This window comes from Pleurodeles waltl, chromosome 1_1, assembly GCF_031143425.1.
Source record: "Pleurodeles waltl isolate 20211129_DDA chromosome 1_1, aPleWal1.hap1.20221129, whole genome shotgun sequence".
Taxonomy (NCBI): domain Eukaryota; kingdom Metazoa; phylum Chordata; class Amphibia; order Caudata; family Salamandridae; genus Pleurodeles; species Pleurodeles waltl.
This window is the reverse complement of record NC_090436.1, coordinates 607,945,736-608,089,914: the sequence shown is the minus strand read 5'-3', so window position 1 is coordinate 608,089,914 and position 144,179 is coordinate 607,945,736. Positions and strand designations below refer to the sequence as shown.

Sequence of the window (144,179 nt, the reverse complement as noted above, 5' to 3'; positions counted from 1 at the left end):
GGTTTCCCCGAGGAAGCACCCCCCTTGCCTGCCTGCAGCGCTGAAGAGATCCCTTGATCTCTCATTGACTTCCATTGCGAACCCGACGCTTGTTCTAACACTGCACCCGGCCGCCCCCGCGCCGCTGAGGGTGAAATTTCTGTGTGGGCTTGTGTCCCCCCCGGTGCCCTACAAAACTCCCCTGGTCTGCCCTCCGAAGACGCGGGTACTTACCTGCTGGCAGACTGGAACCGGGGCACCCCCTTCTCTCCATTGAAGCCTATGCGTTCTGGGCACCACTTTGAACTCTGCACCTGACCGGCCCTGAGCTGCTGGTGTGGTAACTTTGGGGTTGCTCTGAACCCCCAACGGTGGGCTACCTTGGACCAAGAACTGAACCCTGTAAGTGTCGTACTTACCTGGTAAAACTAACAAAAACGTACCTCCCCCAGGAACTGTGAAAATTGCACTGTGTCCACTTTTAAAATAGCTATTTGTGAATAACTTGAAAAGTATACATGCAATTGAAATGATTCAAAGTTTCTAATGTACTTACATGCAATACCTTTCAAACAAGATATTACATGTTAAATTTGAACCTGTGGTTCTTAAAATAAACTAAGAAAAGATATTTTTCTATACAAAACCTATTGGCTGGATTTGTCTCTGAGTGTGTGTACCTCATTTATTGTCTATGTGTATGTACAACAAATGCTTAACACTACTCCTTGGATAAGCCTACTGTTCGACCACACTACCACAAAATAGAGCATTAGTATTATCTCTTTTTACCACTATTTTACCTCTAAGGGGAACCCTTGGACTCTGTGCATGCTATTCCTTACTTTGAAATAGTACATACAGAGCCAACTTCCTACAGTGTCTCTCTCTGACCTTCTGTCACAATTGTTTCTCATAGGGGTTTGTGGATGAATGTGGGTGTGTGTTTTATATTGTATTGAGTGTGTGGGAGTGGTGTGTGTATGTGTATCAGGTGTGTGTATTTCGATTTGTCCAATGTGGTAGTGTTTTGTAAGAGTGTGTGTGTATTTTGAGCGCCGTCGGTGTGTGCCGGCAATGGAATACTGCGGTCGTGATAGTGTGGGCATATTCCTGTTGGTATGACTGTAGAGGTTTTGTTATCGCCAGTTTATCACTGACCTTTGGTGTGGCGGACTTGTGTGGGTGTCTAGATTTTGGCAGATTCCAAGCTGTGGGTCATAATAGCTGTGGCGGAATTCCACGGCCTTGGCGGTGTGTTGGCGGTTTTCTGCACAGCGGTAAGCGGCTTTTACCGCCAATGTTGTAATGACCCCCAATGTGTGTATTCATAGCTGAACCAAGATCATACACCAATTGCGATAAAGCTCGACACTATTATACTCTTTTGAGGCTTGGCTAAAAAATTAACTACTGCTATCCCACCCAGGCAGTCCCTAAACCTGTATTCCGTTAACTCCCACCAATGTCTCTGAATGCATGCAGCACCCACACTCCAAAACTCATTCAAGATATTATATATATATTTGGCTTTTAGGACCTACCTCGTTATCGTAAAAAATGATCTCCAATTTTATTCTGAGTTCTGAAGCTGTCTTCTACTAATTCAGTAAACCATGTCTCTTAATGTACAAATGCTCGCCTTGCATCATATAGAAAGCGCTCTAACACCCACTTCGGATAATATCCAAGCTATACGATAAATAAATTATAACATTAGTTTTTACCACTTGTTTGTGCGGAATACAAAGCAGTGAGAGTTTTAGGCAAAGCATAAGTCTGCATTGAAAGAATAATGCATAATTTCACAAATATGTTACCGTTTGCATAGAATGAAATTGTGAACAAAAGTGTACTGCTATGAACATAAACAATTTAAGAAATTAAGAATGTTATTGTGGAAGCAAGGGGTTCTGGAAGGGTTATCATTTATATCTCAAACGCATTGTGTTGCTATTAGTTTTGGAGAATTAAGTACAAGACAAATATTTGTAAATCATTAAAAAAGTGACCTACTTGATGATGTTTTTAATCATTTTTTGTTCTATTGGCGCTCTAAAGAGACCTCTTGACTTGGTGGATGCTATACAGAAAACAATAAATATCGTCATTCACAAACAGATATACAGAAAGACCAATTTAAGTTTTGTTTCACTTTGAAAAATCGCATGCATGTTTTCTACATATAATAGTGTAATTGTAAGTGACAACAAAGGACAAATGTACGAAAATGCAATTTTGCATTTCTTAATTAGTGACTTCATAGAAATCGCTATTTAAGAAATGTAAAATGCTATGTACAAAGATATCTATTTGCTAATAGCGATTCCTACACATTAGGAATCGCTATTAGGAAATCGGTATTAAGAAATCCCACTATATTTGAGTCAAAGGGACGGTTTTGCATTTCCTAAATAGTGATTTCTCATTAAGAAATCACTATTTTGAAAATGTAACACCAGGGCGAGCAATGAGAAAAAGCGCCCCCCCTTTGGTGCACCCCAAATATAGGGATGCACCTGTTGAGCACACATATACCTAAGGGGCACGTGTGTGCTCTATTGCAATTTAAAAAATAGACCTTGGGGTGTTTTTTTTATTGCAGCTGATTACCACTGACTTCAAGTCGGTGGTAATTGCATCTCCAAAATACCCAAATTGCATTTTGGAAATACATGGTACATCAGAATAGGAAATTCAAATAGGAAATCCTAATTTGCATTTCCTATTCTGGGAATCTCAAATTGTAATTTCTACAGAGTAGAAATCGCAATTCCTTGAAGGGCTTTGTACATTAAAAAAGCCCAGTTTGCATTTCTTAATAGCTCGAAATACCAAATGGGACCGCTAAGAAAGGCAGACAGGCTTCGTACATCTGGCCCAACGTATTTTTACCAGAGTTTAGAGCGTAAAAATTCCATCATCAATCCATTCCAGACATTTTTATGTCACTAAGAAATGTACTGTATCTTGTGGTCGATTTCGCACTGCTAGGAGCTAAAACTGGCCCACTCTTAGGCTGGTTCAGATACAAAGAAGAGAACACAGGTAAAAACACCCCTTGAAGCCACAAGGTAAGTGTGTGTGAGTCAAACGGTGACAACATTAATTTTACACTGTAAAATCATTTGTGACTGAAGGCAAATTGACTCCAGAAACAATCCCCCTTCAAGATAGAATGGATAGGTGGTACCTTCTGTCTAAAACAAGCATTGGCACAGCCAATAGTTTTTGTTTTATGTGCAAAACAATGTGAGTACATGGCTGTAAGTGTGCCACGTCCTGCCGTTGTTCAGTACTGTCACTAATTAAAAAGGGACATGGAAAGGGGTCCCTATTGAGCTCTATATTTATGCCCTTATTTTACACAGCTGAAAAGCTCAGATAACAAAAACACTCGGTGAGTAACAGACAAGCAAGGATATTGGCTTATCACTGCACTTCCACAAGTACTGCTCCACCTTCAATGGAAGACTAGCAACAACAGAAAGCGGGAGGCCTCTCTGTTGTCCTTAGTACAGCAGCAGCGATTTCTTGATGGCAGGGGAGCGTCACCCCCTCGCCCGCTGCAAGCAGTGCAGGTAAAAATAAAATAAAATGGCAATGAAAAGATTTCATTGCCATTTTATTTTTACCGGCGCAGCATGCAGCAGCCCAGAGACATGCTGGGCATGTCCTCCGCAGCAGAGAACTGGATCAGTGGCTTGACTGGATGCTCCAAAGTGCGCATGTCACTTTGCTGGATGTTTTACACCAACCAAAGAGACATTTGCACTTTGAAGGTCTCCACTCAGCTGTCTTAAGACAGCTGGGTGGAGCCTAAGCGCAAGCCTCTAGGGCCTAAAGGAGCGCCCAGCCAGGCCACTCCATCCAATCCAGGCACTTCTCTCATGCTGCTTAGCAACATGAGAGCAGCGTCTGGATTGGTTAGGGCAGCTCTTCCGGCATTGGAAGAGGAGAAGAGCACTGAGGAGGATGCACAGTCTGTGGGTAAGTGCTATTTTTTTATTTTAAATGTGTAATTCATGTAAGTGTAGTAGTTGTGTTTATTTTGTACCTAGTGTTTTTGGAGGAAGGGGTGGTATACTTTGAGGTTTTGGAGGGAGGGGGTGTTTTTATTTTGGGGGGGGGGGGAAGTGGCGGGGCAATTTACTTGCCCCACCACTTTCAAAGGGTACAAACCACCCCTATAGTTCTGATCATCTTCTTCAGCCAGCCTAAGCAGTTCATTACATTGTCCATTCACAATGCACACTGGACTGGTGAGCACTGCCGCTTTTGTTGCTGCGCTGCCAATTGAAACTGGAAACTAGACTTCGTTAGGATTGAGGCAAAGTATCAGGAACACAGGAGGACTGGAACGGCTGGAAATAAAGCCAGTGGAAACTTAAAAAGGATGGAACACTAGACTGCTAATCTGAGTTTAGACCTGCACTTACTCATTGGCATCCTGGATCTGGGGTCATTTCTGGGTCAAGAGTGGTAGAACCCTGTTTAAGACTCCTTCTGGGATAGTGGTCCATATGTACAAAATTCAGATTTAGTGATTCCCAAATAGAGAATCCGTAGAAATCGCTATTTGGGAATCGCAAAACACAATGTGTGTAATTTGCAATTTCCTAACATTGATTCCTGAGGAGTTGCAATCGCTATTAAGAAATCGCTAAACTGCAATTTCCTAAAAGGAAGTCAACACAGTTCCTTTTCGTGAGACTTTCTGATAATTTCATGAACAATAGATTTTTGGGGATCCCAAGACTGTGTATATCAACACAGTTGTGCACCCCAGATCAGACTTATACTTGCCCAAGCAGGAGTACAGAAAGGTCCTTTAATTGACTAAATTACTTACTTCCCATTAGTAGTGTGGGGCAGGCTTCTTTGATGAACAAGAGTTTACAAAGTGCTTTTTTATTGATTGTTTATGTGTTTGTGTCGAAGCATGAATGTAAGAATGAGTCAATAGATTGATGAATAAGTGAGTAATCTGGGGACATGATTGACAAATTGTTAAATGTCTAGGTACATCCTTTGCTTAAAGAAAGAAAGAAGTGATCAGCGTCAGTGGGAAGGCGAGTAGCTTCATGCCATCATTAGGTCCCTGGCTCGTTCCAACATCACGCCCTTCGTAATTCATGCACTAACTCATCATTTCACTCTTTCATTTATGCCAGGCACCCATTCACCCATTTATCTAGAATGTCCTCATCTCATCATCCAGATGTCTTTCTATATATCTACATATATATTAACCCATTATTTCTTCCAGTTGCACACCCATTTACTCATTCATCCTTTTATCCACCCTTTGATTTTTTCTCTCATTTCCTCACTCAATAGTCCACACAGACACTCCGCCTCTCTCTGATGATTTGACACACTATTGCAAATTATATAGTGCACATGCATTCTGCCACAGGAATTTGTGTTAATGAACGGTTGCCCTGTACACTCAGAATGAGAGACGAATGTTCTAAATTCCAAAATAAAGTTTTTTCCATACGTTTGCAAACATTTATCCAGGGGAAGGCTCTATTTGACAGCTGCTGGAAGAGTTGCCCAGTTTGCATACATTTTAAGGTCATATTTTTGGAGCACACAAGCTGGTTTTGGGCATATAGTTGGGTCTCCTGTTTTCTTCAGAATACGACATATCATATTTGTGGGTTTGCCTTTTTTAGTTCCTATCCTTTGTAGAAATCTATGTGTGTCATTTCTACCCTCTTGCTCTTGTAAATGTCAGGCTTCAGTGCACACAATTCAGGTATGGGCATACATGGCCATTAATTCCACATCAAGATGCAGATAAATGTCTCTCTTCCAGCCAGTTCAGAAAAAGAGGTTGAAACAAAATGTACCTAATACCATGCAGATTGTGATGCTTATCGCACCAGTATCTGCATGTTCTGCTATTAACTGGGATTTTTCCCACCAAAGAAATCACTGCAGATTGACCTGCCAATATTTATCACAAAAATAATAATTCCGATATGTGCGATAGTAGAAGTTACCACACATATTGTAATTTTTCAGCCCTCTTTCAATGAGAGCTAAAGTGCCTTGGCATATTTATTTATCATTAGTGTTGTAGAGAGCTGCTCCTTGCCTTTCTGTTACTTCACAACACTGAGAATAAAGGAGTTCTTCTAGCACCTTAAATAGCACTTGAGGTGCTGTGCCAAGGTTATCTGCTAGAACCATTCTCCCCACCACTGTTTCCAGATGTATGACTCTAAAATGTGCCATTTTGTCTCATACACATCACTCATTTGGACATGCAAAGTGTTTCTGGGACCTAAGAATATTTGTTAGTGTCTTGTTCTATCCCCTTGCTTCATTCTTCTTCATTTTCATATGCTGCTTCAAGCTCTGGACTGACCATTCCACCTCAATGCCTGATCTCCCTGCAAACACACCAATAAAGTCTGGAACACCATCACCACCCTCACCTCTGAAGCAATTTTCATCACAGAAACCTGGCTCAACCCCTCCTCCGCCCTGATATCACCCCAGCAATTTCTAACAGCTACAAAATGAGACACCAAAACTGCACCAAGAAACACAACGGAGGCATTGCCATCATTGACTTCGTCAGCCCACACGCACTCCAGTCCACAGACTACATCCTCCAAGGGGACCTCAACTTTCACCTGGAGAACCACACCGACAACAACACCACCACCACCCTACTGGACAACCTAGCCAACCTCGGACTCAAACAGCTGGTCAACACACCTAGCCACCTCGCCGGACACACGCTCGACCCCATCTTCTCCTCCAGCAAACACATCTCCTTCAACCACACCACCAAACTCTCCTGGACAGACCACAGCTGTGTCCACTTCAGCTTCAAGAAGACCAACGAACACCACTACGCCCAGCAACCACCAAGAAGACAGTGGAATCGAATCACCACCGAACAACTCACAGCAACCCTCTCTCAGAACCCACCCACCAGCACTGCAGACCCCAACGAAGCCGCCAACAACCTCACAAGCTGGATCTCAGACTGCGCCAACCTCCTGGCCCCCCTGAAGACCCAAACAAACAAACACAGCCACAAGAAAAACTCCTGGTTCACCCCCACCCTCAAGGACTCCAAAAAAGAATGCCGCACCCTCGAGAAGACCTGGCGCCTCAACCAGACCGACGAGAACATGTCTGCTCTCAAGAACGCCACCCGTAAACACCACCAACTCCTCCGTGCCGCACGAAAATCAGCCTTCCAGAACAGACTAGACAACAACGCCCACAACAGCAAGGAACTATTTGGCATCGTCAAAGAGCTCTCCAACCCCGATGCCGAAAACAACTCCATCCCCCCCTCACAGGACCTCTGCGACTCCCTCGCAGCCTTCTTCCACCACAAGATCGCCGACATCTACAACAGCTTCACCACAACCAACACGAACCCACCACCGGAACCCGCCAACGACAACACCACCATCGACACCTGGAACCCAACCACCACCGAGGAAACCACCCGCATCATGAACTCCATCCACTCAGGATCACCATCCGACCCCTGCCCACACCACGTCTTCAACAAAGCCGACAACATCATCGCACCCCACCTCCGAGACGTCATCAACACATCCTTCACCACCGCCACCTTCCCGGAGAACTGGAAACACGCCGAACTCAACGCCCTCCTAAAGAAACCAACAGCAGAACCCACCGAACTCAAAAACTTCCGGCCCATCTCGCTCCTACCGTTCCCCGCCAAAGTGATTGAGAAAATCGTCAACGCTCAACTCACCACCGCCCTGGAAGCCAACGACTCACTCGACCCCTCACAGTTCGGCTTCAGAGCTAACCACAGCACCGAGACCGCCCTCATCGCAGCCACGGACGACATCAGATCTCTGACCGACAAAGGAGAGACCGTGGCCCTCATACTCCTGGACCTCTCCGCAGCCTTCGACACGGTCTGTCACCGTACCCTGATACGTCGCCTCAGCAACACCGGCATCAGAGGCAAGGCCTTGGATTGGATCATCTCGTTCCTCTCCGGAAGAACTCAAAGAGTCCGCCTCCCCCCCTTCAGATCCACAGCTACGGAGATCATCTGCGGCGTCCCCCAAGGATCCTCCCTCAGCCCCACCCTCTTCAACATCTACATGACCCCCCTGGCGAACATCGCACGAAAACACGGACTCAACCTCATATCCTACGCCGACGACACCCAGCTCATCCTATCCCTCACCAACAACCCCACCGCAGCAAGAACCAGACTACACGAAGGCATGAAGGAAGTAGCGAACTGGATGACAGACAGCCGGCTCAAACTAAACACAGAGAAGACGGAGGTCCTCATCCTCGGCCCTACACCCACCGCCTGGGACGACTCCTGGTGGCCCCCCGCCCTAGGCAGCACTCCCCAACCCACCGACCACGCATGCAACCTCGGCTTCATCCTGGACTCATCCCTCTCCATGACCAGACAGGTCAACTCGGTGACCTCTGCATGCTTCAACACCCTCCGCATGCTCCGCAAGATCTTCCGCTGGATCCCCACCGACACCAGGAAGACCGTCACCCACGCCCTCGTCACCAGCCGCTTGGACTACGGAAACACTCTGTACGCCGGCATCACCACCAAGCTGCAGAGGAAACTTCAACGAATCCAGAACGCGGCCGCACGACTCATCCTGAACATACCTCGCCACCACCACATCTCCGGACACCTGAAGAAACTCCACTGGCTTCCAGTCAACAAGAGGATCACCTTCAGACTCCTCACCCACGCACACAAGGCCCTGCACAATCTCGGACCAAAACTCATCAACAACCGCGTCTCCTTCTACACTCCTCCTCGCACCCTACGCTCAACCAGACAAGCCCTGGCAGTCGTACCTCGCATCCACAAAACCACCGCCGGAGGAAAGTCCTTCTCCTACCTAGCAGCGAAGACCTGGAACTCTCTTCCCAGCCACCTTCGCGCCATACAGGACCACCTCTCCTTCAGAAGGCAGCTCAAGACCTGGCTCTTCGAGCACTGACCCCCCCCCCCCAGCGCCTTGAGACCCTCACGGGTGAGTAGCGCGCTTTATAAATGCAAATGATTGATTGATTGATTAACAAAGAAACAAGCTGATGTGCCACCACTGTGGACAATACCACACCGAACACAGAACACCCCAATTGCCAATTCCACAATGACAACAGAACAACCATCAGAGCACCCTCATCTACAGAGCCCCAGGCCCACGTACCAGTTTCTGCTACACCCTCTTTGACTTCATTGCCCCCTAGCCATCAAATCCAATCACTACATCTTCATGGGAGACCTCAACGTCCACCTGGATGACCCCCCAGACATTAACTACAGCAAACTCCTGGAACGCATGATAAACATTTCCCTGACCCAGCTGGTCACCGACCCCACACACAGAGCCAGACGTACACTGGACCAGAATTTCACCACAAGTGACAGAGTCAATTGCAGCCATGCCACAGTACTCTACTGGACTGACCACTCCATTGTTCATTTCACCATTGCAGGATCACCATGCACCACCACCAGCCTCCCCCACACTGTCTTCTGCACCTGGAACAAAGTGACACACCCAATGAATGGACACCCTCAACAAAACCCTGCCCAACCCACCATGCAAGCAACCTGCAACAAGCAGTCCAGAACTTCGCCACCTGGGTCACCCATGCTGCCAACCAAGGCGCCCCCATCAAACAAGCTTGGACCCGCAGAGCCACCATACAAGCCAGCTGGTACATACCAGAATTTAGGACAATGAAACACAGTTGCAAAATACTGGAGAGAAAATGGTGCACCAATGGAGACACCACAGACTAAGGCCCTCATTATGAACACAGCGGTAAACACCACACCGCCGGCAGTTGCAGGAACAACCGCCAACAGACGTGCGGTCCGAACCGCCAAATAATGAACCAACTGAAACACAGACATCCTGAAAACCACTCACTGTCAGCAGAGGAGTGCCGACAACGACGGAAGGGCCCATCCACAGGCCGACGGAAAGGCCCCACCCGCCCGTCAAATAATGAAGCACTAGACCGCCGTCAGTTCCAAGGCGGGAACCACCACCATGCAAAGCCAGGCAGAAACGAACCAAATATAAGGAAACACTCACCGAAGGCTCACACAACACACCGAAGCAGACATGGAGAGAGAGTTGCAGATCATGCCAGCCCTGCTCCTTGCCATATACCTCCACATCCAAGACCGCTGACAAAGACGACGATGGTAAGTACCGAACCTACAAAACAAGGGAAGAAAGGGCACAGTTACATACCCACCTACTCCACCCACCCTGCAACGCTCCTACAACCCTTCACAGCAGCACAAGCCATACACCCCAGAGCAAGAGGTACTTACCCGAAACAAGGCAAATCCAACCTGCCCAAAGTACATACATGTGCCCAACACCCCCAAACAATGAAACGAAAGACCACGGATCCAGAGTGTGCCTCAAACAACACAGGCCACACATTAACCTTTATTCTGCTCACTGAGCAACAGAAGTGCATAGAAGGCCAATGGCCAGTCCATAGTAAAAGAAGTCCGATGGGCCACAATGGCCCCAACTTGACTCCCACAAGTGCAACAGTACTCCACCTCATAGGGGCAACAATGGGGCATCAGGCATCTCAGGGAACAGGGGCAGGGGGTGGTGGGTGTGGGGATTTATGACGGGGGCTTAGATTTCCGTTTGGAAGGTGGAGGTGGATTAGGTATTGTCACAGCAGCTTGTGGAGTGGACTTGGCCTGGGGTGCGGCAGATGTTCTTGGGCCATCACGAGATCTCTTCCTCACAGGGGAGGTAGCGCAGGAATGGGAAGGGCAGACAGGGATGGGCTGTGATGTGGGAGGAATGGACAGGGCAAGGAGGTGAGCACGTTTAGGGATGAGACGGGGTGGCCCAGTGGGCTCAAATAGGTCAACACGGGATAGGAAAAGTTTCTTAGGTGCAATTGGGGTGGACCTGGAGGAAGGCGTGGGAGTGGAGGTAGAGGGAGTGGTCATGACAGGTGTAGGTGTGCGTGACGTGGGTACAGGTGACTGGACATTATGCTGAGGTGTTGTGGATGTGTGATGGGTGGGTGTTTTGGTGAATTTGAGTGTCTTGGGAGGAGGGGGGGTGGACACAGTGGGACAAGACAGGCTGCCAGTGTAAATGGATGTTGTCTGGGTGTCTGTAAGTCTGATGAGTGTGCTGCATGTGTCAACTAAAGTCATTGTGGTGAGTGCAGGTGTGGTGTCTGCGGTGCATGAATGGATGTGTGCTATTGTGGTGACTGCAGGAATAGGGTCATTTACATTGAATGAGGGTGCACTGCCTATAGGTGTGCATGTACAGGGGACAGACAGGGAGGCAGAAGAGGTGGACAGACTGGGGGATGTTGGTGTGTGTACATGTGTATGTTGGCTATGTGAATGCTTGTGGTGGGAGTTGTGGTGCTTGTGTTTTGAAGTGTGCTTCTTGTGTGTTTAGGTGTGTGCCTGCATGTCAGAATGTGTGCTTTGGACGGGTGAAGGGAGTGGGGTGATGGAAGGGGTAGAGGTGGTTGTAGGGGGGAGTGAATGACCAGGGACACTGGCTGCCGTCAAAGAGGAGGCCGGAGCCTAAAAAGATCTCTGTAGGCCAGACACGGCACCGTGAATGCCATCCAGATAGGCATTGGTCTGCTGCACCTCTGATGCTAGCGCCGGATGACATTGACAATGGTTGTCTGCCCTACAGAGATGGTCCTCAGGAGGTCAATAGCCTCCTCCATGAGGGCAGCAGGGCTGACTGGGGCACTGGAGGAGGTGCCTGGGGTGAAGGAGACGCCCACTCTTCAGGGTGAGCGGGCACGTGCAACTCGGTGGGGAGCAACTGGGAGGGCGGTGATGGTATGGGGGCGGCGGAAGAAGACACAGTAGGGGTGGGCCCACTTTGGTTTGCCACCGCTAAGGAGCTCCCATCAGAGGAGGTATCGGAGTCACTACCTCCAGTGGTAGTTGCCTCCCCGTGGTACTCCCCTCACCTTCCAACCCACTGGTCCCTTTGGCGTCGGACGACTCTGCCTCCGAGGATCCGTGGGCCGCTGTCTCCCCACTCGCTGGTGCATCAGCTCCCTCGCCAGATGATGCTGATGTACACAGACAACACAACAGAACAGGGTTGGGGAGACAAAGCAGGAGAGACACTTGTAAATAGCTGAATGGAGGTACATTAGTGGTTCACACATACAGCCACCCAGAAAATATTCCACCAAGCAGCACCTACCGCTATATGCATGGCTATGCCCCTGACTAGTGGCCAGAACCCTGGTCTACAGCCATTCCCCAATGAACTTAAGGACCTGACGTACTGCAGACCTGACCCAAACACCCCTACTCCCCACGGGGGCCATTATGGTGATGGACATCAGTCAGAGTCGCTGCCACTAGACAACATAAATACGAACGCACACACATCCATCAAGGAGCCAAAATATGGTATATGTACTCACCCACTTGTGACTGCTGTGCAGCCTTCAAGCGCCCATTCAGGTACGCCACCGCCAGGCTGCGTTGCATAAGGGGGGTCAGTGCCGGACGGGCACCCCTTCCTCGTTGGGAGGACTTCTCCAGCTGGGCCTCACAGATCTTCCTCTCCCAGCGCCGCAGGTCCTCCCACCTCTTCCTGCAGTGGGTGCTCCGCCGGTTGTAGACCTCCAGGGTCCGCACCTCCTTGGCGATGGCATGCCAAAGTCCCCTCTTCTGGTGGGCGCTTACCTATAAGGGAGACACAGAAAAGTAACACTGAAGTCAGACAATGGGCAATCATATACAGCTGGCTATACGTCCACTATGGGACAGACATTTAAAACAGCCTAACAGCACACACATACGCAGCATGTCAGGAACCCTAGACCACACAGTGTCACAAGACCACACATGAATACAGCCAACAACCACCATTACACACATACAGGCACCCCAATCCTCCTACTCACCTGTACCTCTGGCCAACCGTAGAGCTTGGCGTACAGGGGCAGGACCCCATCCACGAGCTTCTCCAATTCCTCGTTTGCCCTTTCCCATGCAACACGTGCCATTTCCATGACCAGAGGCAGGACACAGTGGAGTACCTGCATGCACAAGATCAGGGAGTCAAGTGAAGTTGGGGTGACAAGTTCGCGTGCGCACCGCAGCGGTATACACCTTCACCGCCGCTGGCGATCATGATACGCTAACAATGCCCATTAACAACCATGTTAACCAGTGAATTTGTGCACAGCGGTAAACACCGCCTTACTGTATTATGTCAACCGCTAGCGGTATAAGGTCACTTCCACCACGACACTTCTGGATTACAGGGGGCAGACCTTTTGGCCTTAACTACGCAGTTGTAAAACCCTCATCTGCACAATGCAGGCCCTATTGCCCCCTAAACACCCATAGGCATGAAACAATACACATTATCTAACCGTACCAGTCCTGATATTACATTGTGGTCATGTTGATGTAATGTCACACACACTAAGCATTTGTGTTGTTGACAAACATGCCAGCAGTGCTGAATGAGAAACAATGTCTGCAGATGTATTTGTGTTCCTCACACGTGTTTTCAACTCCTCCTAGGAACAGACCCTTGTGGCAAGGGATGGCCCCTTCGGTGTACAGACCACTTGATGATTTGCGGACCATGGTGGAGCGTCACATCATTATCAATTACAGACTCACTTGTGCCTCTATTGATGAACTTTATGCATTACTGGATCCAGCACTGAGACCGGCTAATCGTAATCAGCATGCCATCCCTACTGAAGTGCAGGTGTTCTCTGCACACCATTTCCTGGCCACGGGCTCATTTCAAGTGACAGTAGGCATGGGTGCAGGTTTTTCACAGCCAATGTTTAGCATTATACTGTCCAGATTCCTGAATGCATTTGTACGACACCTGCAGTCCTATGTGAGGTTTCCTCAAAGTGCTGACCTCCCTGCCATCAAGTCGGACTTCTATGCCTTTGCCAACATACCCCATGTGATAGGTGCCATTGATGGCACCCACATAGCTATCATCCCCCAAGAGCCTGTGAACAGGTGTACAGAAACAGGAAGAACTTTCATTCCATGAAAATTCAATTGGTATGTACTGCAGATCAGTACATCTCACATGTGAATGCCATGTTCCCTGGATCAGTCCATGATTCCTTTGTGCTTAGGAACAGTAGTGTGCCACACAAGATGGAACAACTACAAGAGGATAGAGGATGGATCATAGGGAGTTGTTTCTGACACTTATTGCCACATAGCAGACAGCCATGCCTCTGAGGGTTGTCAATGACAATCCTGTTTTGCACCATTTTCTAGGTGATTCTGGCTATCCAAACTTGCGTTGGCTCCTGACACCAGTCCTGGAACAGATGCAGAGAGGAATTACAATGAGGCCCATGGACGTACTAGGAGGGTGATAGAGCACACAATAGGTCTTCTGAAGGCTAGATTTAGTTGCCTCCATATATCTGGCGGTTTCCTGGCCTATGGGCCTGAAAAGGTGTGTAAAATAGTGGCGCCCTGCTGCATGCTGTACAATGTGGCTGTGAGAAATTCTATCCCCGTCTTGGAGGAGGAGGGTGCTGTACATCCAGACCAGCTTCCTCAGAGAGGGGATGAGAGTGATGGTGATGATGAGGAGGGGCAAGATGTAAACTCCATGACCCAACTGATACAACTCTACTTCCAGTAACTCTGTGGGACAATTTGATGAGATTGCTGTCTGTGCAGCATACTGTCAGTGTGCCTTGTCATCTAGGGGGTGTTGGGTGAATACTCATTGCCACTGTGACCAGGTCTGCGTAGGACAGGTTACATTATAGTATAATAGTTCAACACATCTGTAGGCACAACAACATGTAATGCGTGTGGTGCATTTCCTGCTACTCAGATAATAATAAATGAGTTATCATACAGTTGCATCCATACTTCACTTTGTTTCTACATAATGACAGGGGACATTGTAACAGGTGAACTGGTGTTTTATTTGGTGCAGGGGTTAAATTGTGCAGATTACTGTGATGGGAGTTGGCTACTGGTGGTTGTACAATATGGCAACATGGTTGCAGCATTTGTTGGCAGTAGTGGTAGGTCCATCTATGTTTACAGGAGTTTGTTGTAGTTTTCACACGGTGTGGTCGTTGATTCAGTGGGACACTTGGAGGACAGTTCTTGCCAGAGTCACTTCTTTGAGGGGGCCTTGGTCTTGGCAGGTGTTCCAGTGCCATATCTGAGCCTGAGGGTCAGTTTAGGTGCCTGGTGTTGGTCTGTACGGGTTGAGATGGATGTCTCTGGTGTGTCCTGAGAGGGTGGAACATGTGCCGTTGCTGCTGATGCAGTTGTTGTCCGGTCTGTAGCTTGGCCTGTAGTAGGGGCTTCCTGGTCTGTGTAGGCCTCCGGCTGTGTTGGGACAAGGCGCAGCAGCACACCTGCTATGCTGGCCATTGTGGCATTGTGCAGTTTCCACTGCTTCATGGCTTCTTGGTGGTGTGCTAGCTGCATCCTTTGAGTCTGCTCCAGGGTGGATACTATCTGGGCCAATCTGTCCTGGGTATGGTGATATGCTCCCAGGACCTCAGAGATCATGTCCTTGGCTGCAGCATCCATCCTGTGGCCTCCCCTCCCCCAGGGCCACTGATGCCCTCCCACTGGGCCTAGCCCCCTGTGCCTGTGTCCCCTGCACAGGTCTGGCGGTACCACTTGTACTGGGGCCATCATCTTCCTGCCTGTTGGTAGGGGGTGACTGTGGCCTCTGTACGTGTGTTGCACCAGTCTGTGGCCTGGATACACATGTGTGGGGACAGTTGCCCTAGGCTGATGTTGTTGGCTGGGTGGTAGGGGTGTCAGTGGTATCCTGGGTGGGGCTGCTGGATGGTGACAGTCCAGGATTGTGTGAGGGGCCAGGGTGATCGTCAATGTCCAGGGTTCCATCCCCAGTGTCCTGGGAGCTGCCTCTGTCTCCCTGTGGGACACTGCCACTCCTTGTCCTGTCTGTCAGGGTGGCATGGGCGGTGGTGCCTGTTGGGGGGAATAGACATGTGTGTTACAATTGCATGATCAGATGGGGTGCACAGGACTGGGCAGTTTTGTGCAGATTTTCAAACTTTGGGGCCATGCAGGATGCTTTCGTGAGGTTAGCATTGCTTTTTGCTTAGGATGTGGAGGTGCATTGTGGGTGCTGTAGGCCATTGTGATTCCTTGCAGGGGTGGGTGGCTGTGCACAGGGGGAGGGATGTGGGCCTGTTATTGGGTTTGTGGACATGCAGGGGGACTGTATGTAGTGATTGTGGCCTGGGTGGGCTTGTGGTCCTGGTGGTAGTTGGAGGGGTGAAGTGGTGCATGCATTCCAGGTGTAATGGATATGGGGTAATTGTAGATGATTTACCTGAGCCCATTCCTCCAGTGAGTCCAGTGAGTCCCTCAGGATGCAGGATGGCCAGTACCTTTTCCTCCCAGTCAGTGTAGTTGGGTGGTGTTGGTGGAGGTCCTCCCCCAGTCTTCTGGACTGCAATGTGGTGCCTGTATGCCATGGACCTGACCTTCCTATGCAGGTCGTTCCATCTCTTGCGGATGTCGTCCCTGGTGCGTGGATGGTGTCCCACTGCATTGACCTTGTTGACTATTGTCTGCCATAGCTCCATCTTCCTGGCGATGGGCGTGTGCTGGACCTGTGCGCCGAATAATTGTGGCTCCACCTTCAGAATCTTGTCCACCATGGTCCTTAGCTCCCTTTCTGTGAAGCGTGTGTGTTTGGGGGGTGCCATGGTGAGTGTTATAATGTTGTCTTGTGTGGATCTAGGTGAGGGTGCTCTTGTGTGGTTGGCTGTATGCATCGTCTATTGTGGTGTTCGGTGTCTGCTTCTGGGGTTCTCTGTATTAGTTGGCCTAATTTCATTGCAAAGGATTGTGGAGTGTGTCTGTGAGTGTTTTATAGTGTTGTGGATGTGTGTCAGGTGTGTGGGTTTCAAACTTGCCAATGTATGCACTTCTTGCTGTTGGGTACACTTGCCGCCCGGGGTGGATTGTAACGGCAATGGTCGTTCGGCTTCCACTGACTGCCGCGGTGATTTGTGCTTCATTATTTGGAGGGCGGGGTGTTTGTGTGCTCGGCGGTGGAGGGGTGGGAGGTCCAGCATTTCCACCGACAAGGTCCTGGCAGTGACTGGTGGCAGGGAGATTTTTGTCGGTTTCTGATTTTTTCATCATTATATGGTGGGTTTCTGTTCACTGCCAATGGCGGTCTTCTGTTCGCCATCGCCATGGCGGTCGACGGTGTTTACCGCCGTGTTCATGAGGGCCTAAGCCACTTTCAAGTCCACCCTAAGCAAATACCACCAGCATCTCAAAGATGCTAACAAAGACGCCCTGACAAAGTGCATTGAAGGAAGTGCCAAACACACCAAAGAACTCTTCAGCAATATTAGATTGGATGCAGGATAATGCTGTATGATGGAACTACACATGCCATTACCACGCAGTCTTCATCAAAACTATCCCGTTTACACACATGCCTGTACAACGAAAATGTGAGTTTTTTACAGCTAAGTATACACCCTTTATATTCTATACCAGTGGTTGCCAACCTTTCGACTTCTATGGACCCCCACTTTATCATAATTGGAACCTGTCGACCCCCAGTAGATAATTATTGGAATCCAGGGACCCCCAACACTGAGTCATTGGTGGAAGTCAGGTACCCTGGCCGAAACATTGTTGATGATTTGAAATGCAAAACAATACACAAAAAATACAGAAACAAGCATTCATCAAACATGTGAACAAATGTTAATACATGTTATTTAATTTGCAAACGAATATAAATAAATAAAATAATAATAGGAAGGTTGAATCTTTTCTAAAAAGCCACAAATCATCCATACTATATTCTGTTTTATGCACCAGCACCACTCCCACAAATCAATCTGATGATACTAATTAAATTTTTAGCCTTCAATTGGAAATTCCTTGACCTTTACAGTGTATTTTAAAAATTTCAGTTGTACATTTAGGTCCACACGTACGAACCTATTTTACATTTCTTAATGGACTGAATCGCTATTTTGGTCCGTTAAAAATGCAAAATCTGCAATCGGTATGTATGAATGCTGAAATAACAGTTGCTAAATGCGATTTCTTTGTTTATGTTGTAGGAATCACATTTGAGAAATCGCTAAAATAGGAAATCAGTATTACCGATTTCCTATTTGCGAATTTTTAAGAAATGTATTTTAAAAATCGCAATTAGTGACTGAGCAAAAAAGCCCATTTAAGAAATGCAGTTACCACCAACCTGAAGCAGGTGGTAACCATGTACAAACTATACAAAGTGCCTCACAATGCATCAGGCTCATCCAGAATGGCAGCATTTTACATCCTAGAAAGGTGGCTGAGGATTCAGGCCCTGAGGGACAGGAGGAGGAGGAGATGAGAGAGAATTTTTAGGGTGAGGGACAATCTATTTAATATGACAGAGGAAGAGGTAATAGACAGATATATATACTGTCTAGTCAAGTCATACTTGACCTGATAGCTGATATACAGTCCTATTTACAGGTCCCCTACAATGCATAGCAACCCCCATTCCACCACACATAAAGGTATTATGTTGTCTACATCTACTTGCGACAGTGAGCAACCAGTCAGTCATAGTAGTGGGTGTCACAAAATGCATTATCTAAGTTCCCTCACAAATGTCTTGATGCAATGGTTGCTAAGCTGTGCCAATACATCTTTTTCCCAAATACCCAACAAATATTGCAGCAGGCAAAATTGAATTTCTATAGGATGACACAGTTCCCCAAGGTACCTGGCTGTGTTGACGGAACACATATAGCCATATGCCCCTTCAGCAACAGAATATATTTATAGAAACAGGGAGAGCACCCAGTACCTGAATGTGCAGGTGGTGTGTGACGCCTCATGTGTCATCACAGACCTTGTGTCCAGGAATTCAGGCAGCACACATGATTAATTAATATTCTGCCACAGTGGAATTTACAGCTGACTGGCACAGGGGGAATTTAGTGATGGATTCCTGCTTGGTAAGTTTACCACCTACTCATTACACACACTAGCCAGGAATGTATGTGTCAACTGGTCTAATTGTTTACCCAACCATGCCCCAAAGGTGACAGTGCATAAGCCTTACGGCCATGGATCCTTACACCTTACCTGACTGCTTGGACACCAAGTGAGTGACGATACAACCAGGCACACAAAGCAACACGATCAGTCATAGAGAGAACATTTAGCATACTAAAATCCCACTTCAGGGTCATCCATAAGACAAGACGTGCACTATTATACAGGCCACAAACATGCTGTAAGATATTGGCGACCTGTGTCATGTTGCACAACACAGCAGTGCTGAGGTGACTACAGGATGTCACCATTGAACCGGAAACAGACGAAGATTCTGATGATGAACAACAGCCACTACACAGACCACAAGATGGCAGCTATGCAGCTGAGGGATGGGCTACATGCACAGATATCACCAACAACTACTTCTGAGGTAAGACATGACATGCCTTGGTATCAATGAGAGAACCTACACTTGGCTTAGTGCTTGGTGCACAAAGTAATCACCGTCTTAATTCAGGGATTGTCATTAAGAAAATAAACTGTACAAAGAAAAAGGGTTGCAGGCATGCAACAAATTAACATGAAATGTGCCATGTTTGCCTATTTTTTATGTCCGCTTTCTGTACTCCGCTGTCCTGCAGAGATATCATTTTTAGAATGTTGTTGGGGATCAATCCTAGTGGCACAGGTGTCCAGGGCAGACATTTCACTTATGTTTGAGCCATCCTCTCTCCCAGGCGTTGGTGGGTTGGCTGGCAGAGTGAAAATGTGGGTCTAGAGACTTTCAAGAACCGTTGTCACATGCACAAGGTCCCTGGAGACATTGTGGCAGTAATGTGACATTTCTGTCTGCATGTTTATTGCACGCCTGGCCAGGTTGGAGGTGGCATTGGCCAGCCGGTTCATTGCACGGGTGTGGGCATCAAATCTGGCCATTACATGTCTATGACACAGGCACTGCTGCCTGTGCTCATCTGGCCAATACATGTCTATGACACAGGCACTGCTGCCTGTGCTCCCTCTCCATAACACTGGTCCAGCTCAGTCTAGCTCAGGTGTAGGAAAATGCCACTGTTGGCATTGTTACCCACTAACGTTTTGCCTTTTGTTGATGCCAGCTTTGATTGAAAGTGTGCTGGAACCTTGCTAACCAGGCCCCAGCACCAGTGTTCTTTCCCTAAAACTGTACCTTTGCCTCCACAATTGGCACAGCCCTGGCACGCAGTTAAGTCCCTTGTAAAAGATACCCCTGGTACCAAGGGCCCTGTGGCCCGGGAAGGTCTCGAAGGGCTGCAGCATGTATTATGCCACCCTGGGGACCCGTCACTCAGCACATGCACATTGCCTCACAGATTGTGTGTGCTGGTGGGGAGAAAAAGGCTAAGGCCCTCATTACAACATTGGCGGTAAAAGCCGCTTACGGCAGAGCAGAAGACCGCCAACACACCTCCGCGGCTGCGGAATTCCGCCACAGCTATTATGACCCACAGCTCGGAATCCGCCAAAATTCATACACCCACACAAGTCCGCCACACCAAAGGTCAGTGATAAACTGGCAAAAACAAAACCTCCACCGTCACGCCAACAGAAATAAACCCACACTATCACGACCCACGAATCCACGCAGCGGTCCTTCAACCGCGGTATTCCATTGGCGGTACACACCGCCGTGCTCAAAATACACACACATCTCCAAAACACAGCCACATTGGACAATTCGAAATACACACACCTGATACACATACACACACCACTCCCACACACTCAATACAATATAAAACACACACCCACATTACCAACAAACCCTTACGACCACAAATCACGAACGAAAGCCAGAGAGAGACACCACCATCAACAACACCAGCATCCACAGACACACAACACCATCACCCACATAACTTCCACGCACCTCACACAACACACCACTACATATCAGCACACTTATCACCCCACACACCACCCCACACATCACCTACACCACCCCATGGCACAGCAAAAACACCCCAGGTTCTCGGAGGAGGAGCTCAGGGTCCTGGTGGAGGAAATCGTCTGGGTAGAGCCACAGCTATTCGGATCACAGGTACAGCACACCTCAATTGCAAGGAAGATGGAGCAATGGCGAAGAATAGTGGACAGGGTAAACGCAGTGGGACAGCACCCAAGAAATCGGGAGGACATCAGGAAGAGGTGGAACGACCTACGGGGGCAGGTGCGTTCCGTGGTCTCCAGACACCACCTGGCGGTTCAGTGGACTGGCGGCGGACCCACCTCCTCCCCCACAACTAACAACATGGGAGGAGCAGGTCTTGGCGATTCTGCATCCTGAGGGCATCTGGTAAGTCAAATCTTAACTATTACATCCTCCACCTTACCTGCATGCCACCACATACCCCCACCCTAACCCTCACCTCCATCACTCTAACTCCTCACAAATGTCCCAACATCGCAAACCACACATCCTAACACCAAGCCCTGCATGCAACAACAAAGCATGGACACCCATCACTAAAGCATGCCCACTGCACATACCCATACACCCCCCTAAACCATTGTCACACAAGGTCCCACACAGGAATGCTAGCACTGGGGTACACGGTCACACCTTGACACACACAGATGCAATAATCATGCTTTTATACCCCTGCAGGACCCCTACCCAACGTCACCGAACAGGAGGGTCCACACATGTCCACACCACCAACAGAAGAGGCCCACAGTGATGACAGCACCTCTGTCCAACTGGATCTAGATGACCAGCCCAGCCCATCGGGGACCTCGGGTCAGTCGGTTCCCCACACACTGGCACAGGCCACTACAGAGCTTCCCCCCTCTGGAAACACCAGCACAGCACCCACCCAGCGGTCCCATACCTCCATCCCCAGGACATGTCAATCAGCAGTGTGTCCACCACTACAGGGAACCCAGGCTAACCCACCACCCCAACAACAACAGGGACATGGGGGCAGTGGTAATGGGCACACGGTCTAGGGGACGGAGGCCCAGGAACTCAGGGGAACTGGGAGGGCTGCTGTGCGACAGGGGGCGGACAGGCCCAGGGAACCCACTCTCCACGAGGCCCTCTCCTCCATCATGGGAGCCTACAACCACTCCCAGGAGACGATGGCAACGGTACTGGCCAAGTTTCAGGAGACCCAGCGCCTGCAGGAGGAACAGTATATGGGCTTCAGGGAGGAACTCAGAACCATCAATTCCACCCTGAGCACCATCATAGGGGTGCTGAAGGAAGTACTCAACATCAGGAGGGACACTGTGGCACTACAAGGGGCCCCTGACACTAGCCTGGACGATGAACTGCCCACCACCTCCGCCAGCGCTAGTGGACTGGAGGCACCGCCACAGGACCACCACACCAGCACCCCACCCCCTGCAGAGGGAGAACCACCTCGCAAACGGTCCCTGAGATCCAGGACAAAGACAGAGAACGATGCCAAGACCTCCGCCAAGAAATGAGACCACCCTGATTGTCATCCTACAGTCCCACTTTGTCACCCTGTCCATCCTTAAACTGCCCCAGCTCCACTTCCTATGCCCATTTGGGCAATGCACCTGTGAGACTAATAGACTGGACTCTGCCATGGGCATTCCTCCGCCATCACCCCTGACCATTTTACAACCCCCCTCCAATATTGAGCACTTAAATAAACACCCTTAAAGCACAAAACAATCTGGAGTCTGTCTGTGATTTCGGAATACTGTATTAGCAATAACTGTGGCAAAAAGCTTTTTCATTGGTAATGGCAACATACCTATGTCACACAGCTCTAGTCCATGAGAAATCAAAGCAGATGTCACACAGTGGGACCCACATCTGTGAAATCGTAAGGGAAAGTGACAACTCAGTGACCATACACTGGGTGAAAACGGCAGACAGTAGAGAGGTAGTAGTGTTTAAGTACATGTAGTAGGCAGGTTTGTATTCTTACCTGTGTCTCACTGGAAATGTTGCTGGATCGCTGAGTTCCTGTTGTCTATGTCTTCTTCCTCTGCTTCCTCGTCTTCACTGTCCACAGGCTCCACAGCTACAACACCACCACCATCTGGACCATCCTCCTGCAGAAAAGGCACCTGTCATCGCAAAGCCAAGTTTTGAAGCATACAGCAGGACACGATGATCTGGCACACCTTCTTTGGTGAGTACAATAGGGAAACGCCTGTGAAATGGAGGCACCTGAACCTGGCCTTCAGGAGGCCGAAGGTCCGCTCGATCACCCTCCTAGTAAGCCCATGGGCCTCATTGCAGCGTTCCTCTGCTCTTGTCCTGGGATTCCTCACTGGGGTCAGTAGCCATGACAGGTTGGGGTAACCAGGGTCACCTGCAAATGGCGAGGGACAACTGTTAGACACACACTGAACTGGAGGGATATCCCCAGACCCAGACAACCATTCCCACTGACTAGCTTCCAGGTGCTCACCTAATAGCCACACATAGTGCCTCTGGAGTTGACCCATCACATAAGGGATGCTGCTATTCCGCAGGATGTAAGCGTCAGGCACTGAACCAGGGAACATGGCATTCACATGGGAGATGTACTGGTCTGCCAAACATACCATCTGTACATTCATCGAATGATAACTCTTCCGGTTTCTGTACACCTGTTCACTCCTGTGGGGGGATACCAAAGCGACATGTGTCCCATCAATGGCACCTATGATGTTGGGGATATGTTCCAGGGCATAGAAATCACCTTTCACCATAGGCAAATCCTCCGCCTGAGGGAAAACGATGTAGCTCCGCATGTGTTTCAGCAGGGCAGACAACACTCTGGACAACACGTTGAAAAACATAGGCTGGGACATCCCTGATGCTATGGCCACTGTTGTTTGAAATGACCCACTTGCAAGGAAATGGAGCACTGACAGCACCTGCACTTGAGGGGGGATTCCTGTGGGATGGCGGATAGCTGACATCAGGTCTGGTTCCAACTGGGTACACAGTTCCTGGATTGTGGCACGGTCAAGCCTGTATGTGATTATCACATGTCTTTCCTCCATTGTCGACAGGTCCACCAATGGTCGGTACACCGGAGGATGCCGCCATCTCCTCACATGTCCCAGCGGACGGTGCCTATGAAGGACAACAGCGAGCACAGAGTCAAACAACTCAGAGGTAGGTACCCACAGCTTACACAGAACACCATTCATAATCAAAAAGTGGCCTGTATGTGTGTTGAGTCTAGGCCTAGGTATGTGTGACGCAGTTGAAAATGAAGCCATGTGGGCCCCTGAAATGGCGGCTGCCTGACCTCTAAAGTGGGACAATGGGATGTGAGGTAACTGTGCTGCCGTTGTACACCGTCGCGGTAGGCGGTCGAAGACCACGGCGCAATGCTGCATTGGTTCACATTGGACCCTATGGGCCTCAGGAGCCAATGACGATGTACGCCGGCGGTGACGGTACGCACCGCCGCGGACGTGACCGCCATTTTCTATCTGTTCAATCACTCGATACCTGATCTTCGACAGGAGAGGGCCTACACTGCAAGTGCTGCTGTGACCTCGGTCTGGAAGAGACAATGGCTCGAGTGTCTGGGGAAAGAGCCCCTGCCTTCACATCGGAGGAGCTGGAGAAACTCGTGGACTGGGTCCTCCCCCAGTACACGCTACTCTACGGTCCTCCAGACCAACAGGTAAGTACACTGGGAGCATGATGTATGGGCTATGCCTGTGTAGAGAGGGGTGGATGTAAGAAGGAAGGTGGGAGAGTGCGGCGTGCATGAAACAACAGTGAGTGAATGTGCCACATGGCAAGGGTAGGGATGGGGGCCAATCACTTTGATGGTGAAGTTGGTAATAAGTGTCTCTTCCCCCTGTACAAATCATGTAGGTCAGCGCCCACCAGAAAAAAGATGTTTGGCGTGCCATCGCCAAGGACCTCCGGACCCTGGGGGTCTACCACAGACGGAGCACCCACTGCCGGAAAAGATGGGAGGACATTCGACGCTGGAGCAAAAAGACGGCGGAGGCTCAGCTGGGATTGGCCTCCCAACGTGGGAGGGGTGCCCGTCGCACCATGACCCCCCTGATGTTCAGGATCCTGGCGGTGGCGTACCCGGAGTTAGATGGGCGCTTGGGGGCATCACAGCAGCCACAAGGGGGTGAGTACACTCGCATTCTGCTGACTTTGCGCGCAGTGGAGGGGTCTGGGTGGGGGAGATGGGCTGTGGGTTTCCCTAGGCCAGGGCAAGTTCCGTAGGCAAGGTCCCTACATAAGGCAAGCCATGTGGCACCCCAGCCCACCTCTGTAGAGTGCCAGGTACACCTAGTCATTCCCCTGTGTCATCTATGTGTGCAGATGTCGTCCATAGCCTTGTAGGCCATTTCCCAGGAATTGAACAGTGGACAACCCACCCACTGTAGAGACTTGAGAGACTGTGTCTTTGCACTCCCCAGGATTGAACAGTGGGCATATGGCCCCCTTGTGGATTTGGTGTTGTGCACTCAACCGGCTGAGGTGCCCCCCGTTTCCCTCCCCCTGAGGTGCCTGTTTTGTTGCTCTCTGATGCCTCTGCAGTGTTCTCTCTGTCATGGTCGGGGATCTTGTGTGGGCCTCGCCCATACCGTGTGGGCCCAGTGTTCCACGGACTTAATTGGAGGACTACCTGGACCACTATGCTTGGTATATATTTTGTAAATGGTGTATATATATATATTTTTGCCTACTTGATTTTAATATATTACAATGGTTACACTAATTTTCTATTGTCTTTGCATTCTTCCGGGGGGTTGGGTTGGGGGTGTGTAGCTGTGATGAATCAATATGCATTAGTGTGTGTGTTGTAGTGGGTGAGGGTGGGGGTGGGGGTGTTGCATGTTGCATGTGTGTGTCCCTGTTTTTTCCCTCCCCCCTGCCCTGTGTCGTAGGTGCAGTATTCACCGTGGTCTTCGCCGCCGGCGTTCGTGCTCCTGGTAGAGGAGCAGGAAGACTATCGCAGGGAGAATTTGGAGTTTTGGGTCCATGGTGTCCTCGTTCCTCGTGGGGTGTGTAGAGGTGAGTGTTTTCCCTTTGGAATTCCTGTTTCCGCTGTGTTTTTATCTGCTGTGAATCCACCCCGGAAAAGGTGGTGGATTAGTGGGTTGTAATAGTGTGGGCGGTACATTGTCTCCCGCCTGTCTGTTGGCGGTGACCGCCGCGCTGTTTGTTTGTACCGCCGTGGCGGTCGGAGTGTTAAAGTGGCTGTCTTTGTTGGTGGTTTCCACCACGGTCGTAATTGCAAATTGTTTACCACCGGCCTGTTGGCGGTCTTACTGCCGCTTTAACACCGTCCGCCAGGGTTGTAATGACCACCTAAGTCGGCATGGCATTCCCCTCAGAGTGCCATGGCCATAACTTACTGCCTGTGGCTGAGAAAAGTCACCCCTCTAGCAGGCCTTAAGGCAGGGTGCACTATGCCACAGGTGAGGGCATAGCTGCATGAGCACTATGTCCCTACAGTGTCCAAGTCAATTCTTAGACATTGTAAGTGCAGGGTAGCCATACTGAGTATATGGTCTGGGAGTTTGTCAAAAACCAACTCCACAGTTTCATAATGTCTACACTGAATACTAAGAAGGTTAGTATCAAACTTCTCAACACAATAAACCCACACTGATGCCAGTGTGTGATTTATTGAGAAAGGCACACAGAGGGCATCTCAGAGATGCCTCCTGTATGCCAGCTCTACTGTTAGTGTGTGACTGACCAGTCTGTGCCCGCTTGCCACTTTCAGACGAGTTTCTGACCACATGGGGTGAGTGCCTTTGTGCACTCTGTGGTCAGAAACAAAGACTGTCCTGGGTGGAGGAGCTTCACACCTCCCCCCGCAGGAACGGTAACACCTGGCGGTGAGCCTCAAGGGCTCAAGCCTGGTGTTACAGTGCCCCAGGGCACTCCAGCTAGTGGAGATGCCCGCCCCCCAGACACAGCCCCCACTTTTGGCAGCAAATCCGGGGAGATAATGAGAAAAATAAGGAGGAGTCATCCCCTCAGCCAGGTCCACCCCTAGGGTGACCAGAGCTGAAGTGACCCCCTTCCTTGGAAAATCCTCCATCTTGTTTTGGAGGATTTAGCCCAATAGGGATAGGGATGTGCTCCCCTCCCCAAAGGGAGGGAGCACAAGAAGGTTGTAGCCACCCTCATCTATGCCACATTGGCTACTGCCCTGTGACCCTAACACACCCCTAAATTCAGTATTTAGGGGTGACTCTGAACCCAGGATTTTAGATTCCTGAAGACCTACAAAGAAGAAGGACTGCCTAGCTAAAAAAAAACACAGAGGAGAAGGAAGACGACAACTGCTTTGGCCCCAGCCCTACCGGCCTGTCTCCAACTTCAGAGAACCTGCACCAGCAATGCATCCTGTGGGCCAAGCGACCTCTGCTGACTCAGAGAACTGCCCTGTAACTAAAAAGGATCAAGAACTCCCATGTACAGTGGATCTGTCCAACCAAGAAAGAAGAAACCATCTTTAAAGGGACTCTCACCTCACTCCAGAAGCATGAGTCCCCACCACTCTGCACCCGACTCCCTTGGCCCGTGTCCAGAGAAACCAACAACCCAGCGAGGATCCCCAGGTGACTCCGACAACGTGTCCACCCTGGGCTGACCTCTCTGCACCCCCAAGACGATGCCTACAGAGGGAATCCAGAGGACCCTCCTGACTGCGACTGCCCGGGATGAAGATATCCAAAGCCTGGAGAAGCACTGCACCCGCAGCCCCCAGGGCTGTGAGAAACCGACAACAGGTGCAGCAGTGACCAGAAGGTGGCCCTCACCCTTGCCCAGTCAGTGGCTGGCCCAAGAAGCCCCTCTGTGCCCTGCCTGCAACGTCTGAGTGACCCCCGGGTCCCTTCATTGAATCCTATTGCAAACCCGATGCTCTGTTTGCCCAATGCACCCGGCCGCCCTTGTGCCGCTGAGGGTGTGTTTTGTGTGCCTACTTGGGGCCCCCCAAGTGCTCTACTAAACACCCCTGGTCTGCCCCCCGAGGACAGGGGTACTTACCTGCCAGCAGACCAGAACCGGAGCACCCCGTCTCCATAGGCGACCATATTATTTTGTCTCCTCTTTGACTTCTGCACCTGACCGGCCCTGTGTTGCTGGTGCTGGATGTTTGGGGTTGACTTGAATCCCCAATGGTGGGCTACCAGTGCCCCGGAGACTGAACTTGTAAGTGCTTTACTTACTGTATTAACCAAACTGTACTTATCTCCCCCAGGAACTGTTGAAATTTGCACTGAGTCCACTTTTAAAATAGCTTAATGCCATTTTATGAAAAGCTGTGTTCATTACTGTTTTGGTTCAAAGTTCTAACTATTCTTATGCAAAGTACCTTACATTTAATGTACTTGCCTGCAATCTGAATCTTGTGGTTCTAAAAATAAATTAAGAAAAGAATATTTTTTGATATAAAAACCTATTGGCCTGGAGTTAAGTCACTGAGGGGCATATTTATACTCCGTTTGAGCCGCATTTGCGTCGTTTTTTTTAACGCAAATTCAACGCAAAACTAACTCCATATTTATACTCTGGCGTTAGACGCGTCTAGCGCCAAAGTCCATGGAGTTTGCGTCACTTTTTAGCGTGGACACCTACTTTGCGTTAATGATATGCAAGGTAGGCGTTCCCGTCTAAAAAACTGACTCCGAGGAATGTGCGCCGTATTTACACTCCCGGGCAAAAATCACGCCCGGGAGTGGGCGGGTCAAAAAAAATGACGTTCAGCCGCTTTTGCGTCGTTTTTTAGCGCCAGGTCAGGGCAGGCGTTAAGGGACCTGTGGGCTCGGAAGGAGCCCAGAGGTGCCCTACCATGCCCCCAGGGACCCCCCCTGTCACCCTTGCCCACCCCAGGAGGACGCCTAAGGATGGAGGGACCCATCCCACTGAACATAAGGTAAGTTCAGGTAAGTAATTATTTTATTTTTTTGTGGCATAGGGGGGCCTGATTTGTGCCCCCCTACATGCCACTATGCCCAATGACCATGCCCAGGGGACAGAAGTCCCCTGGGCATGGTCATTGGGCAAGGGGGCATGACTCCTGTCTTTGCTAAGAAAGGAGTCATTTCAATGGGGGTTGGGAGTTTAAAAAAATGGCGCAAATCGGGTTGAGGCGAAAATTTTGCCTCAGCCTGACTTGCCCCATTTTTTGGCGCCCAAGCTCCATATTCCCCTACGCCGGCGCTGCCTGGTGTACGTCATTTTTTTTCACGCACACCAGGAAGCTCCGCCGGCTAACGCCGGCTAACGTCATTGAATAAATACGGCGCCCGCATGGCGCTTCAGAATGGCGTTAGCCGGCGTTACATTTTTTGACGCACAACTGCGTTGGCGCAGTTGTGCGTCGAAAAGTATAAATATGGCCCTGAGTGTGTGTTCTCATTTAATGCTTAAGTGTGTACAACAAATGCTTAACACTACCCTCTGATAGGCCTAACTACCTGACCACACTACCACAAATAGAGCATTAGTATTATCTATTATTGCCTCTGTCAAACTTCTTGGGGAACCCCTGGACTCTGTGCACCCTATATCTCATTTTGATTTAGTATATACAGAGCCAGCTTCCTACCTACTATAACTGCTGAATTTCTCCTGTTTTGTACGAGTAAATTCAGAACCTAACTTTAGCGTCCATGTAAACTTTGGGTTTTTTAGTGACTTTCTAAGGTTTTTTTTTTCATTCTATTTCTTAACTATAACATCCCTGTAGCCTTTGTTTTTTTCAGTGAATTTTGAAAGTTTTTTAAAACATTTATTTCCTAACTATAGCATCCCTGTAACCTTTGCTTTTTTCAGTGATTTTCTAAGGTTTTTATTCTATTTCCTAACTTTAATGCCTCTTTAACCTTTTCTAATTTTATTGAACTTCTAAGGTTTGTTTAAGTGTATTTCAAAACTATGACTTGTGTATAATGTTTGGGTTTATTAGGTAAGTATAATTTTTTTCTTGGAGCAAACTTAGATATTAACCCCAGATGTCTGGGAAAAAAGTGTTAGGAATCTTTTCATTACACTCTCTGCCACAATGAAATACACCAACCCTGTACTGTATTGCAAATTGAACTGAAGAGCCCAATCCTTCTTATAAAAGTGCTGCTGATATTGTTTTATACTTTATTCGGTATTTACACAGTTCTGAAGAAGTATTGTAATATTATTATTTTTTTTACTTAAGTTTGGAACAGCAGCACCATCCATGGTTCCGAAGAGGCAGAGAGGCGAAGCTCTATGGTTTCTGTTCTGATTATGTGACCGGAATTAATCTGTGATTCGGATCCACGGATTTGCAATAACTTAAAAAAAAAAAAAACAATTACAGTATGCCCCTCATTCTTTCCCATATAAACAGAAGACTGAACATATTTACAACTCATATATAACACAATTCTTACATTACAATTTTCATGGAACCGCAACTCCAGTTTGGAACCGTGGAGCAGCTCAATGTGTGAAGAGCAATCTCACATTACATTTGTAACTTTTGAACCACACCTAGTTTTAGGTAGGGCCACTCCCTAAAACAGTTATTGTCTGCTAACTCTTGAGGGAGATGCATCTCAGCTGTGATGCTCCTGCTACAGAACTTTCCAGAATGGCTGAAGGAAGTGCGTCACCACTACATGCACAGTGTCAAGATATTCCTGAAGAAGATGATTCTCAAAAGTTGCCTTCTTCATGAAGAAAGGAGAGTGATGTATGGAAATGTTTTACCATACCAAAAAACCTCTCTTGTCATACATCAAAGAAATATAACCACTGAACTTCAATTATGTGAAAACATCTGCGCACAATCCATGAACGGGCATACCAATGAAAGACGCGAGAAAAATAACTGACACATTTCGATGTACAACCTGGTACATCATAATCTTGCCAAGCTACTGCTCAGAATATCAGTATGCCAGTCACATGCACCAAATTAGGTCAAATGGTAACATCCTGCAGCATTTGCCATAATCTTGTGGTTACAGAATTTAAAAATGTAAACAACTTCTTTTTGCCGGTCAAAAACCACATTGCTATTTTTTATTACAAGGTTTTCTTCAAACTAGCTGTTATTGCACAAAATTGTGCTTTCATAATGCAAATGCATTGCATTTAAGTTTCTTCCAAGTTCCAAATACATTTTCTGAAAAAAAAAAAAAAAAAAAAGAATTTAAAACTTGATCTATCAACTACAAAAAAAATAGTTCTTGTTAGAACCACCACTGAATCAAACAAAGAGCTGCATTCAAGTCTTTTTTACTCATCAGTATTTCCATGCCTGTGTGAGTCCATATATAACTTTTCATTTCCATGTATAAGTATATTTAGCAGTTCCAGTCTAGGTGTCTTAGTCTGTCCATAATTGTGTCCCTGGGTGTGTTACTGTTTGTGTAAATCTGATCCTGGGTATGCCAATGTATATTATAGTGTCTACCTGTATGTTTGAATGGAAGCATTACTATATAACTGGCTTTGTTAGTTTCTGCATTAGTGTCTGCCTGGGTCTCTCAGTGGATGTATCAGTGTGTACCTTGGTGTGTTAGTGTGTGTATCAATGTGTTGCTGGATGTATTAATCTGTACATCAGTGTGCATTTGAGTGTGCTAGTGTATGCAATCATATTGGTCTGGGTTTGTCAATGCCTGCACCATTTTGCATTTGGGTGTGTCAGTGTATGCATTAGTATCTGTATGGCTGTATCAGTGATTGCATAAGTTAGTACATGACTGTCTTAGTGTATGCATGAGTTTCTGCCTGGCTATGTCAGTGTACGCATCAGTGTGTGCTTGTGTGTGATAGTTTATACATCAGTGTACTCCTAGGTGTGTGACACTCTACCCATCTCTCTCTCCCTGGGTATCTCAGTTTATACATCACTGTACATCTAAATGATTCTCTGAATACATCAGTGTCCACTTCGCTGCATCACGGCATGCACCAATATGTGCCTGGATCTGGCAGTAGATTCAGAATTGCATCCCTGGATGTATCAGTAAATGTAAGAGAGTGTGTCTGACTGTATCACTGTATACCTCAGTGAGTGCCTGTCTCTCTCAGTCTATAGATAAGTGTGTATCTCTGTTGTCCCACTAAATGCATTACTGCATGCTTAAGTGTCTCACCTGGTTGTGTCAGTGCATGCAAGTACGCATGCCAGGGTGTGTCACTGTACTCATTAGTACGCGTCGGGGATGTTAGTCTAGACATCACAGTATGCATAGGCGTGTCAGTGTACAGATCAGTGGGTGCCTAGGTGTGTCAGTGTATGCATTAGTGCGTCCCTGTTTGTGTTATTGAATCTATCAGTGTGAAACCTGGTATATGGCTTTGTTATATTGGTATCTGCATTAGTGAATTCACAAGTGGTTTTATGGCTATTTCACTAGATACGAGACTGACTGTATCTTTTCCTTCTTAGCTATAAAAGTACAATATGTTCTAGTAGAGTGCATATATACCTGGGCATGGGCCTCTACAACCTTTCATCTCTGTCACTAAAACTCAGAACAACATGTTTCATCTTTTAATAAGAATACACTCTCTTCTATAGTCTACATGCATCTCACTTTACGGGTGACTTTTCTCACAACACACAGTATAAACCTACTTAAACACGTTTTCCAATGTCAAGTGTACTTAAAATTAGAACTGTGTACCTATGCTCACAATTAGTACCCTAAACCATATTTAAATCATAATGGCCCATTTTTATACTTTTTTGGAGCCGCATTTGCATAATTTTTTGACGCAAAATCTGCGCAAACTTACAAAATACAATTGTATTTTGTAAGTTTGCACCACTTTTGCGTCAAAAAGCAGTGCAAATGCGGTGCTAAAAAAGTATAAATATGGGCCAATGTATACAAATAAGAATCTATATTATCAGTGTACCAAACTACATATTGAATTCAGTACATTACATCCTAAATACATCTCTTACTGCAGCCTATATACTTAAATTATCTGTCTATATCAATATACAAGTGGTTGTTAATGTCTCTAAATGAGTATAAGTCTCCCTTTATATTTGCATTATTTTCTATCTCCTTAATACTATACATTAGACAGTATACACATACCTTAACACAGAACGTGCACCTTTAACACAATAAAAAATAAAAACACGTTTTTCTCTTCTATAGACACAGCAACCTCCTCTTCAGCCTACATACAGTATATCTAACCCCTTCACGTTCTACACCAAAAAACATTCAACCTGATATACTTCACTCATATTAAAGTCTAACTCATAATGAAATACCTTCTATCATCTCTCAATAGATGTGTGACGCGCTGCATGAATTCTGTATTGCTTTTATACATACTCATTTCTGTATAGACAAACGCGTTACATTTTTAGAACTCAATTTAACATTTTTAACCATTAAACTACTCATTAGTGCATTCTTCATACTAGCTTCAGCATATATGAGGGATCACCTTAATATACTGATAGAAACTGGAAACATCCATGAAACCCCATATCCAAGTTCTGCTGAATACCCTTTTTATATAATGAATTACTTGTATAATGTCTTTACATAAATCGGAAACTTAGTATTTATATCTTTTATAGTATTTTGTGAACACACTGCTCACTTTCTCCAACCTAATATTGATTTATGCATATACTAACACTTTCTAAAATAAAGTACATTTCACTACACATACCTGCAGATTCTCTGTTTCTCTTTCAGTATCAGTTAGAATTTCTTCTCAATTGGCAAAGCTCACTAAACCAACCACAAGAATGGAAGTCCACTCTCTCGCAGGCAACCAGTAATGCAAACCTCTTCAACTCTCCTTCTAAAGTTTACTGAGTCAGTAAATCAATCACAATCTCCCTTTCATATTGATACAATGTTCTACAACTTCTCACTGCTTTGTATAGTTAACCCTTTGCAGTGCCCCTGAAAAGTTAGCCAATGCTGGATGAGTTTTGCCAGATCAGCGGATCTACCGCGGGGCTTAGCGCGGCCCCCTGTGTAAATTTCACAGATCCACTGGGAATTTCGAAAATTATTTTCTGATCTTATAAAAAAAAAACATCCATATAAACATTTTTTTAGAACACAAAACTAAATCATAACATTAAATAACCATTATGAATCATTACTGCCTCTAAATATATATAGTAAATCAAAGTAACACTCTAGTCTTTTTTTCTGTTACCCCTTTTCCTCATGCTCCTCTAGCTCTGTTACCACGGTTACACAGTATGCAACATTCTGCTGCAACGGGTCACAAGTTGATAACAATTTCTGATTAGAGCATGCTTAGTTTCAAGCCACATTTAGCATGTGTGGTTGATTATTTCAGAGTAAACATTTCACAGCTATGTTGACTGTTTTCCAATGTTTCTAAACCCAGTCCAACATATACTTACAATTCACATAACCTCACTACCTACCTTCCCCCAAACAATATCTACAACAGCCAATGGAATCACTTCTTTCAGACTGTACCTACTACCATCCATTTAAACTGAATTTCATTTCCTACCAGCCCCATTCAGCTATCTCCTGTGTGCTTCTCCAGATAACCTCCAAGATGTTCAGAGTGTGGATTGTAGGTCACAGCTTTGTGTTTTGGACAGAGAGAGTGCAAAAAGAAGTGGTATTGACAGGGACCTATGTTTGTCTAATGTGTATATTACTTGGATTGGCCAAAGAGGGTTAAAGTGGAATCTATTACTTCCTTTAGTTAAAACTATTGAGGATTGCCAACATCCAGACCTTATGATTGTACACTGTGGTGGCAATGACCATGTGTAGTCACAGGAGTTGCTTTGGAAATTCTAATGAAAGAAATCTTAGGAAAATTAATGAAACTCTTCCAACACACTGCCTTGGTTTTTTCAAACATTTGCCAAAGGCAGAAGTGGAATTAGTCAGCTCAGTTCTGCCTACAAATAGAGAAATCCATGAAACATGTCAATAAAACTGTTTCTGCATTCCAGAGGGACCATAACATGATTTCTATATACCACAACAACTTACAATTTGATGTATAGGGTATATACATAAATGACAGAGTTCACCTAAAAGAGAAAGACAGCAAAATGTTCATGCATACCTTGAGAGACTGTATCCTCTCTCATGTGTAGTAATTACCTACACATCGTAAACACAAAGGCTCTTTTCAGAGCTCATCTATTACCCAAATACACATATATTTCTATTTATGTACTTCTTTTTTTAACAAGCTTGCTCGGATTAGCGAATGACACAGCAGATCTAGTAAAAGGGAAAAAATCACTTTTTTGGATACAAGGGTGGATGTGACAGTGTCTCTCTGAGTGTGAGAGTGAGTGTGACACTGTCTTTGTAGGTGTGAGAGTGCTTGTAACAGTGTCTGTCTGAATGTCAGACTGAGTGTGAGAGTAGCTGTCTGAGAGTGAGTGTTAGAGTGGATCTTTGGGTTTCACACTGCATGTGAGAGTCTCTATATTAGTGTGAGACTGAACTTGAGAGTCTGTGTCTGGGTGTGAGAGGGAGTGTGACAGTGTCTGCCTCGATGTGAGAGTGTCTCTCTGAAGTGTGAGAATGTCCGTGTACATGTGACAGTGGATGTAACAGCATCTCTGTAGGTGTGAAAGTGGCTGTCACCACAGTGTCTGCCTGGATGTCAGACTGGGTGTGAGAGTACCTGTCTGGGTGTGAGTGTTAGATCTGGCATCCTTGGTGTGGTCTCCCTTGTCTTTTTTGCCTCTGCTTCCTACATTTTGACTGTGAGCTGGACTCTGTTTTTGGTACTCCAGGCACTTAACCACTGCTGACCAGTGCTAAAGTGCAAGTGCTCCCTGTGTAAATTGTATGTATGATTGTCTTTTCCATAATTGGCATATTTAATTTACTAGTAAGCCCCTAGTAAAGTGAACTAGAGGTGCACAGGGCCTGTAAATCAAATGCTACTAGTGAGCCTGCAGCACTGATTGTGCAACCCACATGAGTAGGCCAGTAAACATGGCTCAGACCTGCCACTGCATTGTCTGTATGTGCAGTTTTTAAAATGCCAATTTCACCTGGCAAGTGTGCCCACTTGCCAGGCCCAAGCCTTCCCTTTTTCTGCATGTAGGGCACCCCTAAGGTAATCCCTAGGTAACCCCATGGGCAGGGTGCAGTGTATGTTAAAGGTGGGACATGTACTGATGTGTTTTACATGCCCTAACAGTGAAATACTGCCAATTTTGGTTTTCACTGTTGCAAGGCCTATCTCTCTCATAGATTATCATGGGGCTGCCTTTAAATATTCTTAAAGTGCAGTTTCCTTTTGAGAGCTGATAGAAACCTCTAAACTCACAATGGAACAATTTATATTTTAATGAAGTTGGTTTTTAGATTGTTAGTTTGAAAATGCCAGTTTTAGAAAGTAGGCATTATCTTGCTTAAACCCTTCTGTGACTCTGCCTTTTTGTGGATTCCCTGTCTGGGTCATACTGACAGTTCGGCTGTTTTGAATCTCCTCTAGACTGTGACACAAAGGGAGCTGGGGTGTAGCCTGCATATCCTGATGGGCCAACTGGGCTAGAGTGGAGGGAGGAGTGGTTGCTTACACCTGAAAGGGCTGTGCCTGCCCTCACACAATGCATTCTCCAGCCCCCTGGTGTTTGTCTTCAGCCTGGCATGGGCAAGGCATGATCCTGTAAACAGAGACTTTTCTTTGAAGTTGGGCAACTTCAAAGGCAGAAAGGGGTATAAGTACTGGACACAAAACCCCAGACTTTAGATTGCTTCAAGATTTGCTTCTGGTACCAAGAGGAACCTCTGACAAGGAGAAGAGCTGAGGAGAAGTGCTTCCCCTGCCTGTGACTGTGCTTTGTTGGGCTATCCTGCAGTTGCTGCTTCTGCCTGTAAAAGGGGACAAAGACTGGACCTTGTGGTATATTCCTGTTTGAGAAGAATCTCCAAGGGCTTGGACTGAGCTTGCCCCCTGTTCTGAAGTCTCAGGGTCATCATCTGTCAGCACCGGGTCTCTCTGCTGAGACTCCTGCCATGCCTAGTGGCGCCTAAACCAGTCCCTGGGCCCTCGAAAGGAGAAGCTGGTGGAAAATCAAGAAGATCCAAGGAAACCAACTTTGGACAACTCCGGACTGAAGCTGCTGCCGAATCCCGCTGGCACGATGCTGATGTGGCCTACCTAAACTCTGAGACTACGTGGAAGTCCTGCATCACGTCGTGACCGCCAGACACCGACTCTGCCGGAAGTGCGTGGATCCAAAGCTACGCACCAATGACACCTCACCTCCACCGCTCCACAGCAAGGACCCGATACCTCTTCATGATGCCTCTGCTCCTTCACTCCGCAGCACCAGAAACCAACGTCGCCTTGGATCCAGCGACGCCACAATCCCCGACTCTGTGCACCAGCTTGTTTCCTCATTTTCACAAGGTACTGCACCTGGGGGTTCGTGTGACTCCGTGACCGGCGCCATTGGCGTTGAATTGTATTGTATTTGTATTTTTAGGCCCTATATTGAAGTTTAATCTTTAAAAAATTCATAACTTTGCCCGTCTAAGTTGGATTTTTGTCGTTTTGGTCTTGTTTTCCTCAGATGAATATTGGCTATTTTTCCAACCTGGTCTTGAGTCATTCTGAAATGTTTTCACTGTATTACTGTGTCTGTTAGTCCAAGTACTTTACACATTGTTTCTAGGTTAAGCCTTTCTACTCGTGCCAAGCTACCAAGGGGGTCAGCAGGGGTTAATCCGGCGTGTTTCTCCTTTGCCCTGACTAGACTGAGAGTCCTTGCTTGGACAGGGGGTAACCTGATTGTCAACCAAAGACCCAATTTTTAACACTGGTGATCAGCAGTGAGGATTGAACTTGTATTTGTACTTGACATACATTGATTAAGTGTGCACTACTAATTTCAGTGCAGACCATTACGTAACCACATACCACTTACTTTTGTGATTTTGCTTTTTTCTCTTCTTGGACTTCAACCACTTCCATTTTTTAACTGTATTTCTCATTGAAAACCCTTTGTTCTACTTTGGAAGTTTGCACTTTTGACTTGCCATTATGCCTCAATCTGTAGATGCACCAGCTGCAGCTGTTATTGAGTTGGAGAAGCTGGAAAATTATACAGTTGCCCAACTGAAAGAGTTCAATAAGAATCTTGCTTGTCCCATTAGGGGCTCCACCAGGAAGGAGGAGCTGCAAAAGCACTGAGGGCCTGGGTGACAGCCCAGGAGGTTAGGGGACACACAGAGAAAGAGATTGTCGGTGAGGAGGTGCAAGACAGCCATGAAGGCATAGTTGTGGTGCCTGTACTACCTGGGGTGAGAGTTTCCAGGGTGGGTAGCAGTGTGCCCTCTAAGGGTCTGACTCCTGAAGAGTTGCAGGATAGGAAATAAGAGAGGGTGCACCAATTTGAGTTGGAGAAGCTCAAAATGGAGATGAAGGCGAGGAGGCTGGACATTAAGGAGAAGAAGATACGCCTGGCTCATGAGCTTAGTTTGAGGGAACTAGATCAGAGGAGCCAGTCTAAAGGAGATGGTGACAACAGTACCACAGTGCAGCCTGAGAGGAGGGTGCACATTCCTAAAGACCTAGTTAAGGATTATAAGAGGGAGGATGATATCTACTTGTGGTTTAAGGAGTATGAGTCTGCTGTCCACATGAACATGGTCCCTGAAGCATATTGGGGGCAGGTCTGTGGAAGCACTTTGAGGTGGAAGGGAGGGGCACCTTGACATCCTTAGGGGATCCTCAGGGAATTACCTACACCATAATTAAGGACGCCCCAAGGTATGGTCTCACCCCTGAGCAGTATAAAGACAAATTTAGGTCCTACAAGAAAAAGGAATCCCAAACATGGTTAGAATGTCTTGACTATTTCTGCAGGTCACTGGGTGGCTGGGTGAAGGGCAGTAAGGTAACAACTTATGAGGGGCTTTACAACTTAATTGCTTGCGAGCACTTGTACAGTCTTTGTTTTCCAGAGCTGCGCCACCATCTGATTGACAGCAAGCTGACTGACCCCAGGAAGCGGAGCACTGGAAGAGCACCAGGGTCCAAAGGAGGTATGGGGGAGACCACGCCAAGGGTGGGCAGGTTCCCTCTCAGAAGAAGTGAGGTTTAAGGGTAAACAAGGCGAGTTCTCTAAAGGGCCCCAACCTAGTTCCCATGGTAAGCATTCCCAGGCCCAGTTGAAAAGAAGCCATGGTTTTTGTAAGGGAAACCAGCAGAGGGGGGGGGTCCCCGCAAGTGTTATGTATGTGACCAGGTGGGTCATGTTAAGGGAGATCACAAATGTCCCAAGTGAACACTGGCACCCACTGGTGCTCAGTCACAAGGTTTGGCCAGTGTAGGGCTGGGGTAGGAGTTGGTCCCATGTGGGTGGGGGCCAGCTGACATGACCCTTGTCTCACTAGGGGACAGTGAATGGTCCAGAGAACCCTTGTGCCTGAAAACACTAAAAAGTACAGGCAGTGGGTGACCATCAATGTAAAGAGGGTGGAGGCTCTGAGAGACACAGGAGCTGGTGTGACTACTGTGAGAAGTCACCTGATGTCTGAGGAGCAGGTAGTTCCCCATGCACTTCACCAAGTAGTTGCGGTAGACAACTCAGAGTGCCTGTGCAGAGTGGAGCAGTTTCCCTTTGAATGGGGGGGTCTCAGGTTCCTTGAGAGTGGGTGTGAGCCCAACCATTCCTGTAGATTGTCTGTGTGGCAATGACCTGGAGGATTCCCCTTGGAAGGTGGTGGAATGCAGGTCCCACTTGGAGATGTTGGGTCTGCCTGCGTGAGTGTGTGTCCACCCCATCAATGGCAGCCCGTCAGGGTAATCAGGAGTCCAGGGCCTGAAAGAGTGGCCCAGGTGCCTACCAGAAGGAGGAAGGGCTAAGGGCATGGTAAACCCACCCCAGAAATTCCCACGGCCCGGGAGGAAGCAGAACCTGAGGGGAATGCCCGGGAGCCTACAGAGGAACAGGTGGCTGAACTGGGGTAGGAACCCAAGCTGACTTAGTGGCAGCAGGAAGGGGGACCCACCAGGGAAGCATTCTATGAGGCACAGAAAGTATGGCCTACTCTAGAGGGTTTGTGGCAGCAGGCTGCAGACCAGGCATCTGGCAAAGAGTCTGGATCACTCTTGATCTATTGAGAGGGTGGCCTCCTAAATAGTGAGTCTAAGGTTGCTGAGTCTGGGTCGGCCAGTATGCTAGTGGTACCCAGAGCCTTCCTACTGGGTTTGCCTCATGATGTGCGTTTAGCTGGAGATTTGAGGGACTTTGAACAGCTTGTCACCCACTTTTACTGGCCCGAAATGCGCAGGCACTCAGATACACACTGTAGGTCTTGCCAAACTTGTCAGGCAAGTGGCAAGAGTGGGGGGAAATGTAAGGCTTCCCTCCAGCCTTTTCCTGTGGTCAGCATCCCCTTTGAAAGGCTTGGTATTGACATGGGGCCTCTGGATCCCAAAACAGCTATGGGCCACAGGTTAATCCTAGCCTTGGACCATCCCACCCGGTACCCAGAAGCTATCCCTCTGAGGTCAATCACAGCCCCTGTGGTGTGACATGCATTGATAGGGGTTTTTACCCACATGGGCTTCCCCAAGGAGGTGGTATCTGATAAAGGTACCAAATTCATATCTAAATATATGAAGTCTCTATGGACCACCATTCCTTACCACCCCCAATGAAACGATCAAGTTGAGAGATTCAACCGCACCTTGAAGTTCATGATTATGGGCATGTCAGAGCCCTTGAGGCATAAGTGGGACGTCCTCTTGCCATGCCTTCTATCCACCTACAGGGAAATGCCACAAAAGGGTTTTGGATTTAGCCCTTTTGAGTTATTGTATGGCCACCCTGTCAGGGGAACTTTGGGTTTGGTTAGGGAAGGCTTGGAGAAAGCCTCCAGTAAGCCCTCCCCCAGGATGTATTTAGCTACATGCTGGCTTTTAGTAACCAGACTTCGCGCTTCAGGAAGCTCGCTACAGAGAACCTGGAAGCAAGTCAGGAAGATAATGAAACAGTAGTAAGACCAGAATGCCACTCTGGTTGAGTTTCATCCTGGGCAAAAAGTGTGAGTGATGGCGCCAGTGGAGCCTCGCACTCTCCAGGACAAGTGGTCTGGGCCTTTTGAGGTGGTGGAGAGTAAAAGTGATGTCACTTACCTGGTGCTTGCAGACTCCTAGGAACCATATGAGGGTCGTACGTGTGAACTGCCTCAAGTCTCACTTTGAGAGGACAGAGGTGACAATGCTCCTAGCAAAAAATTATGGGGTGGAGGAAGAGAGTGAGCCTCTTCCTGACCTCCTGTTTGCTAAGGAGAATGATGGGTCTGTGGAGGGTGTGAACCTACACCCCCTCACTGACCCCAGAGCAACAGAGGGACTGTCTCCAGCTGCTGTGACTGTTTGCCTCATTGTTTTCCTTGATCCCAGGGGTCACTCATTTGTGTACACATGATGTGGACACTGGGGACAGTCCACCTGTGAAACATAAAGTTTACAGGGTGACTGACAAGGTCAGGGCCAACATTAAGGATGAGGTATCCAAAATGTTAGCTCTTAGGGATATTGAGTTCTCCAGTAGCCCTTGAGCCAGTCCTGTGGTCTCAGTCCCAAAAGCTGCTGCTCCAGGTGCCACTCCAGAACTCAGGTTCTGTGTGGATTACAGGGGACTGAATGCGGTCACTAAGACTGACGCGCAACCCAGCCCCCGAGCTGATGAGCTCATTGATCGTCTAGGGGCTGCCAAACAGCTAAGTACGTTTAATCTGACCTCTGGATATTGGCAGATTTCTCTGACTGAGGGGGGCAAGGGGAGGTCTGCATTTTCTACCCAAGATGGACACCACCAGTTTAGACGGATGCCCTTTGGGATGCAAAATGCCCCTGCTACCTTTCAGAGGCTGGTTAACCAGTTGTTGGCTGGATTGGATGATTTCAGTGCAACCTACCTGGATGACACTTGCAGCACCTCTGCAAAATCTTAGAGGCCCTGCAGAGGCAGGACTCACTATTAACACTAGCAAGTGCCAAATAGGGCAGGGCTCTGTGGTGTACTTAGGGCACCAGGTAGGGAGTGGCCAGGGGGCACCCTTATAACCCATGATTTACACTATTCTGGCTTGTGAGACAACCTGGCTCAGACTGACAGTTGGGCTGTTTGTGAATCTCCTCTAGACAGTGACACAAAGGGAGCTGGATGTAGCCTGCATATCCTGATGAACTATCTGGGCTAGAGTGGAGAGAGGAGTGGGCACTTACACCTGAAAGGGTTACACCTGCCCTCACACAATTAGTCTCCAACCCCCTGGCGTGAGTCTGGGGCCTGGGCTGGGTAACGCAGAGTCCTGTAAACTACAGATACTGTCCTTTAAAGTTGGGCAACTTCAAAGGCAGAAAGGGGTATAAGTACTGGACCCAAAACTCCAGACTTAAGATTTCTTCAAGATTTTCTTCTGGAACCAAGAGGAACCGCTGCCAAGGAAATGAACTGAAGAGCTGAGGAGAAGGGCCGCCCCTGCCTGTGACTGTGCTTTGTTGGGCTATCCTGCAGTTGCTGCTTCTGCCTGTGAAAGGGGACAAAGACTGAACTTTGTGGTATATTCCTGCTTGAGAAGAATCTCCAAGGGCTTGGACTGAGCTTGTCCCTGTTCTAAAGTCTCAGGGCCATCAAATACTTTCTCTGCCAGCACCTGGACTCTCAGCTGAGACTCCTGCCCTGCCAAGTGGTGCCTAATCCAGTCCCTGAGCCCTTGAAAGGAGAAGCTGGTGGAAAATCAAGAAGATCCAAGGAAACTGACTTCAGACGACTCCGGACTGTTGCAGCTGCCGATTCCCATGACGCCGCTGGAGTGTGACGACCCCGCAGGCCTGACACCGCTGCAGCCTCGCTGAAGTCAGCGACTCAGTGGAAGTCGCCGTATCACATCATGACCACTGGATACCAAACCCCACCAGAAGTGCGTGGGTCCAACGTTTCGCACCAATGCCACCTCACCTCCACCGCTCTGCAGCAAGGACTCAATGCCTCTTCGTGATGCCTCGGCTCCCTTGCTCCACAGAACCAGAACCAAAGCCACCTCAGATCCAGCGACGCCACGATCCTCGACTCCATGCACCAGCTTGTTTCCTCATTTTCACAAGGTACTGTACCTGGGGGTCCGTGTGACTCGTGACCAGAGCCATTGATGTTGGATTGTTGGGAACGATTCCATCATGATGCTGTGATATCACCAATTCAAAGCATTTGTGTTTCTCAGCTCTATATTGAAGTTTAATCTTTTAAAAATTCATAACATTGTGTGTCTATGTTGGATTTTTGACATCTTGGTCTTGTTTTGCTCAGATAAATATTGGCTATTTTCCTAACCTTGTGTTGAGTCATTTTGTAGTGTTTTCACTGTATTACTGTGTGTGTTGGTACAAGTTCTTTACACATTGTTTCTGGATTAAGACATTCTGCTTGTGCCAAGCTACCAAGGGGGTGACCGTGGGATAATCAGGGGTGTTTCCAAGGCATTATTTGTCCTATCACTACAACTATATCACCCCCCTGGGGTCAGGGAATCTGTACCCTGACCCGATCAACTCAATTGCCCCCCACATTTCAGCTTCGGGGATCATTCACTGAGAAAATAAAATGGTGCCCACAACATTTCTCTCAGGTTCTTCCTGTGGCTCTTGGATGCATGGATCGACCTGTGGTGGATCCGCAGAGGATCCACGCCCCTATTTATCCATATTTTTGGCCTTAAATTTCCCCAAAACTACTGAACAGATTTGCACCAAATCACAAAAAGTGTGATCTGTGGGAGAGACTCTAGCTTTGTGCCAAATTTGGTGTAGTTCAGTTCAGTGGTGCAGGCTGTAGACGTGTCTAAAGAGAAAAATTAATGGGGAAAACACGTTTTGCAACCCCCCTCTTTTTCTCTGCCCCCGCTTGACAGATCACCCTGAAACTTTGAAGACAGAAGCTGAACTTAGCAGCTGGATTTCGCAAAGATAGCACAGATAAACTTTTGAACCTTTCGTGAAGATTCATCAAGCGACACCAAAGTTATAGGCATATAGGCAAAACAAAAAATGCTTTTTCTATAGAAATGTGGTCCTAACTATAACTACCTACTGGCGACTGCCAGTAGGTTATATATATATATATATATATATATATATATATATATATATATATATATATATGTATATATATAAAACTGCAAAGCTTTTTTTAAATGCATTTAATCTGTGATTGGAGAAGTACTTCATTGACTTTATTGTGGTTTCATCGTACATTATGGGAAATGTATTTTTACCATGTTCATTGAAACACCGGATGTCTGCCTTCAAAAGCACGTGGTCACTTTACCTTGCAAATCCTGCTCACCTGTGAGAAAGGGTCCTGTGAGAGCTGAAACGTGTCAGGACATTAATGAAGCTGCCACTTTCTAATGTGCAATAAAGCGCCTGGTCATCCATTTACCGAGCGTCAGCGCAGTCTTTTGGGTGTTTGATGTTTGGATCCTCTGTTCCTTCAATCAGCTGATGCCGCCCTGGAGGGTCCCGGGCCCTGTAACACAGAGACTTTTGTGCTATATATATATATATATATATATATATATATATATATATATATATATATATATATATATAAAGGGTTTATACTTACCTGTAAGATGTTTACATTTTGTTGTAAAGGAATGCATATATATATATATATATATATATATATATATATATATATATATATATATATATATATATCATTGTGACCTCCTGCTCCGTAAGGGGCCACAGACCCTGCAGGGCGGCCTGGGATACTGGGGCGAAGCATCCCACAGAAAATATCTCCCAAAAACGAAAAACCCAGGCACCAGTCCATGTTAAAATCCAAGCATTTAATAGCAATTCTGAGCAGCAAGACAAAAAATCCTGACGCGTTTCGGCAACAGCATGCCTTGTTCACAGGTAAGTAAGAGCAGGTGTGAGTGAGCCAGTGCTTTTTAAATACACAGTCATGTGACTTCAATAGCCAAACTCCAACTCCCATAATGCAAAATTCCATAAAATAACTTCCTGAACTGGAGCGCTTAATTTCCATATTGCTGCAATAGCGTCACAGGCACTTCAGTTCACCATACAAATGTTCTTGTGTGCATTAGGTATCCATTACTTGATAGTCCACTTGCTTTTACAGTTGCTGCCCAGCATGATAACAGCTATACAAGGAATACATGAAAAGTAAGAGGAGAGGCACACTGTCTCCCTCCTATCCCTTGCTCACCTCCATCGCAATATATTTGTCGGATAAATGCCTTGTTTGCATGAAGGTGAGCGGGTCGGGCCCCTTCCATAAAACTATCATTGTCACCTCCTGCTCCGTAAGGGGCCACAGACCCTGCAGGGCGGCCTGGGATACTGGGGCGAAGCATCCCACAGAAAATATCTCCCAAAATAGATGATAGTTTTATAGAAGGGGCCCGACCCGCTCACCTTCATGCAAACAAGGCCATTTTGCAATTAGAAAACACAATGTACATGCTGTTAGGAAACTGCAAATAGGAAATCCCCTTTAGTGATTTTCCCCCTTTAGTGATTTCCTGAACCACAAAATGCGATTTCTACTGGGTAGAAATCGCATTTTGTCACACCTCATAGGCCTTTGTACATTAGGAAAGGCAGTTTTGCATTTCTTAACAGCCAGAAATAGCGTTTCGGACTGTTAAAAAATGAAAAATCCTTTTGTACATATGTGCCTTAGTCTTTTCTTGGCAACATATCTGGTTCCTCTAAATGGAAAAGATATCCTGAGCCCTTTACTAAATAAAAGTATAGTTGTCTTGAGGACAACTCTCCACAGGGATGTCGCGGTAACTGAACCTTCGTAACAAATATATACAGTACCATAGCACCAAGACTCAAAGCACTGTTACAACAAGGGCCCGAGCAACTTTCATAACACGATCGCATGTGTTTCCAGAGCTCACTTGAATGATCCTTATTTTATTGCCCTAGCAAGTATAATGCAGTGGGCGGACCAGCCCAGACCGTTGACTATTAGGTTACAAACATCTCTCTCCAATGGACCAATAGGCTATCTTACTATACTGCGACCGTAATGTTTCTGTATTTGACTCAGAAGTGAACCCATGCGTTTTTTTTGTCATACCACTGCAAGGGAGGAGAACCTTACTTTTGAAACAAGGGATAATAGATAGGTACCCCTTTTGTGTGCATTAAGATTTCTGCCTAACCCTTTGGGTAGCAGTTTATAGTGTTAACGATCTCAGCAAAAACACACGGTGGCTGTCAGTGTTATGACATCGATCTTGATATATGACTATATTCCCAGTCTTCAATTGCTCAATCAGTATTACAAAAATACAGCATCTGCCTCGAATGTTGTCCGTTAAACAAAAGAAACCGGTCATCTCTATGTCCTATTTTATTCAAGATGGAACATATTGGGACATTTTATTTGCAATTATCTTTCTCTTCGTAAATAACAAAGCACAAGTCATGCTGTGTCCCCTCAAGAGCAAAACGCATGGCTTTTTTTGTTTTGCCTTTCCTTTGTTTTCGGCTCAGCAGTCGTATTACCGTTTATTCTATTCGTCTAACATTTACAAGCTTTGTCAATTGTGCACTGTATAAACACTCAATGAAGTTACACCGAGCAGGGCAACTCGAGCTGCAAAAATCCAGCATTAAAGGAGGACATCTGAGGGGATTATGCTGAGTTCAGAATCCATGAATACCCCCAGGCCTTTAACCTAATGTTAGACTTAATTAGAAATTCTGTAATTATTGGCAGAGTCTGATCAATGTCATTACTTTCACAACTATTCGGCAGCCAAATGTAACTGCGCTCAAGGCAAACCACGAACCGCAGTTGTATTTTCTGCAGTCCTTAAAGCTCATTATTTTTGCAGAACAAAACAATGGGATTTTTTTTAAGGGAAAATGTAAACATGGCGATCAAATATCAAAGAATTAAATTTCAGAAGCATCCATTTTCTACTTAAACAGAGCGAGAAATTACAGAATTAGGGCAAACAGACACAGATATAATGCAATGAAGCAAATGAATGCTAAGACTCGACTTCAAAACAAAAGTGTGCTCTTCTACAGAACGATGGTGAAGAACATGATCCATGAGCCAACTAATGACGTAATAGCGAGAGAAGAGGCCAAACATGAAGCATACAGTGGTACACCAAATGCAAACAAAACAAGCATTTGCAATGCACTAGGGTCTCGCATTTCTCCGAGTTACAGCTATTAGCAGTTGTAAACTCCCAACCGGATTTTTCTTTCCACATTGAAATAAAAAAAACTGCGTGATTGCGCTGCTACAGTTCACTCGTAATGAAACCTATCGGCAAAAGTGCAATTATCTACGTAACCGGCAAAAGTGCAATTAACTATGTAACATTGTCGATGTTATGTAAAGCACTCGACTTCTGCCAAGCGAGATCGCATGTTTTCAGTACTTGGTCGCTGCGCTCGAGGAGGGCTAACCACCGGAAAAGGTATGACGTATGCGTGCCTTCCACTAATGAAAGCAAGCAGATTTTAACAGGCAACCCCATGAACCAATGAAATACAACTGACGTGACGTGAACGGGGCTCCGAGCACTTTTCTGACTCCTAAAGCGTCTCGCAAGTGAAACGCATGCGCAAGTGCATGCGAAGCAAGCTCAACCCTAAAAATAGTCAACATGGCCACCACGCACATCAAGTGCTTGTAATGCCCCTTTGTCTCTGCCTGAAAAAAAGGACTATGCTGAAAATGTAAGTAACACCTTCGACTCCTCAAAGATGCTAACGCTTGAAGACTTACATAAAAGTTTTGTTATTCAATATAAGATCTGCAGTGTGGGTACTGAAGTTACGGAGGATACTCTAAAAGCTAGGAAGGCGGTGAAGTAAGGCTACTAAAATGTATTCTGCTGGCAAAATTCTCCATCCTGATTGGTTCCCCATGGAAGAGGCTGTGGGATTACTGTCCTCTTCATCCCTATTGTGCTGGATATATTTAATGATTTGTGAGAACATAGCAAGCTTCAATCATGCACGTCTTTTCTTGCCTTAAAAAAAAGAAGGAAATGAAAAGAATAAGATATAAGCATGCCATGTTTCAAACACATCAGCTTTTACATAAACTGCTGTCTCCTTGCTAAACATCTGCGCAAGCAGCACATTTCTTATACTCTTTGCTCCAGTAAGAGAGATTATGAACATTGCCCTGAAAATGGGAGTTTAAGTAAAAGTCAAAACCTCATCCCTACAATTACTATCATAAAATATGAAGTGCAGGTGGGGGTATCTATTTTTATTGAATAACTTTACACAGTGAGAGATGGCAGTTTCATAACTTTGGAACAGAGGAATTATGGGCTTTCTAAAATATATTGAAACCTAGGAATATAGCTGAAGATTGAAGTTCACTGGTTTTCATTGTATTCAATGTATAATCTGAATGATGGTCAAGTCCTAAGGATGCCTATGCACTACTTGGGATAAATCTATGAAAATCGGATGTCTAGACTACAACATTGTCAGCATATGTGGAAATCCTGAAAGCAAGGCTTGGACCACAGATAGTAGTTACTCTTTGCTCCCAGACAACTGTATGAGCAAAGGCTGCATATAGAATTCAACATAAGAATTGAACAAAGTGAGTCTTCACATACAAATTGGAAAGGCTAAGTAAGATTTTTTAACAGATTTAAGATCCACATTTAAAGTGAGATTGTCATTTAAAGTGACATTGGCCAGTAGGCATTTAATCAAGGGGAGAGATTTATTTTTTAAGAAGTATCACTGTACGTTCCTGATAGCAAGTGGGGGGGGCATACCCTAAAGCCATCTCTTCCCACCCCATTATCCCCCTAGTCTCACTCACTCCCACCCAACACCCTGAATAATTTCCCACTATTAAGGCTATCTCTAACAGCCTTTTAATCTACTGAGGAACACATCGGAGCAGTAAAATATAAAAATACAAACTAAAAAATCAGATGCACAGAAGAAAAAGAACAAACAATCTTTATGGTAACATTATAATTGGAAATGTCACTTTTACATTTTAAATGTCAATCAATGACAAAGCCAAAAGGTCTCATCTTTGGGACCTATTGGCTTTGCCAAAGCCTTTTGGCAATTCTGTACAGCATCAGCAATGGTATGCAGCATGGCCAAAAGATAAAAAAACAGATTGAGGATGCTTGCACATTGTTTTGTATGCACAGGCATGTCTGATGACGTATACACCCGCATGTGTCACAACGCATGAGCATCCTTGCAAAATGAGATGGCCACCATATTTTCTACTGGGAAACTCTTTTTTTAAAGCTCTTTTTTAGGCCAAGGTCCTGGCAGCAATTTGCTGCCTAGCTCTCCTAAAATCATTAAAAAAAAAAACAGCAGGTGTGAGGGAATATGGAGAAGGGGGTGGGAGAGATAAAATAAACAGAAAGCCAGGTGGGGAAAGGAGTTAAAAAGCAACACAAGAAGTAGAGAGCAACACAGAGGCCAGGGGAGAAGTACATGAGGGAGATGGCAACTCAGGGTTCTAGGAGAGAAGCACACAAGAAAGAAGTAACATGGAACTCAGGGGCAAAGCACGTAAGATAAAGAGACTGAGCAACAACACGAAGTGCAGGGAGAGGGTGGGAAGCACAGGATTCATAGCGCTTGAAAACAACAGCTTGAAATTACATCCACTCTCATGAAGAGTTCACTCAAAAATAAAAATGTAGGGGCATATTTATAAACCCCGTGCGCCACCACTGCAGCACTTTGTGTGATGCACTGGTGGTGCATAGTGCAGGCCCATATCTACAAAGCCATGTAGATATGGTGTAAGGCAACGCAGGGCAAGTTGATGCACACATAGAAAGAGGAAAATGCTTCCCAGGATTTATTTGTTCAGGAAGGTGTCCCTTCCTACAGAAAAACAATCATGCCAAAAATGCGGGCACCCTTGCACCACGGTGCATATGTGCCTGCATTGGCGCTAGACAGCAATTTGTGCATCAGCGTTGGGAGGTGAATTAGAAATGCACTGTATCTTGTAAATATGGTGCATGTCCACATGGAATAATACAAGCCAGCCTAAAGAAGTAATGGTAAGAAGGGTATGCTCCATAGATGAGACAAACAAAAGAAGAAGGCAAGCCAAAACCCAGAAGCAAGCAAATGGGGGTGACAAAAAAGTCAATGAATAGTAAGCTAAGGAGGACTATATGCACACTGTAAGTTCTTGGTAAGTCCAGACTAGGGCCCATATGCACAAAAGTTCAGTTTTGCATTTCCTAAAAAGCAAATTCCTATTAGAAATGGTTTTGCATTTCCAAAATTGTGATTTCCTAATAGGAAATGTGACTCTATGGGAATCGCTATTAGGAACTCACAATTTTCTTACATTCCATTTTGCTTTTCCTAAATAGCAATTTCTTAGGATTCGCTATTTAGGAAATGCAAAATGGAACATTTGTGCATAAGGCCTCTGGTTACCATCGGATTAGATTTGATGGTAACAGCATCTGCTAAATGCCACTTTCGCATTTAGGAAATGCTATGTACATGTGGTTATGGAAATCACAAATAGGATATCCCTATTTGCGATTTCCTATTTTGGTACTTGCAAAATGTGAATTCTACTGGGAAATCGCAGTTTGGGATGCCAAAGAGCCCTTTTGTATTTTTGGAAAGGATGTTTTGAATTTCTTAAAGGGCTGAAATTGTGATTCTGCTGGATAAGAAATGCAAATTATTTTTGTACATATGGGCCTAAGTCTTTTGCATCCAAACAGCATGCGCTATCTGGTCGGCAAGATTTAAAAATAAGTCACATTCTGCTGTTCACTCCGCCTCTGGATCAATCAAGAAGGAGCGGACAGTTAGCTTTCTTAGCTGGCTGTAGGGGAAAGCAATTGTATTTTTTAACTAAAATCTCAGGCTGACTGTTCTGGGAATGACTCAGATAAATATCTCTCAGAAACCTCAGAAACTTTCAAAGCCCTGTCTCCCCCTCTTTTATACTACACTCATCAAGGTTGTTCATTCCTTCTTTGTCTGTTCGCAATATTCTTCAGCTTAGTATTCACCTTAGAATCTGTCCAATTAAAGGTTTTGTGATCATGGATGATTGCGATAGGGTCACCTCTGTATTATTGAAATCAGAGACTTGTGTGGTGGCTACCAAACTGCTCATCAGTTGGACTGAAGGATGCTGGCTTTTGGCTATTAGAGGCAAAGAGCTGTGAGATATATTTGTTCTGTTTTCTATTCGTACTGCAGGTATCCAACTTGATTATCAGAGCATTTACATTAGTATGGTTATGCTCTGCCCCAGACTGACCGCGTCAAGATCACATTACACGCTTCTTTGTTCCTGAGTGGTGAGTTAATTTGAATGGGAAGAAGGGTTGACTCAAAACTACTGTCCCCATCACGAAATTAAAGTCGGTTGCTATGTATACGCTAATAAACGGAGTCTTTTTCAATATGTCGTTGTAATTTGTATCCAAACAAGTCTCTTGCAAGAAGGCTAACTCGGAATGTGTATTTATTAATTTATATAGATGAGATCGTAAATTAACATCCTGAAACAGGTGTATTAAGACTTAAAAAACATACATTTCTATTGCAACATACATTCACATACGTGCACAGCACTTAATCTATCACTCTATGGCTTTTGAACCTCCAGGGGAAATAAACTATAAATGTTCATCTGTTTTCAATGAAGGCAGATTGCTCCACCTAGGTACCAAAAGCACAAAAGCAATAGTCGAAATCTTAATGCATGTTCTGCCGGGGTTACCACACATTTCTTCAATTTTTGCTCTATGAGGTATGTTTAATTCCTAAACGATATCTGCTTAAATATATAATTTATTATACAGAGAGCCACACGGGCCGTATTAACATCTGCTAGTAATATATTAACATTCATAGTTCGTATGTCTTCTACCTGACTTTCAGGCCTTCACACAGAGCGCCACCTGTGCTGACATTTGCTGCACTGCTAAAGCATTCCAATTATTCTGCACCTTTCTTTTAAGTCGTACTAAGTAAAACAGATCTGTATGCTGTCAGGATGAACTCTCTAAGGAACCTCCAAAAATATTTTGCAGAATTAATAATATTGTCTTTTGCAGCACGCCATGGTCCGATTCAAAAAGCCATTTACGTATATAAATTTAGCTTTACGGTCAGAAACGGCTCCAGTTATTCCTGACAGATCTTCACAAAAGGATAATTGGCTGATATAAAATGTTTTACTACTGCTTAATTCTCCATCACAAGTGAATCCAATAGCACAGTACTGAACCTCACACGAGGGTTGGGGAGTGAGAGGACAAGGTGTGTTTTGCCCTGCAAGTTTGTGAAAGCTCAAAAACTCCTATTTAACCCACTCTCGCCCACTTAACTCCTGTCCACAATGGGAAGGGAAATAGATCACTTCTAAAGTTAGTCCGGGTGCAGACAAAGGGGCCTTTCAACAGGGACAATGTTTTCCGATGAAGGGGAAAATAATAAAGTAAAATTTGTGCATTTCCACACGGAGCTGTCTTTCCAGAGTGCAGAACTGTATGCCATGTACAGCTCCAAATTGCAGAAATCGTTTTTCCAAAAATCACGTCTTAACCAACAGTATGATTGGAAAGCTGAGATGGGCAAGCGTTGCAGACGTACTACTGCCGAGTTTTGTGAATAATGGACACCATAAATTAGCACCCACGGGCCACGAGAGATAGCACTTCTATGAGTGCAGATTTAAGATTTCCATTATAAATTGAGCTCATTCAATAACATTATTTGTTACAAACGCCACCATCTTCATCCTATCTAATTTTCAGAAATGTCACTAAATACTTGGGGCACGATTCACAGTGCTTTTTTCTGCGAGTAGGTTCACAGAGTATGCCCAGCATGCTCCTGAATTTCCAGCAGTAAGACATAAATACATTTCGAAAACGTTTTTGTGAACAGCGCACTTAAGGTCAATTCCAAATCTTTTTCTATGAACATCTGTATTCTAAGGCTGTTTTGGACTTGAATTACTCCTGAATTTCTAATGCTGATTCACACCGAATTTCCTGCGAGTTTGATTAACCTACGAGTTTTCTTCAGTAAGCATTTTCCATGAATAAGCATGTTTAACTCTTGGGAATTCATGTGCATATTTTCATGGGTATTGACTTGTGACTCAGGTATGGAAATTCAGATGTCAATAAAACCTAACTTGAGAGATAGACACAGCTTCTCACAGGAAAAAATCTAGGAATCAGGACCTCAATATTTTCATTAAAACTTTTCAAGGCAAGGATTTACGTATTAATATTCATACTTTTCGCCATATGTGGGTAATTTTAGCAGAGAACATTCAAGTGCTGAAAATCCCATGGATATGAGCCTACATATTATCTACCTCGATGGATTTTAAGTAACTTCGCAGCTTAAAAAATGCTGCCACATAGTACAATTACTAGTACACCAACAAAGTAAACATTATATGTAATTATTTTGTATCCATCATTATAAAAAGTCAGGCATTCTGGGTTTGTGACTGCTTCATCGAGATCGAAATTTTAGAGGACATTATTGTGCTGTTAAGTTTTATATTTGTTGTTTTATTGTTTCCATGTTGCATTACTATGTGTATTGTGATAGTACTGCTGCTTCTGTCCTACCGTGCTTTGAATGGTGTTGTTCTATAGTGGTGTTGCTGTACTTCAAGTGTCACACATTATCCTCTCCACAGATCTGTTTACATAAAACATTGCCTTGCCTTTACTTTCACAAACTTTGCATTGCTTACTACCTGTGAGGATGCAGTGCAGGGTGCAGTTACTATTGTGTGTTTTTCCCATGTAGCAGACTACTCTGAGGCTCATGAGCTTGCATGTGTCCAGTAGCATAGGCGGATGGAAGATTACACAGGGATTGGGTGCCACCTAGACAGAAGCCTCATGTCTCATGAACTTGGATACGTTTTGTGAAACACATGAGGGATAATTACACAAAATGATGCATCACTGTGTTGGTTCAGATATGTGTCAAAATAACTTGCGCTTTGGTACAACAGAATCCTATGCCATGGATGCATTATATTTACAATACGGCACCTCATGGCGTAGGGTCCCACCAGGATGTGTCAGAATTTCTGGCGCATCCAGGGGAAGGATGCCGCAACGCATCCACCCAAAAAGTGATACATTGCTGAAGGTGGTGTCAGAAGTGACACAACTTCGGCAATGCTTCAAAATCTGAGGGGGGTGTCAGTGCAGATTGATGCAAGAAGCCTAATGCTCCTGTAAGAGGTATTGTAAGCAGAATGACTATGTGTCACACTACAGTGGGCATAGTCTACTTACTTACATGTATGTAGAGACCTGAGTATGTGTGACATAGTGAATGACAGTGTAATGTAAGTGAATACAACTATATGTTGGAATGTGAAGTGGCAATATATGTTCTACGTACTTTATGTGTGTATACTTACCCGTTGTCCTTTACATTACGCAGGCCTGGACTTGGGGACCCCTTCCTCCATGGAGAAGTGACAATCTTGGCCTGTCCCTTACTAAAAGTACACACTGTCACATTGCCTTGCTGCAGTGGATAATAAAATCATAGGTGTCATGGTCCCAGCTTGGTCAAGGCACCCTACAACATGTTTGTCACATGTGTAGACCCACTATTAGTAGAGGGGAAGTGACATACAGACATATTCCAGTGTGGAAAGTGACTTCAGCTGGTCAGATTCCTATTGAAAATCCACTGTGTTATTTCCTACACCTGGATTAAGGAGGCAAAGGAATTTTGAGGCACTCCAGGCTAAAAGTGACACATCTCAAAGATGAGTCACACATTGGAAAACTTGTAAATATAACTGTCAGTCCTAAGTGAGTTTTTATGAAGGAACGCCTACCCTGCATACATTATAAACTGCATGACGCAGCCGGTTCCAGTGCAGGAATTTTTAGATGAAGCCCATCAAAAACTCACACATTGGGCCAATGTGCCGTTTTGTAAATATGTGGCAATATGGAGCAGAGAATGCGTTGCTGATGCATAAAAAAAAACAATGATGCTATGGCAGGGCAAGCTCTTTGTAAATATCCCCGCAGATTTAAGATTACAATCACTATAGCTATCATGAGCACACACAACTCTCATAAGATTTCCTGAGGGTAATAGCCATACTGAAGCATAGAGTATACATTTCTTGTGGTCCATAGTATTCTTTCAAGGCAATCATGGCACATAGTTGCTGCAGCTGGTACTTTGTGCTGCAATTTTGTTATTTGTTCTTCCATGTAGTTGACAAAAGACATCCTGGAACCATATTAGTATCTTACAAGAAACAGATTTGTATGTTGTTTTCACAAGGAGTCATCCTTAGGGACTATGAACTCCATAGCACTTGTTTGTTTCATAAGAGTCATTCATTAAGATTATTAAATCTACTGCACTGTTAACTTCATAAGATCTCCCCTGCCTGAGTTATGAGCCATTGCAAACATCAATGGAACTATATTAGCACAGAAGAATAATCTGGTGCTCTGACATCAACGATAGTGAATATGTGCACGACCATGGCAAGAAGCTGCATATGCAATGCTAACAAATGCTGTTATGGTATAGTTATCCACTTGTCAGCTTGAGCGCAAACCAAGCATGAAAGCTATTTCCTGACATTAAATGAAACTCTGGTAATAAACAACTTGTTGTAATACTGATTCTTCCTATATGAAAACTGAATTGCATTTCCGCTCAGAAGTATGATCGAGTTTCACATTATAAGATAGTCGAAATACAGAGAGCGTCAGCAGGTATTTCACAAGCAATACTTCAAGTTAAAAACACAATTTGAAATTATAGTTATTACAAATTTCTCCTTTACTCTTTTATACATCAGTGCACCTATAGTGCAGATTAAGCCCAGCTGCTTAACTAGATGTTCCAGTGTCTCTATTTCTCTCTCGTTTCCCATTCCGCCTTGGCCCAGGCCAACTGTTTAACTCCACCGCAAAGATGGGTTGAAACTACCATCGCTCCTGCTAAATCCGAAATTCCAGGTTAATGCGTCTTTATACCATCAAGGACTAGTGATATGTGCCAGCCAAAAATGTTTTGTGATCTGGCGACCGGACTATAATATCTATTCCCTACTATTTGTCACACGCAAACAACACTTCTGGAGTCAGCTGTGTCACATAAACCAGGGGGATCAACCAAGATCGTGACGTTTTACTCTTGTGTGGGTATTTTTTGTATTCTGTCACTGAGAATGTTTCTGAAAATATTCAATTATTAGCAATAATGTAATAATTCATCCGATTACACCAAAATCATTCAGACCATAAATATTACCAAACATGCTGACCGATAGAGAAAAGAAGCAATAACCTATCACATTTAGCAATGAGAAGATTGGAACTTAGTAATTGTACAGCAGCAGCACTAAAGCGCACTGATTTCAGGGGTCCTCTGCACCCTACTAATAGCTGTTTTTTAGTACTCAACCAGACAATTTGGGCTTATTCTCTTTGCTTACAGCCTGATATAAAAATTGGTCCATCAGTATGGATCATTCTGTAAAGAGCTGCCTTCTTATAAATAGCAGAAAATAATAGGTACCAGTGGTTGGCAGCGTATTGGTGAAGTTGTCTTGGTGCAGTAGCAGCTCACTTTGCTCACAAGCGGCGGGGCGGGTGCGGCTCGCTCGGGTGAAGGGTAAGATTTAATAAAATAAAATAAAAACTTACCTGATCTGCCGTGCCGCACAGCTCCTCTTTCTCCCGTCACTGCAGCCAGGCACAGGCTACGAGCCTGCCCTGCAGCGTCAGGATTGGCTGGGAGCACCCAGCCAATCTCCTCCCAGGCAGAATGGGAGCCTGTGCATGCTCTGGATAGAGTCTATTGCACATGTGTGTTTGGACAGCCCGAGATAGCCAGCCAAACATGCATGTGCACTCCCCTCACTGCTCATCACCCCCATGGCCTCGCCCCTTTAACAAACGAAACAATACTAAACATTGTTTATTATTGTTTTGTTTGTTAGAGGCTTTGCAGCTTCTGCTGCTGGTGGGGGTGACTCTCCTCCACCCCAATGGAGAAGCCGCCGCTGTCTTTGTGGCTCAATTAAGATAGGAAAGTGTTACCGAAAACAAGTGCTAGCCAGAACGCATTAAAGAGATGCAGACTCAGTCGCCTTAGCGAGATGTTGCCTTGGGTGATGGCAAATCTTCAGTAGTTGAAGGAGCCAGTGCAGAGCGGGGATTAAAGTGCTTTAAGATTAGCAGAAGTTTATTATTTAAAGTTTGTAATCCTGTTGAAATCAGTACAATAGCTAAAGTGGGTACACTTGCCAGGTCGAATTAGAAGTTTACAACTGCACACACACACACTGCACTGGCAGGTCTGAGCAAAGTTTACAGGACTACTCATGTGGGTGGCATAACCAGTGCTGCAGGCCCACTAGTAGCATTTAATTTACAGGCCCTAATTTACAGGCCCTGGGCACCTCTAGTGCACTTTACTAGGGACGTACTAGTAAATCAAATATGCCAATCATGGATAAGCCAATTACACATACATTTTACATAGGAGCACTTCCACTTGAGCACTGGTTAGCAGTGATAAAGTGCCCAGAGTATCAAAAACAGCAAAAAAAGAGTCCAGCACACACCAACAACCGGGGAAGCAGAGGGAAACATTTAGGGGAGACTACGCCAAGGATGCCAAGTCTAACAATTGTACATTTGCCATCTGAGTCAAACAGCATTTTAACCTTTAGTCCTTTAGCTAAAACACAATCTTGAGGCCCCTCACCTCACTTACTTGTCACTTGTAATACAATTTTGTCACACTCTTCATCCTCATCCATTATCTCATTAACTCTTCCTTCACAATTTTTGTTCCTACAACATTTGCTCATGTGTCCTTTATGTAAACACAGTTTACATGTAATTTTCAATCCTGGGCATTTTTTACCATTGGACATCTGACTTATTGCCCCAAATTATTATTGAATAGACTAATTCAAATTCTCTCCTCAGGTTCCTTTACCACAGTACGTGTTTTATAAACAGCAGAGACAGTTCTGCTGGTTCCACTTTCATCTGCATTCTTTTTAATCACCTCCTCACATGCTAGACTATGCTCTAACCTCTTTGCCAAATGTATAATTTCCATCAATGATGGATCATCCCGTGACCACAGTTCTTCCCTGCCTTTATCATGAATGCATCCTAATATGAATTGGTCTCTTATGCATTCATCTAATGCATTTCCAAACGTACATGATGATGCTAATTTCCTTAGTACCAGAACATACTCCTCTATAGTCTTTCCTTTCATTTGTATATGTTTACTAAAATGAAATCTTTCTAAAATTGAAGACACTTTAGGCAAAAAATAATTTTCTAATTTTTGACACAGATTTCAAACTCATTAAGATTACCATTCTTTTAGTTCTGGTGGTCAAATATCTTTTGTCCCTCAGGACCTAAATAATGCAACAACAAAGAGGCTCTTTCTCATTGCACTAAGAGCTGTACCACACACTCTGGCATATCTATAGAAAACATTTTTCAACTTCTCCCATTTGATTGTAGGTTCCTCTGGAGATGACAAAAAATGGCTGGAAGATAAGTTCAGCATATTGACTGTTAACACAAATCACCCAAAAAATGAATCTCCAGTCCAAAATGTAATATTTTAACAAGTATTAACCAATACGTTTTTTTAACAAATAAAAGTGTCTCCGATAGTTACTTAAACAAATAGCAACCATTCACTGAAGAAGTATGTTCAGTTCACTGAAGTGTGCAGATTACAGTTTTTCTCACTGCCCAATAATGCAGATAAGGTTTATGTCCCACCTGGAAATGACTTGTAAGGTGTGTGAATCACTGTTCTCAATGTCGATAATGCAAAAAAGGTTTATGTCCCACAAACAAGTGAAATGACTCACAAGGTCTATGAATCACTGCTATTATTTCCACAATGGTGTTTGTGTATCACTGTGAAACAAACACACTTAATTGGCAGAACAATCTCAGCACATAAACAAGATGAAACGTAACTTGTTTGACATGATTCGCTCAAGTGCGAATCACCGTAAGTGGAAAGACCTTCAAAAAAGCTGCCAACAATATGCAACTTGCTGATATAGTACAGCAACTGGAACACTGTCGGCAGTCACAAACTGTGCACATCCAAAATGGCTCCTGTGACGTGCTGATGAACAACATAAAACTTGATGAGATTTGCTGGTGTGCGAATCACCATATGTCGGAAGCTGGCTCTGTATATACTATGTCAAAATGAGATATATGGTGCACAAAGTCCAGGGATTCCCCAGAGGCTTAACAGAGGCTCAAGTAGATAATACTAATGCTCTCTTTTGTGGTAGTGTGGTCGAGCAGTTTGGCTTATCAGAGGGTAGCGCAAAGCATTTGTTGTAAACACACAGGCAATAAATGAAGCACACACTCAATGGCTAACTCCAGGCCACTTTTACTTTATTTCTAGAACCACAAGAACCATGAGATTAAAGTTGCAGGTAAGTATCCTACATATATATCAATACCACTTTTTTTCAAATTGGCAAGTTATACTGTTTTTGAATAAATAGCAAATAATCTGTTTTAAAAATTGACACAATGCAATTTTCAGAAACAGTTCTGGGGGAAGAAAAGTTAGCACAGTTTCGAGGTAAGTACAGGACTTACACTTCCAGTGTAAGGGTGTTAGGATGTCCACAGGTTGGGGTTCAAGTTAACCCCAAACGCCCACCACCAGCAACACAGGGTCGGCCAGATGCAGAGGTCAAAGTTGAGGTTGATTTAACATGGGCTCCTAAGGAGACTGGGGCCACTTGGAATCAGGCCTGCTTGCAGATAAGTACTCACATCTTCGGAAAGCAGACCTGGGGGGGTTTAGAGGAGCATCGGGGGGGACACAAGTCAGCACCAAACACACACCCTCAGCGCCGCCGGGGCGGCCGGGTGCAGGGTGCAAACACAGTGTTGGACTCCCAATGCTTTCCTATTTGGGGACCCCGAGGGTCACAAAGATGCTGCAGATGAAGTCAGGGGGTTGGTTCCAGGAAACCAAAGGCTGGTCAAGGAGGAGAGCCACCTGCTGGAAGCTGCTGCACTGAAGGTCGGATTCTCCAAGGCCAGGGGGCTGAAGGTGCTGGGGTACCTTTTGGTGTCAGGAATCTTTGTCCGATTCTGTTGCAGTCAGGGGGGTCCTCCGGATTTAGGCTGCAGGCATCGTTGTGTTGGACAGGAGGGGTCAACCCAGGGTGAGCACTTGCTCAGAATCACCTGGGGAACAGCTCTAGTCAATTGGACCACCTGGACACGGGCCGTGGACGTCAGGTGCAGAGTGGACAGGACTCGCGGATCCAGGGAGGCTCTGGAGTCCTTGGATGGAGTTTCTTCTTGGACAGGGCCACTGTCCACAGGAGTTCTTGGTCATCTGGGATGCAGGTAGTCCTCTTGAGGCTTTTCAGAGGTTACTAATCCTGCAGGATGCCTCACCTTCTTTTAGCACAAGTTTAGAAGCTGGAGACAGGCCGGTAGGGCTGAAGCCAAGGCAATTTGCTCCTTCAGTCTTCTCTGCTGGGGGTCAGCTTAGCAGTCCTTCTTCTTTCTTCTTGTGATGTTGCCAGGAATCTGAGGAGCTAGGTTCAGGGGAACCCTTAAATCCTGGATTTAGGAGTGTTACAGGGGTCAGAGGGCAGTAGCCAATGGCTTCTGTCCCCGAGCGTGACTACACCCTTCCGGTGTCCATTCCCTTTGTGGAGGAGGGCACAGACCTAACCCTATTGGTCCCTGTCCTCCAAACCAAGATGGAGGCTTTTGCAAGGAGGTGGTCACCTCAGCTGTGGACACTTTAGGGGTGGTCGCAGCTGAGGTGGTCACACCTCCTTATTTTCCCTAATTATTCCATTGGACTTCCTGCCAAAAATGGGGCTTTGTCCAATGGGTGGGCATCTCCACTAGTTGGAGTGCCCTGGGGCACTGTAACAGGAGGCCTGAGCCTTTGAGGCTCACCACCAGGTGTTACAGTTTCTGCATGGGGTGTAAAGCACCCAGAGCAGGCTTTGTTTCTGGCCACAGACAGCACAAAGGCTCTCACCCCATGTGGTCAGAAACTCATCCAAAATTTACAGGCTGGCACAGACTGGTCAGTCCTGCACTAGCAATTTGACTAACATACAAGGGGCATCTCTAAGATGCCTTCTGGAGGCATTTTTCATTAAATCCAACACTGACATCAGTGTGGGTTTATTGTGCTGAGATGTTTGATATCAAACTTCCCAGTATTCAGTGAAGCCATTATGGAGTTGTAGAGTTTGTAATGACAAACTCCCAGTCCATATACTGAATATGGCCACACTGCACTTACAATGTCTAAGAATGGCAAATGAAGGTCCAGTTTTGACTTCCTGTGTAAAATGCCTGTTCCCTAATAAGATTAAGTTGGCGTGGGAGCTCTAGCCGGGGGATTGGAAACTAGTCCCCCATATATGAAGTAAAATAATTGGTAAATGGTGAGTTCGCACTTATTTTTATTTTTGTATATAGGCACCTAATTGCCTTAGAAGGTGCTTAAATGTACATTGTTCTGTAAGTAAACGATGTTGCTTAATTTTGTGAGGTAAATTTCTGAGGCATTAGTCGACTATTGTTATCAAACAAGATAGCTCTCACATTTTTGCCTAATACCTAACACTCTAATAGGAGTTTTATTTACATATTTTTCTTTACTCTTTATATTTGCTCTATGTGACACTATATTCCAAATATCTGGTCCCGTGGCAAGCTCTGTGTTTGCAGTAACATTAACCTTAATCACAGAACATATGGGTCTCATCTTTTCACTGAAGCCTTTCAAACATGGGGGCTGTTTTTCTTTACTTTGAAATCCTACAATACTTCATTCATTCTTAGTTCTGAGTTCTCAACTAGATAGTTCATAATAATTATGTTTCAGCACTTTTTACATTTTTCTAATCAGTCCATTAATTTATGAACCAGGCCTTTCAATATTGTTACAAGCACTAATTAATTCACTAAGCAATTTTTTCTATGCTTCATCCCATTTATTGGACATCCGTGTATTTCAATATAGGCAGAATAGTTGCCTGCACGTCCTTTTAAAATGGCGCTTCCTTTTTCGACAATCAACACAAATGATGGACTCCCGGTGCGGAGACCACAACACAAAAGAAGGTTTTACTTAGACTCAAGCGTTCCCAATCATGGCGGCGGCCGAGGACGCGAGTCTTTGTTTTGACAATGAACATAAATGCAGGACTACCGATGTGAGACCAGAACATAAAAGATGGTCTTGTTTTCACTCAAGCACGCCAAATTATGGCGGCGGCCAAGGACGCGATTGAGTTGATTCTTCCAGAATGCTATTAAGCAGTCATTAATCGGGTAAGCTTTAACTGTCCCCGCAATTATCACTATTTCTTGCGATCTTTTCCTGCCTCATGTTATAAGATCAAATTACTATGAGTGCTTAGTTAAAATACGTCTTAGTGCATCTAAAATCTCCGTTAAACTTCAGACTCGCTTTTCATAGGCTGAGTACTCCTTATGTTCTACGCATCATCTATATATTGCACTGTATGCTGAAATTAAAATAGTCTAGAAGCTCGACTAATGCCTCAGAAATGTTTCTCACAAAATTAAGCAACATCGTTTACTTACAGAACTATGTACATTTAAGCACCGTCTAAGGCAATTAGATGCCTATATAAAAAAATACAAATAAGTGGGAACTCACCATTTACCAATTAATGTCTAAGAATGGACTTCGACACTGTAGGGGCATATTGCTCATGCAGCTATGCTCTCACCTGTGGTATAGTGCACCCTGCCTTAGGAGTGTAAGGCCTGCTAGAGGAGTTACTTTCCTATGCCACAGGCAGTGGTTGGTGTGTATGGCACCCTTGGAGGTGTGCCATGTCAACTCTGTCTTTTTCTCCCCACCAGCACACACAAGCTGTAATGGCAGTGTGCATGTGCTTGGTGATGGGTCCCCCAGGGTGGCATGATACATGCTGCAGCCCTTGGGGATCTTCCCTGGCCACAGGGCTCTTGCTGCCATGGGTACCTGACTGTGTGCCAGGGGTGTGCCAATTGTGGGAACAATAATACTGTTTTTTGGGAAAGATCACTGGTGCTGGGGCATGGTTTGCAGGATCCCAGCACACTCTCAGTCAAGTTGGCATCAATAAGGGCACTTTCCTACACCGTAACTGAAAACACATTCAAAATGGCTGCCAATGATATGATGATATGCGTTGTGTTGACGTAGTGCCGCAACCAGAATGCTGTCAGCAGTCACACACTGTGTACTTCCAAAATGGGTCCTGCAATGTGCTGACAAACAATGTAAAATGTGAAGACTCACGTAATTGCAGAGATCTCGAGCAACAACTGCACCAACCTCGAGCAGCAGCTTCCACTGGCATCTCGAGCACTGCACCACAAGTATTTGCTAAAGCTGGTAACAACTCATGTCTCATGCATCCTCCTGATCCGTTGACTTGTGAACAGTTGAATAAAGGTAATCCATAAACACATCATTGAAAGGGTACTCACAGGGATCCGCAAACTCTTGCTTTTCTTCCTCCAATGTCCCTTGGCAGAATGTAGTATGTCCTTCAATGACTTCACATGGTTGAATTAAAAAACATTAAGTTTCACAAAGGTGGCAGAAGATATGCTATGTTAGAGCATAGAAGTAAAAACAAATATAGTTTCCATTGTTGCCAATAACCAAAGGAGAGTAAGTTCTTGGTAGAATAAGTTTACTTCTATTTGAAGGCTATACCCATACCTCCACCTTCAGCAATGTCCATGCTTGAACTGCCTTGCCAAAATTCTAATCATCATCCCACAACACAGATGGAACTCACCCATCACAGCATTCTCTAGTTACCAAGAGATAATAAAAATCACTGGTAACCAGATACCACACGCTTATATGTTAGCCATGAAAGATTTCCAGGGCTGATGATATTGAATGAAAGTGGAGTGATTTTAATTTTCAAAATGGCAGCTACTGAATGATTTAAGCTGATGACTGGAGGATTTCCCACCCACACTCCGGCCCCCCTTCAGTGCTAAGCCTGTTTAAACCTTCATAAAGTATTTCCACAAAAGGTATCAACACCAAACGTGCATCCTTTTTTCAAATACCCCAGGGATTCTAAAGGTATTCAAGGTTCCAGGGTTTGTAGATTCTTTAGGATGAAAGTGAGAAATAGCCAAATATAGCTAAATATAGTTTTTTTGCGGGGGAAATGAGAAAAAGGTGCTGTGAAGAAAGTGTACATTTTTTCTAAAAATGGCAAGAATAAAAAGTTTGCTGTACTAGGATCACCATCTTCCCAACTTTGAGGAACAAGCAGAATTGTATCAAAACACTTTTTACTACAGTTTTTGCATTTTTCCAAAAGGTAGTACATTTTTCCTAAACTTTGTGGTTTCAGCCTGGTTGCAGTTTGTGATGGAAAGAGGTGTGAAACCCATGGGTGATTCCAAAAAGATATAGATTTCTGAAAAGTAGAAAACATTCTAAATTCAGCTGGGGGTCATGTGTAGATCCCTCATGTTTTTCCGAAAGCAACTAACTGTCAAAGGAAAACAATAATGAAAATGAGTAGAAAAAAATAGCCATTTGTGACAATGTTTTCATCTGTAACTTCTTGCCACCATAGCCCATATGCAAAAGCAGTATAGCGTTACATCTGACAGGAGCCACTGGTTATGGTTTTCTACAAAACATGTGACACCCAGTGCCACCAACTCAGCTGCGCCTTACAATGTTTTTTAATTGTATACCATGGTTATTTGTACACCTCTGAATTTGTGGTTACCTATACTATCACGTGATTCAGAGGGTATTTTGCAAAATGTTTAATTTCTTGCATACTGGTTTAGATTTGGAAGATAAATCCATGTCTTCAGTGGAAGCTTGCACACCAATTTTTTGTTGCCAGAGCGGTTGGAAGGAAGTAAAATGCACCTGTGCTGGCTACGGGGCAATGTGAGAAAAGTTAGGTACATGTGGTGAGCTCTAGACAGCTGATTTCATGAACAGCATAGTTGACTAACGAGGCTATCCATCATATGAAATTGGAAGAAAGCAGGCCCAGTGGACAAGACACCCGGATTGTGATAGGGTTGAAGATAGCTTTCCCACTTTTTAGACCATCACCCACGGAAGTTCTCCCCAGGACAGGCAGTCCATTGAGCATAAAGACATATCCCCATTTATTCTGCTGATTTCAGAATCATTCAGAAGGATTTGTGGTACTGATGAAGTTGGTAAAAATCGACTAAATCCACTGAAACATGCATTAACAATTTTAAACCCAGTTTGATGACACCACAGCGGAAGGCTAAGGAAGAACAGACTCTGTTGGTGGGGTGCAAGGATATTTCTGTACTGGGGGTGTAGAGTGTATGAGGTGTGGTATGAATGGGAGGACAAGTGTGAATGTGGGAGAAAGTGGACAAATGGTGGTGTGATATTTTTTAGCCCCTTCGCTGCCAGGCCTTTTCTCCCTCCTATGCCAGGCCTTTTTTTGGCTATTTGGGGCAGTTCGCGCTTAGGCCCTCATACCTTTTTGTCCACATAAGCTAGCCAAGCCAAATCTGTGTCCTTTTTTTCCAGCATCCTAGGGATTCTAGAGGTATGCAGATTTTGTGGGTTCCCCTGAAGGAGGCCAAGAAATTAGCCAAAATACAGTAAAAAATTATTTTTTTAAAACAAATGGGAAAAAGTGTCTGCAGAAGAAGGCTTGTGTTTTTTTTCCTGAAAATGGCATTAACAAAGGGTTTGCGGTACTAAAATCACCAGCTTCCTAGCTTTCAGGAACAGGCAGAATTGAATCAGAAAACCCAATTTTTCAACACAAATATGGCATTTCACTGGGACATACCCCATTTTTAAAAAAATTTGTGCTTTCAGCCTCCTTCCAGTCAGTGACAGAAATGGGCATGAAACCAATGCTGGATCCCAGAAACCTAAACATTTCTGAAAAGTAGACAAAATTCTGAATTCAGCAAGGGGTCATTTGTGTAGATCCTACAAGGGTTTCCTACAGAAAATAACAACTGAAAAAGAAAAATATTGAAATTGAGGTGAAAAAAACATCAATTTTTCTCTACGTTTTACTCTGTAACTTTTTCCTGCAATGTCAGATTTTCGAAAGCAATATACAGTTACGTCTGCTGGACTCCTCTGGTTGCGGAGATATATAGGGCTTGTAGGTTCATCAAGAACCCTAGGTACCCAGAGTCAATAAATTAGCTGCACCCTGCAGTGCGTTTTCATTCTATACCGGATATACAGCAATTCATTTGCTGAAATATAAAGAGTGAAAAACAGCTATCAAGAAAACCTTTGTATTTCCAAAATGGGCACAAGATAAGGTGTTGAGGAGCAGTGGTAATTTGCACATCTCTGAATTCCGGGGTGACCATACTAGCATGTGAATTTCAGGCCATTTCTCAAATAGATGTCTTTTTTACACACTCTCTTATATTTGTAAGGAAAAAATGTAGAGAAAGACAAGGGGCAATAACACTTGTTTTGATAATCTATATTCCCCCAAGTCTCCCTATAAAAATGATACCTCACTTGTGTGGGTAGGCCTAGCGCCCGCGACAGGAAATGCCCCAAAACGCAACATGGACACATCACATTTTTTGAAAGAAAACAGAGGTGTTTTTTGCAAAGTGCCTACCTGTAGATTTTGGCCTCTAGCTCAGCCGGCACCTAGGGAAACCTACCAAACCTGTGCATTTTTTAAAACTAGAGACCTAGGGGAATCCAAGATGGGGTGACTTGTGGGGCTCTGACCAGGTTTTGTTACCCAGAATCCTTTGCAAACCTCAAAATTTGGCCAAAAAAACACATTTTCCTCACATTTCGGTGACAGAAAGTTCTGGAATCTGAGAGGAGGCACAAATTTCCTTCCACCCAGCGTTCCCCCAAGTCTCCTGATAAAAATGATACCTCACTGGTGTGGGTAGGCCTAGTGCCCACAACAGGAACTTCCCCAAAACGCAACATGGACACATCACAATTTTTGACAGAAAACAGAGGTGTTTTTTGCAAAGTGCCTACCTGTAGATTTTGGCTTCTAGCTCAGCCGGCACCTAGGGAAACCTACCAAACCTGTGCATTTATGAAAACTAGAGACCTAGAGGAATCCAAGATGGGGTGACTTGTGGGGCTCTGACCAGGTTCTGTTACACAGAATCCTTTGCAAACTTCAAAATTTGGCTAAAAAAACACATTTTCCACTCATTTCGGTGACAGAAAGTTGTGGAATCTGAGAGGAGCCACAAATTTCCTTCTACCCAGCATTCCCCCATGTCTTCCGATAAAAATGGTACCTCACTTGTGTGGGTAGGCCTAGCGCCCACGAAAGGAAATGGCCCAAAACACAACGTGGACACATCACATTTTTTCATAGAAAACAGTGCCTACCTGTGGATTTTGGCCTCTAGCTCAGCCGGCACCTGGGGAAACCTAGCAAACCAGCGCATTTTTGAAAACTAGAAACCCAGGGGAATCCAAGATGGGGTGACTTGTGGGGCTCTGACCGGGTTCTATTACCCTGAATCCTTTGCAAACTTCAACATTTGGCCAAAAAAACACTTTTTCCTCTCATTTCGGTGACAGAAAGTTCTGGAATCTGAGAGGAGCCACAAATTTCGTTCCACCCAGCGTTTCCCCAAGTCTCTCGATAAAAATGGTACCTCACTTGTGTGGGTAGGCCTAGCGCCCACGAAAGGAAATGGCCCAAAACACAAAGTGGACACATTACATTTTTTCACAGAAAACAGAGGTGTTTTTTGCAAAGTGCCTACCTGTGGATTTTGGCCTCTAGGCAGCCGGCCCCAGGGGGGGCAGGAATGGCCTAAAATAATTTTGTCCCCCCAAACCCCCCTCCCGGGAGCGACCCTTGCCTACGGGATCGCTCCCCGCGTGACATTGGCGCCAAAAAAAATCCCCGGTGCCTAGTGGTTTCTGCCCCCTTTGGGGCAGATTGACCTAAAATTGGCCAATCTGCCCCGAAATGGTCTAAATACAATTTGCCCCCCACGGGAGCGACCCTTGCCTAATGGCCCTTTCCCCATCTCTAAAAAAACAAACAAACAAAAAAAAAAACACAAAAAAAATATTTGCCCTGGCGCCTAGAGGTTTCTGCCCCCCTGGGGGCAGATCGGCCTAATAACAATAGGCCGATCTGCCCCCAGGGGGGGTCAGAAATGGCCTAAAATAAATTTTACCCCTCCCGGGAGCTACCCTTGCCTACGGGATTGCTCCCCTGCGTTGACACCCAAAAAAAAATCCCCGGTGCCCTAAAATCGGCCTATCTGCCCGCAAGGGGGGCAGAAATGGTCTAAATACAATTTGCCCCCCAGGGGAGCAACCCTTGCCTAATGGCCCTTTCCCCATCTCTAAAAAAACAAACAAACAAAAAAAAACACAAACAAAAAATTTGCCCTGGCGCCTAGAGGTTTCTGCCCCCCTGGGGGCAGATCGGCCTAATAACAATAGGCTGATCTGCCCCCGGGGGGGCAGAAATGGCCTAAAATAAATTCCTCCCCCACCCACCCTAGCCCCCCCGGGAGCGTCCCTTGCCTACGGAATCGCTCCCCCTGCGTGACATTGGCGCCACAAAAACAATCCCCGGTGCCTAGTGGTTTCTGCCCCCTTCGGGGGAGATTGACCCAAAATCGGCCAATCTGCCCCCAAGGGGGGCAGAAATGATCTAAATACAATTTGCCCCCCAGGGGAGCGACCCTTGCCTAATGGGTCGCTCCCCATCTCTAAAAAAAAAAAAAAAAAAAAAAATTGGGCCTGGCGCCTAGAGGTTTCTGCCCCCCCTGGGGGCAGATCGGCCTAATAACAATAGGCCGATCTGCCCCCAGGGGAGGCAGAAATGGCCTAAAATAAATTTGCCCCCCCAACCCCCCTCGGGAGCGACCCTTGCCTACGGGGTCGCTCCCCCTGCGTGACATTGGCGCCAAAAAAAAAGTCCCCGGTGCCTAGTGGTTTCTGCCCCCTTGGGGGCAGATTGGCGTAGCAAAAATCGGCCGAAGCAGAAATGGCCTAAATACAATTTTCCCCTCCAGGGGAGCGACCCTTGTCCAAAGGGTCGCTCCCCATCTGTAAAACAAAAAAATCCTCGGTGCCTAGTGGTTTCTGCCCCCTTTGGGGGCAGATCGGCCTAATCAAAATAGGCTGATCTACCCCCCAGGGGGGCAGAAATGGCCTAAAATAATCCCCCCCCCCCCCCCAGGGGAGCGACCCTTGCCTAAGGGGTCGCTCCCCTTGCGTGAAATTCACGAAAACAAAAAAAACTCCCTGGTGTCTAGTGGTTTCTGCCCCCCTTGGGGCCAGATTGGCCTCATCAAAATAGGCCAATCTGCCCCCAAGGGGGGCAGAAATGGCCTAAATATAATTTGACTAAGGGGTCGCTCTCCACCTAAAAAAAAAATGATCCCTGGTGCCTAGAGGTTTCTGGCCCCCTAGTCGGCCTAATAATAGGCCGATCTGCCCCCAGGGGGGGCAGAAAAGGCATTCCAAAAAAATGCCCCCCCTGGGAGCGACCCTTCCCAGAGGGGTCGCTCCCTTATGTCCATTTGAAAAAAAAAAAAAAAATCCTGGGGTCTAGTGGGGTTTCAAAAGCCGGATAGCAAGCAATCCAGCTTTTGAAACGCTGGGAGAGACTTCAAAGGGAATGAAGTACATTTCCTTGCCTTTGAAGCCTCTCCGGGCCTCCCCCACGTGATCGAAAGAGAAATGCTGAGCATTTCTCTTTCGATCACGCTGGAAGCTGAGTTTCCAGCGCGATGGGGGAGGCCCTGTGACAATTCAGCTCGCGTGCTGACGTCACAGGGGGGTTAGGGGGGGGGGGGGGGGGTCGGGGGTGGAAGGGGAAGGGCTTCCCCTTCCATCCCTGCCTTGAGGGGGTAGGTGGGGAGCACAGGGGGGGAGCGCTAGAGCTCCCCCCGTTCCCGTGCCTTGGACGAGGTGACCTCGTCCAAGGCACACGGGAACCGGTGCACCCAAGGCACCCAACTGGTTAAAAAATCATTGAAATTGTACTCTGTTTTTGTAATTTTCTCATAATATTTGTAAGAAGAAGTTACACATACGTTTATGTTTTGTGAAAGTATGAAAGTAAGACAATATATGAAATACAGAAATGTTTAAAAATTAGATACATTTTATGAAAATGGTAAAAGAAATGTAAAAAACAAAAAAGTAATTTTCCTATGAAATGATATTTCGGTCTTTTCCACCTAGGATTTATTTTCACTGAAAGGTTAATACAGGTCAAGAGGGATCGTTTGTAATTTTTGTTGATTATCCCCTGTTCCCGTACCTGTAAATGGGCTGAATCTTTGCGGGTTCCCCTTTCTTTGTGTAAGTTGATCCATTCCTGTCACAGTCAGTAGGCACAGCCACATGAGTATGATAGCATTTTAATGGGATAAGTGGAGGAAGGCTGGGTGGTAGGTATTTTGTGGATCCTGTGGATTCTGGAAGATTACATCAGAGAAATGCAAGAACATGCATGGTTTTAAGCAAAGTTTGAGGTTTGCATGGCACTGTGGGTAAGAAAATGTTGTGGGGTCCACACGAGGTACACCACCATTGAGTTCTTAGGTGTCTAGTTTTCAGAAATGTCTGGGTTCGGTAGGTTTTCCCCGGTGGCAGCCAACTCAAGCCCAAAAAGTGCAGCCAATGACCATGGTAAGTGGGACAATATGGTCCTATATGTAAAACAGCACCCAAAAGAATCAAAACTTCCACTTGCTTGTTATTGAGATGGGCATGGTTTAGGCTCCGGGGAGCACAAAGACTATTGAGCCTTTAGGAGTGAGAGTGGGGCATGATGTCAAGGTGGGATTAGACTCCACCCCATTATTTTATAAAAAATATTCCTACCAACCAATGGGTGTTCTGCCTTCGACTGCAAGGTAAATTGGGGCAAACACCTTCTGTACCCCTAGGGAGACTGGTTTTGCTCCTTTTTGGGCGGGTTATGGCCCAATGCCATGGTGGCACACCTGCATCCCTTTCCTCTGCCCAAAAGTGCATTCTCTGTTGTCTAGTGGGTTTTCTAGTGGCCCAGGGGCAACACTCCCAATCAGGAAAAGTCTTTTATCTGCCCTAGAGGGGTAGAAGGACTCTATTGTCTCTCCCAGATTGTTGATCAATGGCAGGGTAGGTTGCTTCTATCCTTTTGTATGTTCTGGTTAAACCTTGATAAAGTATTAGAGTTTAAGGGTGAGGTGAGCATTTGCGAAATCCACCTTTTGCTTCTATTTTTGAACAAAACCATTGGTGAATGGTATCCCATCTACTAGGTTAAAGAGGACACTTAACTGATCTGCTGTTGTGTTCATGTATATAGGCTCGCTTACCCAATGCTGTGGAAAGGCTGGGGGTCAATTAATCTCTCTAACCACTGTTCCTTATGTGTGCACACTGTCCAAGCTCTTACTGAGATTACAATGCTTCAAATTATTGTTAGAATGAGAGATGACTTTAAACCACAGTGCTGGGCTTAGTTTAAACTCCATTTTTAACCACACACGTCGGGGAGGACATCAGTCCATCTAAATTAACCTCTGTACTAGATCTCCTTCTATAAAAATTACGCCAATACATTCCCATAATTCTACATATGTGATATCGAATTCAATAATTGAGTAACGGTAGAGAACAGTACAAATACAATGTATCACTTTATTTCTTAACGAGTCAGAGTCTTCATAGGCGCCTCGACAGAGCTTCTGAACATTGAGCATTTATATGTCCAAAGTGTGCCCCTTCCAGTCCCAGCAATATGCATATTTTTGTAGTCTGCAGAAAGAACGAAAAGGACGTCTATTAGGGTTTGTCATTGGAAACACCTCCCTATAGGTGTGGATGGTTTTATTAGGATATATTTTTGAGAAAATCTGGAATCTAAGAGTTCTGTCTGCAATATTACTAATTTGATTGAAAGGGTGCCCGTTACTGACTACGCGGTGAATACGGTCTGTGGCCTGAATGGGAGCCCCCAATATAACCTTTGGCTGGGTACGTATTACATTTCCAACCGGTTTAACTTCAGGTCATTCATTTAGTTCAACTTCTTATAGGATCCTTTTGGTACACCTTAAGGGTGACTATTTAGTGCAACTCCAGTAAACACGCTTTCTTGCTCGTCAGTTGTACGTTTCCTAATTACTTCATGCGTCAAGTCCGTCAGCCAAGTGTGATTATCTTTCTTTTGTAATGACGACCCACACTCCCCGAACTTCGATCAGCTAAATATGCCATCTTCCCTTCTGCCCAGGCGGAGAGTTTATTTCTTCAGTAAAATATGGGATCCATGTTGGTATTAGTTTGAGAATTATTGTATATGTTGCTGGGGTAGGTAATCATGGAAGAGCATTCATAACACATAAATTGTACTAAATTAATATACATAATCTACCTTTTCGTACAGTACCAGTGTAATCCCTAGTAAACCCTCTGTGCAGAATCCTAACACTACCCTGTGGGGAAAGAGCTTTATAAAATCAGCAAACAAATAGCAAACGTACTGTGCTGGATTTTTCACAATTAATATTATCTTCTTCCACTGGTGGTACATAGATGCTGTGCTCTACATTGACAGAGGCTGTGCTTATAGAGTACACCCTCTGTCTATGTACCACCAGTGGCAGAGGCTCTGCCAAGAAATCTACTCTCCACTCCCCAAGTGTAGAGAATCATCTTTAGTGTGAACTAACCTCTCTGCTACTTGCAACAAGCATCCTCCTGGTCAGGCTCTTCCGTTAAATTCAATTTGAAAACCAAGTCCCAGTGAGGAAATTTGCCCTGTGGTACCTGAGTCCAATTCACAAGGCACTCAAGTTGTCCAAGCAGTCCAGTACCCTCTCTCTACTGATATTACTGCGCATAACAACCAGCTTCGAGTAAAAGAAAGAGAATTCCAGCTATCCACCTCGGGAACTAACTTGCCGCTCAATTTGCTGTCTAAATTTGCAGTTGCACGGCTCTTACCTCACATCAATAAATGATGCGAGGCCTACCTCCTTGGCCTCCACGAAGCTCCAACCACTAACAGTCACCAATGCGGCCCTCGGCAAGCAACTAGCCTCAAAGATCAGAAGTGCCCCCGAAAGCCTCTGTAAGCTGACTTTCACCCTAAATACTAATTGAGGGAGCAATCTTATATAATCAATAGAGGTTCAATGCTCCTCATGACTCAGGAAAATAGTAGAATATGAAAAAAATGGTGCTAAAGTGGAGTGGGAGAATTTGGAAATGGTTCTTGGGGTATCCATTGTCACCTATGGAATGGTAATTGCAATGTAAATGTAGGGTACTTGTCAGTAGAGAAGAACCTGCCAGATATAATTAAATTCTGGGTTTGATGGGGACTGCTTCATGAAGGGATTGCAAACAGGAACTACATAGTTCTCCTTTCAAAGGAGAATATTTATTCAAAATAAATTATCATAGAAAGAAGGGCAGGACAGCTAGAGGGTCGTGTGTTTAGACTCCTTGTTTTTGAGCCCCTTCAGTAATTATAGGAGAACTGGTGGTCCACCAAGGGTTCAGACACAGGTAACTCATCACCATCATCAGCAGATGGTGGTCCACCAAGGGTTCAGACACGGGTAACACATCACCATTATCAGCAGAAGGTGGTCCACCAAGGGTTTAGGCACGAGTAACTTATCACCATCATCAGCAGATGGTGGTCGACCAAAGGTTTAGGCACGGGTAGCTCATTACCAACATCAGTAGATGGCACAAGAAACACACCCATAGTGTAATTCTTGCTTTGGGAGTGCTCCTTCACAGACACAAGGACGAACCTTAGGTGATGTTATTGCCAGCTGTATTACCAGTAGTAGTAGTCCATGTTGTAAATTATTTAAACATGGGTGGTGTCATTGTGCTTTTTTGTCTCTTCTCAAAGAGGTGTATTTCCTCATGACGAAAAAGCACGATTACATAACCCTTGGCAGTGAGGCTGCTAGTGTCACTGTTAAAACTCTAGTAAGTATGAGTCCAGACGCTTTCACTGCCAGTGGTCGATAATTGTTAGTAACACAATGTTGGTGGTGGAAGAGGAAACTCTGCACATAATAAGAACATACTTTTGCTTGGATTATTCAGAGCATGGTCAAGGGGCTCTAAGGAGAGGGCTCCCGCAGACACCCCGAGTGTAGAGGAGTCCTTAGGGATCTGCACCTTTCATCAGGGATGACATGACATGCCCTTTAGTGACGGGGTGATCACACTGCTTTCCTTTTCTTGTAGATGTGTTGATGCTTGGTGTTCTGTAGACAGCTGGATGAGATTGGCTGAGTGTGCAACAAATAGTCCCCTCAATGCTTTTTAATGTCCTCCCGGCTGATGGGTTATTTCAAAATGTAATCAATTTGTGCCCATGAATTAACATCCAGTATTAACACTGACAGCCAGCCTCTGCAAGCAGTTAAGGGCCTATAAACCAGACTTCCTTCGGGTGATGGGGACCCAAACCGGAATCTCATTGGCTGAACTGAGTGTTTTACAGAAAACAAACAGCTCTAATACACGAATGGAGCAAAGAACAGTCATTTTCTTAACTACATTAATTACCAATCAGAAAAAAGTCGTTTAAATTAGGCCAGTGCTAAAATGCAGATTTGTTTGTGTCTTAGAAGTTGGGAGAATAAAGCATCTACATAAAAAACTGCTGCAATCCAGCGCAGGCTTTCATATGGTAAATGTGGCCTCTTGGGTGCTGCTCCACATAAGCCTTACTGTAGCAGAACAGCTGGTGTTCTTGTGCGTCACAAGATGTCCAGATACTTAACTGCCACCTTCTCAAGGGAGCTAGCAATGGCTTTCCGTGGATAGGAGGCAACGATACAGTATACCTCAAATGTCTTGGAGCCGGCAGACTGGATGTTGTTAAACCGCTCCTCTTTATCTCATAATCCAGTGCCATCTGTTTTTTTAGCCATGCCTTATTTAAAAGCAAATATCAAAAACCAAAGGGAAAAAAGAATGACAAAATAATGACACCCGATATTTTGATACTGAAAAACGACACGACGCAGTGCATTTCAAACATGACAAAAGGCGGATAGAACGTGGGCTTCTATCGTGTACCATACCAATTCAAATGAAGGTACATGATGAAGTTGGGCATGTGCAATCTTTTCAAGTTTCAAGGCAGGGTATAAAATGTATTTTTGCAAAATATTACAGATTCACTTCACTTACTATTCAAGAGATAGCTACAATTATCAATCATCTCCATCACCACGTTGCTGTTCATTGCTCGACCTCAGATGCACGTAGACATAGAGAAATTGCTATGACCCGTGCTGGAGGGTAATGTGTCAACGCAACGTCCAAAACTTTGCCGCTAAACGTACGTACTACACAAAAATATTTATAAATCTACACGGTTTGCAATTTGAAGTACATTTCCATTCATGCAGTCACACCTATTGCCCGAAGACATTTGTAAAAGAAAGAAAGGTGGTGCAAGTTGACAAGTATAAAGCAACAACTAGTATATGTCCTTAAAAAAGTAAATGAAAGAAGACTGCAACAGAGATTGTGGGACCGGGCCCTTTCTGTAGAGTGATAGTGCGATGAAAGGATAGTGTTTTTCACCGTGGAAATTTGGTCCAAAGTCTAAAGTCCGCTGTATTTTCTTGGTTAGGTCTTTATCCTGTAATGAGGCTTAAAGCATCAAATATATTAACATATCAATGACAGTGAAGCATGATTTTCAGCCACGGTCACAACAAAGAGGAGTATATTTTGAAACCATTAAGGTTTATTAGTACATTAGTAAAGTTACAGTTTCGAATCAAATCAGTTTAGTCAAAAATCATCAATCACCTGAATACAACATATGTGAATATAGTCCAGACAAGTCAAAAAGAAAATGCAAAGTCAGGTCATTTCAAAACTAAACAGGCAAATGAAAACAGATTTTGTTTCTGTTTGACGTGACCCTTTTTGCAGGGTCATCCCCAATCTTTTTGCCTCCTTCCTCCCATTTGTGTTGGCTTTAGGACTCTGTGCACGTTACTAATGCTAACCAGTGCTAAAGTGCATATGCTGTCTGTGTAAATTGCATTGTTGATTGGTTTATCCATGATTGGCATATTTGATTTACTAGTAAGTCCCAAGTAAAGTGCACTAGAGGTGCCTAGGGCCTGTAAATCAAATGCTACTAGTGGGCCTGCATCACTGGTTGTGCCACCCACATTAGTAGCCCTGTAAACATGGCTCAGACCTGTCACTGCAGTGTCTGTGTGTGCAGTCTTGCACTGCCAATTCAACCTGGCAAGTATACCCACTTGCCAGGCATAAACCTTCCGTTTTTATGGTCGAGCGCAAAGCGCTCCGCCCCTGGTGTAATCTCTCTGTGGGCTTTTACCCACTCCAATGTCAAGCCCATCCATTTGGTAGGTTCGTCTGCTTGCCTTTTAAAATTCGCTTGATTTTATTAGTGAAAAGCATGCATACATCACGCCTCTTCCAGTGCTTAGCCCTCCCCGAGGGCACTAGGCAAATACTGAAAACATACGAGGCTCCATGTTTGCCGTATGGTTTCTGTACTATTTTTTCTCTTTATTACGTAGGCAGAGCGATCTTCCTGGGCAGAAGTCGAGCTCTTAGCATGACATCGACCCTGTCACATGGATAATTGCACTTTTGCTATTTTATGGATATTTGCACTCTTGCCGGTTACATGGATAATTGCACTTTTGCCAATACGTTTCACGGCGAGTGGGCCTCTGTTTCCTTTTGTGTGTTTGCTTCACGCTCATGGCGGCTGTCGGCTCGCTTATGTGAAACTGTTTTACTTTTCAGTTTTTATGGCAGGAAAAGTCCTGTTAGGAGTTTACAACGCTAATAGCTTTAACTCGAGTAAACGTGATACACATTGCATTGCAAATGCTTGTGAAATACATTCTATCCGAGTCCCATTGTTTTATAAGGCACTAGTCTGCTGAGTAAAAATGAAACAAATAAAGATGTTTACCTTTAGATGCAGATGGTTCCCCTCAGGAAGGTGCTTTGGATGAGTATGGGCCCCTCAGGAAGGCGCTGTGCTGTACCCAGTTCAGAGGTCCTTTTTCCCTTTGAGGAGGAAGTGGTTTAAACATGTTCTTCAGGGAAGCGCGTTATAAACAGAAAATGTTTGAACGTTATTCATATGCAAATGCAGTGAACATAGCAGTCTGACGACCCAGCACGAAGGGTTGTATGTCACCACCGTTTCTCCAGCTGTGATGCGTCGATCTCCCAGCTGCAATGCAGGTGGAGCGTGGAGTTTAGCCACGAAGCGGCCGGTGCTTCGTTTATAAGCCGCTTTCAGATGGTGCGTCGCAAATTTCCCCGCACGGCATTCTGTGCATGGATTTTCAGCTCTTGGTCTGCCAACTTCACCTTTCAAGGGCCCAGGGAGTGGAGAGAGCACCACATGGCAAGGCAGGAGTCTCAGCAGAGAGTCCAGGTGCTGGCAGAGAAAGTCTTTGATGGCCCTCAAGAAATCAAAAATATTGGGTTCTGGGTCTACTACTTCTACCTCCGTCTGCCTTTGAAGTTGGTAAACTGCTAAGGACAGTCTCTCTTGTTTACAGGATCCTGCCTTGCCCAGGCCAGGCCCCAGACACACACCCAGGGGGCTGGAGACTGCATTGTGAGAGGGCAGGCACATCCTATTGAGGTGTAAGTGACCACTCCCCCCTCCACTCTAGCACAGATGGATCATCAGGATATGCAGGCTACACCCCAGCTCCCTTTGTCTCACCGTCTAGAGGGGATTCACAAACAGCCCAACTGTCAAACTGACCCAGACAGGGATTGCACAAACAGGCAGAGTCACAGAATGGTTTGGGGGTGCTCCTGAAAAGAATGCTCTAGGTATTTTCCAACCAGGTGAGGTGGGAAAGAATTGCAGTGTCTCAGGTAGGTTCCTAATGGAGTGGTATGGGTGAGGGATCTCATGTCCAGTCTCAGAGGAGAGGGAATGGGGGTGGGCTGAGTCCCAGAATGCCAGACATCCAGTCCCAGGTCCTGGAGGGTTCCATGAGTGAACGCCAGGAGGGGAGCCAAGCCTGTACGTAGGGCCATCTGCTGAGGAAGATCCCATAGTGTAAGGAGAACATGTGTGGGCGATGGCTGTAGCCAGCGTCCCACCAGTTCTGGTGTCTGGCAGTACCACTCCTAGTGAGGAGGTGCAGAAGTCCAGACAGAGGGTTGAGAGGGGGGTTGCGGGCCGATGTGGAGAACCTGGAGGCTTAGGGGTTAGCTCAGAGTTCAGAGCCCCCCAGGAATTACCTTGGTGATACCATTTCTGGGCTGGGGGAGACCCAGGCTCTGCCAGGTGGGCAGAGGTCAGGGGACCAGCGCTAGCCAGACTCTTGAGTTGCCCTTAGGGAAGGTGTTTCCTTGGTGGGGGGTAGGTGTACCCCCCTAGGAAGTTCTGGCTTGCCAGGCAGTGGGCCAGCCTGAGGGTGGTGACTCTGCATTGGATGGTCAGGTTCAGAGGTATGCTCTGACCTTATGGGGGTAGATGTGCTCCCCAGGAAGTCCTGGATTGCCAGGAAATGGGCCAGTCTGACGGTGCAGACCCTAGGATGGAGAGTCAGGTGCAAGGGGAAAACCCTGACATGAAGGGGGGGTGGTTTGCCCAATCATCCCCCGGTGTTACTTCTAGGGGTAGTCTCAATGGTGGGGGGTTGCAAAACCCTGGGAGTAGGGGCAGGGGAGGGAGAGACTCAACCCTGACCTCAGTTCAATGCAAGGGTACAGACCCTGGGTTGAAGGGCCAGGTTTTGGGTGTCCCCCATGACCCAGACAGAGGGGATGCTGTTAAAAGTGCCCCAACCATGTTGGATTCTGGGAGGGTCACTCCTAGTGGGGGGTGTAGGACCTCAGAAAGGAGAGTATGGGAAGAAAGCCTCCCCTCTGACCCTGGTCCAACCTGAGGGTACAGACCCCATGTTGGAAGATCAGTTGCAGGTTAATTGCCCCCCTCAGAATCCAGAATTGTCAGGGCTACTTCTTTAAGTACCTGGATACATTTCTGGATTCTAGGGCGGTCATTCCAAGTGTGTGGGGGGGGGGTGCAGGACCCCAGAAGGAAGGGTAGGGGGAAAGGAGCCTCACCCCTGACCCTGGTCCAACCTGAGGGTGCAGAAAGAAGCCTCACCCCTGATCCTGGTCCAACCTGAGGGTACAGACCCCAGGATGGACGACCATTTGCAGGTTTACACCTCTGCACTGGTGGGGGAATTGTACAGGGCTGCATCCACAAGCAGCCTGACAATTCTGGACTTTGGGAGTACCACTCCTACAGGGGGAATACGGAGACCCAGAGGGGAGGACCAGTGTCAGGCTGTCACCCCTGACCTGGTGGAAGGGAGAGTGGTCAAAGGATGCCAGGCACCTGGGGCTACTGCCCCCCACTCTCCACAGTCACAGTGGTTGGAGAGCCTTGACAGGCATGGAGCCTAGCTCTCATCCCTGACAGCTGTCATGGCCACTGGGGCTTGCTGTCGTGGTGAACAGAGTTGCCCCTGGGGGGAGGACAGGAGTCACACCGGGGGGGGTAGAGTGGGCCACACCACCGTATTGGCCATGGTGGTAATGTCTGCCCCCGGGATACATCTGTGAGCAAGGTAAGGTTAGGTGCTGCACAGATGGTATCTGCAGATTAGAAGTGTTCCCCATCGCTTAGTTTAGTGGGCCCTGAGAGTATGGACAGAGGGATCCAACTGGAGTCAGGAAGGTGTAGAACTGGAGCATGCCCCTGCTGTTGTGGGCCTGGGTCCCTGTTCTATCGCCCCAATCAGGGAAGTCCATCAAGGTGTTGATTGATTCCCCCTGGCTTTAGGCTGGTGGGAGGGTGTGTTGGACCTCATCCTCTTATTCTTGACAGACTCAATCAGCCTACTCAGGACCTATTGCTCAACTGTCATAACCTCACACTCCCATTCCCCTATGAACCACACCTGTAGATCCAAGATCAGGCAGCTAAGTATGAGAACATTACATCTATGGTCATGTCAGCTCCCCTAGATAGATCGCACCAATCAACCCGGGACCTATTGGGCAATTGTGATAGTGACGCTCCTCCCCCTTACCAACATCACCTGCCAAATCAAAATCTGGTAGCGAATCCTGCGAATATCACATCTGTGGACAGGGCAGTTCCCCAAAGCGATGGGGTGTGATATGTTCTCTTTTATCGAGGAACATGACCTATGTATTTTTTAGGAGACATGGTTGATTGATCCACTTTTTAAGACTGGTCACTTAAATGTTTATATTCCTACTCTTCCAAGTACCACGGGTAGACCTTCTGGTGGCTTAACTATCTGGGCCAGAACATCATTAAATTGTCATATATCACAGCTATCCGTCAATTCCCCTGACTTATTCGGTCTTCGGCTATCATTTGGGACAAAAGCAGTTGTGATCATTTTTAACATCTGCACTAGAGAGGTCAGGGGGGGCGGGCTTCTGAAACCCTTTGTGTCCTGGAAACCTTTCTGCGGAATTGTCCCCGGCATTATAAAATCATTGTGGCAGGTGATTTCAATGTCACGCTTGAACCTCTCAACTGGGATGATCTTGGGTTTACTCATGAGGAGGATGGGGCATGGTCTATTCTCGCCTTGGACATTCCGCCCATCTAAAGGTGGTAGCAAGTTGCTGTTTGGGCAAAGTCTTTGACTATTGAATTTGGGCTGAGGACACTCAATGGCAGGACTTAATCTGATACAAAGGGTTGCCACACTTATAACAAGGTCAACCACACTAGCAGAATTGACTACTCGACATAAGATTGTAGCCCCTAGTCATCGATATGACGGTTATTGAGAGATCTCAGAGCGATCATAACCTACTCTCAGTTCATATGTTTGCGCTGTGCAATCATATGTTTATGATTAATAGCCAAGCAACAGCACCCATGGGAATTGGTTTGGTTAATGACAAACGTTACCTGCAGTGGAATAGGGTTCTGGCTTAACCAGATACTATTAGTGCTGCTAATGATGTTTTGAAGACCTTATTGATGTGTATAGAGGTGGGTCCCGCAATCCCCAATGAGCAAATATGTTTAATTTACACCTCATGCTTTGAGGGCATTGTGGCCCATTTTACAGTGGATATAGTCTCTGGTAGCAAGAGAACTAAGGGTAGACATCACTGGTTTAACAAATAATGTTGGTCATTAAACAAACGTTTAATCCAAGCCATTAAATTAAAGGATGAAGATGCCATTCGTTCAGCTAGGAAGTTTTTTAAATTAGCTGTTTGCAAAGCCAAGCGTGAGAAAGATGACAAGTGGTGGACTGCACTTAATGATGCTTCACGTGAGAAGAATCGTAGCAAATTTTGGTCCCTGGCGGCACACAGCCCTGAAAATTGCACTTTGAACAAATATTGCTCCAAAGGACTGGATAGACCATTTTAGCAGGTTATACTCTCCCGATCGTGGCAGCATGGCTCCTGAACATAAGGTTTCTTGTTCAATTATTAACCCAACCCCTACTCCTCCATTGTCGCAATTGTTTGCCCATGCGGACATAGTATATTCATTCATTGCGCAGCAGGGCGCCTGGTTCTGATGGTGTTCCGGCAGACCTATTCTTAACTGAAATTGAAGTTTGGTCAAGATATTTTACTATCATATCAAATGCAATAGCAACTGGGGCACCAATCCCTGAGACTTGGAAGGGTGCTATTGTAGTCCTGGTTTTTAATAAGGGTGATAGAGCCCTCCGATGTAATTATAGGTCAATTAGCCTATTAGATTGTGTGCAGAAAGTGTTTTGTCACTGCCTTCTGGGCAAGATTCAAGATTGAATGGCTGAACTTGATAATCTTAGCCCATTACAGGCTTCGTTTCGTAAGAAAATATCCACTACCGAACAAGCCTTCAGGTTCTTGCTTTTATATTGGAAGACAGTTTTCATTGGCAAAGGGAATTTGTATGTCACCTTTGTGGACTTGAAATCCGCGTTTGATCTCATGCCTCGTAATAAGCTGTGGGAAGTTCTTTCTCTGATGGCAATCCCCGAGCATATTCTTGCATTAGTAATACAGCTTCACGAGGATAATTATGCACGTGTTAGGTAGGATGACAAGGGGCAGCTAACTGACAGAATCCAGGTGGCAAGGGGAGTACGTCAAGTGTGCGTCCTTGCCCCCACCTTGTTGTCTTTATATATCAATGATGTTGCTTCCTGTTTACTCAGAGTGGAGGCTGACAACCCATCATTATGCACACACAAAGTTCCGGTCCTGGTATTTGCAGATGATACACTTTTGATTGCTATGACCCCAAGTGGATTACAAAAACTCCTTACATGCTTTGAGGAATTCTGTTCTACACGGGGTCTTAAAATCAATGCTTCCAAAACTAAATTAATGATACTTAATCCTCACAGATCCTTCAAAGGAAAATTTATGCTCGGAAGTACTCCACTTGAAAAGGTGAACACATTCAGTTACCTTGGCTTAATGTTCACAGAGAAAATGTCTTGGAAGTCACATATTGCAAAGCAGGCATTAAAGCTAAAGCAAACTACAGAGGTGTTAATAAAGGATTTTAATCTCTAATACACTAAGCCAATTCACCCTGCACTCTAGATGTACGAAGCTAAGGCTGTGAGCTCAACCCTTAAAGGGGCTGAATTATGGGGCTATGCCAAAGCTCAAGAACTAACACTCTCTGAAAACAATTTCTTAAGAAATCTTGTGTCCCTCCCATCAAGCACTCCGCTGTTTACCCTTTTTAAGGACCTAGGCATGAAGCACATAGGCTACAAGGCTTGTCTACGTCCTCTCCTGTATTGGCAGCATCTTTGGACCAACTCAGACCTTGCCTCCTTCACCGCAGCCCTGCAGGTCATTTTAGAAACTGACCGCTCTCATAGTATCCCCTGGCTCAGACATATCAAAGAGTTACTCTATTCGCTTGGGCTTAATGAACTCTGGGACTCTCCAACGATTACCTCCTTTCCGTCAAAAATCAACCTAAAAAAACAGTATTGGAAGGTGGTAGACTCTGAGGAACTAGGGTAGCACTTCACTCTACACTATCATGTGAATTTGCTCACCTACAAGAGATCTGCAAACACAAGGTTTTCTGGGACATAATCACAGTGTCTAGAGATAGGAAATTGGACTTCCAGTTTTGCATAGATACTTTGCCACTAAGATCACTTACCAGTCACTGGTCACCTGAGGGGAAAATCACTTGCCCAGCTTGCAAAGTGTCTACTGAAAATCTCCCTCATGTTTGATTTGTTTGCCCTGCCTATGCTGCCTCTCATAGGAAACGGTTGGCCCCTGCCTGGCGATTGCTGGGAGTCCACAGGTCCAATGCATCCCTTCAAATTCTTAGATCAGACACTCGTTCGACTCTGGTAATCCCTGTTGCCAAGTTCCTTGGGGCAAGTTGGATTCTTAGAGATTTTTTTTTATCTGTATGATGATTTTAGTAACAATGTAACAAAATCGTTCTGGAAGAGCACTTACGTTTTATTCTTTTATATGTACTGTATATATTTTATATATGTATTGTGTTTTTTTGTTTGTCGCCGCTATGTGCTTTTATGGCCTCTGTGGTCGAAATAAAGTTCTTTGATGATGATGATGGTGTTCGACCCAGCCCTTTTTGTAGGGTCATCCCCAATCTTTTTGCCTTCTTCCTCCTATTTTTTCTGACCTATTTTTGTTGGCTTTAGGACTTTGGGCACTTTACCACTGCTAACCAGTGCTAGAAGGCATATGCTCTCTGTGCAAATTGTATTGTTGATTGGTTTATCCATGACTGGCATATTTGATTTACTAGTAAGTCCCTAGTAAAGTGCACTTGAGGTGCCTAGGGCATGTAAATCAAATGCTACTGCAGCGCTGCTTGTGGCACCCACATTAGTTGCCCTGTAAACATGGCTCAGACCTGTCACTGCAGTGCCCGTGTGCAGTCTTGCACTGCCAATTCGACATGGCAAGTGTATCCACTTGCCAGGCCTAAATCTTCCATTTGTATACATGTAACACACCCCTAAGGTAGGCCCACAGGCAGGGTGCAGTGCATGTTAAAGGTGAGACATGCACTTGTGTGGTTGGTTTTCACTGTTGCATGGCTCATCTCTCTCATAGGTTAACATGGGGGCTGCCTTTAAATATTATTAACGTGCAGATTCCCTTTGAGAGAATATGATAATATGGAGTTTGGGGTCTCTGAACTCACAATTAAAAAATACATCTTTTAGTGAAGTTGATTTTTAGATTGGTATTTTGAAAATGCCACTTTTCGAAAGTAGGCATTTTCTTGCTTAAACCATTCTGTGACTCTGTCTATTTGTGGATTCCCTGCCTGGGTCAGTTTGACAGTTGGGATGTTTGCACCGCTCCACTAGACAGTGAGACAAAGGGAGCTGGGGTGTAGCCTTCATATCCTGATGAACCTCCTTTGTTAGAGTAGGGGGAGGAGTGGTCAATTACACATGAATAGCCTGTGTCTGCCCTCTCACAATGCAGTCTCCAACCCCCTGGTGTGTGGCTGGGGCCAGGCCTGGGAAAGGCTGGATCCTGTAAACAAGAGAGACTTCCCTTTGAAGTTGACCAACTTCAAAGGCAGAAAGGGGTATGAGTAATGGACACAAAACCCCATACTTTAGATTTCTTCAAGATCACTTCTGGAAGCAAGAGGAACCTCTGCCAAGGAGAAGAGCTGAAGAGCTAAGGAGGAGTACTGCCCCTGCCTGTGCTTTGTTGGGCTATCCTGCAGTCGCTGCTTCTGCCTGTGAAAGGGGATAAAGACAGGACTTTGTGGTATATTCCTGTTTGTGAAGAATCTCCAGGGGCTTGCACTGAGCTTGTTCTCTGTTTTGAAGACTCAGGGCCATCAAAGACTTTCTCTGCCAGCACCTGGACTCTCTGCTGAGACCCTGCCCTGCCAAGTGGTGCCCTATCCACTCCCTGGGCCCCTGAAAGGTGAAGTTAGCAGACCAAGAGCTGAAAATCCACGCATAAAATACAGTGCAGGGAAATGTTTGATGCACCATCTGCAACGCTGCTGATACACGATGCACCACCGGCTTTGTGGCTAAACTCGATGCTCCACCTGCATCGCAGCTTAGCCGTAGAAACGATGTGCAACACCTGCTTGCAGATGCTGATAACAACACAAACCCCACGCAGCGTGGTTTTAAAACACCGTGCAACCGGATTTCCTACCCATCATCCCTGGGCATCAAAGTTAACCCGGCTCTGCACAAATTTGAGGTACCTGTCTGGAAATCGATGCATCGCCCTCTTGTGGAAAATGATGCATTGTTGACCCAACCGGAGGAGAAACAATGCACGGCCTCCCTTGCGAGGAAGGAATTGACACATCGCTGCCTTTATTCGATTTAGATACATATTGCCTATTTTTCTAAACTCATGTGGTGTCCATTTTGTAGTGTTTTCACTGTATTTCTGTGTGTGTTGGTACAAATACTTTACACATTGCTTCTGAGTTAAGCCTGTGTGCTCACAACAAACTATCAAAGAGGTGAGTCGGGGTGTTAAGCAGTTTTGTTTCTCCTTTGCCCTGACGAGGGTCCTAGCTTGGACAAGGGGTAACCTGACTGCCAACCAAAGACCCCATTTTTAACAATTCCCCTGGAGGGAAATCAATCAATATTTGTAAAGAGCAACTACTCACCCGTGAGGGTCTCAAGGCGTTGGAGGGGTGGTGAGTGGCTTCAGTCAAAGAGCCACGTCTTGAGGTTCTTCCTGAGGAGGGTGAGCAAAGGGCTTTGCCTGAGGTGCAGGGGGAGGTTGCAGCTCTTTGCTGCAGTGTAGGTGAGAGATCATCCTCCGGCGGTGGCCAGGGCCATCTGTGCAGAGCGAAGGGATCTGGTGGGGTGCAGTGGTTCAGGTCGGCTGGTCCTGCGTTGTGTATGGCCATGTACGTGTGGGTGAGAAGCTTGAAGGTGATTCGTTTCTCGATCAGTAGTCAGAAGAGGGTGTTTGGGAGATGTGTCCTCGACGAGGGAGGTCCAGAATGAGTCTGACGGTGGCATTCTGGATGAGTTGAAGTTTTTTGATGTTCCTAGTTGAGGTGCCGGCATAGAGGGCGTTGCCGTAGTCGAGTTTGCTTGTGATTAAGGCGTGGGTGACTGTCCTGTGACAGTCTGCTGGGATCCATCTGAAGTTCTTCCGAAGTTTGTGAGTGTGTGCCAGCAGGAAAATGCAACAGAGCTTACCAGGCGGTTCATGGATAGGGAGGAGTCGAGGATGGTTCCTAACTTGCGGGCGTGCTCGGATGGTGCAGGAGGGGCGCTCAGGGATTTGGGCTAACAGGAGTCGTCCCAAGCTGAGGTGGCGTTTCTGAAGATGATGAGCTCGGTCTTGTCGGAGTTGAGCTTGAATCAGCTTTCTGTCATCCAAGCGGCGACAGCTTCCATTCCTGCATGAAAGTTTCTTTTGGCCGTGTCCGGGGTCTTCGGTGAAGGAAATGATGAGTTGTGTGTCATCGGCATATGACACAATGTTCATACCGTGGCTTCTGACGATGGCAGCAAGAGGGGCCATGTATACGTTGAACAGTGTGGGACTCAGTGAGGATCCTTGGAGGACTCTGCGGTTGGCTCCTGTGGTTCTGGAAGTGTAGGGCAGTAGTCTGACCTTCTGCATCCTCCCGGAGAGGAAGTAGATCCATTCCAGGGCTCTTCCATGGATTCCTATGTTGTGGAGTCTGGTGCGCAGAGTGCTTTGGGAGACCATGTCGAAAGCTGCTGAGAGATCAAGGAGTATGCGTCCTTCAGTGTGGCCACAGTCTAGGGGTAATTGTATGTTGTCAGTGGCTGCCAAGAGGGCTGCCTCCGTGCTATGACTGCTGCGGAAGCCGGACTGGGAGCTGTTCAGGGAGTGGTTGGCCTCAATGAAATTCCATAGTTGTGCGTTGATTGCTTTCTCTAGTACTTTGGCAGGGTAGGGTAGCAGCGAGATGGGCCAGAAATTCTTTAGTTCTGATGGGTCGGCCGAAGGTTTCTTCAGCAGAGGGCATATTTTGGCTTGTTTACAGTCCTCAGGGAAGGTGCCCATGCTGCTGGAGCAGTTGATTGTGTTACGAAGCTCAGGGGATGGACGCGCTGGCTCTGATGTATATGTAGTGCGGGCAGGGATCCGAGGGGGCTCCGGAGTGGGTGCTGTCCATGATGTTGAAATTCCATAGTGGCAAGCGAAAGTTGCAGACAAGGTCATGGAATTCATATGCAGTAGGTGTCAGCAAATATAAACCAAATTAAGCTTCTGATCAGGATGAGTAGAAATGTGCTTGCACAAGAACCTACCTCTAAGAGCAGGGTTGAAAAAAGCATGGGTTCTCAAGAGCTGGGAATGGGATGCAAGTCTGACGATCTAATACCAGTATAAACAATTAAATCATGAAATTTAGAACAAAGATACAACTCCTACGGCTCCCACTAAAAATAATAAATCAAAATTACCATTCACTATGTGCCTGGTGTCCACCCACTTCTCATAGTAAGTACAATACAGATTTGTCCATCACCGTGTCCTTCAAAGTTATCACACAAGGAAGAATACTTCATCTCCATCTCTCTTCTCGTGCAGGTGCTGAGAAAAATCAACTAACTAATTAAAACATCAAAATGGTGCAATAATGACCATCAAATAAAATTCTTATAATAACACTATTGGTTAACCAGATCATGTCAACTCCTGATGCCTAGAACGAGACTTGACACAGTGAGCAGAAATACAACATTTTCATTAGCATGAATCTTCTAGAGATGAGGCCTAGAATAACTGATGCTAACTTAACATGAATATACCCTAACTATGACTAACTATTAATGTAAAAGTCACACATCATGCTCAGTGTAACCACTAATTATGCATGCGTTACATTAGGCTGTCATTCAAATGCAAAAAAAAAATAAGGACAGTGCATCATCAAGGATCGTCCCAGAGTTTCCAGACTTTTGCCTTCCTTTGTTGAACCTATTTTTGTTCGCTTTTAGGACTCTTATCCACACTTTACTTCTGCTAAACAGGGAAGAAGTGCTTGTGCTTTCCCTTCTAAACATGGTACAATTGGCCTACACCTGATTGGAATATTTAATTTAGTGTTAAGTCCCAAGCATATGGTACTACATGGCCTGTAAAGTAAAAGCTACTAGTTGGCTGCAGCACTCATTGTGTCGTCCTCTACATTATCCTTGAAAACCATCTCAGGCCTGCCACTGCAGACTTTGTCCGCTGTTTGTTAAAACTTCCATTTCAATTTGGCAAAATAAAGATTTTACTGGGCCTAAACCTTCACTTTTAACACTCCATTAAAGTATGCCTTAAAGGCACATTGGGCAGGGTGCAGGTATATAAAAAGTAGCACTTGTGTGCATAAGCTGTACATGTCATGACAGTGAAAAACACATTAAGTCATTTTTCACTGTAATATGGCTACTTCTCTCATATACTAACACTGGGTCACTTAATAACTGATGACCTCAGTATGGGAACAGGTAGAGAAATACTTCCTCCACTCATTTAAATTATCATTTAAAATCCTCTTCAAAAGCAAACTCAGATTATAAATTGCTATTCTGAAAATTGCACTTTTAGAAAGTTGACATATTAATCCCTGAAGGAAATCTGCCTTTATGGCAGTGTCCAGGGTCACACAGCTGTGAATCGTCAGCCCCCACCCACTGGCTGACGCTGAGTATGAGAATTACACCCTCAGAATATCTCATCAAACCACTCATAGACCTGTGGAAGATTCAGAAGAAGTACTGCCTTGCTGACTGAAGAAGAAAGACTGGGACTCTTTGCCTTGAACACAGGATCCCAAGAAGTGACTTCAAGGGTCAATTGGCTTACCTCTTGCTTGATCTACAGAATACAACATGCTTCTAGAGACCTTCCCTGTAACTGCCCAGCTGTCCAGCACCAGCTGAATCTGCCTGAGCCCTGCTGCTGGTCCTAATCCCCAAGAGGTGCCCCCCAAGTCCTGGACCCATGGCTGTCATCAGAGTGTATTCCTCCTGCTTCAAAACTGAGCTCCAGGTGAAAATCCAGAGGTTCTGGGCTCTTCACGCCTGAGGGGGCTCCTCACATCAGCACATATCACATCATCTTCTGTCAACATATAATTCTGACAGCAACCTGCTCCTTACACCAAATAATGACCACCTGCTACTCCCACCAATGAGAAACTGCAACAGAGACCTGCTCCTCATGCAGACAACGATCTCATCAGGGCTCTCCCCAGTGCAAAGCTGCAGCTAAGGTTCCACACATGGACTCGAACTTTGATAAGGTAAGTTCTTCACAAGGACAAACCTGGTCCCTGAATCTGGCTCACGCTCCATTGCATCCAAATTGTGACTTTGTCCCAGTCCATCTCGACCAGATAATCACTAGTAGCGCTTTTTGCCACTATCTTAAACTGCAACTTTAAACATTTATAGCTCCATTTGTACTGATTGGATGTTTGTTGTTTTGGTGTCATTTTGTTTATTGAAATTTACTCTATTATTCTAAATTGTTTCCAGATTTTTCTTTATTACTGATTGAGTATTTCATAAATACTTTTCATATTGCTTCTACGTTAAGTCTCATTGCTTTGTGCAAGAGGCTTAACCACAGGCTTACATAGTGACATTTGTTGTTCATCCTACAAGGATTGTGCATGACTTGAGTGGGATTCACACTTCACTAATAACCAATTTCTTCCAGATGAATATGTAATGTGAACTGCCAGCACCATATTACACAGCTAGTACACTGCCCCAGTTTACATTTGCAGACCTGGACAGAGTGCTCAATTACAGAAAAAATGGACTGTGCTCACAATGGGGTGAATTTTAACAGTTCTTGCTTATGCTGGGGACAGTGCATTAGTGAAAGAAAGAGTCACAGTTGAAAACCCCAGCTACATCTTTACTTGTAGTGAACACATAAGAATTTGAGGGAGCAGGTATTCCCAAGAATGTGGGTGCAGTGTGGGCTTTATACACCTAGAGGAGAGGAGCGGGGGCCCTCTACACCCCATGATTACCTCTCACAGAGTGCCCTTAGAGGTGCCCTGATTGTACATCACTACATATGTGGCACAAATGCAGAGCACTGTCTCATAGCTTCTTTTCTCATGCTCACACGCCTGCCGTCTGGTGCAGGTGCAATAGTAAAGGGTTCCCTTATGAGCTTGGGGCCAAATTATGTGATGTCATTTAGGATTAGGCCAGCAGCATTTAGCTCCGGCGTGCTTCTTGCTACAGAAATGATCGGACTTCTACTAGAATACAAAACTTCCTGAGGATTCAAAAATTAGGTGCAAACACCTGTTGTGATCTTGATTAGTTTTCAAACGTTACAATCAACATTTGCCTCAGGCAGGTCACATCTGAAACAATGTATATAGTTAGACACTTTATGATTCTTAGATGTCACATTGTGCAAAATCAGCATTCCAAATACTAGTTATGTCTTAAAAGATACATTTTGCTAAACAGAGAGAAAGAAGAACAAAGAACTCGCTTAAACAGCCAGCCTCCACCAATCAATTTCTCAGTGACATCGGTTTCTAAACTAACGGGGTGTGTGCCTTGATTCATACTTGTGTCTGCACGTCCAGTGTCGATCTACGCATAACCTGAATGAGAGCAGGGGGTGCATAGTGATGTCCCCAAGTTCACTAGAAGATCTATCACTCTTATCAACTTGAGCCAGTTAGGCCTACCTCCAATGGAATCTTATTGTCTGTTTTAGGTTTAGTGTCTATTGCAGGTGCTCCCAGTTCCTTTCTTCTGCCTTCCCCATGAGTAGAGTGGATATCTGCATCCACTTCAGCCTGTGCAAATCTACACAAGTCAAGTCTCCATCTATCCTGGTTTGGTGGCTGTGAGATTTCCAGTTCGATGAGATAAGCCTCTTCACAAGGACTAATGGCAGGTTAATAAATTTAGGGTCAGATTTAAGAGAAAATGACAGTGCGGTTCGTTGCGCCAAATTTGGTAGCATCGCGCACCGCCATTTTCACAATACAGGGATGCGCCGTATTAAGTAGAATACAGTGCAACCCTGTGTTGGGCCCCCCCGTGCCGGCGCTGAATTTGCTGCCGTGCACCAACGCAGCAACCCTTGCACCATTGGGCAAGGATGGCTGCGTTGAGGGAGAGATTGTTTTTGTGCACGAAGGAAAATTTTCCTGCACAAAAACAATCTTAAATTGTGATTTGCTCTTTCTATGTGTGCTGCAGGATGCAGCACACATAGAAAGAGCAAAAAATAGGAGAAATGAAGGCATTTCTCCTTGTTGCACCCTGCAAACGCAACTCATGGGGTGGCATTAGATTTTGGCGCTGCCTCAGGTTTACCAAAACTCATAAATCTGGGGCAGCTTCAAACTCCAATGGATGTTGCTGTGGCACGCACACAGCAACACCCATTGCACAGCCCCCCCACGCAAAGTGCTACGTGTGAAGGGGCCGTATTTTCAAGGTGGTGTTAAGCCACAAAAAATGGCTTAACGCCACCTTGTAAATATGGTGCAGTGCATAGCACTGCTGGAGCTTCACTAAAAGTGACACTCCGTGGCGCTAGGGGCCCTTAACTATGCTGCTTATTGTGAGACTTTACATCTAGGACACCTGTTAGGTATCAGGGCACTCTATAAATGGTTATTTCATTACATTACAGACGTAGCAAGCCTTGGTCGTAGCATAAACTCCAGCAAGCTTACCTTGGGTCTATTCCCTCCTTGTACACCTGTTAAGTCAGTAATTTGTTACATAATTTCAGCCAGCCATCATTTAATTACTGCATAGAACCATACCTTGGCCCAAAAGTGGCTACCTCTTCTTTACCTCCAGGACAAGAGTGAGCGATGTTTGGAAGCATGACCTGTGGTCGGGCTGGGGTCAACTATGTAGAGTGAACATATTCAATCTGCATGAGGCTTTAGAAAACCTGGGGAATGTACTGAAGGGCCCATGTCCATTCAATATCTATAAGGTCCTTATTTCACTTTGCTCTTAAGGTGTCCACATTTATTATGAGAATTCCTGATGGCCCTAGATGCAGCAGTAATAAAATGGGCCCTTTTATCCCATGTGAAAAGACTCTGGGTCATAGCATCTACTTCCCATTCTATGCCTTCTGCCCCCATGTGTGTGCTATTGCTTGAGTAAGTGCAGCATGCAAAAGTTACTGCTCCAGGAGTACCTCATATGCTGCATTTGGCTCCTCAAATTCCAAGAGTGTGCTCGAGTCATACAGCACTCCAAATAAAGTCACCTCAGCTCTGACCTGTCCCTACTTTTTGGAATCCATGCACCCACAATGGCAAACAGCAGCTTTGGATGTCCCTCCTGCTCTATGTTTCCTATAATGATTCCAGTTATGTTTTACTGCTTGGAGGGGAAGTGATGTAGGCACAGACAGACATGAGTATTCAAGAAGTACTGTCTGACATTAGTAGGATCTCTTTGGCAAATAAGTCAATTTTGTCCACGGTAAATACTTATTTTCCAGTCAATTCATCTCCTATCCACTCCCCTATCAGCTCTGTTAAGTGTGGATAGCTCTTGGTCTCTTGTATCTCAATGGGATGTTTACAAAAATTACAACATTCCAGGTAACAGCACCAGTTTGGAAAGCATCACACACCCCATTACAGACAATGGTACTCCAGATGTCCACCAATGACCCTGCTACTGTCACCACCTGACTCAAATTCCCAAGCATTATATCAACTGGATCTCTCTAAATTCTAACGACTAAGGGCCTCATTAAGGCAGTCTGGCAGTCGGACTGCCAGCCTGCCATGTTGGCAGTCTGAAAAAGACTGCCATATTGGTGGTCTTGCAGACCGCCCTATTACGAGTTACACAGGCAGGACTGCCGACCACCAAACAAAAAAGGCAGACTGCCTGCAGTGCAGAGGCCTGGAAATAGGAAGTCTGACCTCCAGCACCGACAGCACAGAGACCAACCACAGACCGTATTACAAGCACAAAGTTGCTGTGGCTGACATCCATGGAGGTCAGCCACTGGCAGTCAGAACCTCGGCGGTCTGCAGTCAGCAAAGTAATACATGACGGCACATTGGATGAAATTGAAAAAAAACACACCCCTGCACACACCACAAGCCTTGGCATTTTCACAGCAAGACCCAGCCAGACAGAGCGGACATACTAATCCACACACTATAAATTAGGCACTCTTTGTTTTCAATATCCCATACAACACCCTGCACACACTTCACTCCATCCACACCCTATTACACTGCCCCTATTTAGTAAGTAACTTTCAACCTTTTTTTTCTTCGACCATGTCTCTTTAAAAGATAACTTTTTCAAAAGATTAGTTGAGGGTCATGGTGGATGAAATCATAAGAGTAGAGTCACAATTGTTTGGAGCACAAGTCCAGCACTCTCCTCTCAGTAGGAAAATGTAAATGTGGGACAAGATATTTCACAGAGTGAATGCTGCAGGCACCACCCTGAGCACAATGGAGGACATTAGGAAGATGTGGAACAGCCTCAGGGGCAAAGTCCATTCCCTGGTCTCCAAGCCTGGTCTGCAGGCCAAGAAGACTGGTAGTGGCCCTCCTACTGCCCCAGTACAGCTCTATCCCTGGGAGGAGAAGGTATTCGTCATCCTGCATCATGAGGGCTTGACAGCAATACCTGGGGGAGTGGAGTCTGGTAATCTACCACATCAAAAATGTCACAAAAATGTTATGTCATGCATGCCCATAGTTCACCTTTTGCCACATCTACTGCCACTCACCAGCCCAGTGTTCACCTGTCCAAAGACAAAGTTTGCGAACTCCCAATTGAAGTGTACTCACCTGGGGGGAAAACATTTGTCAAGTGTGTGTAGTACAGGGAGTGATATGACTGCAACTCCGAGGAGGCACTATTACCGGTACTCAAACTACCAGCCCAGGGTTTCCTTCTGCAAATACTCTTGTTTGTCAAATCACAAATAAAGTGCACTCACATAGGAGGACACCATGGGCTAAGAGTTGGAAAATAGAGGAGGTGACATGGCTACAACTTCCAGGAGGCACTGTTACTGTTACTCAAACGAGCAGCCCACCACCCTCGGATGACCCCCAACACCCACGCACGCAACCTTGGCATCATACTGGACTCGTCTCTCTCCATGACCCAGCAAATCAACACCATATCATCCTCCTGCTTCAACACCCTCTGCATGCTACGCAAAACTTTCAAATGGATTCCTTTAGAAACAAGAAGAATAGTCACCCACGCACTCATAAGCAGCAGACTAGATTACGGCAACACCCTCTACGCAGGAACCACAGCCAAGCTTCAAAGAAAACTCCAGCGAGTCCAGAATGCAGCCGCACATCTCATCCTCAACTTCCCTCGCCATGAACACATATCCACCCACCTCAGATCCCTACACTGGCTGCCCATCAACAAAAGGATCATTTTCAAAATCCTTGTCCACGCTCACAACGCCCTCCACGACCAAGTCAACTTCCACATACCAACTTGACAGCTCCGAACTCGCCCTCGCAACAGTGCCCCGCCTCCAATCCACCACCTCAGGCGGCAGATCCTTCTCTCACCTCGCCGCCAAGACATGGAACTCCCTCCCCACCGACCTATGCAAGACCCAGGACCTCCTAACCTTCAGAAAGCACCTAAAAACATGGCTTTTTGAGCAGTAACTGACCACCCCTCCACCCCCTCTCAGCGCCTTGAGAGCCTACTGGGTGAGAAATGTATTTGATTGATTGATTGATTGATTGATTGAACCCAGTGTTTCCTACTCTAAATACCCTTGTTTGTCAACTCACAAATGAAGTGTACTCACCTGGGAGGAAACCATGGGCTAACTTTTGAGAAGTAGACTGTAAAGCCCAAAAAACCCTGTTTCTCCAAAACCAAACACCAGCCCACTGTACACTTACCCATATACCCCTGTTTATCATCTATTGAATGCCATTCAGTCACCTGGGAGAACAACATTTCTCAAATGTCGAGAAGTAGAGGAAGTGACTTGACTACAAAGCACAATAGGCACTGTTACTCTAAATCTAAACCCCAGCCCAGTGTCTCCTTCCTCAAATACCCTTGTTTGTTAACTCCCAAACTAAGTATACTCACCTGGGGAGGTAACATTTGTATAGGGTGCGTAGTACAGGGACTAACATGACTGGAACCCCCAGGAGACACTGTTATAATAACCACCAGCACAGTGTCCTCTTCTCCAAATACACCTGTTTGCCAACTCACAAATGAAGTGTACTCACCTGGGGGTAACATATGGATGGTGTGTGTAGTAAATGGACTGACAAGAATGCAACTCCCAGGAGGATCTGATACTGCTAACCCAACCACCAGCACACTGTCCTCCTCCCAAATACCCTTTTTTCTATTTCACAAATGAAGTTTACTCACCTGGGGAGATGACAGTGGTCAAGTGTGTGAAGTAGATATAATTACCTGACTGCAACCCACAGGCAGCACTGTTTCTCTGACTCAAAACACCAGAACAATGTACATTCGATCAAAGAGCCAAGATTGGCAAATCACAATGTAAGCTTATTCAGATCTGAGGAAACCATTTATAAAGTGTGTGTGTAGTAGAGGGAGTGGCCTGACTGCTAAGCCCAGGAGACCCTGTATCTCACACTCCAGACACAGGCCCAGGGTCTATATGCCCAAACAGCCATGTCTGTGAAATCCCAATTGAAGTTCACTCACCTGGGAGGATAGCGTATGGAAAATGGTGGGAAGTAGAGGGAGTATCTAGAATGCAAAGCCCAATTATCCCTGTTTCCCTAACTCCAACAAAAAAAACAGTTTCACTTCCCTAAATCCATCTAGTACAGAAATCTCAAATTAACTTTACACACCTGGGAGAATGACATTTGTCAAGCATGTGCAGTAGAGACAGTGACATGACTTAAACTCTCAGGAGGCACTGTTTCCAATCTCAAAACAGCACACCAATGGTCTCTTGATTACATAGCCTTGCCTACTAAGTTAGATTTGAGGTTTACTCATCTGTGAGTGACCAGGATACAGATTATGTCCAATTCTGAGATGTGTCTGGCTACCTAGCTCCATCTTGACCTGCTAACCCAAGATGAAACTATTGATGACAGTAAGGACAGCTCACCCAGTGCATCATCAGAATTGTATTGGCAACAGACACATTCACAATGAACTGATCATGTGATGACTTCGATCACACACGCTACAAAATCTTGGGTCTGCCTGCATCACATTCAACTAGGCCTCAAAATGGGCTGAAAACCGAGCTTGCCTAGCCACTATTTAGCCTCTATTGTTGGCAAGATGACATTATAAGCCCATCCCCCCAAGAGACAATGTTTTGCACCTCCCATTTGCTGCACAAATCTCATATCAATACAACCAATATCATGTGTACATGTCACAATAGGATTACCTGCAAAACAACTATGTGCATGGTCTTTGTGAAATGTCTCGGAAAACGTTTGGAAGTAGATGTTACAATACAACCAGTTACATTGTATCTTTGAAATCACCAAATCAAGCTGGCACTGGCCATACAGAGGCCACTAAAGAGACTGCCCCGTGGATGAAGTCCTCAGTGAAGAAGATACTTCTGGACATCTGGACATGGAATACGGTTCTGGCCAATCTGGGAAACCTGGTCAGACACCAACAGTGAGTCTCACTTTGGTCACCACATCACCTCCCAGCCTGGTTGCCTCTGCATCACGGTCAATCATGTGCCCCACAACCTGTGTCCCTAGCAGAGTGTCAACCATCATCTGGAGGAGAATTATCATTCCTAGATCTAATCATAAGTGTTGAAGAGGGATCTCTGAAAACTGAGGACTTCTACAAACCAACAGACCTTAATAGCCTCTTGAGATTTGACATTTTCACCCACGACCACCAAGGGAGAATTTACCAGTGGGGTAGTTCCTGCGATTACAATGCAACTGTTCTGATTTAGTGAAGTATAAGTCACATGCCAAGAGACTAACTGGAAAGCTCCTTGAAAAGAATTATTCCAGCAGGTTATTAAAAAAGCAAATAAAAGGGCTCTGAACAATAACAGGAAGCAGATGCTGATTTCCTTTGTGATGGAACAAAAATAAAGTTTAATTTGTGTAACCACCTTCAGCCCACTATCAAATAGATTACTAAAGATTATCAACAAACGTTGGAAGATCTTACAGTAAGGTGGCCTTGATTTAGAGATACCTATTGTTAGACCTGGAATCCTTGATGTGCTCTCCCCTAACTTTTTTCCTCTGCTTCCCAGTTTGGCTCTGTGTGCTGGACTCTGTTTTTGCTGTTTTTGTTACTCTGGGCACTTTACCACTGCTGAACAGTGCTAAAGGGCACGTGCTCCCTTTGTGAAATTGTATTTGTGACTGGCTTGTCCATGATTGGCATATTTGATTTACTAGCAAGTCCCTAGTAAAGTGCACTAGAGGTACCCAGGGCCTGTAAATCAAATGCTAATAGTGGGCATGCAGCACTTGTTGTGCCACCCACATGAGGAGCTCTGTAAACATGGCTCAGATCTGCCACGGCAGTGTCTGTGTGCAGTTGTAAGCTGCCAGTTCGACTTGGCAAGTGTACCCACTTGCCAGGCCTAAACCTTCCCTTTTTATACATATAAGGCACCCCTAAGATAGGCCCTTGGTTGCCCCATGGGCAGGGTGCAATGTATATTAAAGGTGGGACATGCACTGATGTGTTTTACGGGTCCTAGCAGTGAAATACTGCTAAATTTGTTTTTCACTGTTCAAGGCCTATCTCTCTCATAGGTTAACATGGGGGCTGCCTTTAAATATTATTAAAGTTCAGATTCCCTTTGAGAGCAGATGGAAATGTGGAGTTTGGGGTCTCTGAACTCACAATTGTAAAATACATATTTTAATTAAGTTGGTATTTAGATTGTAAGTTTGAAAATGCCACTTTTAGAAAGTAGGCATTTTCTTGCTTAAACCAGTCTGTGACTCTGCCTGTTTGTGACTTCCCTGTCTGGGTCAATTTGACAGTTGTGCTGTTTGTGCATCTCCTCTAGACAGTGACACAAAGGGATTTGGGGGGTAGCCTGCATTTCCTGATGAGTCATCTGTGCTAGAGAGGAGGGAGGAGTGGTCACTCACACCTGAATGGGCTGTGCCTGCCCTCACACAATGCAGTCTCCACCCCCCTGGAGTGTGTCTGGGGCCTGGCCTGGGCTTTGGATTTACAATGGTGTGGCATCTAGGCCAAAAATTTCGACCACTATGACTGAACCCTTCACTTTTCTGTTCCTTCATGACCCAATTCCTGTTTCTGCTCAAATTTTCAATAAATCTACCTATCACAAAGTCTGCTTGCCTTTGTTCCACCTTTTGCCACGTAAGACCATGTGAAGCAAATGAGGAAGACACCATATACTAATGCAAGGAGGGATATGTTGCACTTACAGTTTCATGCTAAGGATTACTATCAAAACACACAAACACATTGCTACAAATGACTGGTCACACCAAACATTTTATTGCACTGTAAAGCACATAGGCTGTTGAAATGTCTGGATTGTCATAGCCAAGAATGGCTGACTCATATTGAGTCAAGGTACACATACCAAGATACATCCCCCACAGGCCAAGGAAGGAAGAGCCTTGTCAGACATTGTCCTGTAGAATAGACAAACAGAAAAGTGGATCATGTCACCAGCTTGAGCCTTATCACATACCACACCAGAGTAATACACCATCACATATACCAAGGTACAGACAGCGTTCTCATCCTTCCTTCAACAGTGAATCCTGAGAACGCTGTTTGGCCGAAAAGGTCTGAGACTAAGAGCTAAAATTATGGCACAGTGTTCATTTTAGGCATTAAATGGAGTTGAAGAATTAGTGGAACACATGAAGTGATCCGTCCTGGGACAATCGAGAAGTAAGAAACACTCTCTGGAAGAGGATACGATTTGGTGATTATTAGTGAGCTCTGATGCTTGTAGGACTCATTGTGGATGCAGACATGAAATGAATGTGTTGGCAGAATATATAATCGTCCTGAGGAAGGTGGTGAAAGGTCTGTGAAGGACCGCCGAAATGCATCAACGCAAGCTGGATTGCTGGACCCATTGGAACTGGCCAAAAATAGAAATTGGGTGCACAAATCAAATGCCCATTGCATACCAAAATTGGGACAGCATGAGATAATAGGCTAGGGAGGTTGTCTTGTGTTTTGTCTCCCAATTTATTTGTTTTAGATTAGATACTGCATAGTGGTCACCTGTTTTATATTTGCAGTGCATTTGGGATTATTTATTAAATATTAATTGCATATATTCCTTTATTAAGATTGATCATTGGAGTGAATTTGTGTATGAGAAGAGAGTTGAGTGGTGGATAGCATTATTTTCTCCCTGAGGGTTACTTTTTTAATCACTGCAGTCATACCAAGCCAACATGTGTGCCATAAATGGCCCCTACTACATGTGGAATGCATGCAGAACTATAAAAGTCAGCCTTTACATGGGCTAAATCTTGACGTCGGGGAAACTGGATGTAGCTGTCCAGATGTTTCATCATTGCTGAGAGGACATCCTTCAGCACCAGACTGAACATAGGGAGGATATGCCAGCTGATTGTGCCATTGTCTGTTAGAAGGACCCTGCGGCTAGGAAGTGCAATACTGACATGACTTGTACAATGGATGGTATGCTGGTTGGAAACTAATAGCTGGAATCAAATCTGGCTCCAACTGATGACATAAGTTCACTATTGTTTGCCTATTCAAGTGGTAAAGAAGGATAACGTGGCATTCTTCCATGGTCTAAAGGTCTGGCAGTGGAAGGTAGACAGGAGGTTGCCGCATCCGCCCTCTCCCTAGGTAACTATGTATGACAAGACATGATTTCTAACATTAGTCATTGTGTCCACAGCAGCATACATGATGCATGTCAATGATATCATGTGACAAGGCATTTCTGAATAAATAGACATGGCAACCAGTACATATCAAAGCTGCAAATAACACAAGGGTCATATGTGACCCCTATGGTTTTCCACACGTGTCAACAACATGTACAAGGACCAAACTCAAACATGTGCAACACAATTGCCCCTCGAAATGTGACTGAAAATCCCTACTGCCAAAATGACCATCAGAGGGGGTGGAATGTGCCCCACTGTTAAATGCCATCTGTGCCCTGCAACAGTGAGGTTAAAAATACATTTTCAGAGGTGTGGCACAGTTTATAAAGCCCAATACAGCATTTCAGGCCACCAAAATAGTGGCTGCCTGGCCTACTCCACTGGACATTAGGAACTGCCCGCGACTGCCAGTGGAAGTCGTCATGGTGGTGGGCGGTTGCAGCTGCAGCGGACTACATGATGGGACCTAGTCTAGGTTGGTGTAGAGTCACTGTGGCTATGCAACTGTTGCACTGTGCCCACACCATGTACCCCAGAAGATCTTGTTATGTGGACAATATGAGGCTCTGCTGTAATATCCTGACCAAAATGCCTTATTCCTTTGTCTAGATTAGGAACGGGTACAGAGGTGAGTTACTGGTCTATTACACATGTGCACTTAGCATTGTTGTCAATGTGTGTCTCTGACTTATGACATGTCCCTTACTCCCACAGCTCTGTAAGCGCAGAATGTCCATTGGCATGATTTATGTGCCATCACTGTTTCCAACATTCCTTGTGCCTACATGTCAGTATGTGTCCCTTTCTCTTTTCAAAAACATTTATAGGCTGATGTTTCATGCATGGTCTACCTTTGTTGATGGGATATCTATATTCATTCCCATGTACGTGCAATGTAAACTGTGCGTGGGATAGGACATTTACATTGGAGGTACATTTCATATTGTGTCACATACAGCAGTGGGTCACCATTGTTTATTGGCTGACAAATTTCCTCATGCGTCTTGGCTTGTCATTTGGCATGTACAACTGCACTAGCAATGAGGGACAAGAAAGGTAGTTGTACAGTTTTGAGCCACAATGTGAAAATATTAGCCCTTGATGTGGAATCATGTGGAAAAGTGCACTACACATGTATAATGAGTAAGGTATGTGACCTGACTGTTGGTCAGCATCATGGAGTGACTTGGAGTTATGTTGGAAACACATGTTTGGGTACCACCACTCATCAACAGACAGACATCTGCTCATAATAGAGACAATGATGTATCTTCCAATTGGGCAACATGTTGAGGGCCTTCAACAAGTACTATCAAATCTCTGGGACTCTTCATCATCCAAGGGACTAATGGCATTTACTGATGCACTCAGACTATGTCATTGTAAGGGGTGCCAGACATTAGTGGTGATTACCCTGGGACTTGCTGCTTCAATATGTTGTGGATTTTTGGGGACATCTCTCCCTGATATATTGCACATATCTACAGTGTCCATTTCCATACCAAATGTGTGGCCTATCTGAGCCACATTAATACTACCTCCATGACTCTATTGGGACAAATATCACTTGGTGAAGTGTGCATAATGGAACCGCATCCAGTGTGACATTTCCATGTCACCTTCTCCAGGTGATTGTACTTTTGTCAACAACATGGCAAGATTTAGGAGCATCATTGTTTATTGTTGGGTCATTATGTATGTGACAAATAGATGTGGGATCTGTGGGAATGCATTTGGCATTGGCCTACAATTGTATGACAACAGGTAACTGAGGCCTGCTCTATGGAGCAAAGCTTTGAGGATGATGGGATCTCCTACTCCTACAGTTCAGATGGCATGCATGCATATGGTATGGCACATGTATGGGCCACTTAGATGGAGTTTGTTGCTGGGGCCTACTGGATATCATGGTAATGGTTGCTAATCAGAGCTGTTGTTCAAATGTGATCATGGACATGTGATGACCTTATTTCTCTTTGTATTTGCAGCACTAGCACTGGCAAGCAAAGGAGACAGGGCACAGCTGAGTGGGGAAGTATCTGGCCACGGGACCTCGGTTCAAGATACCATCAACACAGAGGAGCCTCGCAGCCTGGAGGGTGAGAGGAGTGCCATGGGGGAGACCGGAACATCCTCTTCATAATCAAATTCTTCCTCCAGTGGACACTCCCTAGTGATGGCAGTCCCATCAGGGCACCCCCCTGTACCATCGTTGTCCACCACCCCATTCTACCACTGCCTTCCCTGTTGCTCCCCACCCAGTTGGCTGTGCCTGTTCACTCAAGAGGGTGGACGTCTCCTTTGCCACAGGCACCTCTGCCTCAGCCCCTGTTACCCTTGCTGCCCTTAGTGAGGAGGCTATTGATCTCCTGAGAAGTATCTCTGTGGGTCACTCAGCCATTGTGAATGCCATACATTGATTGGCAACCCAACTACAACAAACAAATGCATTCCTAGAAGGCATTCATGATGCAATGGCTAGCCTACAGAGATCTTTTCAGGCTCTGGCTTCTTTGCTGATGGCAGCCAGTCACCCACCACCTTCCGTTCCCCCACCACCTCCCTCTTCCCAATCCAAATCCTGTCTTCCCTTACCTACCCAGAGCACACAGACCAATCCGCACACATCCACCTCAACACACAGGAGCAGCACACACAGACACATGCACCACAAAACACACCGGCATGCAAGCAAACAATAGACATAACAACAGTTACCACTTCCCCAAACACCTCCGTCACCCCCAGCATTACACACACAACATCAAGCACACCCACAGGCACCACCACAACAGTCAGTGACACACCCACCACACCCAGCATACCGCAGACACCACACCAACAGACACCCAGACATCCACCACCAGCACCATATCTGCAGTGACCACCCCAACAGACACACACACATCCACCACTTCATCCCGTTGCACTTCCATCTCCTAGACCCCCAAGACACAGGAGCGCACTCACTCACCCACCCGACAGACAATAGCCAAACAAAAGCATGCCTCCCAGAAGCATGCACCCGCAACATCCACACCGACACAGCAGACAACCACTCCCTTGACCTCCAAATCCCCATCCTCTTCTGCCGACTGTCCCTAAGAAAATGTTTTTGTTTGACCTTTACTTTTTCCCTGTTCCCTCCACCCCACCCCAAACTCAAGAGGCCCCCACTCACCTCCCAGCTTCTCCCTTCCACCTTCAAGGCTTCCCCCGGCCCCCTTCAAACACCCATACTTTTCCCCCCAAGAAGAAGCCCAATCCTCCCAAAAAGCAGACCACCCCTCCCAAACCCAAGACCAAACTTCCCTCCCCAATTTGACCCACCTAATGATGAACCCTGAGGTGCGTATCTGCCCACTTATGCCCCTTCCTGTGGATGTTCCCTGGCAGTGGGGAGTCAAGTGACAGCACCACGATGTGCCTGCACTCATGGACTGGTCAATGACCTTGGACTTTTCAAATGTATTATTTAATAAACCCAAACTGTTGTTTTTTGGTATACATTTGCCCTGCAATTCCTTTTCTATCTTTATGTTGTTCCTGAGTAACTTGTGTGGTGTGCCTACAGTTTTGTGTGTTTCAGCCTGCTTGCTGATCCATTTGCTGTTGTTTGCAGTACCTGAGTGGGCAGTTCAGGTGGCCCCCAAGACAAGGTTATATGTTGACTGTATGGATATGTGGGTGTAAATGACTTGGTGGTGTCATGGCATTGTGTACTGTTTGGTATGGAAAGTGTTGCATCTTATGTTGTCCATTGTGATCATGAATGGTGTTCGACTTGTCCCCTGATATCGATTATGTATTCATCTGATGTGCATCAGCTTGAGTTTTGTTTTTGCAGACATGGAGTGTGTTCAATTGTGCATACTTCCTTTATATTTGACTGTGCATGTGTCCATTTAGCTGTGTGTACCTTGCAGATACTTCATATAGAGGTATGTCCCATCCAGTTGGACTTGTATGTGCTTTGTTGACTTGCTCTTCCACATTGTGCAGATAGGTATGTCATTTGGTTCTAGTATTGTGTCCCTGAGATACCTGAAGGGTCATTTCTTGTTCAATAGTTGTTTTATGGGTAGTTGCAGGGTGATATGTGTCCCAGTGCAGCCTGCTTTCCTGGGTGTTCCTGCTGGCACCATCCCTATTATGCAGGTATTGTTTGCATAGTGAGCTTTGGATATTTGCCTTTCTAACTATTATGCATCCCATTGCCCTTACATTGTGTTGCAATGTGTGTGATGTGTGTCCATTGCAGGGCTGTTTAGTGGGAGTGTTGTTTGTGTTCAAAGCCACATCCATACATATGTTGAATGTGACAACAGTAGATGGCATGTGTGCAATGTGAGTTGTATTTATAGATGTGATGTTCGTGTGCTGTTGGTGTTGTGTGAAACAATATTCTGTACACTTCCCTGTCCCTGTGCCTGAGATAAGTGGATGTTGATTTTGTGTCATATTGTGGTGCAGTGTGAGTGAGATGCCCAAAGGGAGTATATTGTGACTGTGCATGTGTCCTTTTTTGTGTATACTTCTGAGCAGGGACATAATGACGTGTGTACTTTGTGTCCCTATCGTGACCCCCATATCATGTGGACGATGGCGCAATGATCTGTTGGCACGGTTAATAACACAGGTAGGTGTGGACTTCGTGCCCCTTCTGTGATCAGCAACAGCAGCAGGACGTGTGTGATGGGCTCCATGGCAGAACCGGACTTATAAGGCCGCCTGCAGATGAGTGTCTCCTTTTATAGTCTCCATTTCCACCTGCTGGGATGTGGTAGTTGGACTGTCACAGTCACATTGGGGGTATACAAGAAACACAGGCTCCACTGTGGCTCCACTGTGCTGTTTCTGCAGCCTCATGACTGTGGTGGTCTGTGCTGCCTGCACGTGCCAGAGAGACCGCTGTGGTCTTTGCTTCTCAGGCCAGCATGACTCGTAATCTGATTGTCCGATCTGGTGATCTGGCCGCCAATCCAACAGCGTCCGGACTGCCACCGCCGCCATGGTGGTCCACAGACCGCCAAACTTGTAATGAGACCCTAAGGACAGACGTATCAATCTTTCACACAATGCAGCAAGTCAACTTGATGCCCTGTGTGAAAGGGAGAGGGCAGAAATGCAGATTATTTACCAGTATATGGGGCATTCCTGCTCTCTGCCTGAACTGGTGCACAATCTCCAACTTAGTGCCAATGCAGACACCCGACTGCCATGGTGCCATGGCGTGGCAGGCAGGATTGTGTTTGCACAAGAAGGGACACCTTCAGAAGCAAAAACAACCCACTGAGGCTTTTTCCTCCTTCGAAGTGTGCTGCAAAATGCAGCATACTTAGAAAGAAGAAACAACAAGGAGAAATAGACTTTTCTTATTGTTGTGCCTCTGTTGGGAAGGCATCCCATTTTGACACATTCCCAGATTTACCAATCTTTGTAAATCTGGGGATGGGCGACAATCCGTTTGGTGGATGCGCAAGAACACCCACATTTCACCCATGGAACACTTACCGAGGGCAGAGAAATGCTTGCACTGCCATGTGTTACTCAGATTTACTAACCAACACAGGGCCATGCAAGGTGGCCTTGAATTGCTTGGTAAATCTGACTTGAGTATTTCATTATCATTGCGACACCATGCATGATGCAAAGCAGCACAATACTATAAGAAATCTGGCCACAATATGTAAATACCATTATTCCCACTGTAAAGTCATATGTGGGCACTGACATCATGTCTGGGGATCCACTTTCAGTTAATGAGAAAAGGTATGATTTAGCTCTGTTTTCTAAAAGACCTGAAGTCTCACTGAACTTATTCAACTCATGTAGCAACAGCGGTAGACCCTTCCCTTGCCCTCATATATCATAATATGTCATCTGCATATAGTGAGATGATTTGAGTGCCCTCAAAGGTCTGCATGTGGACCAGTTCCCTGCATTGCCTCATGTGGCTCATCATAGAATCCCTCACTAGCACAAAGAGTAACAGGAAGTGGGGAGAGCGCTGTCTTCTCCCTCAGTGGACTGTCAAAGTGCCTGACACCACTCTGCTGGGCTGTGGGAAGCATATACAAAAGCAGTATTCATTTTATAATATTAATCTCGAGGCTCATATGCTATAGAACTATAAATAAAAAGTTCCAATCTAGAGTCAAAGGCCCTCTCCACATCCAAAGAGGATGCTGCGGCCCCCTTCTACCTTGGAGGAACACTGCCGCCCACATGAAACAGAATACACACCAGGGGCGGCCCCTCTCTATGGGCGGAGTAGCATCGCCCCCTCCGCCAGCAGGAACTGCTGCAAATCATTTTCACAATTAAGGGATAATAAACAATGTTTATTATCCCTTCCTTGTGAAAGGGGTGAGGCCATGGGGATGATGAGCAGAGGGGAGTGCACTGTGCACTCCCCTCGCTGTGCATGTACGTTTGGCCAGCCATCTCCGGCCGGCCAAACATACATGCGCAGTAAGCTGACTACAGCCCGGCAACGCTGTTGCCGGGCTGGAGAGAGCCTGCACAGGCTCCCAGTCTGCCTGGGAGCACCCAGCCAGGGTGCTCCCAGCCAATCCTGATGCTGCTTTGAGAAGCATCAGGAATGGCAGCAGCGCAGGCTTGGAGCCTGTGCCTTCAGCGAAGTGAGGAGCAGCGCGTCACAGGAGCTGAGGTAAGATTACATTTTTATTTTTACTTTTTCATTATAATGTGACCCTGCACCCCCCAGACACCCCCTGCCACCCACCCCACATGTCGCCCCGCCCCCAGGAATACCCACGAGCCGCGACTGCTACACACATTCAAGGTTCTGCTCCTACCTGGAACTAACCCACTTTGGTCCTGGTGGGCAAGGAGTGGCAGGACAGGGAGTAACCTTTTAGCCAGCATTTTCCTTAGGATCATGCACTCCAGATTTAACAAGAAGACAGGACAATGTAACCTTGGAGAGGGATTGCTGTCTGCTTTCAATAGCACTGCTTCAATAGCCTTTATTGTAGTTGGAGGAAGATAACCTCTGTCAAATGCTGTCAGGTATAAGTGCAACAGGCTTCGCCCCTGAAACACGTTGTAGAAATGTAGAGGGAATTCATCAATGCCAGGAGTTTTAGTGGTTAGTGAAATGGCCAATTTAATTTCATCCAGTGAGATTCGTGTCAACTGCCTGCACCACTGTTAGCTTTGGTAAGATAGCTTCCTATGCGTACTTGTCTGGTATTATCGAGTACAGCACATCATGACTCCCATAGAGGACTTTTTGTTCAAGGCGAAGAACTCATCAATGTCTGAAAGGGAATGCACTAGCTGGCCAGGCTCCCACCAGACAACCATAATCTCTGAGTGTTGGCTTTTGGGGCGAACTAACCTCTTTAGTAAAATTGCCTGTTTTATCTCCTTCAGAGTGTCTCACTGCCAAGTACTGTTTGTAGTCAAAGTGGATAAGCCTCTCACGCATTTCCCCCTAGGGGCACTGCTTCTTAGTCAAGCTCTGGCAGACAGCCATCAGATGTATTACTTTATGTTCCAGCACCAGCATATCATTCTCCAAGCTTTAGAGGTGTTCATTCAAAACCTTCCTTATTCCTAGGGCATTTTATATACATATATTCCTCGTATATGTCTTTGAACATGCCCCATTAACAGATCCTTAACACACCCCATATTAGTGTTGAAATCTTAGTGGTTTCTTCTTTCAGTGTATGTCCCAACACTGCATCACCCAACATCAGAGTCTGCAGCTGCCAAGTCAGAATACCAAGTCCCCATTGCAGAATCTTTAAAAATGGGTTATGATCAGACATTGTTTTTGTAAGGTATATAGCTCTGGGAATCGTACAACTCAATGGTGGCCTGACAGAGAACATATTGATGCAGCTCTGCAGGGCATGGAGTAGAGAGTAGACCTAGCGGTCTTAGGTACCCTCCAGCAATGCGTAAGATCCTACAACAGCTCTAAGGGCCCCAGCTTTTCTTTTATTTTCCATGCCGGAGCACCCAGCATTATACAATTAAAGTCACTCCCTATCACAAAGTGATCCTGTGGGCAGAGGGCCATCACTGTGGTTATATGTTCAAGGTGAGCCATTTGCCCTGCATGGGGAAGTACAGTCCTGTCAAGGCTGTGTCACAAAAGTGACGCAGCCTGGATGAAAAATAATAGTAAATTTCAGCTTTAGTGTCTGTTTCTAGACAATGTATTCAAACTGTTTCTCCATAGCTATACTTACAGTGCTATTTCTCCAGCTTCAGACCCTAGAAAGGACCCTGCACCCCTCTACAATGACCATTGTAGAGGTGACAATGGATGCCCGTGACACGATTTCCTGGCCCCTTCTCCAGAGCCTGCCAGCTTGCACATACCAGCATCCTCAACCTCATAAAAAGATTTGCTTCAGTAAAGTCCAAGTTCAATTGACTAGACTGTATACATGATATGCAAAGAAGAGACACTATTTAAATAAAGTGCTACACTAAGCCACAGATTACCGAAACCTTCACACAATGCAGCATGGTACCCAAAGTTGTTGTGCTGCATTGTGTGAGAGGGAGAGAGCAGGAAACCGTCATATCTACAAAGATATGGCACTATCCTGCTCTCTCACTAGCACTGGTACACAATGAGGCCCATATTTATACTCTGTTTGCGCCATTTGTTTAATGCAAATCCAGCGCAAACTTACCTCCATATCTATAGTTTCACGCTAGACACGTCTAGCGCCAAAAATATGGAGTTAACATCATTTTAAGGATGTGTGAAACCCCCTTGCGTCAATGAGATGCAAGGTAATCATTCCCGTCCAAAAAATGACTCATGCACCCTAGCACCAAATTTATCCAACAGGGCAAAAATGACGCATGGGTAGGAGGCGGACCCAAAAAATGACGCTAATGCCTATTTGCGTCAAATTTTAACGCCTGGGTCAGGGCAGGTGTTAAAATGAGGCAAAAACACCACTACTTAAGGAAAACACACACAAGCAACATTACAGACCAACTGGACAACATGGAGGTGCTACTGATGCAGCTTGCAAGACAACACCAAGCACAGGACCAACGGCGGCAGCAACCACCACCCCACCGTAGCCCACAAAGGCAACACAGAAGGCAGGAGAGACTTTTCAGAAACAGGACAACCCTCCATGGCCTCAGGGAACAGGACATCATTCGGAGGTATCAACTCAACTGGCAAGCCATACAGCAGCTGCTGCGCCATATTGAGCCACAACTAACAGCTAGCCTGTAGGCACCACACAACATACCACCGGTGACCAAGCTGCTAGCTGTCCTGCATGTGTTGGCAAGTGGCTCCTTCCAGACAACAGGTGCCCTGGTCGCTGGGGTATCACAGCCCTCATTCTCGGCTTTTCTGCCCAAGGTGTTAGATGTCATAATCTCCCTCACAACCCACCACATTAGCTTCCCCAACACTCAGCAGAAGCAGCAGGAGATAAAACAGGGGTTTTATGAAACCCATGGCTTCCTGCATGTGCTCAGTGGAATTGACTGCACTCATGTCCAGATCCTCCCACCTGCAGCAACAGAATACCTATTCAGGAACAGAAAGCACACGCATTCTATCAATGTGCAGGCCATAGTTGACCACCAGGGATTGTTCATAAACATCTTGGCCAAGTATCCTGGGAGTGTCCAGGACTCATTCATATTCCGGCACAACAGGATCAACCAGCGCAGGATGGACAATATGGCAATGGCCCTCTTGTTGATAAGTCAATAAAACTAGCAATATACACACAGCACAACAACCCTGTAGGACACATAAGACATACACCACTACATTGGCACATGGGCAGGGTGACACTGAGGTGTGACACTGGTAGTTTTTTTGTACACCCTGACAAAATGGGATACACACCTCTGGACAAATGACAGCTGCAACATTAGCTGCCACTCTAGAGCACCAAGGGACCAATGTCAAAGCTCACAGTGACAATGCCATGGCCTGCATTGTAAGTACAACTTGGAAGATGAGCCATTTACAATTACATTAGGCCACATAGTCAATCAGCCACCCTCCCAATCAGTATGTAGCGTGGAGAGGGGTGTGGAATGTGTGTTGGAGCAGGTCTAACACCATGAGACACATAGCATGATGATGTTGTCTCACATGTAGATGACACGGAAATACTGAGGAAGTCCCAACATCATACACCACTCCTGGGGTGCCGTTTGCAGGTTGCAATAGGGCAGTGGACTGTGCTATAAACACATATTGATGTGCCACCAATGCACACTGCACACTGCTACACACACTGAAAGAGCCAATTGTACATCAAAATGGCATATGTACAGGGAGATGGCCCTTCCGGCACAGATACATCCACCTCCACAAGGCAGTTAGCCAGGTTCCCTGGAGGAAGTTTGGTAGTGTAGGTGCACGGTTGCACATGAGCTACTGGCAGAGGGAACAACAAAGGCTTGGGCACATGGGACAATTGTGCATTGTCAATACTGAACAGCTCAGTGCTGCCAACTTATGGAGATGTATTGTGCATTGTCATCTACCCAATTCAAAGGGCCTCAGTGTCACATTTCATCTGCAATGACACATTTCTAAATGGATGTAATGTCCAAGCCATGTAGTGCAACCATGTTACTACCACATCTGAACTCATTGTGTGTTTCTGGATGTATCATGTGCCCTCCAGGGAAAGCACACTGATACATTTGGGACACTACACAATGCATGGTGCATACATACTGACCAACAGTTAGGAAACCAAATCATAGATTTCAGGTCCATGAGCCAAGCCCAAGTTGTCATGTCAAACAACCCAGTGCTGAGAAGACCTCACAGAAGCCCAGGAACTCACACCATACCACACCATACCACAACACATTTGAGTCACAGACAATACAAGATATCAACTGCCATGCTACATGACATTCCTGTTGCAAGCACTAACAAAATACGCACTCCTATTATCTTTTGCAGTGGATCAGGGTTATGGGATCCAGCCATGGATCATGACCCTATTCCCCAACCCAAGCACAGCCCAACCCAAGCACAGCAGCAGAGTGTGCCTATAATGAGGCACATCAGAAGACACTCACCATTGTGGAAAGGACTTTTAGCATCCTGAAGTCCAGATTCAGGTGCCTGGACATCACAGGAGGCAGCCTCCTATATGCCCCACAAATTGTGTGTAACATTATACTGACCTGTGCTATCTTGCACAACATTTGTGTGAGGATGAATATTCCATTAGGGAGGATGAGGAGGATGGTGGCAGGGAAAATGAGGAGGAACAGCAGAATACAGCTTCAGGAATGCGCTGCAGACAGCAAATTGTACACAACTTTTTCACTTTATAGTCTCTCTGTACACCTTGTTAAGACATGTAAATAAACACCTTACTTGATCACACAAGCTGCTCTGGTGTCTTCATTCTCCATCACATGTACCTTAGGAATGTGAGTATTACCTCAGGGAGCATGTTACAAATAAAAATCTGACTACTTCTGATGCAACATCACATGTGATGTTGACCACAACATACAAGTCACATCCATGTTGTGAACATGGTCAACTGTAGCATATGACACACAACTATGACATCTCCAATCATAAGGTAAATAAGGCCCCCATACATGAGGCAATGGATGAGAAATATCAGAAGGACAGGAGTATCTGAACAGACCCCTGACGTTACTAAGTGTGACACTTGCAATGTCTGAAAGGATCTTGTGTGACAAGGGGGGCATCATTTGTGACAATGGATAGCACGTTTGTCCCAGGTATGACAAGCAATGTTCACAACACATGCCCCGCGTAGTCCATCCCTGGAAATCAATCCTGTCATTGCCATGGAGACCAATCCTGACACAAGGTACACATGCCCACACACTTGGACTGGACACTTCTGTGGAATGAAAATATGTGAACACATGCAGCTAGGGCAGCAAGTCCACTACAGCAACACAATTAACATAGCTAGTTGCAATGAGTCAAACTGACATGTGCAAAATATTTTATGGGTGGAATTTAGGCACAGTGTTTCAAATATGGTACGAACCAAATATGTACACATGTCAGACATTTGTGTAGTCCACACATGTCACCATGAACTCATAACCAATTAGTGACAAATGAGGGGTAACATATCCTATATAGCACTCATGAACCATCCTCAATGATGCCTGAGTTATGTTTGTCGTCTGAAATGTAATGTCCCCTAAGTCAAACAACTACACACATCACGAGTCAACACATTTCACAAACACATGACTGTTGTAGATCACTGACTGCCATCAAATGTAGATATGCATTTGGCACACATTCATACATTTGCATGATGTCCAAAGTATTGCATGCCGTTCCTTCAGAAACACACACATCGTTGTTACAGACCATTCACACCCAATCACAAAGTTGCATGCTCTATCATATGTGGCCATACACTATATTACACACTGCAGGCCATACCATCCTGTCTTCATGTTGATACAGGGTACATCCATCTTAAATATTAGAAAATCATGCATTCACAGATAGAGTCAAAAAATTTTACGCTAATGCGTTGAAAACACTGCAAACGCAAACTACCCATACATGGGCCCTTAGCGTGAATTCCAACCACGTACCACACTCATGCGGATATCCAGTGAAATTGAAGTATACAGGTAATGCGTTGAATATTTCCTGGTAGTCTACGCTGACTTGTTCTGCGATACCAGTGATGATTTCCTCCAGGGTGACTGCTGCAACCATCTCCTCCATCTTATCCAGGTCCTCTTGTGGTGCTGGACTCCCACCTCCGGTCTTCAATGCTGCCCTCCTGTTCCTTGCCATTTTCTCCTTTGTCCTCCGCTTGCAGTCATGCCAGCGTTTCTTGCACTCAGTGACAGTTATCCTCACCTCTGCAACACTGTTAATCTTGTCCACAGTCTGATGCCAAATTGCCTCTCTCCTTCCGATTGGCAATTTGGAGGTGATGAAGAGTTGATGTTGGTGCTCTGTTACCTCTCTCACCAGTATTCCATGCTCCTATGCGTTGAAGTGACACTTCCTCTTTTTCTCGTCTCTCCCCTGGGTCTTTTCAATGTCCTCCTGGCTGGTTCCTGGTTGTGTGGGGTCTCCATGAGTTCTCTCCTGGCTTTGTGGATCCATCTTGTCTCTCTTTTGCACTGTTTGCTGCGTTAGTGTCACTTTTTGACACTCTTGCGGGAAAAATGGTGCATTTCTGTTTTGCAACGTGTTTACATGTCGTAAACCAAATTAGAGTAATTTTTCCTGTGTTACCGTCATTTTGCCTTACAACAAGGCGCAATGGTTAGTGTCAGGAAAAATCACTCTAACCTATTCTTAGTGCCACCCAGTGTCATAGTATAAATATGACGCCTGGGTGGCATTAAAAAATGGCGCTAGCCCCTTAGTCTGATGAGTGCCACACACACACCTTTGCGCCATAGTGCAAAGATGTCTGCATGAGTCAAGCATAGATTTTTTACTGGTAATATGTCCTTCTAGTACAAAATATGATTCCTACACAAACTTTTCCCACTGCATACATGTGTTATACAGTGCAGCACACATGCAAAGTTGGAAAAGTTAGGAGGAATAAAAGCATTTCTGCTTTAAAATGCTTGCCTTAAAGTGTTGTTGCAAACCCCTGTCCACTATAGTTAGTACAAAGGATTTTTCAACAAAAACCAGGGGTGGAAGGAACACCCACCCATGGAACGATCCCTTAATGCAGAGTAATACAAAGCAGCTTCCGGTGCTGTGCCAAAATGGTACCCAGACTTGCAGGACTGATGTCCACCATGATATTGGTGTATAGGGATGAATAAAAGAAGGCCATGTTGGAAGCATTGCTGATGTTTTTCTTGAACTCTTAGAACTCAGGCTCTCTGGTAAACCACAAGTACAAGGGGTGCCCTTGCTTGGTCAGGTCTTGGAGGGGGCTGCTGACAGTGGATTAGTCCTTGAGGTATCTGGCATAGTACCCTGCTGTGCCCATGAATAATAAAACATTGTTGACATGCATGGGTGCTGCAATATTGATCACAGCTTTGATCTTTTCCAGATCAGGGATGCATGCCTTTATAAGAGTAGATCTGGCCAAAGAATTTTAGATTGCAAAATTCATACTTGGCCCTAATTAGAGTCAGATTTGTGTTTTTCAGAGCTCAATTTATTTTTACCAAGGTTTTGTCTTGGTCCTTCATAGTGGTTCCAAACACTAAAATGTCATCACTGCAGTTCATGGTACTGGTGATTAGTCTGATTAGTTGCCTGCCACCTTCTAGGAAGATCTCTGGCACTAACACAACTGTGATACTGATTCACTAGTATTAAATAGTCCTAGGTGTACAGTGAATGCTATGATGGACCTTGAGTCTTTATGTAACTGAACCTGCTTGTATACCTTGTTGACATCAAGCTTGGAGAATGTCCCCATTTAAGAGTACTAGTGGTGACCCATCTCATGAGGGTTCTTGAGAAGTGGAATGGCATTTTCCAATGATGTTGTGCTCTAGGTCTCACTGTTTTATTTATAGGAAGGAGTACCGCAATGTCTTTTATCTTTCCCAGTTCTGTGGATAGTTCTGGGAGTTGTGGAACAATGGAAGGCTTTTGTCCATCATCTTCAGGGTGGCAACTAGCTGGAGTGGTTTGACAGTGAGCATGCTGAGGAGACAATCTATTGAGATGAGACTGTCTATGACATGGATTTTAATGTCTACTGAAACAGTCTTATTGTTTGAGTATACTATAGAACATGGACATGGATTTTAAGGTCTACTGAAATGGTCTTGTTATTTGAGTATACTATTGAACTTGCAAAGGCATATCACTGCTTCTTTGGCCACCCAAGTGCATGCTCAAACATTGGCACACTTCAGCTTTGGTGTATGGTTCATCTTGTTATATTCATCAAAGGATATGTAGTTGTGGGACACTGTACTGTTCTGTGCAAATGAGGCATCATGTCTTCCCATCATGAGATTCAGTCATGGATACTTTTCTTACATGCTGTTTGTCAGCCATCTTGAATAGCTATTTATCACTCCCTCTGGAATATGAAGATGTTCAACTTTTTTGTAATTTAGTGGAAAGTGACCTCTGTTTTTTTATGCAGAGCGCTATGTGCCCTCGAGCAGTATGTGATGTTGTTTTTGTCACTGATGGCTAGAGCATGTTAGTGAACCTTATTTCTTTGACGTTTATGTGTGTCCCGTTTATTGAACCCTTTGCACATCTTCTTGTAATAGCTTTTTTACTACATTGATGGCATATCTGTCCCATAGCTGGGCAGGTGCCTTGTCCACACAAATAGCATCTCCGTCTTCTCTCCTAGTGATGTTGTTTCTTTTCTTGTTTGTGCAGCGTGATTTTGATCTTGTACATCTTTCAGGCTCCTGGTGTTGTTTAACCGCAGCTGGCAGAGTAGCCTAATTGCTTGCTCTCATTTATCTTTTCTGTCAATTAAATTATTCCTGGCCTCATCTTCTACTTGGATATTGAGTAGCTTTTCTTTATCAGAAATAACCTGAAGAATTCCATTTGGAATCCTTCAATGACTCACAGTCTGATGGCTGCTTCATTTGAGAATGTATCATACTAGCAGTGGCCTACCAGCCAGTGTAGGCTCATGGGTTCTCCTTAGTCCTGGGATGTGAGGCTGAAGGTGCAGCATTCATCATCTACATACAAATTCATGTTCAGTGAAAAACTTCCCACTTCAGTTGCAGCCTGAGCATCAGGCAGTTTCTTGATCATTCTGCGTATGTCCTTCCCTATTAGATTTTCATGATTTCGAATAATTGCTTTTCATCCTTCTTTGCTGATACTTCAACAGAGTCAATAACCTCATCAAGTCACTTGGTCCACCTGGGGGCATAACATAGTCGGGAATTATAGTGCACTATTCTGTGCTTCTCACATATGGTGCAGAGCCCTTGCAAGGTTTCCTGTCAGAGGAAATAGTGGCTTTTCTTTGGGCTGCTCTTCTTTTCGCTTTTTATTATTTGCTTGACACTGATTTACATGGATTTGATTCTTTGCTTGCTTTCTGAGTGGAAACATCTATGTAATTTGGTGTGTGCTGAATCAAGAAGAAGCCTGGAATCAAAATGTCTCAATAGGTTTATTAAGAACTTCGGATTTCTGGTGTCTCTAATGAGGTGATCCAGGTCTTTCAAATAGTTGCCTCAGTTCATCAAACAATCTTCTTTTATACTCAGTGGTCAAATTTGCACTGTTGATCCGCACCCTCCTCTGTGTGTGTCCACACAATCCTCTCCATATCTGCCAGCTCACCACTTCTCTTGTACTGTAGGGCCAGACATGGTGCTTGAGCTGGTAGCGCCCACAGTGCTCCCTTGTTTGGAACAAGCCATTTCTTGCAAAGTGAACAGCAGGTGGCTTAAAGTGCTTCTTTCGTGTGAACATGTGGCATCTTTTGCAATATTACTTTTGCCTTGCTCTGTGCACTGGTGCCACCAACCCTTAGTGTTAAGTTTGCTCCAAGTGTGAGTGCTGCAGGGCAACTCATGGCTGACCTCTGCTGGGGCCTATGCCCTATCTTTCCATTTTGTCTCCAGTTGTGTCACGGAACTGCCCCTGAGAGTAATCAAAGTTTTGATGGTTCAACCTGGGTGCTAGCCAATCAACCACAGGAAAGGTGTCTGTTTAAAAAACGGCATAAGTTTATTGCATTATATAATGTGGTGTCACGCACATAGCATAGGTCTGAGAGCGTGTCACACCAAGTACTTCTTTGAGATCATATTTATACTCTTTTTGCAGGTCACATATGGTGGTCAGGAATGTGCAAGAAGAAAGTTTAGACCATACATCAAACATATCTTAGATCAAGAGTAACAGAGAGATGGACTCTGGCCTTTTCCGTGACCCTTAAGAAACATTGGAGCCTGCTATTCCTCTTATCTGATGCAAACCACATTCCAAGCAGTCCTACACCTACTGCACCTTTCGGTCTCACAAGGCCCAAGGAAGGGAGAGAAAGGCAGAAGCAGGTGTGTGTTCATCTACACATAGTCAAAGGTTCAATAGGTCACAATACCAAAAGTTCAGTCAAGGGTTCAACAGTTTCAATGTAACAGGGTTCAACAGTTAATTACTTAGGAGTTTGATATTTCATTTCAATTTCCCTCTCAATTCCCCCCTTTGAGTCAAAGGAGCCTACGCTCCTGACAGCTCACACCTACACGTGTATTAACATTAGTCCGTTGATTTCTTGCCTTTCATTATCTGTGTCCTCCTGCATCCTCTGATACATGAGAGCCATCTCGTGCTCTGTTGGTGGCAATACCATGGCTGACGATGGAGTGAATAGGCCTTGTCAACATTGCTGCTGTATCAAAGAGCACCAACATTGCAATAGGCACAATCCCAAGATGATGGGTATGACAATGCCTATAATTGCTACCACCACCTTTTTTATCCACCCTGTTTGCAGCCAGGACCACAACCATGAAATTTATCACCTCAAGGTTTCCCTGGCCCCCCTTTGTGAATACTTCAACAGCCCCCTTTATTCTAGTGATGTCGGTCTCCACATTTCCAGAACTGTTGATATAGTAACAACAACATTCATTGATGAGTCCGCAAACCCACAGCTGTGCTGTTAATAAATCAAGCGCCAATCTGTTCTGCATCGTCATGGATGCACAGAATTAAGTTCCACCTGCAGTTCTTGAATATCATCCATGGTGGCATTGAAGGTAATGGCCAATTCTGCAGAAATTTTAAGAACAGCTTGTTCTAGGTCATATAACCCAAATCCAGGGACATACATACAAAAAACACACTCTGGCCCTCATTACAACCCTGGCGGTAAAGTCCGCTGACCGCCGTGCTGACCGCCGCCAACATACCGTGTTCACGGCGGAAATCCTCCACAGTACAGACATCCACACAAGTCCGCCACACCAAAGGTCAGTGATAAATTGGCGATACCAAAGCCCACACCGTCACTCCAACAGGAATACGCCCACACTATCCTGACCCATGAATCACATTCAAAATACACACACATTTACAAAACACAACCACATTGGACAATTCAAATGACACACACCGGACACACATACACACACCACACCCCCACACCCACAATACTATAAAACACACACCCACATTTCCCACAAACCCTTGTAACAAAATTTATGGAAGAAGCAGAGAGAGAAAAGCAAAGACAACACCAGCATCCAGAGGCACATAACACCATCACTCATACACCATCCACGCACAAAACACCACACATCTCAAAACATCACCCCACACACCCCATCACACATCACCTCACACATCACTCACACCACATTATGGCACCTCAAAGACACCCCAGGTTTTCTGAGGAGGAGCTCAGGGTCATGGAGGAGGAAATCATCCGGGTAGAGCCACAGCTATTTGGATCACAGGTGCAGCAGACATCCATTGCTAGGAAGATGGAGCTATGGCAGAGAATTGTCGACAGGGTCAACGCAGTGGGACAGCATCCAAGAACACGGGATGACATCAAGAAGAGGTAGAACGACCTACAGGGAAAGGTACGTTCTGTGGTATCCAGGCACCAGGTAGCAGTACAGAGGACTGGCGGTGGACCCCTACCTCCTCCCCCACAACTAACAACATGGGAGGAGCAAGTCTTGGCGATCATGCATCCTGAGGGCCTCTCAGGAGTGGCAGGAGGACTGGACTCTGGTAAGTCATATCTTTACTATTATATCCCCCCAACCTACCTGCATTACATCACAAACCCCAACCCCTACCCTCACACCCATCACTCCAGCACCTCACATATACCCCACTATCACAACCCACACATCCAAATACCAAGCCCTGCATGTGACAACAATGCATGGACACCCATCACAGACCTGCATGGACACCCATCACCAAAGCATGTCCGAGGGAAAGACTCACCCAGGGCACACAATCACCACTCACACAAGGGCCAAGGCGATATTGCAAGCACAGTAGTAGAGGGAAACACACAGATGGCACACAGAGATACAATAACAATGCATTTACACCCCAACAGTACCCCTACCCAACGTCACCGGATAGGAGGTGCCAGCCATATCCAGTCCCCCCACAGAAGAGGCCCACAGTGACGACAGCAGCTCTGCACGCCTGGATCAAGATGACCAGCCCGGCCCATTAGGGACCTCTGAACAGTCGGTTCCCCTGCCACAGTCCCAAACCACAATTGAAACTCCCCCCTCAGGAAGCACCACCACAGCACCCACCCAGCGGGCCCATTCCACTGTCCCCAGGACACATCAATCAGCAGTGTGTCCACCACTACAGGGACCCCAGGCAACCCCACTAACAAAGGACGATCAGGGACCTGGGGTCAGTGGCAGTGGGCACACGGTTCAGGGGACAGAGGCACAGGATAACAGGGAAGCTGGGAGAACTGCTGTGTGGCAGGGGGAGGACAGGCCCTGGGAACCCACTCTCCATGAGGCACTCTCAAACATCATGGGAGCATACCACCATTCACAGGAGACCATGGGCACGGTACTGGTCAAGTTTCAGGAGACTCAGCGGCTGCACGAGGAACAGTACCTGGGGATCAGGGAGGACTTGAAGTCCATTAACACCACCCTGGTCACCATTGCAAGGGTGCTGGCAGACATGGCCAACACAATGAGGGAGACAGTGGCATACCACCGGGCCCCTGACACCAGCCCGAATGATGAAAAGCCTTCCACGTCCGCCAGCGCTAGTGGACAGGAGGTCCCGCCACAGGACCAACAGGCCACCAACACTCCACACCCTGCAGAAGGAGAACCACCCCGCAAACGGTCCCTGCGATCCAGGCACAAGACAGAGAACATTGTCAAGACTTCCCCCCCCCAGGAAATAAGACTTTCCTGATTGTCACCGTTCTGTCACCCTATCCACTTTGAACTGCCATTGCTCCACTTCCTATGCCCCCTTGGACAATGCACCTTTGATACCAAGAGATTGGACTCTACCATGGACATTCCTCCACCATCACCCCAGCCCCTTCCACCTACCCCTATACACATTAGCCCATAAATAAACACCCTTGAATCACAAATCAATCTAGAGACAGTCTGTACTTTCACAAATGTATTATTACAACTTCTTCAACAAATATCAATGTTAATGTTCATTTGCACATACCAATGTATGACAGTTGTTGGGTAGCAGTAAACATAGCAGAATGCAGAACGAGGTACCTAGATCTGTGAAATGGAAAGGCAAAGTGAACTGTCAGGGTCCATACACAGAGGTTAAGAGGCTTACTTATACAATGTCCTACAGTAGTCAGATATGAGATGAGCATGTGCAACATGCAGCATGCCACGATTATCTGGCACACCTTATTCGGTGAGTAGCATAGGGAGCCACCTGTTAGATGGAGGCACCGGAATCTGGCCTTCAGGAGGCCGAAAGTCCGCTCAATAATACGCCTAGTTTGATCATGTGCCGCATAGTAGCGTTCCTCTGCCCTTGTCCTGGCATTTCTCACTGGGCTCAGTAACCATGAGAGGCTGGGGTAACCAGAGTCACTTGCAAATGTTGATGGATATCTGTTAAACAAACACTAACCCTTAGGGACTACCCAGTCACCTATTAATACTGTGTGGGGACCTTGGGCTCACCTATGAGCCACACCCAGTGCTTCTGGAGTTGGCCCATCACATAAGGGATGCTGCTATTCCTCAAAATGTAAGCGTCATGCACAGAGCCAGGATACCTGGCATTCACATGAGAGATGTACTGGTCTGCCAAACACACCATCTGCACATTCATAGAATGGTAGCTTTTTTGATTCCTGTACACCTGTTCATTCCTACGGGGGGTGGACAAATGCCACATGTGTACCATAAATGGCACCAATAATGTTGGGGATATGTCCTAGGGCATAGAAGTCAGCTTTCACTGTGGGCAAATCCTCCACCTGGGGGAAAACGATGTAGCTGCGGATGTGTTTCAGCAGGGCAGACAACACTCTGGTCAACACGTTAGAGAACATTGGCTGAGACATCCCTGATGCCATGGCCACTGTTGTTTGGAAGGAACCACTTTCCAGGAAATGGAGCACTGACAGGACCTGCACTAGATGGGGGATACCTGTGGGATGGCGGATAGCTGACATCAGGTCAGGCTCCAATTGGGCACACAGTTCTTGGATAGTGGCACGATCAAGTCTGTAGGTGATAATGATGTGTCTGGCTTCTATTGTCGACAGGTCCACCAGAGGTTTGTACACTGGAGGATGACGCATTCTCATCATCTGCCCCAGCGGATGTGCCCTATGGAGGAGAATGGTGAGCAGAGGGTCATGTACCACATAGGTTGCACAAGTGTTTTTGCAGTAATGTGAGTAAATCCATGTGTGGCGTTGTCTGTCCGTATTTCTGCCCAAATGTGCTGTGGCGCAGTTAGGTGCCATGCCATGTGCCACCCTGCAATGGTGGCTGCCTGACCTGTAAGGAGGGACAAGGGGAAATGAGGTAACTGCGCTGGCAATGTGCAGCGTTGCGGTAGGCAGTCGACGACCACTGCGCAATTCAGCATTGGTTATCATTGGACCCTATGGGTTCCATGAGCCAATGACGATGTACGCCGGCGGTGACAATACGCACCACTGCGGACGTGACCGCCGTTTTCTATATGTTCACTCACTTGATACCTGACCGTCAACAGGAGAGGACCTACAGTGCAAGTGTTGCTGTGACCTGTGTCGGGAAGCGACAATGGCTCGAGTGTCTGGCGAAAGGGCCCCTGCCTTTACTTCGGAGGAGTTGGAGACTAGTGTATGGGGTCCTCCCCCAGTACACGCTACTCTACGGTCCTCCAGACAAACAGGTGAGTACACTGTGAGCATGATGCATGGGACATGAATATATGGAGTGGTGTGGATGAAAGATACATGTGGGGTTGGGGGCTGAGGCCTGCATGAGAGGATGGTGAGTGTATGTGTGTCAGGGCATTGGTGGGAAGTGGTGGGCAATGAGTATGATGAACCAGACGGGGGAGTAATTTCCTTTCATCCTATACCTTTCCTATAGGTCAGCACCTACCAGAAGAAGGGTATTTTGCGTGCCATCACCAAGGAGTGCGGACCCTGGGGGTCTATCATAGACGGAGCACCCACTGCTGCAAGAGATGGGAGGACCTGCGCCGCTGGAGCAAGAAGATGGCGGAGGCCCAGCTGGAAGGGGTGCCCATCGCACCACGACCCCCCTGATGTTCCGGATCCTGGCGGTGGCATATCCGGAGTTGGATGGGCGCTTGAGGGCATCAGAGCAGCCACAAGGGGGTGAGTACAGTCTCATTCAGCAGACTCTGCATGCTTTACCAGGTGTCTGGGTGGGGGATGTGGGCTGTGAGTTCCACTAGGCCAGGGCGAACTTGGTAGGGTAGGTCCCTTGTTAGGCAGGGCCTGTGGTACTCCATCCCAAATAGTGGTAGTGGCCATCTACAACTAGTCAGCCTCCTGTGGGTTCCAGGTGTGCAGCAAATGGGGTTAGGCATAGTTCCCCCATGGGCAGGTGTTTTTCCTACTAACTGCTAGTGCATGGCCTAGTGCATAGGGCTGCTCCCTGTGTGTTGTGTCCCCCAAAGGTAGTGGTGTTGCTGGCAATGACCATGTGTCTCCTCTGTCTTTCCCCCCATCTTGTTTTGTCACCCTGTCCTTGTGTGCATTAGCATCATCTGGCGGAGCAGAGGCACCGGAGACGGAGGGAGCTGCATCCCACATGGCCCAGGATGGTGAATCTACGGAGTCTGAAGGCACCAGTGGGACGGAGGGTGAGGGGAGCTCCTTGACGGGGACAGGAGTGGACACCAGCGACAGCGACTCCTGCTCTGATGGGAGCACCCTTGAGGTGGCGGGTACCTCAGGTGCAGCTGCCAACCCCCCCTACCCGCACCGTCCTCCCAGCAGCCCCTCAGCGTGTTTCCCGTGCCCCCTCACCCAGGCGGGTGGGCAGCTCCTTCGTCCCAGGCACCTCAGGTCCTGTCCCAGTCAGTCCTGCTGCCCTCAGTGAGGAGGCTATTGACCTCCTGAGATCTCTCACTGTTCGGCAGTCAACCATTCTGAATGGCATCCAGGGTGTTGAGAGGCATTTGCAGCAAACAAATGCATACCTGGAGGGCATTCATTCTGGCGTGGCGGCCCAACAGAGAGCATTTCAGGCTCTGGCCTCAGCACTGATGGCAGCCATTGTCCCTGTGTCAAGCCCCCCCTCCAACTTCCTCTACCCAGACTCAATACCCTCTACCTCAGCCTATCCCAAGCACACCATCAGGCCAGCATGCACACACATCAACACACAAAAGTGGCTCAGGCAAACATAAGCACCACACATCCGACAGGCACTCACACAAGCACCATACCCATGCGGACACACCAACATCCACTTCCTCCACTGTGTTCCCCTCCTCCACGTCCTCCACCTCCCTCCCTGTCTCTTCTCCACTCACACCTGCATGCACTACATCCTCAGCCACTGCCTCCATCACCATCACGCCCATCACAACACACCACTCACGAGCAATCACCACCCCCACAACCATGCACACGCCCCCTGTGTCCTCTCCCTGTGTGTTTGTGAGCCCTTCTAACAGAGTACACAAACGCAGGCACACACCCACCCAACAGCCATCCACCTCACAACAGCCTCCAGCCCATGCACCTTCACCCAAACTCAGCAGACGTACACCTCCTATAACCACTACCTCCTCCTCCACTCCCACACTCCCTCCATCTTCCCATCACAGTGTGTCAAAGAAACTTTTCCTGGCTAACAATGACCTCTTCCCTACACCTCCCCCCTCCGTCCTTACCCTAGGGCCAGGATGTCTAGATCCCAGACCAGCACCTTAGCCACCAAATCGGCATCCACTGTGGTCCCTGCAAGTCTGGGAGGATCGAAGGGGGCACTCATCAGGGCTGTCAGTGTGCCACCTACTGAGGCTAAGGACCACCCGATTCCGCCACCTGCAAAGGTAAAGAAGGGGCCAGCATGCAGAAGGGAAAAGCCGCACCACCCACCCAGCAAGGCCTCATCCAGAACCAAAGAGGACAGTGCCAAGCTCCCAGCAGCGACTGACAAGGTGGGGAAGGGACACAAAAGCAAAGGAAAGTCACATCAGGGCACGGAGCCTCCTGGTGAGGGACTGGTGACCCTCATTTCTCATGACAGGCCAGCAACCTGTAACACGGTGAGCACCGCCGCAACAACTGCCATCTGCACCGCCACCTGCACCGCCATCTGCACCGCCATCCGCATGGCAGCTGCCACAACTACAGTCACCAGCATCATCCCCAGTGGGCAGCCGTCCAAGGCTGCTGGATACGGCCTGGTGTCTCCCTCCACTACTACAGACACCTGCACCACGGGCAGCACTGGCAGCATCTCTGCCGCAGACACCGCCGCAGCCACCGCCACCTGCACTGCAACGTGCCCAGCCAGTGGCACTACATCGGACATCAGCAGCATCCCTAGTGAGCAGCCGTCCGAGGCTGCAGGAGACGTCTTGGACTCTGCACACACTACATGAGGCACCACCACTGGCACTACCAGCAGTTTGCAGCCTAAGTCGCCGCAGGGTGGAGTGTGGCTCTGCCTCCATGGAGTATCATGCTACCTGTTCCCTGAAAATCTCGTGGCTCAGACACCCAGGTGAGGGAATGGGAACTGCCACACCCCAGGTGCAGCATCACTGGGCACCGTGCCCCCTCCAGAACCAGTGGAGAGATGCATCCACTCCCCCAATTGTTGGCAGGAAGAAGCACACTGGGCACCATGCCCCCTCCAGAACCAGTGGAGAAAAGCATCCACTCACCCAATCCTTGGCAGGATGAAGCACTCTGGGCACAAAGCCCCCTCCAGAACCAGTGGAGAACAGCATCCACTAACACAGTCCTTGGCAGGATAAAGCACTCTGGGCACCAAGCCCCCTCCAGAACCAGTGGAGAAAAGCATCCACTCACCCTATCCTTGACAGGATGAAGCACTCTGGGCTCAAAGCCCCTTCCAGAACCAGTGGAGAAAAGCATCCACTAACACAATCATTGGCAGGATGAAGCACTCTGGCACAAAGCCTCCTCCAGAACCAGTGGAGAAAAGCATCCACTAACACAGTCTTTGGCAGGATGAAGCTCTCTGGACAAAAAGCTCCCTCCAGAACCAGTGGAGAAAAGCATCCACTCACCCTATCCATGGCAGGATGAAGCACTCTGGGCACAAAGCCCCCTCCAGAACCAGTGAAGAACAGCATCCACTAACACAGTCCTTGGCAGGATGAAGCACTCTGGGCACACAGCCCTGTCCAGAACCAGTGGAACATGTCACTGACTTGAGAGACTGTGGCTTTGCACACCCCAGGAGCAAGCAGTGGGCAGTGAACCTACTTGAGAGACTTGAGAGACTGTGGCTTTGCACTCCCCAGGACCAGGCAGTGGGCAAACCACCCACTTGAGAGACTTGAGAGACTGTGCCTTTGCACTCCCCAGGACCAAGCAGTGGGCAGTGGACCCACTTGAGAGATTTGAGAGACTGTGGCTTTGAACTCCCCAGGACCAGGCAGTGGGCAGTGGACCCACTTGAGAGACTTGAGACACTCCCCAGGACCAGGCAGTGGGCAGTGGACCCACATGAAAGACTTGAGAGACTGTGGCTTTGTACTCCCCAGGCAGTGGGCAGTGGACCCACTTGAGAGACTGTGGCTTTGCACTCCCCAGGACCAGGCAGTGGGCATGGAGCCCCCTCGAGGAGCAGTGACGTAGTCCCATCATCCGGATGAGGTGCCCCCTCCTCCCCCTGAGGTGTCTGTATTTTTTTCGACCTGATGCCCCTGCAGTGTTCTCTCCGTTTTGAGGCAGGTGTCATGTGTGGGCTTCGGCCATGCTTTTTGGGACCACTGGTCCATGGAAATCTCATAGGACAGTGTGCGCACTTGTGTACTTGCTGTAAATATTTGTGTACACTAATTATTTACTGTTCTCTTGGACTTTCTGATTGTTCGAATATTACACTAGTTAAACTCATTTTGTTTGGTCCTTGCGTTCTTCCAGGGGATGACAGGGTGTACCTGTGAGGTGATTGGATATGTGTCTGTGTGTTGTTGTGGGTGGGGGTGTTGCGTGCGTGTATCGCTCTCTTTTCCCTCCTCCCCTGTGTGCTAGGTGCAGTACTCACTGTAGTCGTCGCCACCGCCCTTCGTACTACTGGTAGATAAGAACATACACCAACGTTGGTAACACCTGTAGTTCGGGCTCCATGGTGTCCTGGTTCTTCGTTGGGTGTCGAGAGGTGAGTGGTTTTCCCTTCCAAAGACTGTTTCTGCCATGCTTTTGATGGCGTTGGTACCGCCATGGAAAAGCTAGCGTATTGGTGCCTTGTAATAGTGTGGGCGGTACATTGTCTTCCGCCTGTCTGTTGGCGGTTACCACCGCAGTGTTTGTTCCTACCGCCGTGGCGGTCAGAGTGTTAAAGTGGCTGTCTGTGTTGGTGGTTTTCGCCATGGTCGTAATTCCATTTTTTTGACCGCTGGCCTGTTAACGGTATTACCGCCGCTTTATCACCGACCGCTAGGGTTGTAATGAGGACCTCTGTCTTGTCTCCCATATAGGGGTACTTCTTTTGTAGCAGTCTGCAAAACTTCCCAAATTCAGAGGTTCATGAGCTGCTACACGTGGAAGTACTGTGATTTTGGGAGTAAGGTAACCTAGAGAGCATGTTCCCTCGCAGTCCTTGGGGATCACCTTATAGGCCCTATTACCACATACAAAATACATGCCTCCTTGCACCTGAGTGTCCATCTCATAATATTCCCTAGCAGGGAGGCCTGCCTCTTCTGGCACATCATGATGGAAGCTGCTACACTACCTGTAGTCTTTCAAGGCTGTTTTCATGCCAGTGACATTTACACAAGGGGTAGCGTATGAGCATCAGGCCGTCCAGAACGGGAACTCCAGGAGTCTAGAGACTACTTGTGGAGGGGTAGTGCTTGAACCTGGACCCTCAATCAAGGGATCATATATGGGCCCCTTTGTGGCCACCAGCACAGTGTCTCCATCTATAGTCAGGTTCCAATAATGGACTGTGTAGTTGAGGCTCCCTGACCTGGTCACAAGGGTCCAGTTTCTACTCTGTAACTCTCTTCCCATCACCTCCCAGTTCCCTGTGACTATGTCAAACTCTAGCAGGTTTAGACACTCATCCTCCTTCAAGTTTCCCAGATGCCTTAGCCTCTGGGTTGCGTCCTAGCGACTGATGTCTGAAGCACAATGGGAACTTGTCTTGGGTAGAGTTTTTCCCAGGAGAGGGGGACAAGTCATACTGGTCCTGGACATTAGATTTCAAGGTGCAACGGGGCTGCTTCCCCTCTAGCCCTGCAGCACACGTCCAGGTGACATCTGGAACATGGCACACATCTCCTTCTTGAAAGTCTCCCATCCTCAAGGGTGTGCATATAGCCATACAGGGTCCCCTGGATGCCTGAACAGTTGTTGACGGATCCAACAGTTCCTAAGATTCAAAATGTTGGCAAGCTGCTCATGAACCTTGATCAAGGGGTGCAATGCTGGTTTCTGCAACAAGGGGGTAACAAAGGTACCCATTAAGCTTATCAAAGCAACATATTCCTACCACCTAATTTTTTATTATAATTTGTTATTTCAAAAATATGAATGTTCAAAAAAATGTTATGTCTTGGCATAGCAAGTTCTATCGAATGTTCCGTCTTTACTACCCCGGGAACTATTGGAGCATTTTCGCAATTAATTTGCTGTCATCTACTTCTCATCCTGGTCTGCCTACTTCTCGTCCTAGTCGTCTATTTCTCGTTCTGGTCCATAGTCGTCTGTTTCTGGGGCGGTTTCCCTACCCTCCGGTGTCCCCTTCAGTCTAGTTTTCGGAAGGTGCAAACCGACTCCCCTCTTTGAGATTTTGTTGTGTAGACTTTACTCAACAGCATCTGGTGGCACTGGACTCCTCTTAACATGTGTCAGATGAATCCAGGTTGGGTGTGCATGCACTTTGACCGCAGAGTGGGAGGTTAGTAGAACCAGGCAGGGTGCACTCTACCTTGGCTCGAGGCAGTCTTTCCGTATGACCTCCTTCATACAGATCCAGTCCCCCAGCTGCAGATTGTGGGCAGTGACTGCAAGAGGACGAGGTTAAGCACTTTTAGCAAGATCATGATATTTGGCCAGAGCCCTTTGCATCCTTCTGCAATACTGCACCAGGTCCTCTTCCCCACCCAGGAGAGAAACATATGGAAGTCTAAAGTGCTCCCAGTGTGGAAATGGCCTTCCAAAAATGATTTTGAAAGGGGTTAATCTATGCTTCTTACTGGGGCTGAGTCTAATGTTCATAAGGACCTCAGGGAGAGCTTCTGGCCATTTGAGCCCTGTTTCTTGATACATTTTGGCCAATTATCTTCTTAACTGCCCGAGGACTGGGGATGATAAGGGGTGTGCAGCCTCTGAGAAATCCCTAGACACTTAAGAATATATTTAAACATTTGAGCTATGAAATGAGGTCCATTATTGGAGTCTATAGATTCTGGTACCCCGAAACGGGGAATTACATCAAACATGAGCTTTTTTGCCTTAGTTATTGCATCCATTTTCCTGCATGGGAAGGCCTCCAGCCACCCCGACATTTTATCCACCATTACTAGCACATGTTTGTAGCCTTGTGAGGGTGGTAGGTTCATAAAGTCAATTTGAAGATGCTGCATTGGCCATTCTGCCCACTGCTTTGAAACCTCCCCTTGCTGGCTCAGTGCCCCTCCTGAGTTATTCCTCTTACATGTGATACAGTTGCGGATCACTTCCTTCGCTACCTTCGTGTATCCCAGGGGCGTACCAGCCTTTCAGTATATCATTTGCAGTTCCCCCCGGCACATGTGTGACATTGAATGAAAAGCATGTGCAAGCTGTCATTGAAATACGTGAGTAATGGCTGTCCTACTGCCATGGGAAACATACAATTTCAAAGCGGGTCTAGGGTGCAGCCTTGGGAAGTCAAAAATGCTGTAAGTTCAGTAGTGGCCTTCTGTTGCATTGCAAGCAGGTCAGAGACAGAATGAGATAGGGGGGTTTGCAAAGCACCTAAGTAAGGGAAAGTGGTAGGAGTCCTTTGCAATGCAGCATGGCGTGCAGCATCTGCTCTGCATTACCAGGAGCTACATCTGACTGTTCTCTAGTGTGGGTATGACAGTGTGGAGGTGAATAGCATCAAGCACAGCTTTAATAAGTACAGCATGAGAAATAGTGGAATCAGAGGACGTGAGAAACCCTCTTATCCTCCAGAGCTGACCAGTAGCATGACAGACATTGAAAGCATATCGTGAGTCAGTGTAAATAGTGACCCAAGTTGCAGCAGACAACTCACATGCTCTAGTGAGAGCAACCAGTTCTGGAACTGTGGGCTTGTGGGAGGGCAGCAGCCTCGAGTGTACCGGATTGTGAACACATCGCGTAGCCAATGCATAGTGCACCAAAATCATCCCGCAAAGCAGAACCATCAGTGTAGAGGATAGAGTCTTCATCGGGCAGCGTTTGTCACTGAGGTCTGGACATGGAGTGGTAGTGGTAGTGATGGCCATGACTTAGGTAGAATCATGAGGCTTTCCATCCTCCGCAGTAGGTAGAAGAGTGGCAGGATTGAGGGTGGTGCACCTCACAATTGTGAGGTTCCTGTCTCCAAGAAGGGCCTGTTCATGGTGGGTTTGGCGCTGGACTGAGAGATGCTGGGTACTAGAGTGGAGAAGCAACTCTGCAACTGCATGTGCACTGCAAGAGTCAGTGGATGTACCAGGACAATATCATTCACTCGCCTTCACAAGAGTGGCTGCTGAAGCGACCACATGAAGGCACAGTGGGCTGCTGTGGGCCACAGTGACCAAAAGGGCAGAAGAGTAGCCCACTGTTCTTTGTTTGTCCAAAAACGGCTGTGTAAGGACACCAGAGGCCACTCTCTGGTGCTCATGGGAGTACAGCGTGAATGTTTTTTTGTAATCAGGGTGACCCAGAGCATGAACAAAGCCCAGGGCTTGCTTAACAGCAGTAAAGTCCTCCTCCCCTAAAAGGGTCCATTGTAGTGGGTCTGGGGGCGCTGTCAGCGATCAGTGCAAACAGTGGTTAGCAATTTGGGATCTACAACTGGCAATATCCAGCCACAACTAGAAACTGGTGCACTTGCCACTTGCTGACAGACGTGGGAATGGAGAGCACTGCTTGCACGTGTTTAGTATTTGCCAGGCCCTCATCCAATTAGTCACTAACAATTAGTACATTTCACAGTAAATAGTCAATATTACATCACTTGATACCGTGTTTATTATACTTGTTTTTCAATCCATATATGTGTACAATTGGCATCCACTATGATCCTATGAGTTCACACAGAGTCCAACAAATTCCATTAGTTGTTTGTACAAATCCAGAACCTGTTGACTCCACATTAAATTTCCACCATAGTAACAATTTGATATTCCTCAATCCAGCCAACACATGTTTCGTCGGGGATTTCTCCCAATAGACTTCATTAGGGCTGTGATAATATATAACAAATAATTGTTTAGTATAGAGTAAACCATAAGTTCTGTTGATGGTATAACTAACCATGCAGTATTAAGTGGGTATTAATCTAATAAAATCGAACATATGTATTGTTCCATCCATGCGTGTTTTAAAGTAATATTGTATATAACTATGTGCAATGAAGTGATTATGTGCCCAACATTTCAATTTATTAAATGTGAGTTGTGCTGATAATCATGCTAATGTGCCCTCTCTTAGCAAAGCAGTGCACATCCTTTATACACACATACCCATGTGACAAGTGCCAATTAATTAAAAAGACTAACCTGCATACATCAAATGATTGCTTTTTTACAAGTAAAGCTCCTCCGATTGTCATAAGTTACTAGTTCATAAATAATTGGCCCATAGTGTGCACCATTGTTTGTAATCCATCTGTCTAAAGTGTCAAAGAATTTAGATTTAATAGTCACGTGGATTATTTCCATAGTCTCAGTGACCTCACTAATTAATGATAAGTCAAACTAGACATTTACAGACTTATTCACTTGCCAATAATCAGACTAATCATAACCCTATAACTGTGTATTCAGGAATCACTACAGATATCAAGACCGGGGTATGTGGTCATATTACACCTATGCACGATTAAATATGGTTAGCACAAACTGTATTGCCATTCTCATTAATGCTCATCCCTTAGTCATTAATTCCTTACTTAACCGATATTGGCACTGTTACGGTAATTAGAGCCGCTTTGCGTATCTACTCACAAGAAAGCAGTCTTTGAACTGCTCAATGTAATAATATGCCCGTTCTCGTCAAAACCGCCAAGGTTATTCTGTGCTTATATCAAGCCACTCCCGCTTACCTTCATATGGCCGCTAACGTGTTTACTCCATTTAGTCCTGTCGATGCGAGTACGCTCATCAACTGGGCACAACAGGCACCCAAAATTAAATAACCGTGTCACCGCGTAACGTGCGGGTTTCGGTGTACCTATGGCTAAGTCCTACTTTAGTCTCTCTGTCTGTTTCTCCCGCATAGAAAAAGAAAGAGGACTCAATCGTCATGTCTACTCTTTCTGTATTGGGTATATTTCACTTGTTTATATATAAATACTGTAATTAGTTTAATCACATAAATTCCTATATCTACAGTAATATTACTTGAGTAAGGTAATTAACAGTCAAGTAATTCTGTAACACAGAACTGGGCATAAAAATGTACATACCATGGAATTTCTACTCTAATTTCTATGTGAGAAACCTATTCATATCCCAAGAAAATTTATTTAACAATCTCCTGTGTAAATACTGCCAGTGAGACAATGTAAGAACACCCGAAAGTTATTCAACCGATCTATCAATTTTGATGTCTTTGTTATATATCTGTTGTTTCATTGGCTCATTTTCAATGGTAGTTATGTGTATGTATACATCATAGGCTTCAAGATTAATTCATGTATAATCCAAAATAACGTGTGCTTGCTTATTACTCCACAAAGTTTTCTAGAGATACTGATTTATGTTCCTAGAAAGTATTCCAACTCATGATATATATTCAAACCCACCTCCACCGCCTGTAATTTCATAATCCATAAGGACTTCCTACGTCTCAACTGGAGTTCCCTATTATCACCCCTGGGGTCCATAGGAATATGTTCTAAACCAAAAAAAATGATTTTTGCTTGAGTACTCTGATTAGTGCGAGACAATACATGTTTGTTAGACCTGACATGCTTTAGGGTGGTCACCCCTAACTTTTTGCCTGCCTCCCTCCACTTTTTGGACTCTGTTTTTGCTGGCTCTTAGACTCTGCGCACTTTACCACTGCTAACCAGTGCTAAAGTGGATATGCTCTCTCCCTTTAAACATGGTAACCTTGGATCATACCCAATTGGACTATTTAATCTACTTATAAATCCATAGTAATGTGCACTGTATGTGCCTAGGGCCTGTAGATTAAATTCTGCTAGTGGGCATGCAGCACTGGTTGTGCCACCCACTCAATTATGCCCTTTACCTTGTCCCAGGCCTGCCATTGCAATGCCTGTGTGTGCAGTTTCACTGCCACTTCGACTTGACATTTAAAAGTACTTGCCTAGCCTCAAGCTCCCCTTTTTCTACACATAAGTCACCTCTAATGTGTGCCCTAGGTAACCCCTAGAGCAGGGTGCTGTGTGGGTAAAAGGCAGGACATGTACCTGTGTAGTTACAGGTCCTGGTAGTGTAAAACTCCTAAATTCATTTTTACTCTACTGTGAGGCCTGCTCCCTTCATAGGCTAACATTGGGGCTGCCCTCATACATTGTTGAAGTGGCAGCTGCTGATCTGAAGGGAGTAGGAAGGTCGTATTTAGTATGGCCAGAATGGTTATACACAATCCTGCTGACTGGTGAAGTTGGATTTAATATTACTATTTTAGAAATGCCACTTTTAGAAAGTGAGCATTTCTCTGCACTTAAATCTTTCTGTGTTTTACAATCCACGTCTGGCTAGGTTTAGTTGACAGCTCCTTGTGCATTCACTCAGACAAACCCCAAACACAGGGTACTCAGCCTCACTTGCATACATCTGCATTTTGAATGGGTCTTCCTGGGCTGGGAGGGTGGAGCGCCTTTTCTGACACAAAGGACTGCCACACACCCTACTGGGACCCTGGCAGACAGGATTGATCTAAAAGGGGACCTGGTGCACTTCTAAGCCACTCTTTGAAGTCTCTCCCACTTCAAAGGCACATTTGGGTATAAAACAGGGCCTCTGCCCTACCACCTCAGACACTTGCTGGAGAAGAATCCTGAACCAGAACCTGCATCCTGCCAAGAAGAACTGCCTGGCTGCTCAAAAGACTCACCTGTCTGCTTTCTACAAAGGACTGCTGCCTTGCTGTTGGCCTGCTGCATTGCTGAACTCTTGTCTGGCTGCTCTCCAAAGGCTTGGATAGAGCTTGCCTCCTGTTCCCTGAAGTGTCAGGATCAAAAAGACTTCTCTTTTTCATTTGGACTCTTCGTGCGTCGAAAATTTCTACGCACAGCTTGCTCCGCGGCGAGAAAATCGCCACACACCGACGCTGATCGACGCGACGCCTTCGGGGCGACCGGAACTTCGATGCACGGCCTCGCAAGGACAACGCCGCCCGACTTCCAGAGGGGAAATCAACGCGACACCTGCTGTGAGAACAAAACTTCGACGCACAGCCTCCCTGAACGACGCGCAGCCGGAAAACAAGCCAAAGAATCCACGCACAGACCCCGGGCATCTGGTAATCCCGCGAACCACAGAAAGAGACTGTCCGCGCGCTGGAAAACGACGCACGACTTCCCGTGTAAAAAATAACGACGCAAGTCCATGTGTGCAGGGGAGAAATCGACGAACACACCATTTTTCCACGTATCTCTTCTTCTGCGGCCCTTTGCGGAGATTTTCCACTTTAAACCAGGTACTTTGTGCTTGAAAGAGACTTTGTTTGCTTTTTAAAGACTTAAGACACTTTGGGGGTCATTACAACCCTGGCGGACGGTGTTAAAGCTCACAAAAGAGTGTCGGTACTCTTGAAAGAGTAGGAGCAGTGCTCTATCTGCGCGCATTGACACAGAGCTTGCGGACTCGTGGCGTGAGTCAGAAGTTAAAAGAAAACATGATGAAATCATTACACAGTCGCCGGTGTGTATACGAGGGGCGCCAGTAGATAGCACCTGAAAACTGAGTATTCTAGCTCGTGTACGTCCCATAATTGTAAGGGAAGTGGTGCCAGTGCTCTCCAACAGTCCTGATGAGGCCTTGAGTAGTTAGGCCGAAACGCGTCGACATATCCCCAATGGGTCCAAGGAGTCTGAGCAAATAATCAATTTATTGTTAAATAACTTATATACCACTACTTGCTACCTTGTATAAAGAAAATTAAGGCAGTATACAGCTGGGTGCAGATCCTTGGCTACCATATAATTGTTGATCACTTTGTTTACTGTATTTTGTGTTGTGACTATTCTATAAATCGTTGGAGTAGGGCACATATATATATACATTTTTTTTTTATATCATATGTATTATGTGTTTCACATGTCTGTTATTTTTGTAAATATGTATAGATAAGTGTATATAGTTCCACTGTAGTGTCATTTGTTTATATATAGAAAGTCTTCCTCTGACCCTGAGATGTGTGTGTACATTTACAAATATAATAAATAATGGAAAATAGTTGTATTCCTCCGAACCAAGAGTTATTATTGGTTTTGTGTAATAATTATTTAATTTGTCCCTCTCCTGCTATACCTTTTTTGTGAGCATTGTTTCATTAGTATCCTAAGCAGGTGAGGGTGATAGGATACTCCCCTTGTTTTTCGGCTGGACGGTGTTAAAGCGGCGGTAAGACCGCCAACAGGCTGGCGGTCTTTTTTTCCATATTATGACCATGGCGTTTACTGCCATGGTCATCCGCCGCTTCACCGTTCCGCCCGCTGGGCTGGAGACCTGGGTCTCCAGCCCGGCGGCCGTCACAATACCGCCGCCGGTATTTTGACCCGGCTTACCGCCGTGGATTTCCAGCGGTAGGAACCGCCATGAAATCCATGGCGGTAAGCCCTATCAGTGCCAGGGAATTCCTTCCCAGGCACTGATAGGGGTCTCCCCCACACCCACCCCCACCTGACTCCCTCCCCTACACCCCCCACCACCCCTGCCACCCCCCAAAGGTGGCAGGGCCCCCCTCTCCACCCCGACCCCCAACATCACATAACTCACACACACACGACACGCACGCAGGCACCACCAACACACAAACACGCACACACACCAACATTCATGTCTACATCCACACACTCAGACACGCACACCAATATACAGACATACACGCACACATCCATACAGACATACATACAGACATACACGCACTCATTCCCAACACACGCAACACACCCGCAAGCATACACGCAATCACACCCCCATCTACATACACAGGCGCACACCTCCATGCACCCACACAACACACAACACACAACACACCCCCACCCCCTCCCCTAACGGACGATCGACTTACCTTGTCCGTCGATCCTCCGGGAGGGGACGGGAGCCATGGGGGCTGCTCCGACGACACCACACCGCCAACAGAACACCGCTGTGCCGAATCACAGGACGTGATTCGCTGGGCAGTGTTCTGTTGGTGTGGCGGTGGAGGTGGAGCAACCTCCACTTCCCCGCCGCCCGCCAGTATGGCTGTTGGCGGCTCTCCGTTGTAAAAAGGACGGAGAGCAGCCAACAGTCATAATACGCTGAACGGCAAACCGCCACTACTGGCGGTCTTCCTCACGGCGGTCCCTCGGCGGTCTTGGTAAAACACCGCTGAGGTTGTAATGACCCACTTTATATCACTTTTCAGTGATATTCCTACAAATTCTTATTGCATCTTTTATTGTGTTGATCTACAAATATCCAGATAAATATTCTATATTTTTCTAAACACTGTGTGGTGTATTTTTGTAGTGCTATATGGTGTTATTGTATGATTTATTGCACAAATATTTTACACATTGCCTTCTAAGTTAAGCCTGACTGCTCGTGCCAAGCTACCAGAGGGTGGGCACAGGATAATTTGGACTGTGTGTGACTTACCCTGACTAGAGTAAGGGTTCTTGCTTGGACAGAGGGCAACCTGACTGCCAACCAAAAACCCCATTTCTAACAATGTTGTACTATCGGATATCTCTCATCCATTTGTTTCAACGCCCTCAAATGTTCACCAATCCTTATTCTCAATGGGCTTTTTGTGCTGCCCACATACATATGTTCACATTTGCATTTGATAATGTAAATAACATATTTTGTGTCACAAGTCATGTGTGATCTAAATCGGTGAATATTTCCACCCTGTCTACATATTCCGTAATACCATGACAAGCCCAGTTACAAACACCACAATGTCCACTATTGTAAAAACCTAGGTTCTTAGCTGTGAGCCAGTTGTCTTTGTTTTTGGGTTTGGGTAGGTCCGACACAAACGATTCTTCAAAGATTTTCCTCTTCTATATGTAAATAACGGACCTGACGATGTAAAGTTGTTCAGCATGTTGTCTTGTTTCAAAATACTCCAATGTCGTTTCATCATCTTTTTCATAATAAAGGCACTCTCATTGAAGTCCGTAATCAATCGTACCTCATTGGTATCTTCCTCCCTAGATTTCAAACGTGGTAGTAAAGTCACTGTTCTGTTGATTCTTTCAATCCTTTTTTGTGCAGTCTTGATTGTGCTCCTGCTATAACCCCTTTGTTCAAAGTGAGAAATCATATTGTGCACATTCCTCAAAATCTTCAGCCCTACTACAATTGCATCTTGCCCTCACTAATTCCTCAAACGGTATTGCTTGTATTTGATGTTTGGGGTGTGCACTGGAAGCATGAAGTATTGCATTGCATGCAGTTGGTTTCCTATATAATTTGCTGTGGATCTGTTCTTCACGAATAAAGAGTTGTTCGTCTCTAAATTCTATATTCTGTTTACTATATTTGTAAATAAATTTAAGATTTGCATCATTGTCATTCAAATATTCACAAAATTCAATAAATTGTGCTGTGTTTCCTGTCCAAATCATGAAACAATCGTCAATGAATCTTCCCCAGTAAAGAATACAATTTTGCCACTCTCTGGCCCCCGGTCCCCAGACCCACCTCTCCTCAAACCATCCCATAAGGAGATTGGCATAAGAAGAGGAGAATCTGGCACCCATCACCAGTCCTTGTTTCTGTCTGTACCACTGATCATTAAAAAGAAGCACATTGTGGTTTATAATTAGATCAACCATCATCAAAATAATTTCTGTATGTTTGAGAAGACTAACTGATCTACGGTTTAGCATGTATCTCAAAGCATTTAGACCTGTCTCATGTTGAATACTGGAATACAATGACACCACATCTAAGGTTACTAGCATCATGTCCATCTCCCATTGTATATCTCCCAATATTCCTAGAATATGTCTGTTATCTCTAATATACGATGGTAAATTGACTACCAATGGTTGTAGAAAGACGTCAACAAACTCTGAAATTTTCTCCGTAGGTCCCCCAATTCTTGAGATAATTGGTCTCACGGGAGAAACTGGAGATTCTTGTGTATCTTCGGTAGAGTATAAAAACATGGATATCTGGGTCTATCTACTGCTTGCACGTGGTCGGGGTCATGGAGGTGGATGCATACGAGATGGCTTGACCTAGATATGTGCCCTTAGGAAGTCAAAACGGAAGTTTGGACAGTGATGCCTTATGGCCCCACTCAGCATGCTCAGTAAAAAGGGCAAGGGAGTCAGGACAGCAGACTTCAGCAGAGATACTGTACAACAAATTATTGTCCATGTACTGTGTCAGGACAAAGCCCCCTGGGAGCTCAGGATCCTACAAATCTTCTTTCAATATCTGGGAAAAGATTGTTGGACTCTCACAATACCCCATAGGGAGCCTAGTCCAAGAAAGCTGATGGCCCTCAAAGTTCAAAGCAAATAAGAACTGAGAATCGGGGTGTACTGGGTTGGAGAAGAATGCACAACAGAGGTCTACCATTGGAAAGTGGGTAGTGTTTGCAGGGATAGTGTTAAGAATAGTAGACAGATTGGGAACCACCAGAGTGCAGGGTATGACAAATTTGTTCACTGCTCTAAGGTCCTGAACAAAACGGCACTGAGGGGTACCATCTGGTAAGGGTTTTGGCTTCTTTATGAGAAGTAAAGGAGTGTTACATGGTGAAGTACAAGGAACTAAAAAGCCCTTTTGCAGGAGAGACTCAATGATAGGGTGTATGCCCTTAATGGCTTCTATGGGGGTTCTGTAGTTTGCAAGGGAATGGGTGATCAGTACGGTAGGTAATCTGGACAAGATGGGCAGACTTCAGTAATCCAACTTAATTTGGATGGGTAGACCATAAATAAACAGGTACACCCTTTAAAAAGGAAGATATGCTGAGTCTGCTATATTCAAATGAGGTGGCTGTCAGTATGGAACAGAGGCTGAGCACCTTATCACTGCAGAGGGAAAGGTATATTCTTTTAGGGTCACAATGAATTGTGGCTCTCAATTTACAGAGGAGATCACGGCCCAACAGGTTATCTGCGGCTTGCAGGCTGAGTAGAAACATGTGTGTATCTTTGATGGGGCCAAAGGAGACAGAAAGAGGTTCAGATAGTGGGAGACGTATGGGGGCAACAGCAAAGCCCCGAGCAATGGTGTCAATATCTGAAGGTGGTATTTGCCCATCTCCCAAAAAGCTCAGCGATGCCCCGGTGTTGACCAGCATTTCATAGGGACTTCCATCAATAGTGACGCTAACCTTGAGGTCCTTGGGGTCCAATACATAACAGGGCATCATGGTGCTAGGTACTTGAGGGGACAGGGAAGACTATGAGGAGCTAAAGGGGTACATGGCATTGGAATTTCTGGAGTAATCCCGCTAGGGCTGAGGTGCATCCGATCTATGGTCCCTATTTCTTTTCTTGGGGCAGGATCGCATCCAGTGTCGCTTCCCGTGGCAATACCTACACTCATTGTCTGTACGGGGTCCTCACTTTTCCAGACCACTCAGTCTTCCTCTACCCGCTGGTTCCCACTGCCGGCACTCCATCCCTGGCCCCTGTACTGTGGCTTGAAGATTTTTAAGCAGAAGTGCAAGGACCTTACCCTACTTATCCTCCTCCTTCAACTTATCTCTCTGCTTTCTCTACCACAGATGAGCTGCTGGCCATCAGCTGTGGGAGCCCCATAACCTTCCACTCCACTCTATGTTCCTCAAGGTACCCTCTAATGTAAGGAAGTGAATTTCTGACATAGACACCAACCACTAAGGGGGCAGAGTCCACAGAGTCTAGATTGATCCTCCTGTGTGCTGTAAGGGTATCAAGTACTCTAGAAGTAAAAGTCAGCTGGGTGTTTATTTACCACCTGCATGCATGATTCAACTCTAGTCCAATTTACTTGTGGCTTCCCCACCTCTTCCATTGCCCGTATGAGGGCCCTCCTAGAATTATTTAAGATGCCCAACTGGTCATTGTCTGTCACTTGTATATCCCATAGAAGGTCCAGTGTGGGCCACATCTGTGGAGTACTATCAGCGATGTGAGTATTAACTGTTTATGCAACCACTGCTTGCATCTCAGCCGGAGTAATAAAAGTGTCTAACATAATTTCAACATCTGCCCCATTCGGGTTGTGTGTATTGCAAATTGTCTGAAATCGCCTAATAAAATCACGGGAGTCCACCCGAAACTTAGGCAAAGTCTCCTGCCAGTAGATGAGGTCAGAGGTGGTCCATCAAACATGGACTAGAGTGGTGCCTCCCCTCAGCAGCTGGTGGAAATGCCCTAAGTGGTGCGAGTTTCACTGGCTTCTCCCCACTTTCCAATTAATGTTTCCCTTTCACTGGCAATGTCCTATTCCTCAAAACCATTCCCTCATCTCTGCTATTCAGAGTATCTTCGTCTTCCCTTTCCTCCTTTCCCTCATAATGTGCCTGATCTTCCTCAGGAGGCCCTCCCTGAGGTGCTAAGGGTGTTGCCAGTGGAACAATTAATTGGCCCCCTATTGCCTGTGCCTGAATTCGGGGAGGATTGGGCCAAATTCCTGTGTAGGAGTCCAGTATGTCCTCATTGTATGGGGGTGGTCTTGTTACCCTCTCTTTAACATGGGCCTGCAGGGCAACCCGTGAAGGTGAGCTGACATCCCCCTAACCCTCCCTTATTTACATTCCTGAATTTTGTTTCTAGCTTTTTGTTAGAGTCCTGTAAGCTTCATGTCTGCATGAAGCCTCATTATACCACAAATAAAAATATCCCATTTGCTTTGGATGGGCCACTTCTGAAACCCACGCAAATATCTCAATTTGTTAAGGTCAAAAGTCCCTTCATCAGGAAAATGTAACCCTGGCTTAACCACAGTATAACCATTCCAAACACTACACAATGGTACCAGCTTTTTCTGTGACAATCCCCCTTTTAAGAAAAATTCTTACACATATATGCCACTGGAGTGTTGCCAGTGGGACAAGAAAACTTTCCCCCCATTATCTCACCCTCTGCTCTGTCCCTCTTTCACACCACCCACTCTTCACTTTCCAGTGCAAGGAGGGCAGTCACACAGATGGTAGGCACGATAGGTGTCAAATCACAAAGGGGGTCGCCATCTTTGCTGCCAAAAGGGAGAAGGGGAAAAAAGTGCGCAGAGAGATAGTGTCACAGAGCAGGGAGAAAGAAAGGTGTTTGCATGTAAATAAAGTTGGACATATTGAGACCCTTGCTTTCAACTACAGCGCCTTGGCACTGCAATTGGTGCGGCTGTCAACTGTGTACCTAGAGCCAAGGAACCATGCATTCAGGAGAGAACACATGCACACAGAGAGTCACAGGCAGCATACACTCAAGAGGAAAAAGCACTCACATATGCAATTGCACGCAGCACTAGTTTCCCACCCATCCCAGGTCCAGACAATCTCGAGAGGGGACAGGCAACAGGGAGTGACCCTGTGCCTTAGACCTGAAAAGGGCTCAAGCAGATCCCTTGTAACAAGGAAGGACCCTACTGTTTTGCCACTCTTAATGAATCCCTGATCCCCGTACACCTTATCTGGATGCCTCTGGGCTGCTGGTTACCGCTTTCCCTGGTGGTCGGCGGGCAGGAAGAGACTAACTGCAGACTTGCCAGCTTTTGTCTGTTCCTGTCATGGTGGCTCTCGCATACAGTGCACCAGACAACCCCACTTCTGACACCAGAAAACTGTCACAGAACTGACCCTGAGTATGATCAGAGCTTTGCTAGTTCAACCTGGGTTCTAGCCAATCAACCACAGGCAAGGTGTCTGTTTAAAAAACATCATAAGTTTACTGCATTGTACAATGTGGTATCACACACATAGCATAGGTCTGAGAGCAATAGACACTGCAATTAGTGTGGCTGTCAACTGTGTACCCAGAGTCAAGGAATCCTGCATTCAGGAGAGAAGACATGCACACAGAGAGTCACACGCAGCATACACTCAAGAGGAAAAAGCACTCACATATGCAATTGCACGCAGCACTAGTTTCCCGCCCATCCCAGGTCCAGACAATCTCGAGAGGGGACAGGCAACAGGGAGTGACCCTGTGCCTTAGACCTGAAGAGGGCTCAAGCAGATCCCTTGTAACAGGGAAGGACCATACTGTTTTGCCACTCTTAATGAATCCCTGATCCCAGTCCACCTTATCTGGATGCATCTGGGCTGCTGGTTACCGCTTTCCCTGGTGGTCGGCGGGCAGGAAGAGACTAAATGCAGACTTGCCACCTTTTGTCTGTTCTGGTCATGGTGGCTCTCGCATACAGTGCACCAGACAACCCCACTTCTGACACCAGAAAACTGTCACAGAACTGACCCTGAGTATGATCAGAGCTTTGCCGGTTCAACCTGGGTTCTAGCCAATCAACCACAGGCAAGGTGTCTGTTTAAAAAACATCATAAGTTTACTGCATTGTACAATGTGGTATCACACACATAGCATAGGTCTAAGAGCAATAGACACTGCAATTGGTGTGGCTGTCAACTGTATACCTAGAGTCAAGGAACCCTGCATTCAGGAGAGAACACATGTACACAGAGAGTCACACGCAGCATACACTCAAGAGGAAAAAGCACTCACATATGCAATTGCACGCAGCACTAGTTTCCCGCCCATCCCAGGTCCAGACAATCTCGAGAGGGGACAGGCAACAGGGAGTGACCCTGTGCCTTAGACCGGAAGAGGGCTCAAGCAGATCCCTTGTAACAGGGAAGGACCCTACTGTTTTGCCACTCTTAATGAATCCCTGATCCCCGTACACCTTACCTTGATCGTCTGGGCTGTTGGTTACCGCTGTCCCTGTTGGTCGGTGGGCAGGAAGAGACCAAATGCAAACTTGCCAGCTTTTGTCTGTTCCTGTCATGGTGGCCCTCGCATACAGTGCACCAGAAAACCCCACTTCTGACACCAGAAAATTGTCACGGAACTGACCCTGAGTATGATCAGAGCTTTGCCGGTTCAACCTGGGTGCTAGCCAATCAACCACAGCCAAGGTGTCTGTTTAAAAAAACATCATAAGTTTACTGCATTGTACAATGTGGTATCACACACAAAGCATAGGTCTGAGAGCGTGTCACACTGAGAGCTTCTCTGAACTCATATTTATACTGTTTTTACAGGTTACATATGGTGGGCAGGAATGTGCAAGAAGACAGTTTAGACCATAAATCAAACATATCTTAGAAACAAGAGTAACAGAGAGATGTGTTCTGGCCTTTTCCGTGACCCTTAAGAAACCCTGGAGCCTGCTATTCCTCTTATCTGATGAAAAACACATTCTAAGCAGTCCTATACCTGCCGAACCCTTCGGTCTCACAGGGCCTGAGGCAGGCAGAGAAAGGCAGAAGCAGGTGTGTGTTCATCCCCACGTAGTCAAAGATTCAGTAGGTCACAGTACCAAAAGTTCAGTCAAGAGATCAACAGTTTCACTGTAACAGGGTTCAGCAGTTCATTAAACAGGAGTTTGATATTTCAAATTATTTTCCCTCTCAGTTGTAGGGTTTTCAAGGGGACGAATCACACGCAGAAAGGTACAATGGTGTCTGCCATTTATTGAACACTTTTAGGTGCAAGTACAAATCTGATAGATGCATACATGGATCAAGTGGACCAAGCAGCTTGTCGCCTGCCATCCACCCTGTTGCCCCCTCATTTCTGACTGGAGCTTCCTTGGGTTTTTCCATGCTCATCGTAGGAAGCTAGCCTGGTGCGTGGTGGGTACCTAAGGTACTTACACCTTATAACAGGTCCAGGTATCCCCTATTAGTGAAATGTAGGCAGTGTCTAGAAGCCAGGCTCTCTAGAGGTAGCTGTGGATGAGCAGCCAAGGCTTATCTAGGAGACATGCAAAGCTCATGCAATACCACGGTAGTCACACAGCACTTATACACATGAAAGAATACACTCAGTGTTACAAAAATAAAGGTACTTTATTATGGTAACACAACACCAAAATTAATATAGAGGCAATACTCCCTTAGGAGGTAAGTAATGCACAAGTTATATAAACTAGTTGTCAGAAATGGGCATAAGAATAGTTAGAAAACAGTGCAAATAGTGAAAAACACAATAGAGAATAGTGGAGCTAGGGGGAGCACAAGCCATATCCTGAAAAAATGGAATGGAAGAGTGTCACCCCCACCCAGGTAAGTGGAGTGAGTAGAGGGTTGCTGAGGGTACCAGGAAAGCACAAATCTAAGTACCACAACACCCCCCATCAACCAGGAAAAGAGTAGTAAATTACAGGAATTTCCCCAGAACACCCACTTAAAAGAAAAGAAGAGACTTGTGAAACCCAGAGATGACTGCAAGAAACCAACAGTGGATTCCTGAAGAGAAAGACCTGTGGAAAGAGGGGACCACGTCCAGAAGACACAGCAGATTCCAGTGGGGGCAGGAGCCCCTACCCACCAAGTTGAGTTTTGAAGTTGTTGGTTGACGGTGCAGAAGAAAAGTAGCACTGCAGCCCTGGGTCGAGTTCCTGAAGGATG

At 46.0% G+C, this 144,179-nt stretch overlaps 1 long non-coding RNA gene across 1 annotated transcript; it reads right to left on the bottom strand.

Moving 5' to 3' along the window:
* Nucleotides 1-31,065: 31,065 nt before the first annotated feature.
* On the bottom strand, nt 31,066-131,606 carry LOC138283134 (uncharacterized). The gene is made up of 3 exons (XR_011201111.1): nt 131,497-131,606; nt 77,161-77,258; nt 31,066-31,194 (listed from the first exon to the last, which is right to left on the bottom strand). It is a non-coding gene; the product is annotated as an uncharacterized lncRNA (long non-coding RNA).
* Nucleotides 131,607-144,179: the final 12,573 nt, after the last annotated feature.